At 59.1% G+C, this 128,018-nt stretch overlaps 9 protein-coding genes and 1 long non-coding RNA gene across 15 annotated transcripts in view; 1 reads left to right on the top strand and 9 right to left on the bottom strand.

Annotated features, from left to right (window-relative positions):
* Nucleotides 1-12,129, bottom strand: part of LOC100358221 (alpha-1-antitrypsin-related protein) — a 48,757-nt gene extending 36,628 nt beyond the window's left edge. The window contains exon 1 of the mRNA XM_089322547.1: nucleotides 12,005-12,129. The gene's annotated coding sequence lies outside the window, so the exon portion shown is untranslated. The remainder of the gene's footprint in view (nucleotides 1-12,004) is intronic.
* LOC100358486 (alpha-1-antitrypsin-related protein) lies at nucleotides 4,635-9,026 on the bottom strand. The gene is made up of 5 exons (XM_089322525.1): nucleotides 8,387-9,026; nucleotides 7,058-7,093; nucleotides 6,707-6,977; nucleotides 5,582-5,726; nucleotides 4,635-4,820 (listed from the first exon to the last, which is right to left on the bottom strand). The coding sequence occupies exons 1-5, from the start codon at nucleotides 9,024-9,026 to the stop codon at nucleotides 4,635-4,637; spliced, it is 1,278 nt and encodes a 425-aa protein (XP_089178651.1).
* Nucleotides 12,130-16,951: 4,822 nt separating the features above from the next.
* Nucleotides 16,952-21,952, bottom strand: LOC100008986 (alpha-1-antiproteinase E; the record flags this gene model as incomplete). The annotated part of the gene is given in 5 exon segments (NM_001082197.1): nucleotides 16,952-17,199; nucleotides 18,009-18,156; nucleotides 19,329-19,599; nucleotides 21,071-21,705; nucleotides 21,923-21,952. Coding segments are annotated over 4 exon segments (1,242 nt in total). The 5' UTR covers nucleotides 21,702-21,705; nucleotides 21,923-21,952.
* A 3,965-nt stretch (nucleotides 21,953-25,917) lies between these two features.
* Nucleotides 25,918-34,692, bottom strand: LOC100008973 (alpha-1-antiproteinase F precursor; the record flags this gene model as incomplete). The annotated part of the gene is given in 5 exon segments (NM_001082185.1): nucleotides 25,918-26,165; nucleotides 26,977-27,124; nucleotides 28,289-28,559; nucleotides 31,980-32,614; nucleotides 34,660-34,692. Coding segments are annotated over 4 exon segments (1,242 nt in total). The 5' UTR covers nucleotides 32,611-32,614; nucleotides 34,660-34,692.
* Nucleotides 34,693-38,738: 4,046 nt separating this feature from the next.
* On the bottom strand, nucleotides 38,739-44,307 carry LOC100328621 (alpha-1-antitrypsin). The gene is given in 5 exon segments (NM_001171081.3): nucleotides 38,739-38,986; nucleotides 39,764-39,911; nucleotides 41,088-41,358; nucleotides 42,833-43,467; nucleotides 44,249-44,307. Coding segments are annotated over 4 exon segments (1,242 nt in total). The 5' UTR covers nucleotides 43,464-43,467; nucleotides 44,249-44,307; the 3' UTR covers nucleotides 38,739-38,794.
* A 3,951-nt stretch (nucleotides 44,308-48,258) lies between these two features.
* On the bottom strand, nucleotides 48,259-55,742 carry LOC100008980 (alpha-1-antiproteinase S-1 precursor; the record flags this gene model as incomplete). The annotated part of the gene is given in 5 exon segments (NM_001082192.1): nucleotides 48,259-48,505; nucleotides 49,317-49,464; nucleotides 50,632-50,902; nucleotides 52,380-53,014; nucleotides 55,693-55,742. Coding segments are annotated over 4 exon segments (1,242 nt in total).
* A 6,861-nt stretch (nucleotides 55,743-62,603) lies between these two features.
* LOC149120158 (uncharacterized) lies at nucleotides 62,604-63,583 on the top strand. Its single transcript, XR_016226693.1, has 2 exons — nucleotides 62,604-62,791; nucleotides 63,218-63,583. It is a non-coding gene; the product is annotated as an uncharacterized LOC149120158 (long non-coding RNA).
* Nucleotides 63,584-67,712: 4,129 nt separating this feature from the next.
* Nucleotides 67,713-80,241, bottom strand: SERPINA11 (serpin family A member 11). Its single transcript, XM_002723118.6, has 5 exons — nucleotides 80,133-80,241; nucleotides 74,358-74,982; nucleotides 72,657-72,930; nucleotides 69,972-70,119; nucleotides 67,713-68,044 (listed from the first exon to the last, which is right to left on the bottom strand). The coding sequence occupies exons 2-5, from the start codon at nucleotides 74,977-74,979 to the stop codon at nucleotides 67,841-67,843; spliced, it is 1,248 nt and encodes a 415-aa protein (XP_002723164.1). The 5' UTR covers nucleotides 74,980-74,982; nucleotides 80,133-80,241; the 3' UTR covers nucleotides 67,713-67,840.
* Nucleotides 80,242-85,521: 5,280 nt separating this feature from the next.
* SERPINA9 (serpin family A member 9) lies at nucleotides 85,522-95,670 on the bottom strand. 3 transcript variants are annotated; one of them, XM_008251297.5, is made up of 6 exons: nucleotides 95,460-95,585; nucleotides 92,150-92,208; nucleotides 90,675-91,318; nucleotides 88,151-88,424; nucleotides 87,707-87,854; nucleotides 85,522-86,022 (listed from the first exon to the last, which is right to left on the bottom strand). In XM_008251297.5, exons 3-6 carry the CDS (start codon nucleotides 91,303-91,305, stop codon nucleotides 85,822-85,824), a joined length of 1,254 nt encoding a protein of 417 aa, XP_008249519.1. In that variant the 5' UTR covers nucleotides 91,306-91,318; nucleotides 92,150-92,208; nucleotides 95,460-95,585; the 3' UTR covers nucleotides 85,522-85,821. The 3 variants fall into 3 exon arrangements, with proteins under 3 accessions (XP_008249519.1, XP_002723165.1, XP_089178198.1); XM_089322072.1 differs by having other exon boundaries at nucleotides 85,551-86,022; nucleotides 88,151-88,394; XM_002723119.6 differs by lacking the exon at nucleotides 92,150-92,208 and having other exon boundaries at nucleotides 85,541-86,022; nucleotides 95,460-95,670.
* A 9,205-nt stretch (nucleotides 95,671-104,875) lies between these two features.
* SERPINA12 (serpin family A member 12) lies at nucleotides 104,876-117,663 on the bottom strand. Of its 4 annotated transcripts, XM_017339143.4 has the most exons (6): nucleotides 117,430-117,618; nucleotides 115,671-115,802; nucleotides 111,848-112,501; nucleotides 109,998-110,268; nucleotides 106,905-107,052; nucleotides 104,876-105,337 (listed from the first exon to the last, which is right to left on the bottom strand). In XM_017339143.4, the coding sequence occupies exons 3-6, from the start codon at nucleotides 112,479-112,481 to the stop codon at nucleotides 105,149-105,151; spliced, it is 1,242 nt and encodes a 413-aa protein (XP_017194632.1). In that variant the 5' UTR covers nucleotides 112,482-112,501; nucleotides 115,671-115,802; nucleotides 117,430-117,618; the 3' UTR covers nucleotides 104,876-105,148. The 4 variants fall into 4 exon arrangements, with proteins under 4 accessions (XP_017194632.1, XP_002723166.1, XP_008249523.1 ...); XM_002723120.6 differs by lacking the exon at nucleotides 115,671-115,802 and having other exon boundaries at nucleotides 111,848-112,498; nucleotides 117,430-117,663; XM_008251301.5 differs by lacking the exon at nucleotides 115,671-115,802 and having other exon boundaries at nucleotides 117,430-117,658.
* Between the last annotated feature and the right edge of the window lie 10,355 nt (nucleotides 117,664-128,018).

Raw genomic sequence — 128,018 nt, forward strand, 5'->3', positions numbered from 1 at the left:
GTTGTGCGGGCGATAGGGAGCCATTGCCGGTTTTTGAGCAAGAGCAGATCTGATAGCTAGAATTTGCAACAATTCCTCTTGGTAGCAACACAGAAATTGGTCCACTGGGGAAGGACCCAGCCCAGGACCTGGGTCAGGACAATGTTACTTTGACTCAGACAAGAGGTGTGAAAGGTGGGGCCCAGGAGGAAGGAGGAGGGAGGGAAGTGAGCCTGAGAAAGGGCGGGGCGGCAGGACACAGGTGCACCAGGGGGCCTCCCCCAGAGAAAGAGCCCTGGGAGCTCCAGGCTCCACTGGCCCCGTGGCCCCTTCTCCAGGCAGCCTGCCCAGACTGCCTGGTGCTCTGGGTCCCCTGACCCCTTCGGCACGGTGCCCCTGGGGTTTCTGGTCCTCTCCTGCTCGTGGCTTCTCACCTCCACCTGACCCTCTCCCTGTCCTGGCAGGAGCACATCGCCGGCCCCCATGCACCTCCCAGGCTCGTCACTGTCAGCCTGGACACCACTCTGCCGGCCTGAAGACCCAGCGACCTGGCCTCTGCCCAGAGGGCTGCGTCCCTGCTGCTGGGGCCCCCACCTCCGGCCGCACCCCCACCCCTGGGCAGGACCGGCCCTGGACTCCCAGCAGCCAAGGAGGTCCTGACTCTGCCGACCATGGCCTCAAAGCTCCACCACCCGCCTGTCTCCAGCATCCCCCCGCCACCACCCTGGAAATCCCTCGGCCTCGAACTGCCCGCCAGCTCCTAGGTACGGACCTTGGCCCTGGGAATAGACCCACTGAGTCCAGGAACGGCCTCACCCACAAGCCCTGCCATGGACATCCACGTGGACTCCATCCACATCCCACGGCACCCCCACCCCCAGAGCCCCAGCCCAGCCCTTCAAGGCTGCCTCCAGGCTCCCACCCGGGGCTCCAGCCCCGCCCAGTCCCCTCCCCACCCCGGGTGGAGTTCTCAGCATTCTTCTCCCTCCTGTGGCAGCTGGACTGCGGGGGTGAGTCACAGGGCCAGGGCTGGCTGAGCGCCTGCCTGGTAGCCCAGCACCGGCTCTGCCCACGTGGCTGGCACACGGGCCCTCCTGTGGTCGGAGGTGGGTGGGTGTGGGAGGTGGCGGGGACGCCTCTGTGGAAATGTTTGCTCCATGCCCCAGCCCTTGGGGGTTGCTGCCCGAAACACCCATCGCCCGGCAGTGTCGTCTGAAAGGATAATTACAGTGCGTGTGCTAAGAGGAACAACAACCGTGGGAATAACACAGCAGCACAACCAGCCGCCACCGATGGCTCTGCGCGCCAGGCCCAGGCCAGGGCTTTGCAAGGATTATCCGACTTGGCCTCTCTGTACTGGGGGGACTAGGATTGGCCCCCATTTAACAGCTGAACAAGTTGAGGTGCAGTGCTGCGGAATCCCTGGGCGCTCCAGGAGTCTGGCCCCTACGCAGCTGCTGTCCTCAGACCCGCGCCCCTCCCAGGGTCCGAGTGCCCCAGGAAGTCACCTGTGCTTTGACAGCAGGGAAACCATTTTTGGTGTTGAGAAGTAACAGAGGGGCCGAGCAGCGGAGCTCCCCCGGGGCAGCCATCGGGCGAACGGAGCCTGCGGGAAGCGGCTGGCGGCTGTCGGGGGTCCAGGTTGACGGATCTCAAGCTGAGCACCCAGTCACCTTTTAAAAACTTCATCCCAGAAGGAAGGAAAATGACAGCTCCTGGCCCAGCCCTCAGGGACCCCGCAAACTCCTGATGTCCTGGAGCCACCTGGCCTGGGCGCTGAGGGTTTCCCTGGCGTTGACAAGCACCAGGCGGATGGTGCTCCCAGGGGGTTTCCCAGAGCTCCTCCCCTTCCACAGCCCAGAAAACCGGGTCCTGGCAGGTGGAGTAGCCTGGGGGGGGGGTCGCAGAGCAGAGAGGAGCAGGGCGGGGTCTGCACTCGCTCTCTTACTCCAGTGGCATCCTCTGGCCCCCACCCTCCCGTCCTCTCTCTCTAATCCCCCTCCCGGGGCTTTCCTCCCTGCCTCAGATTCCAGGGGCTCCACAATGTCTTTCTGTGCCCATGTCACAGGTCTCTGCTATCAGCCATTCATGCTTTAGTGTGAGCTAGTCTCAACCCCACACTCTCTCTCTGCACAGCACTGGTTTCAGCAGACACGCGGTAGCAGCTCAGAGGTCACCTCGGCAAACAGCAGTGACCTGAGTGCCCCACACACATGACTCCACCAGCCCCTGTCTTTGTAGCCTGGAGGGGGAGGGGCCAGGAGTGAGCCAAGGGCAGCATGCCTCCTCCCGTGTGCACAGCGAGCCCAGAATGGCTGCCCCACACCTGCCTTCTGCACCACCCTCATGCTGTGTGCGTGGCCCGTGGCTGGTCTCAGACTCCACTGGGCAGCGCGTGGAACTTTCCAGAGAATGGAGGTACTGGCTTGTGTGTCTCCCTCCACTACTCCACCCGCACGGCCCAGCTGCCCAGCCCTGTGAAGGGGCCTTTCCCCTGGTCTCGGGCAATCAGCCACTCTGTCGCCCAGACTCTGGAAACTCAGGCATAACCGTCTGTCTCCCGTGCTGCTACCCACAGCACTCAGAATAGTTACAGGAGGACGTGCGTCTTCCTGCACTGGCTCCACTGCTCCGGGCCTGGGCCTGTCCCAGCATTCCACTGGGGCCGCCCCACGCCAGGTCTGCATCTCACAGCCTGGTGAGGCCCGGGCTGGACACCGGGCAATGACTCCACCGGGCAGAACCAGCAGCCTCTCCTGTCCTCCTTGCTATTACCATCATTATTAATCCCCATCATCGCTATTACTGTGATTATTTCTAATTACTCCTAATGCACCTCCTTTACGCTGGCCATTGTGTTTGTCTGGGCTGCTATGACTTGGAGAGGTGGACGAGGCAGGGCTAGTCCCACTTAACAGACGGGGACAGGGACGTGACCTGGTGAGGTAGCCCAGCCTACGCGTGATGGCTCTGGCTTGAAGACCTCTGCCCAGCCCAGTGTCACCGTGGATCCCTGAGGACCAGACCTGTGAGCCGGTGCCACCCTCCTGGAGGCCTTGACGTGATTCGATGAGCCTCCCCCCACCGCCCATGGGCGCAGGTCATGTTGAGCGCACCCCCCCCCTCAGGATCAGACCCCTCCTCGATGCCCTCCATGCCCTTCCCCTCCCTACTCCTGTCTGTCCCTAAGGCCAGGGACAGGGAGTGCGACAAGACTGCCATTGATGGCAGCGTCAGGTCCCAGGTGTGAGGTCCCTCCACCCCCCGTCTCCCCAGCACCAGGCAGGCTGCACCTCACTCCGCCCTCGGTGTGCAGGCAGTGGGATCCGAAGGCTGCAACTGGAGAGGAGACCGAGAGATGAGAGGCGGGCGTTAGGCACAGCTGTAGCCACCTGGGACACCCACACCCATGTCTGCCTGCCTGGGTTCGGGTCCCAGTTCTGCTCCAAGTCCAACTTCCTTCTGCTGCATACCTGGGAGGCAGCAGGCGATGCTTAAGCTCGAGGGTCCCGCTCCCGGCACTTGGGCAGTGAACCAGGGGGTGGCAGAGCTTTCTCTGTCTTTCACACACAAATTAGAGGAAGAAGCCAGCCTCGTGCCTCGCACACCTGTGCTATTTCCCCCTGGTTCTGGGCAGGGAGCCCCCAAGGCTGACTCTGCCACTCCTGGGGAGCCAGGGCACACGGGGTAGGCTGGGGAGGGGCAGGGCCGCCCCTGGACAAGCCCACTCCTGGGGAGCCAGGGCGCAGGTGCCCTGAGCTGGGGGCCTCTGCTCTGGGCGATGGAAGAGACCCGTGCCCCTGGGCCGAGCGCTGCCGCAGGGACAGCTCAAGCAGAGGCACGGGAGCTGGGCCGTCCTGGGAAGACCACGGGCAGGGCCACAGAGGGAGAGGCCACGGGGTCCAGAGGTGCCACTGTCGCCCTCACAGCCAGGAGTCCCTGTCACGGCTTCAGCCCCATCCTGGGGACCACGGCCACGTGACTGGGTAGCAGACAGGGACAGGGCGGAACTGGCCTTGGGGACCTGGTGGTCCTGGTGACTTTGAGGAGGGCGGGAGTCCAGGCCCCGAGGCCCTGACAGAGCCCGAGCACAGGTGCAGCACAGGGAGCAAGGGCTCCTGGGACACTCGTCCTCCTCAATCCCAGGAGACACACTGAGGTGGGAGGGGCCCACACAGGGGAGAGGTGACCCAGGGGACCAGCAGAGGACGCACGCGCAGTGCCAGGGTTGAGCGGGCAGCAGTCGGAGCGGAGTCTGGGGGTGGGCGGGGCCACCCTGGCAGGGGCGGAGCTACAGGGTGGGCTTGGCTGGGTGAGCAGGAGGATGTGGACATTCAGTGGGCCTAGGCCTTTGGTCTGAGACACACCGTCCCCCAAGGATTTCCCATGTGACTGGAAAGCCCGGGGCATTCCTGCAGGAGGAGGGGCTCAGAGCCTTGGGGTGCGGCTCCACCACACTCAGCCCTGCCTGCAGGGCTCTGTGCTGTGCAGGGACCTCAAGGACGTGGCCACTGGCAGCAGCAAGCCAGTGGAGTCTATACAGGCTCCGGGGCAGGGAGGGGTTTGCAGATGGACTCAGGAAGGGATGCTCAGACTTTTAATGTGTTGGGGGGGCCGGGGTCAGTCACCGGTTCAGGGCTGAAGTTGAGGGGCTGTTAGTGTGCAGTGGGGTCCACCACTTTTCCCACAAAGAGGGGAAAGTGCATGTTATTGTCCTTGAGGATGAATAGGAAGGGCCTGTTGAACTTGACAGTGAGGTTGTTGGCCTTGTTGTTCCCGGCATTGGCTTTGCGGACTTTTGTGAATCCCTCATTCATGATCAGCACCGCCTTGTGCAGGGCCTGGAGGCAGAGAAGCAGAGCCATGAGCTGAGCCTGTGCCGGCCCCACCCAGGCCTGGACAGCAACCAGGTGGACGGCGCACCCAGGAGCAGCTCACATGGGCTTTTTTGCTGCTGGCCGGGGCTGCCCTGTCCCTTCCCTCTGCCCTAGGGGCTCCCACACTTCTCTCTGTCTCGTCTGAAGCCATTCCACCCTCCCCTGCATTCCTGACCCGCACCCCCATCCCCCTGGCTGTACCCGAGCCTCAGCAGGGGACGATGGCCTTGCCCCTCTGTGTGTCTCCACTTTACTCCGTTTTCATTACAGCACAGGGGCTGTGGGGTGGCATCACAGTGCCCGTTATGTCCCCACCGTGTGCAGCCTCTCACTGAGCTCCACTTGGTCACTGGTCCTGCCGATGTCACTGAGCAGCCGTCACCCGTAGCTGAACTCCCTCATGTTCAGACGAGGTGACAGCAATGCCGCCCCACAGCACAGAGGGAAGGGGCCAGGGGCTTTGGAGTCACCGACTCTGACCTCTGTGTCAGGGCAGGGAAATCGAGGCCATGGGCAAGCTGAGCCAGGGGTCTGACCCAAGCTCAGGGCGGGGGGCTCCTAGCATGAAACCCCCTCCTGAAATCTGTCCCCCGACACTTCCCTTCCCAGGGCATCAAGTGGGCCCCGGGAGCAGCCAGGTCTGACCTGGTGTGCGTCTCAGGCCTGTCCCCAGTCTCCTGCTAGGGCCCTGCCCCCCAGGATACCAGTCAGTGGGGCGACCTCACCTTGGAGAGCTTCACAGGTGCCCTTGTGATCCGAGAGAAGTCAGCCTTGTCGCTGAAGACGTTGGTGATGCCCAGTTTGCCCAGGATGGGTCTCAGGTCGTGGGTCCCAGAGATGGAGAACCTGGGGAGGAACACGCTGGCGGACCTGCCGGGCGGGAAGACAGTGCAGACGTCTCATTCCTGCCCCCGTCCTCTGGGGCCCCGCGTGGGCACTGTGTTCTTTCCTCCTGCTTTCTCCCACTTAGCGTGGCCCCTCTCCCACACCCATGTGGACGCTGACTTGGTCATTGTCCTCGTAGCCCCCATTGCAGTAGGTGTCAGAGTGTCAGCACCCACAGGGCCCTGGAAAGCCACCTCCCCTGAGAAGCCCTCCAGGCAGATCCAGGGTGTCCTTGGAAGAGCATCTAACCTGCCCTGCAGTGTTGGTGCCCCCACAGCCGGGGACTCCCTGGTGCCTGGCTCCCAGGGGAACGTGGCTGGCGGTGGCAGGTGCTGAGTGACAGCTGTGTCGTGGGGGAGGAGAGTGGACCAGCAGGCTTAGGGCTCAGTTCTGGTTGTGGGGAACAGGTGTGGGCCCTGGGAGGGTCCGTGGAGGGCGGGCAGACTGGCACTGGGGCTCTGTGACCAGTTCTAGTTGCGGCCCTTCCCGGGCCCTGTTCTCATACCCGGCACATTTCCGATGCCCAACTGTGCACTTCTGATGGTGTGTGTCGTATCAAGTGCACATCGCTCCTGTCACTGGAGTGACGCGACAGCCGTGCCAGCTCTCTGGGCCCCTGCTCTGCTGGGCCTCTCCGTGAGGCCTCTTCCCCTGTGCACAGGGACATCTGTGCTCGGACCACACACTCAGCTGCCACCTTTGTCAGCAAACCTCCTAGCGTGTCCCAGCATCTCTTGGCTGGCCTGGGCCCACACCCAGGGCGGGAGGGGAGGTCGCCAGGAGCAGGCCCTTGGCCCCCTCCCGTGGTCTCTGTCCTTCTCTGACACAGGCTGCCTTTCTGATGTGGGCTCTGGCTGGCTGGGAGCGCGAGGTCACCCTCCCCAGTCTCTGGACGCCCCAGTAGGCTCAGTCCTGACACAGCTCAGAGGCCAGGCAGGCCGGGGTGCCCTGGGTGGGGAGATCACCTTGTTCCCGTGTGTCTCAGGATCTCCTCAAAGTGCTGGCGAGTCAGTCGCCTCTCCAGCTCTCCCATCTTCTTGGGGTCAGGCAGGAGGAAGAAAGCGGTGTCCCCTCCTACCCCATGCAGCACCAGCACCCAGCTGGACAGGGATTCATCTCGGTGCAGGTAGAATGTGCCCAGGTGGTTCACCATGGGCACCCGCATGGCTCTTTTCTCTTGCACATGGAAGCTCTCCTGCACGGGGTGCATCGCCTGCACTTCATCGATCCATTTCCCTGGGGAGGAGGGAGGTGGGGGGGACCCTGAGGGACCTGAGTCCGAGGGAGGAGCCCTGAGCCCTGTTTCTGAGACGTACCTCTTTGAGCCTCAGCTTCGCCATCTGCAAAATGGTCTAAAAACAGAGCGATGGGGCCTCAGGGTGGCTCCAGGGGGGACTCTCTGAAGCCAGGAGGGTCCTGGAATTCTGTGGTGCTCAGTGGGCAGAGAGAGATGCTGCCGGTGTGGGGGACAGTGACAGCTGGCAGAAGCATGGCTCTGAAGGCCGCACAGTGGGGTTGGGTTTCTGTCTGTTTCTGGCGTGGTGGCAGGGGGTTATAAAAACTGAAGAGGGGCCAGGGTTTGGCACAGGGGGCTAAGCCACCACTTGTGAAGCCAGCATTCCATACCACAGCCCAAGTTCAAGTCCTGGCTGCTCTGCTCCCAAGCCAACTCCGTCTGTCAATGTGCCTGGGAAGGCCGCAGAAGAGGCTTCAGTACTTAGGCCCTGCCTCCCACGTGGATCTGGACAGTGCTCCTAGCTCCTGGCTTCTGCCTGGCCCAGCCCTGGCCACTGAGGCCTTTTGGGGAGTGAACCAGCAGATGGGAGATCTCTCTCTCTCCTGTGTCTCTGTTATGTTGTCTTTCGAATAAATAAAATAAGTCTTCCAAAGAACCCTAATGAAGAACCAGAAGTCCTCATGTGTACTTGGGGACCCTTTCCCGGGGGCTCCCTGGCCCTGGCTGCTGGGCGGGCAGTCATCACCCAGGGCGAGCACTCTGCGTGCTGCTCCTAAGTCCTTGTCCTGGGAGCTGCAGGGGGAATGCAGATGCACAGGCAGCCTCCCCTGAGTGACACCAAGAGGACCCCAAGTGAAGACAGCCAGAGAGGCAGGTGTCCCGGGGACCCAAGGACCCTCCTTCCTCAGGGGAGGAGGAGGTGATGGCTGGGGGGGGGGGGCGAGCTCTGTGCTAGGTCTCAGTGGAGCTGGGAGCTCAGCTGTGCCAGCCCCGGCCTGGTGCCCTGCACTGCAGGACTGTGCAGGCAGGGAGTGGGGAGGGCTTGGCCCTGGCCTTGACCCTGAGCTCTCCTGGGGACAGTGGGAGCGGCCTCAGAGCACCCTGTGGGCCCCAACCTCTGCCGCGCTGAGCACTCGGAGGCAGGAGGGCGGCTGGGAGGCGAGGGGAGCTCTCACCCCAGTGAGGGCCCTGAGAGTCCTGCCCAGGAGACAGTGCTCTGACCGCCCTTCACTCATTCCCCAACCCGCACGCGCTCTATTGTTCAGGTGTGGACAACAGAAGCAGCCACGTCAAGACCATACCCTGCCATACTGCACCCTGCCTTGTCGGGACATTGCAGAAGTGGCAGTGGGAGACTACCTTTGGACGATTTCCCTGGAGCTGGCTTGGGTTCACGTTATGGCCTTACCGTGAAAGAAGATGTAATTCACCAGGACGAGCCTCGTGGCGCTATCCAAACCCTGGACCACGTCCCGTATTTTTCGCTTTGTTTCTTTCTCTACATAGCCGTTGATGTGTTTCCTGGCCGCTTTGGTGTCCTGGAAGTGAACAGTCGTGACTTTGGAGTGGTACCAGTGCTTGATCCCTTCCAGGAACGTAGCCACTGGCCTCAGGCCCTTGTCCATGAACAGGCTGCTCCCGGTGAGCAGCTGGGTCTTGTGGCCCGTCTGCAGGATCCTGTGGATCATCTGCTGGAAGCATCCATGGATCAGAGCCTCAGGGGCCTCCTTGGGGTTGAACTTCAGGGTCTCCTGGATCAGGCTGCGAGTGTCACCCCAGGCGCCCAGGGAGAGCATGGCCAGGGCAGCTGTGATGCTCAGCGGGGAGAATAAGATGTTGCTTGTGTTCGACCAATAGGAGGGCTCCGTGTACATGGCAAAGGCAAGGTCAGTAATGATGTTGGCCAGGTTGTGGCAGGTGAGATGGGCCTGGTGGTCTGCGTCGGACTCAGCGCTATCCTGCTGCAGGCTGCCTTTAGCCAGGGCCCGGGGCACCAGGCAGCACAGTGTGGCCAGCGCCAGGAGGCTCCATGAGACAGGCGGTGGCATCGTCCTGCAGGAGAGAGAAGGGGGTGCCAAGGCCTCAGTCAAGGCCCAGGGTTTCCACGGACACCATGGACGAGGGACCTTGTCCCAGCAAACAGTCCTCAGGTGCTAATTGCTTTTTATCACCCCTGTCATTGAATAAGGTCTGTCCCCTCTGAAACTCACGTGCGAGTTGACTCCCCACTGTGGGCAGCTCCAAGGGTAGAAATATAATCTGATGATGGTGTTTGGGGGTGGGTCGTTGGGAGGTAGATGGGACAGGGACGGCCATCAGCATGGAGCGCCAAGACTCAATCCTGGCCCTGGGCAGGTCCCCTCTGCCTGCTGTGCTGCAGCTCCTCTGTCGTACCCCGGGGACACCCACGAACACAGGGAGACACAGAACACAGGGAGACGCAGAACACAGGGAGACACACGGACACAGGGAGACACACGGACACAGGGAGAACACGGACACAGGGAGACACAGGAACACAGGGAGACACAGAACACAGGGGGATGCAGGAACACAGGGAGACACAGAACACAGGGAGACATACGAACACAGGGAGACACAGAACACAGGGAGACACACGGACACAGGGAGACACAGGAACACAGGGAGACGCATGGACACAGGGAGACGCAGGAACACAGGGAGATGCAGGAACACAGGGCAATGCACAAACACAGGACGCCCCGTGTCTCACGTGGGACTCTGCCACCAAAGTACCATCACCTCAGACCAGAACCACCAGCAAAAATCAACCATTTTTTTCTAATGTGTCAAGTATCATGGGGGGAATAGAAGAAAAGGGACTGAGATATCATCATTAAAGAATCAGACTTGACCACCTGGGTCTCTGCTCACCTCCTGCCCAGCACCGCCCTGGCTCTCAGGGACCTGGACTCCCTGCCGCCCGCACACTCCACCAGTGTGCACACCACTGTGCTGCCCTGACTGACAAGGAAGCAAAGCCCAGAGGGTGGGCGATGCCCGAGGGCAGCGGGCAGGTCCAGGCAGAGCCCGAACCTCCCACCCGAGCTGGGCCAGAGTCCACGCCCTGCACAGCTCCGCTCACTCCTGCATTGGCCTCGACGTGCCAGTGTCCCAGCGCCCAGGGTACAACAGAGGATGCTGCTACACAGCAGGCAGAGGGGACTTGCCCAGGGCTCGTCTGGGTCAGGTCAGGCCCAGGAAGGACGTCCAGGCCTCAGAAAAGTCACTGGGGGCCGCACCGATGGCCACTGTGGACCGCCGAGAGGGCCGGCATCTTCCAGCCATGGGCGGCCAGAACCCGGGGCAGCCCTGGCCCTGAGGCTCTCACGGACTCTGCCTCTCATCTCCAAGTGTGACTCAGCGTCTCCACTGCAGAAGCTCAGCATGACTCAGCAGTTTGCTCAGGGCACCCAGCAGGGCAGGCTGGGACCGGCTGCATCACCAGCTTTTGCATGGGTGCCCCGTGTTCCGCTTGTCGCCTGTGCACCTGCTGGTGCTGAGGCTGCACCTGCTGCTCAGCTGGTCCTGCCGCTCGCACTGTGGGGCCGGGTGCGGCTGTGCTGGGCGGGGCGGGGCTGTCCTGTGCAGGGTGGGCCGGGCAGCAGCCCTGCTCCCTGGGTGGCAGTGCACTGTCTCCCAGCATCACCGAGGGCCTCCTGGCCCAGCCATGCAGGGGCTCAGGACCCACCGGCTGACGGGGGAGTCCCCTGCTCCCTGACTGGCTCAGACTTCTCTCTGCTCACAGCAGCCTTGGGTCACGGGAGACCCAACTGCATTCACCTCCCTTGGCCAAAGGTCCCCAGGAGCCAGGCAGTTGGGGGCGTCCCTTCTTCCTGTGGCAGGGCCCTGTTTGGGGCCCCAAGATCCCCCCTGGCCTGCGGGGTCAGGCCTGAAGGAGGCCCCAGCCGATCCTCTCACCCTCACCGTGGGGCTCAGAGCCCCTGGGAGCTCAGTGCTGTGCCCACTGAACCCTTTCTGGGAGCCGCTGTCCCTGCAGCTTCCTGGGTGCGCCCCGTGGGGCCTGGGCTCCTGGCCCTGCACATGAGCTGAGATTCCTGCCAGCAGCTCGTGGCCCGTCCTGGCCACCACCTGTGTCCCAGCCACAGCCAGCACTGATGGGGCAGGGACCTGCTGGTGTCTCCAGGAAATGCAGGTGTGCGGGGAGGGGTTCATGGAGACCTGCAGGAATCCCAGCCCAACCCAGAGCAGCTGTGACCAAGACTAACACTGCGCCCTCCTCTGCCCTCCTCTCTGTGCTGGTTGCATCAGGAGGAATAAATGTGGAGTCAAACCTTACACTGCTCTGAGATGAGAGTGTTGTCAAGTCCAAGCCTTCAACGTGAACAGCCACAAACCCAGACAGGACAGGGGGAGAGGCGGCGGGAGAGTTAGCCGGGCCAACTGAGGAGTAACGGACACACCGTTCCCTTGCAGGCAGCTGCTCTAGCCAGGAGGTCGAGGGCAGGGCCCTGTGGCAGGAGGGTGGACAAAGCAGAAGCAAGAGGACCCGGGCAGTCCTGTGGGCTTCTGGGTAACTGGCCGCCGTGGGCCAGAGGTAAGAGGGCCCCCTTTCTCCTCCAGGGAGTCAGGGCGGGGCAGGGGGCAGGAATCCACAAGCCGAGGTCTAGGACTGTGGCTCAGCTGGGGGAGAAAGGAGGACTCCAAGGAGGAGCCCCTGAAGGGATGCATAGTGAGGGGCTGTGGTGGGGGTCCTCCTCCGGACCCTGCAGGTGGGAGGGAGCCAGGTGAGGCCCAGGGGACACAGGCTGAGTCTGAGCCCAGGCGGGGCGGGAGCAGGAGGGCAAGGAGCACTCAATCAGCTCCCCCTCCCCGGCACCTGCCTGTGTCGGACCCTGTGTGCCGGGAGCTGCCCAGTGACTCCCACCTGACTGCCCCGTACCATGACCAAGGCCTGGCTGCCAGCGCTCAGTCCTGGCTCTGCCCACAGGAGTACAGCGCTGCGTGCCTCAGTTTCCCCGTGTGGAGTGGGCCCAGCACTCACCCCCACGGCAGCTCAGGAGGCTCAGCAGAACCTGCGGGTGCACAGGCAGCTTGTGGGGCTGGACCAGCGGTGCTGGCGTCCCACCTCACGCACAGCCTTCGGGGACTTATAGCGCTGTCCAGGGGGCGTGGGGACACTCAGTTCCCATGTGACCAGAGATTCCTGTCCTGAAATGAGCCTGGCACAGCTCCAGCCCCTGGCCAGGTGTGTGCTGCCCGGGGCTGATCGCCTCCCAGGGCCTGGCTGTCCTGCTCTGAAGTGGCTTAGTCCTGCGGAACCCCCGGTGCCAGGCCACCAGCAAGGACGGGACACCTGGGAGCCCTTTGTCACCCCCTCTGCCAATGTACCAGAGTCTACCCCAGCAGTGAGCCACTGACCCCTTGCAGACTCCTCCTAATTCCGGACTCTGGGTCTCCCAGAACTGGGATTGGACAATTTTCTCTTTAAACCCTTGGCATGTGCAACGGCAGCCACAGGGCCCTCAGCGCTGCTCCCGCTCCGCCGTGTCTGTGCCCGTCCGGCCCGTGTAGAGAGTTAGTGTTAAGACAGACCGAGTCCCATCCCCCATGAGCTCCTGGCTCCCAGCCAGAGTGGAGGCACCGGGGAAGCCGGCGTCAGACAAGCCCCTGTGATGCAGGCTGGGATACTGTAGGCTGAGAGCTGAGGCTGCAGCTGGTGGAGGCGCGGCCCCCAGGCCAGGGTCAGGCAGCACTGGTCGAGATGCCCAGCGGTCAGCCTCCCAGCTCAGGCTCATTTTCTTTGTGCCCAAGACGGGCGTCTATGCCTCTGCCAATCTTCTGGCCGTGGGAGGAAAGAGATGGGGGAAGCTTGCCTAGTGATTCCTTTTGGAACCCACAGTCTTGATGCCTGTTTGAGGGTCTGCCAAGCATTAGCACTAGAAATGCCCCTTTGTCTATTAAACCGTGAAGATCCCGGAGTTACACCCTCTGCCCATCTAGCAGCCCAGGACACCGAGGCACACTGAGGGTGACTCGGTAAGGGGAAGGCAGAGGAGCATCCAGGCTGACGTGCTGCCCTTAGCATCCTGGTACGTTCATGTGGAAAGTGACTGGAGAAGGACAGGGCACTCCCACGAATACATCCCAGAACGCGCTGTGAGGACATCGCAGCCAATTCAACAAAAAAAGTGTTTTATGTAATGCACATTGCTAGTTTTGTTTGTTCCCTTTGTGCTCTGTTCAGGTAGCAGAGCGAAATTTCTAGAATTCCGTCATCTCTGATTGCTCATCACGGTGCGTACCTTGTGTTCCCAGATAACCCCAAACGGCAAGCACATTGGTTTGGACAGGTGACCTTGACTCCTGCGAGGGAATGGACATGCTGGTTGTGGCCAGCAAAGGCACAAGTCTCCTCACCCCACAGCCATTGTGCGAGGCACACGGGGGCTCTGCCCATCCTGGTGACACGGACACCGGGCTGGATGGGGCTTCCTGTCCTCACGTGTCTGCTACGCACCTTCTGTCTCCAGTTCCTTTAACCGTTCCCTCCATGCCGATGGCAGTGGTTAGTGCGAAGCCAGCAGCAGTGACGCGGGGACCATGACCACCCAGGGCCTGCTCTGGGCATCTCTGATCTTGGGAGACCACCCCTCCTTGTTGCCCAGGTGCCGGCCACGAGAAGGAAGGAAAAACGGAGAGGACGGCGGAAACCTCAGCTCTGTCCCTGCTGCAGGTGCCGTGGAGCTCGGGGTTGGTTTACTCCTGCAGGAAACTGGGCTCTGGGGAACCGTCGTGGTCAGCCGGCTTCAGACACAGGCAGCAGGTGAGGCCAAGGCTCCCGGGCTGCACCGACACCTGGACCCCGACATGAGCTCTGGGCTGGGCGTGGCTGGGACAGGGACTTTGGAGAAACTAAAAACCACAGCTTTAAGTCATCCTGGAAGTTTTACTCCGTCCTCCTGTCCCATCTTACGGAAGACGACCCTGTGCCCAGAGAAGTGCAGGACCCTGCCCAGGACACACAGCCACTGTCTCATGTCTGTTCACAGACACCACGGTGAGGGTCCAGTCTTCCTGGGGTGCCTGTGTCCTGGCCAGGGGCAGCCTGCCTGTGGCCATCTCCCCAGAAGTCACCATGCGCCCCTGAGAGTGGGCTCAGATCCCTGCAGAAGCTGATCCTGGCTCTGGGCCCGGCCGTGAGCTCTGCTGGCCACACAGTTTGAGAACACCCACCCCTAGGCAGGCCTCCCTCCCTCCCAGCTAACATCAGAGCAACTTCTCCCAAGGGAACCTGCCTCTCATTCTTCTCTCCCTCCCCTGGACGGAGCAGGTGTCTGTGTGGTTGCTGACGGCACAAACGCCAGGACCCAAGAGCTGCTGGGAGGGGGAATCGGTGTGCCACCTGTGCCTCCCGGTTCAGACTCGGTCCCACTTGGTGAAGGTGGCGCCCCCTGCAGGGCAGAGCCCATACTTCCAGAGTCCCACACGGTGTGGCAGGGTCTTTGCGCTGCCTGCATGGGTGAGTGAGGTCAGGACTCTGCAGACCTGGCTGAGCACAGAGCCTGGCCCGAGTGTCCCCCCCCCCGCCCCGCCCCTGTGCAGAGCAGGGCAGGGACTCCCAGGGCTGCTGCTCTGATTCTAGCGGGGCACCCCTTTGCTGGGACCTGGCACGTTTCTCCTGCAGAGTCTGGAGTTCTGTCTTGTGCTGTGCGTGGGCAGCTGAGGCCAGCAGAGACACACGGTTAGATGAGATGCTCATGGTGAGAACCTCCGCCCGTCCTGGCTGTCCGAGTCGCTGTGGGCCTCTTGCCCCGATGTCCACGATTGCCCAGGTAGGGAGTTTCCAGCTCTTCTCTCAGTCACGGGGTATCTCTGCCTTTACTTTTTTCTTTGTCTTCAGACAGCACCCAAATGTCAACACGTACGCACTCGTGGCTGTCTCAGAGGCTGCTTGCATTTTTTATGTTAAAATGTTTTCGGGGAGGGGACCCAGCATTATGGTGTAACAGGTTAAGCCACTGCCTGTGTCACCAGCATCACACATGGGCACTGAATTGAGTCCCAGCTGCTACGCTTCCGATCCAGCTCCCAGCTAATGGCCTAGGAAAGCAGTAGAAAGTGGCCCCAGTGCTCGGGCCTCTGCACCCACCTGGGAGACCCTGGTGAAGCTTCTGGCTTCAGCCTGCCCCAGCCCCAGCTGCTGTGCTCATTTGAGGAGTGAACCAGTTGATGAAAGATATCTCTCTCTCTCTCTCTTTCTCTCTCTTTGTAATTCTGCCTTTCAAATAAATACAATAAATCTCTAAAATATGTGTTTTTTGTTTGCCTGGGATATTTCAAAAGGCCTGACTTTAAAGTTTAAAGTCTTTCTTCTGCTTTATCTGGTCTATCATGAGGCTTTCGACTGCATTTTTTCTTCGATGTAATGAGTTCTTCCTTTGCAAGATCTGTTTGGTTCTTGATCCAGATTTCTGTCTGTGTGTGTGCTGAATTTCTTATGTGTGTCAGGATTTTGTTGTCTTAATTTTTGTGAACCACCCCTCTCTGCACTCTTGTATCTTGTTGAGCTTCCCACTAGTCAGTCTTTGAATTCTTTTTAAGATTTATTTATTTATTTGAAAGGCAGAGTTAGAGAGAAGCAGAGGGAGAGAAAGAGAGGTCTTCCACCTGCTGGTTCACACCCCAGATGGCTGCAATGGCCAGAGCTGACCTGATCCGCAGCCAGGAGCCAGGAGCCTCTTCTGTGTCTTTCACGCAGGTGCAGGGGCCTAAGCAACTTGGGCCATCTTCTGCTGCCTTCCCAGGCCATAGCAGTGGGCTGGATGGGAAGAAGTGCAGCAGCGTCTGGAACTGGCACCCACATGGGATCCAGCTATGCAGGCGGCGGCTCTGCCCACTGTGCCACAGGGTGGGTCCCATTGTTTGAATTCTTTACCTGGCATTTCATCCACTCTCTCTGTGAGGTCTGTTGCTCCAGGGGTAGTGCACTCTTAGCAGGTGTCATGTTACCCTGCCCCTTTGTACCTCTCCTGCCTCCATGCAGGTGTCATGTTACCCTGCCCCTTTGTACCTCTCCTGCCTCCATGCAGGTGTCATGTTTCCCTGCCCCTTTGTACCTCTCCTGCCTCCCTGTTGGTATTGGCTCATCTGGTCTCTCCTTGTCTTCAGCTGCTACTGCATTCCCAGCAGAAGGATTTTCCCTGAAGCTGTCAGTCTGGTGAGCTGGCTCGGCTTTGGTACAGCTCTGGGCAATGCTGCCATCTCCCCACGCTGCTTCTGCTGTGGAGAGTACGCAGACTGCACTCAGCACAGCCCCTTCTTGTTCTCTGTACTCATCTTGGGTGAGGGGACCTCAGGCAGGGGTGGGGCATGGAAGAGACCTGCACCCTCACATCCATACCTTCAGCCTCACCCCTACATGTGTCTACAGCACCCAGCGTGCGTGGCACAGTGGAGCACGGGCACGCTTCTTTGCACACATGAGCACTGCTGTGGGGGCATCCTCAGGCACTGCTGACCCCGGGGAGGCAGTGAACCCCCAGAGGGAATTGGCAGAGAAGGGGCAGCTGCCTACACTTGCGCTGGCCCCTCCTTCCCTAGGCCTCTCTGTGAGGCTCCTCCCATGTTCACCCCAGGGACCCTCTGTGCTGGGACGTCACCCACAGCTCCGGCCTCTGCCCAGGAAGCCCAGCTCTTTGCTCCTGGTCCCAGCACAGCCTGTGCTGGTGCTGATGTCACAGACAGGAGCGCTGGATGTCGGCAGGGGCGGCCGCCTCGCTGGGGAGAGCCCTCGCCAGGGCACAGCCCAAGCTTCACAACCACGTGCGTGGCCAGGAGTGGGCGGGCAGTGATGACACAGGGGTGAGTTGGGGAGTGCCTTCCTGGAAACACACCCTCTTGGGAGGTGACAAAGGGACCCCGAGACAGGGCTGTGACCTGGAGTCCACACAAAATCCCAGGGCACAGAGGGACACTCAGAGACCATAGGTGAGGGGCTGCCCCCTGGGAGGGCAGCTCAGAGCTTTAATGTGCTGGGGTGGGGTCTTAGTGTTGGGTGGGATCCACCACTTTCCCCACAAAGAGGGGACTCTTAATCTCATGACTGTAGATGACAAAGAGGAAGGGCCTGTCCAAAGTGATGCTATCGGGCACAGATTCGGGTATGAGCTCCACAAATGAGGCCCCGGCAGCTTCGGTCCCTCTCTCGTCGATGGTCAGCACCGCCTTGTGCAGGGCCTGGAGGCAGAGAAGCAGAGCTGTGAGCTGAGCCTGTGCCGTCCCCACCCAGGCCTGGACAGGGACCCAGGTGGACGGCGCACCCAGGAGCGGCTCACATGAGCTTTTCTGCTGCTGGCCGGGACTGCCCTGTCCCATCCCTCCACCCTGGGGGCTCAATCACTTCTGTCTCTCTTCTTGTCTGAGGCCGTCCCACTATCCCCTCCGATCCTGACCTACACCTCCAGCCCCGGCTGCACCCCAGCCTCAGCAGGGGACGATGGCCATGTACCCGCATTGTGCCTCCATCGCACTCCATTCTCTACAATTTTCAGGTCCTTGGGAACAAGGGCTGTGGGGTGGCATCACAGTGCCCGTTCCGTCCCCACCGTGTGCAGCCTCTCACTGAGCTCCACTTGGTCACTGGTCCCACGACATCACTGAGCAGCCATCACCCTTAGCTGAACTCCCTCATGTTCAGACGTGGTGACACAACGCCACCCCATGGCACAGAGGGAAGGGGCCAGGACATGCTTTGGAGTCACCGACTCTGACCTCTATGTTAGGGCAGGGAAATCGAGGTCCAGACGAGAAGGCCATGGGCACGCTGAGCCAGGGGTCTGACCCAAGCTCGGGGGGGCTCCTAGCATGGAGCCCCCTCCTGAAATCTGTCCCCCGACACTTCCCGCCCCAGTGCATCAAGTGGGCCCCGGGAGCAGCCAGGTCTGACCTGGTGTGTGTCTCGGGCCTGAGCCATCTCCCGCCTGGGCCCTGCCTCTCCCCATCCGGTCCCAGACATCAGTGGGCAGCCTGGTCCCTGGGGGCCTCACCTGGGACACCTTCAGAGGTTCCTGCTCCGTGATTCCCGAGAGGTCCGCGTTGTTGCTGAAGACCTGGGTGATGCCCAGTTTGCCCAGGAGGGGTTTCAGGTCGTAGGTTCCAGAAATGGAGAGTTTGGGAAAACGGACCGTGACAGACCTGTCGTGCGGGGAACACAATGAAAACATCTCATTCCTGCTCCCGTCCTCTGGGGCCCCGCGTGGGCACTGTGTTCTTTCCTCCTGGTTTCTCCCACTTAGCGCAGCCCCTCTCCCACACCCATGTGGACGCTGACTTGGTCATTGTCCTCGTAGCCCCCATAGCAGCAGGTGTCAGAGTGTCAGCACCCACAGGGCCCTGGAAAGCCACCTCCGCTGAGAAGCCCTCCAGGCAGATCCAGGGTGTCCCTGGAAGAGCATCTAACCTGCCCTGCAGTGTTGGTGCCCTCACAGCCGGGGACTCCCTGGTGCCTGGCTCCCAGGGAAACGTGGCTGGTGGTGGCAGGTGCTGAATGACAGCTGTCTCGTGGGGGAGGAGAGTAGACCCAACAGGTGTAGGGCTCAGTTCTGGTTGTGGGGAGCTGGTTCGGTCCTGGGATGATGGGCAGATGGGTACTGGGTCTCTAAGACCAGTTGTGGCCACGGCTGCTCCTAGACCCCTTTTCTCAACCTGGGTGCAGGGACCTCGGGCAGGGTGGGGCGGGGCAGAGGGCTGAAGGTGTCCATTCAGCTTTGATCCTCAGCCCTGCTTGTTTGGTCGCTTGTGTCTTGAGGGCACAGCGGGCAGCAACTCGGCAGGGCATGGGCACGGTTCCCAGGCACAAGTCTGCAAGGGTGTTGGCTGTTCCGGTATCCTGCAGAGCTGCTGGCACCAGGAGAGCACTCGAGTGACGTCACAGTGACACCAGCTCTCTGCAGATGGGTCCGGCCTCTCCCACTCTGGCCCTTTGCTCTGCTAGACCTCTTCCCGTGCCCACCAGGGACATCTGTGCTTGGACCCCACACTCAGCTGCCACCTTTGCCAGGAAGCCCTCCTTGGTTCTGCCATAGCCTGTGCTGGTGTTACCGTTATTACTTTGGGCACATATGTTGGGAAGTGGTCTTGTGCAAGCTGGGAGGGGGGATTTCAAGGTCATGGCCTTGACCTCCTCACCCAGTTCACTGTCCCTTTCACACAGCCTGGCTGCTGTTACCTGTACTGAGCACCTGCCTCAGCTGTGGCCCAAAGCCCATGGGGTCCTCCCTCCCCACCCCGACTGCTGGTTATGGCCCCACTCCCAGGGAGGCCCAGAGGTCCCGAGGGGTCCCAGGCTGGTGTGGGCGGGGAGTCACCTAAGGCTGCTTTTTGCCAGGAACTTGGCGATGAGCTCCGTGGTGAGCGTGTCCTCCAGGTGCTGCAGCTTCCCCTCGTCGGGCAGGAGGAAGAGGGCCGTGGCGTTGCCCTTGTAGTCCATGCGCAGCACCGTGCTGGCCAGCGTGCTACAGTGGAACATCACATACATGCCCAGGCGTGACATCATGGGCACCCGCACTGTGGTCGTGGCGTCCACGTGGAAGTCCTCTTCCTTGGTGTTCTCAGGCTCGAAGGGCTTCTCCCACTTCCCTGGGGAGGCGGGGAGGGCAGAGGCAGGTGAGTACCGGTTGGGGGATGGGCGGGCCTTGGATGCGTGTGACCTCGCTGAGCCTCCGCCTCATCTGAGAAAGGGGCTCAAATCAGCATCCACATGGATGGAAGGACTTGGACGAGGACAACTAAGAGAGAGTTAAAATATGGAGCTCTGCCCGCCAGAGGACAACAGGCACAGTGCCTCTGTTTTCTGTGCTATGTGTGTATTTAAGCCTGGCTGGGATGTGGTGTGAGCCCCAAATCCTGGAAAGCTACATTGTAACACTCTCCCTGAACTTGTCAATCAAAACACCCTCTTTCCCAGAATGCACCTCCTTCATCCAGGACCTAGAAGGAGACGCCATGAAAATATGGGTACTCAGCTCCATGAGGGATCCATGGAGGTGGAGACAATTCCCAGGTGGCTGCACCCTTGTGGAAACCTCCCCCCCACCACCTCGTAAAAGAGACCAACAACGGGGTGAGCTCTCTCTCTCACTCTATCTCCTCTCTCTCTCTCTCTTTCATCCTAGACCAATGCTGGTGGTGATACTCATGTGCTCTCCCTCCCTGTCCCAACATTTCTTTCTTAGGGTGCTCCCCTGACCCTTGTGTGGCTGGTACCAGGCTCCTGCATGGGTGTCTGTTTCTCTCTCACGGGAACCCCTGATGCTGCCTGTGTTCCTGGTGAAGCCTGTGCTAGGAGGCTAAGAGGCGTCTCCTGGTGAGGCCAGAGCCTGGAGGGGGATGAACAAGCTCCTGCCCACACCAGAAAGAGCGCTGTAAGTGAACAACTTGGGGAGGGCAGTTGTCACCCCGGGCAAGCACTCTGGGTGCTGCTCCTAAGTCCTTGTGCTGAGAACTAAAGTGACAATGAAGGTGCACAGGCAGCCTCCCCCTGAGTGACACCAAGGGAGCCCATGTGAAGACAGCCAAGAGGCAGGTGCTCCGGGGACCCTAGGACACTCCTTCCTCACTGGAGGGGAAGGTGATGGCTGGGGAGGCTGAGCTCTGTGCTAGGTCTCAGTGGAGCTGGGAGCTCAGATGGGCAGGCCTCAGCCTGGTGCCCTGCACTGCAGGACTCTATAGGGAGGGAGTCCTTGGGGAGGGCTTGACCCTGGCCTTGACCCTGAGCTCTCCCTGGGACAGTGGGAGCGGCCTGAGAGCACCCTGTGGGCCCCAACCTCTGACGTGCTGAGCACTCGGAGGCAGGAAGGCGGCTGGGAGCCGAGGGGAGCTCTCACCCCAGTGAGGGCCCTGAGAGTCCTGCAGGGAAGCCCATGGTGCTGAGCACTGAGGCCCTGTTCCCTGTGGTTGGTGGAGTGCAGTGCTGGTGTGCGGGAAACTGGGGGCCCGGGCTGGGACGCGCCGTCCAGCCTGCATCGGGTGTGGCCAGGGAAGCCTAAGGCCGGCCCGGCGTCTGCTCTGGGGTTTCCACGGCACCTGCTGAGCGGCTGTGCACCCTCACCTTTGAAGAAAACGTAGTTCACCAGAGCAAGCAGTGTGCGGGCGTCCAGCTCTTGCACCAAGTCCACGATCTTCCCTCGGGTCCCCTTCTCCACGTGGCTGTTGATCTTGGTCTTGGCCTGCTCGGGGTCCCTGAAGTCGACGAGGAAGGCTTCGGACTGGTACAGGTTCTTGGCGTCTTCTAGAAACTTGTGCTGCAGCTTCAGGTTCTCGTGGACGACCAGGGCGTTGCCGGCGGCCAGCTGCAGCTCGCTGTCGGGCCTGTTGACGGTGTGCAGGAGGTGCCGGAAGCCGTCGTGGATCTGGGCCTCGGCCGTCTCCGTGAGGTTGAACTTCAGGCCCTCCAGGACCTGGGTGTGGGTGTCCCCCTTGGCCCCCAGGGAGAGCATGGCAAAGGCCAGGGCGATGCTCACCGGGGAGAAGAAGATATTGGTGGTGTTGGACTCGTGGGCCACCTCGCGGTACAGGCTGAGGGCGAACTCGGCCAGGCTCGGGGCGATCCTGTGGCAGGCTGGGTGGTCCTGCTCATGGCTGGAAACGGCTGTCTCCTGGGCCTCGTCGGCCAGGAAGCCGGGCAGCAGGCAGCCCAGGCCGGCCAGCAGGAGGAGCGCCCGAGAGACAGAGGGCGGCATTGTCCTGTGGGAGAGAGGAGGGGCGCCAAGCCCTGAGTTGGGGTTTGTGATGCATGCTGGAGGCCACCCACTGACGCCAAGCACAGGTCATGGCCAGCAGACATGCACAGGGTCTCTGGCAGTGCAGACCAAAGGTGTACAACGCGTGGGTGTGTCTGCATCTCCTACAGTGGCCAGCCCTGCCGGCCCTCCAGGGCCCTCCCCAGGGATTGCATACTTACGAAGACTCAGTGTCCAGGGCCAGTGGAAGGAGCAAGGATGGGGAGATGGAGCCCTGTGCTTGTCCTTGTCCGTATTTAAGCAATGATCACAGCGGGGTTGGGGCGGCTGCAGGTGAATATTAACCAAGGTCACGCCAGTTATCGGAGGAGCAAACAGGAGCTAAGTCCACTGGCCGGGCACTGGGCTGCCCACCCACTGTATTGAGCTTGGCCTGGACAGCACATATCTCTCGGCTCCATATCCCCAAGGGGTCACTGGAGCAGGCACGTCGACCGTGGGGTGGGTGGCATGAGTCAGACGCTCTCTGGGACAGCATCACCCAGCTGGCTGTGTGCTCTCACCAGTAACCCTCCGTGGCCGCCCCATCAGGAGTGAGATGAGCCACGTATGAGCCAGCCGCCCCGCGCGCCCTCTGTGGAAGACCCAGCACAGCCGTGGTGGTGGAGTGAGTCTGAGCCCGTGTGACAGAGAGGGAGACTGAGGCTCAGTGGAGAGGCTGCTCTTCCAACGTTCCCAAGCCAGCCTTAGGTCCTGACCATTCATGTCCCCCAGAATGGGGACTGGGACAGGACTGAGAGACGTGGTCATGTCAGCCTGGCACTGTGGCCTGGGGACGGGCTGGGGCCAGAGAGTAAATCTGAAGAGGCGATCGGTGCTGCTTCCTCTCGGATCCTGGGGGCGTTTCCCCTGCACCTGTGCTGATCACAAGCCCCACCCCCCAAGCCTGGCTTCTGGGAACACAGGAAGCAATAGGGTGCCATGACCCGAGCAGCCTGTGTGGCCGTCCCTCCCCACTCTGGGATTATGCAGCCAATGGCTCTCTGGTGGTTCTGGCTTCTGGTTCCCAGAAGGCCGGTGCGACCCACGCACGGCTTGAATTTCCTCACGTTTGGGGAGCAGTGCTGTGGCTGGGGGAGGTGCAGAGTCGCGGCCAGCTGGCCCCCTTGATTCGAGTTCCTGTAACAACCTAAATGCATCGCAGTGCCCTCTGGGCTGCTCGGTGCCGGTGGCTGGGCTCCTGCTGCACCGACAGGTGCTCTCTGATGAGGACGAGTTTGGCTTTGCTCCCCCTGTCCTCCCGCAGTCCCATCTGGGAGTGGCCCTGGGAATTCTCTACACCCGAGTTCAGACCAGGGGACCCACTCACTGCTGTGTGACCTCTGACCAGTCACTTAACCTCTCTGGTACCGCACAGGTAGGTGTACACACCTTATTGGTGCATTGGTCCAATGTCTACCCAAGCCCATAGATCCCCCTGTGGTCACATGGAGAGTCTGGGAGGTGAATCAGGAGCCTTCCTGTGGGTATTCCCTCACTCAGCACCCCCCCCATACACCCGCCTTACAGGAAGTGGCTCAGCACCCTCTCCCCTACCGTTCCCTGCGCACAGCCCTTTCCCCTGCCTTCAAGGACCTGGTCTTTCCCCTGAGCTGCCAGCGGGATGCTTCCCCTGGAACTGCACCCCTAAGCTACTCCCCGTGCAGGGAGCGGCTAGCTGTGGAGGAGCAGATGTCTGCCCCCCAGAACTGTGTACCCCCATCTGCATGACGGCTCTCTCCCTGCTACACTGGGTGGACAGCAGGTGCCGCCTCTCCCCCTCTCCCCAAATGGTTCTCGCAGCCCCTCCACCTGGGCCTGGGTCGTGCTGAGGGGCAGCCATGCTTCCCTGTCCCCTGCTGCTCTCCTCCTCTGCAGCTCTGGTTCTCTGGGGGCTGCATCGCCCAGGCCGTGCGTGCCTGACCGCAGCTCTGGTCTCTGCCTGCCTGGTGGGAAGGAGGCCCCTGTGGTGCGGATGACAGGGCCAGGAGGGGCTGGAGCTGAGGCAGGAAGGGCCCTGCCCTCTGCCAGGTGGACACAGGGGGTTCTTGCTGGCCCAGGCAATCCTGTGTGTCGCCTGCTGTGCCTGCCGTGTCCTGGCTCTGAGTCCCAGGCTGAGGCGCCCTGAGCTCTGAGACCCAGCAGGAGGAAGAGTGGCAACAGTTCGAGGACCCTAGGAACAACAGTGTCACCTTCCTGGTGGAAATCCAGGGCCTGCTGCAGAGAGGGGAGGCAGGGCCACCTCCAGGTGCCCAGCAGGAGCCAGGGAGGCTGGGAGGTCGAGTGTCCCAGGCCTGGCTTACAGCAGGACGTGGTGCTGGGCAGCCGGGTTTGGGTCTCTGCCCTTGAGGGTGTCGGGCTCCACACTCAGCCCCTGTCTACCCTGGGCACCATCAGTGGATGTAGGGCTGGGAGGACCTGAGAAAGCAAGCCAGGAGAGACCCCCTGGAGTGGGACAGGGCACCTATTCACAGTTGGGTGGACCGGGTGCTCCCAGGCCAGGGTGCCCTATGGGGAAAGCCCCTCCACTGGATTCTCCTGCAACTGTCGACAGCAGTAGCTGGGAGCAAGTGCATGCTGGGAAGTGCCAGTGGGCTGCATGTGAGCAGAGGGCCACTGGGAGACCCTGCCCCTGCATGGGCCCTGCCTAGAGATGGGGCCCAGGGGTGGGCTGGGGTCTGCAGCCAGGAAGGGAGTTGGGGATCAGGCATGGGAGGGGCTCTAGCCAGGTGGGTAGGACGTGAGGCTGCTCATGTGGAGAAGGTGGGCCTCAGGGCAGCCAGATCCACTGGCAGAGTTCTCGCGAGGGTGTGGGGTCTCCTGCTTCCAATTCTCCTCCTTGTTCAGCTGCAGAAAAATGAGGCAAATCCGTGCAACGTGGCCATGCTGGGAGCAGAAGGCAGGAAAGACGCCTCGGGACGCTCTGAGATAAAGGCACTGAGGTTCATTACAGCCAACCTCGCTTCTACTTGAACCTCACTCTTGAGGTTCTGGACCACGACAGCCAACAGGGACGTAAGCTCCCGGGGACCTCTCGTGCCCTGTGTAACTGTAGCTATGGTGTCCTTGTGGAAGGCCACCTTGGCCCTTCCAGGCAGGCAGGAGATCAGCCCTGCTGACTTTTCCGGAAGCATCACTTGGTTTCTTTGACCCCAAGGCTGCCTCATTGCTGGGAGGTCAGTCAGTGGCCGTGTTCTGGCCAGGGAGAGAGCAGTGCTGCGAGGCTCCTCCGTGATGACCAGCAGGCCTGGTGTGCAAAGCTCACCGTGGCTGGGGGTCAGAGGTCCCAAAGGACCCTGGGACCACTTATGGGAGGTGCAGGCCCTGTTGTCTGGCTCAGGTTACAGGGACAGAACCTTTCCCTGCCCTCGATCGCGTCCCAGGGCTTTAATGCTCAGACCCCTGGGAACTAAAGGCAGCTGCCTTGGAATGTCTCAGAAGGTGTTTGAGGCAGGGGTTGCGTGGACTAAAGCAAAAGCATGGCTTCTTCCCATCACACCCTGCTCTGACTTTGTTCCCCGGTCGCTGTTAGAGGAGGAAGACGAGCGTAGCACACATTCTGCTTCTTGGATAAAAGTGTTCGCTGTGTTCTGGGACAGCATCTGAGCATTGGCAGGGCATCCAGGGAGGCCCCTGGGTTTCTGGGGCTGATGGGTCCAGCCTACCTGTGTGTGGGCGTTCCCTGCTGGCCCACCTGCTCTTCACTCTCATCCCTAAATTCTGGCCAGGCTCAGCAGTGCACCTGTGCAGGCCTGGCCAGCTGGGGAGTGGAGAATTCTGAACCTGAATGCAGGCCCCCAGCCCCTCGGGTCTGGCATGGTTCCAAGTGACCCACGAGGCTCAGCGCTGTGGGCACTGGCGGTCTCGGGTGAGTGACTTCAGGAGAGCCTGCCTTGTTTGGGGAGCAGTTGCTGTTAAGCACCAGGAGACAAAAGGGGAAATTCAGGGGATTCCCACACTTGGGTTAAAGCACTCAGTGCCACGTGACTCAGCCCCGAGCTTCACGCACAGGTGCATTGCCAGGAGTGGGCGGGCGGTGATGTCTCAGGGTGGGCTTGGCGTGCCATCCCTGAAATCACATACTCTTGGGGAGGCGTCAGAGGGACCCTGAGACAGGGCTGTGACCTGGAGTCCTCACACAAGCCCAGGGCCCAGAGGGACACTCAGAGACCACAGGTGAGGGGCTGCCCCCTGGGAGGGCAGCTCGGAGCTTTAATGTGCTGCGGTGGGGTCTCAGTGTTGGGTGGGATCCACCACTTTTCCCACGAAGAGAGGACTCTTGATCTCATGACTGTAGATGACAAAGAGGAAGGGCCTGTCCAAAGTGATGCTATCAGGCAGAGACATGGGTATGATCTCCATGTAAGTCGCCCCGGCAGCTTCAGTCCCTCTCTCGTCGATGGTCAGCACCGCCTTGTGCAGGGCCTGGAGGCAGAGAAGCAGAGCTGTGAGCTGAGCCTGTGCCGGCCCCACCCAGGTCTGGACAGGGACCCAGGTGGACAGTGCACCAAGGAGCGGCTCACATGGGCTTTTCTGCTGCTGGCCGGGACTGCCCTGTCCCATCCCTCTACCCTGGGTCGCCCACACTTCTCTCTCTCTCCTATCTGAGGATGTCCCACCGTCCCCTCCATTCCTGACCCGCACACCCAGCCACCTGACTGTACCCCAACCTCAGCAGGGGACGATGGCCTTCTCCCCATTGTGTGCCTCCACCGCACTCCATTCTCTACAATTTTCAGGTCCTTGGGCACAAGGGCTGTGGGGTGGCATCACAGTGCCCGTTCCGTCCCCACTGTGTGCAGCCTCTAACTGAGCTCCACTTGGTCACTGGTCCCGCCGATGTCACTGAGCAGCCGTCACCCGTAGCTGAACTCCCTTGTGTTCAGACGTGGTGACAGCAACGCCGCCCCATGGCACTGAGGGAAGGGGCCAGGACATGCTTTGGATCACCGACTCTGACCTCTGTGTCATGGCATGGAAATCGAGGTCCAGACGAGAAGACCATGGGCACGCTGAGCTAGGGGTCTGACCCAAGCTCAGGGGGGCTCCTAGCATGGAGCCCCCTCCTGAAATCTGTCCCCCGACACTTCCCGCCCCAGTGCATCAAGTGGGCCCCAGGAGCAGCCAGATCTGACCTGGTGTGTGTCTCGGACCTGTCCCCATCTCCCGCCTGGGACCTGCCTCTCCCGATCCGGTCCCAGACATCAGTGGGCAGCCTGGTCCCTGGGGGCCTCACCTGGGAGACCTTCAGAGGTTCCTGCTCCGTGATTCCCGAGAGGTCCGCGTTGTCGCTGAAGACCTGGGTGATGCCCAGTTTGCCCAGGAGGGGTTTCAGGTCGTAGGTTCCAGAGATGGAGAGTTTGGGAAAATGGACTGTGACAGACCTGTCATGCGGGGAACACAATGAAAACATCTCATTCCTGCTCCCGTCCTCTGGGGCCCCGTGTGGGCACTGTGTTCTTTCCTCCTGGTTTTTCCCACTTAGCCCGGCCCCTCCCCCACACCCACGTGGACGCTGACTCAGTCATTGTCTTCCTTGCGCCCATTGCAGCAGGTGTCAGAGTGTCAGCACCCACAGGGCCCTGGAAAGCCACCTCCCCTGAGAAGCCCGCCAGGCAGATCCAGGGTGTCCCTGGAAGAGCATCTAACCTGCCCTGCAGTGTTGGTGCCCCCACAGCCGGGGACTCCCAGGTGCCTGGCTCCCAGGGGAACGTGGCTGTTGGTGGCAGGTGTTGAGTGACAGCTGTCTCGTGGGTAGGAGAGTGGACCCAGCAGGCTTAGGGCTCAGCTCTGGTTGTGGGGAGCAGGTGCAGACCTCAAGGGCAGGCAGACTGGCAATGATTCTCTGTGACGAGTTACGGCCATGGCTGCTCCTGGGCCCCTGTTCTCATTCCTGGTGCAGGGACGTCGGGCAGGGTGGGGCGGGGCAGAGGGCTGAAGGCGTCCATTCAGCTTTGATCCTTAGCCCTGCTTGTTTGGTCGCTTGTGTCTTGAGGGCACAGTGGGCAGCAGGTGGGCCTGGCACGGGCACGGTTCCCAACACGGATCTGCATGGCTGTTGGGGCGTGCGGTGCCTTTCCCTGCTTGGTCAGGAGAGCACTCTAGTTACGTCACAGCAACGCCAGTCTCTATAGACAGGTCCTGGCGTCTCCCACTCTGGCCTTTGCTCTGCTGGGCCTCTCCCTGGCCCATCATTGACATCTGTGCTTGGACCCCACACTCAGCTGCCACCTTTGCCAGGAAGCCCTCCTTGGTCCTGTCATAGCCTGTGCTGGTGTTACTGTGACTATGTTGGGAACTGGATGTTGGGAAGTGGCTGTGTCCATGCTGGGGTGGGGGATCTTAAGGTCACAGCCTTGACCTCCTCACCCTGGTCACTGTCCCTTTAACACAGCCTGGCTGCTGCTACCTGTACTGAGCACCTGCCTCAGCTGCGGCCCAAAGCCCATGGGGTCCTCCCTCCCCACCCCGACTGCTGGTCATGGCCCCACTCCCAGTGTGACCTAGAGGTCCCGAGGGGTCCCAGGCTGGAGTGGGCGGGGAGTCACCTGAGGCTGCTTTTTGCCAGGAACTTGGTGATGAGCTCCGTGGTGAGCGTGTCCTCCAGGTGCTGCAGCTTCCCCTCGTCGGGCAGGAGGAAGAGGGCCGTGGCGTTGCCCTTGTAGTCCATGCGCAGCACCGTGCTGGCCAGCGTGCTACAGTGGAACAAGTCATAGCGGCCCAGGCGCGACATCATGGGCACCCTCACCGTGGTCGTGGCGTTCACGTGGAAGTCCTCTTCCTTGGTGTTCTCAGGCTCGAAGGGCTTCTCCCACTTCCCTGGGGAGGCGGGGAGGGCAGAGGCAGGTGAGCACCGGTTGGGGGATGGGCGGGCCTTGGATGAGTGTGACCTCGCTGAGCCTCCGCCTCATCGGAGAAAGGGGCTCAAATCAGCATCCACATGGATGGAAGGACTTAGGCGAGGACAACTAAGAGAGAGGAAAAATCCAGAGCTCTGGCTCCCAGTGGCCAACATGCGCAGTGCCTTTGGTGTCTGGGTTATGTGTGTATTTATTTATTTTTTTGGCCAGTGTGTAGGAAAATAGCTTTATTTGATCTTCCTAGATATAAAGAGAGAAATTTCTTCAAACGCAGTGTCTAGTTACAGCTGCCTTATTTCCCCTAAGAACACCCTAGGCCCATGAAGTCATAGTCAGCCCTGGCACTGCCTCTGGAAAATGCTTCAGGCAGCTGCAAGGCAGTTCCCAAAGTTGGCCTTGGGCCGGAAGTCCATGCTCCAAGGGCAAGAATGGAGGTCAAAAGACCTGATTTCCTGTCTGGCTTGCTCACGATAAAACGAAGAGCCATTGGAAGGGTGGGTGCCTGATTTGTTCCTCAATAAGCAGGGCGCTCAGAAGGATTGATTCCCACTCCCCTCCTATTCTTTGGCAAAGCTGGAGCAGGAGAGGGAGTGGCAGAGACCAGTTGGAGGACAAGGGCTGGAGAGTGAAAGTGTGGAGACGGCCATTGCCAAACTTGCAGGAGGATCATTGATAAGATGGGGGAGTAGACTGTGGACCAGGCCTGGCTCTGAGATAGTCGCAGTTCCTGGGTGGGAGGGGGAGGTACAGGGAGCAGCGACAGTGAAGAGTTGGGGCCACGGACATAGAGGGCAGGGGTTTCAGCTCAGGCCCTTGACCTCTGGTGGAAATTTTGGAGGCCACCAGGACCTGGGCCGGAGAGCAGGAAGTACACATGGAAGGTTTAGACAGAAGATAGGAAAAGCTTGACCATCTGGGGTCTCCTTCCATTTCCCCGCTCGCTCACAGAGTGATAAAGATCTTGAATGCTATCAGGGTCTAACGGAGGGGCCACTTTGGCTGACTGTTTTTTTTTTTTTTTAATTTTTATTTTTTTGACAGAGTGGACAATGAGAGAGAGAGACAGAGACAGAGACAGAGAGAAAGTTCTTCCTTTGCCGTTGGTTCACCCTCCAATGGCCGCCATGGCCAGTGCGCTGTGGCCAGCGCACCGCGCTGATCCGAAGGCAGCAGCCAGGTGCTTCTCCTGGTCTCCCATGGGGTGCAGGGCCCAAGCACTTGGGCCATCCTCCACTGCACTCCTGGGCCACAGCAGAGAGCTGGCCTAGAAGAGAGGCAACCGGGACAGAATCCAGCACCCCGACCAGGACTAGAACCCGGTGTGCTGGCACCGCTAGGCGGAGGATTAGCCTAGTGAGCCGCGGCGCTGGCCACTTTGGCTGACTGTTAAGGTCATACATGGGCCATGCTCGACTCCAGAGAAAGATAGGCATCCATGTCTGTGAGCTGGAGCCAATCTGAGAGGGACTTAGGAGGCCGCCAAGAGGAGAATCAGACGGAAGGTGAGAAGAGAAAGTTCCCATTGTGACCTGTAGAGTCAGATTGGTGGACAGCAAGCATCCTTGAATCCTGGCCATCTGACTAACGAGAGGATATGGGAGCAGAGGGCGGAGTCGTCACCCAAGCACCCACTGGAGTGAGGGCTTAGCCCATAAAAGGGAAACAGGAGGTCGAGTCGTCGCCCACACCCACTGTTGTCTGGACACAGCGTCCGTAGAGACTGAAAGCCTTTAGGAGTTGTGGTTAGCACCCCGTACTAGGAATTTCAGACAAGAGTAGACCCACAACTCGAAGTAGAGGATGCCGTGGGAATGTCCTGTTCCGCGTCCTACCTCAGGCCAGTGTGTGGATGCATTCGTGGAGCGTTTGGTGGTGTGGAAGGAGTTCCGGGGTGTGTTTTGTGACTGCCAGAAATCCAGGACCCAGAGCAGCTCAGAGATCCCCGAAGGGAGAGCAAAGTCACTGGGGGAGCCTGGATCCGAGTCTCGGCACCCGTGTGCGGCCGCCACAAAACACCAAACACCGGAGTAAGGAAAGGGTTTATTGGGGAAACCCGGCAGACTGGAGGGAAGGGGCGAGGAAGACAAAAAGGGAGAAGGAGAGTGTGTGAGAGAGAGAGCAAGCGAGCGAGCCTGGGATATGTGTGTATTTAAGCCTGGCTGGGAGGTGGTGTGAGACCAAATCCTTGAGAGCTACAATGTAACACTATCCCTCAACCTGTCCATCAAAACACCCCCTTTCCCAGAACACACCTGCTTCATCCAGGACCTAGAAGGGAGACACCATGACAATATGGATACTAAGCTCCATGGAGGTGGCAAACAATTCCCAGGTGGCTGCACGCTTGTGGAAATCCACCACCCCCCCTCATAAAAGAGACCAAAAACGAGAAGAGCTCTCTCTCTCTCTCTCTCTCTTTCTCTCTTTTTCCCTCTCACCTTAGACCAGTCTTGACTATGCTACTAGGTGCTCTCTCTCCTTGTCCCACCCATTCTCCCTTCTGGTGCTCCCCTGACCCACGCATGTCAAGGGTGCCACGCTCCTGCACGGATGTCTGTTTCTCTCTCACGGGAACCCTGATGCTGCCTGTGCACCCGGGTGAAGCCTGTGCTAGGAGGCTAGGAGGCGTCTCCCGGTGAGGTCAGAGACTGGACGAGGATGGACAAGCTCCTGCCCACACCAGTCTGAGCGCTGTAAGTGAACGTCTGGGGCGGGCAGTCGCCACCCAGGGTGAGCACTCTGGGTGCTGCTCCTAATTCCTTGTCCTGGGAACTACAGGGGCAATACAGGTGCACGGGCAGCCCCCCCCTCCCCCCCCCCCGCTGTATAACCAACGAGGACCCCAGAGAGGCAGATGCCCCAGAAACTCTAGGACACTCTTTCCTTGCTGGAGGGGAAGGTGATGGCTGGGGAGGCTGAGCCCTGTGCTAGGTCTCAGTGGAGCTGAGAGCTCAGCTGTGCCGGCCTCGGCCTGGTGCCCTGCACTGCAGGACTCTATAGGGAGGGAGTCCTTGGGGAGGGCTTGACCCTGGCCTTGACCCTGAGCTCTCCCTGGGACAGTGGGAGCGGCCTGAGAGCACCCTGTGGGCCCCAACCTCTGACGTGCTGAGCACTCGGAGGCAGGAAGGCGGCTGGGAGCCGAGGGGAGCTCTCACCCCAGTGAGGGCCCTGAGAGTCCTGCAGGGAAGCCCACGGTGCTGAGCACTGAGGCCCTGTTCCCTGTGGTTGGTGGAGTGCAGTGCTGGTGTGCGGGAAACTGGGGGCCCGGGCTGGGACGCGCCGTCCAGCCTGCATCGGGTGTGGCCAGGGAAGCCTAAGGCCGGCCCGGCGTCTGCTCTGGGGTTTCCACGGCACCTGCTGAGCGGCTGTGCACCCTCACCTTTGAAGAAAACGTAGTTCACCAGGGCAAGCAGTGTGCGGGCGTCCAGCTCTTGCACCAAGTCCACGATCTTCCCTCGGGTCCCCTTCTCCACGTGGCTGTTGATCTTGGTCTTGGCCTGCTCGGGGTCCCTGAAGTCGACGAGGAAGGCTTCGGACTGGTACAGGTTCTTGGCGTCTTCTAGAAACTTGTGCTGCAGCTTCAGGTTCTCGTGGACGACCAGGGCGTTGCCGGCGGCCAGCTGCAGCTCGCTGTCGGGCCTGTTGACGGTGTGCAGGAGGTGCCGGAAGCCGTCGTGGATCTGGGCCTCGGCCGTCTCCGTGAGGTTGAACTTCAGGCCCTCCAGGACCTGGGTGTGGGTGTCCCCCTTGGCCCCCAGGGAGAGCATGGCAAAGGCCAGGGCGATGCTCACCGGGGAGAAGAAGATATTGGTGGTGTTGGACTCGTGGGCCACCTCGCGGTACAGGCTGAGGGCGAACTCGGCCAGGCTCGGGGCGATCCTGTGGCAGGCTGGGTGGTCCTGCTCATGGCTGGAAACGGCTGTCTCCTGGGCCTCGTCGGCCAGGAAGCCGGGCAGCAGGCAGCCCAGGCCGGCCAGCAGGAGGAGCGCTCGAGAGACAGAGGGTGGCATTGTCCTGTGGGAGAGAGAAGGGCACCAAGCCCTGAGTCGGGGCCCGTGATGCCTGCCGGAGGCCAGCCACTGACGCCACGCATAGGTCATGGCCAGCAGGCATGCACAGGGTCTCTGGCAGTGCAGACTGAAGGTGTACAACGCGTGGGCGTGCCTGTGCTCCTACAGTGGCCAGCCCCTGGTGTCAGAGGGGAAGAAGGCGCTGGGATCCCTTCTGTATTTCCACTGCCTTAGGGTTTCCCTGACACCACCCACCTGGATGGTGGTGCAGTCTCCAGGCCAGATGGAAATTCCCCACCTCTGCAGGGCTCAGTTACCAGGGGCAGCTGAGCCTAACAGGGCGGATGCCAGCTTTTCCCAGAGGCCTTTGGCTGGAGGCTGCAGCTCCCTCCAGGCACACAACTTTCCACTGGGCATTGGCGAGCATCCCCTGGGCCTCGCTCTGTCCAGCTGTGCAGGGTTGGGTGGAGGCGTGACCTCAGGCCCTCCCTGCACTCACACAGGGCTCCTGGGGAGGTGCCCAGGACTCCCACTGAGGGGTGGGGTGAGCTGAGGCACCCTCCTACTCCAGGAACTGATGGGCTCCAAGGAGGAAGGGAAAGATTGGCATGGGGAGGGGTGGGCGGACCTGCAGCCTGGACAACCACATTCCCACCCCATTCTGGGTGCCCCAGGCTATCTGGGTTCTTCCTTTTACAGTGGAGGCTCTGAGGCCAAGAGAGGGCCCTCGCATGGACAAGACCCCACAGAGACTCAGGATCAAAGCTGTGACCAGGGGCCAGTGTTGAGTCCCAGGAGGTTAAGTTTGCTCCGTTTCCAATCCAGCTCCCTGCTAACGTGCCGGGAGAGCAGCAGAGGATGGCCCAAGTGGTTGGGCTCCTGCCGCCCAGAGGAAGTTTCAGCCTGTGCCCAGCCCCGGCCTTTGTGGCCTCTTGGGGAGTAACCAGCAGAGGGAAGATCTCTGTCTGTCTGTCTGTCTCTCTGTAACTCTGACTTTCACATAAGTGAGTCAACCTTTAGAATCCTGGCACCAGTCTGGTTTTCTCAGGAAGGATCAGACAGCTGGGTCCTGGGACCTCAGGCTCTGTGAAGGTCAGAGCGGGGCTGAGGTCAGTCTTGCACCTCCCAGGCTGTTGTGAGTCTGAAATGCAGCAGTACATGCCCTGGGGCGTGGGCACAGGGTACAGGTTCAGACCCGGCTCAGGAAGCCACGTCCATGCCAGGGGCCTGGGTTTGATCTGAGCTCAGCTCCTGTCTCCGGCTTCCTGGAGCAGCAGTGGTGACAGCTGAAGTTAATCAGTTCCCTGACACCCACGTGGGAGACCGCGGTCATGTCCCTGGCTCCCAGCCCCATCCCCACTATTGCAGGCAATCCTGGCGTGAGCCGGCACATGGCTGTTCTTCTCTCTCTCTGTCTCTCTCCCCTCCACCACCCGTTCCTCCTCTCCCTCCTCCTCTCATCTCTGTCTCTATTCCTCCTTCTCTCCCTGCCTCACCTCTGCCCACCAAGTAAATAATCTTAATAATACATGCACTGAGCTTAGATGTGGCCTGCTCAGAGTGAGTGCCCAGGACCCGCCACTCAAACCCTGGACGTGAGTGCCGCTTGTGGGGGCTGCAGGTCCTCTTCTGTGCTCTAGGCTCACTGTGATGTGGGGGGAGGGCTCATTCTGAGCCCCCTGGCTGTGTCCGGAGAGGAAGGAGGGCGTGAGCCAAGGCTGCTCCCTTCCTCTGTGTCTGTCTTCCTGTCGTCGTTTGCAGAAAGGGCAAGGATGCGCGGAAGCCCTAGGCAGACCCCGGGACTTGGAAAGGACACCACTGCTCCTCCTGCCCGTGTTGCTCCTCCTGGGGCCCCAGGGCCCTGGGCCTGCTGCCCTCCTCCACTTCACTTGCAGGGCTGGGACACACTGGGCAGGCTTGGGGAAAGGACCTTGGGGGCTGCTGTTACTATGGCAATAGGACAGCCAGTAGCTGGCAGCACAGCCCAGCCGCCCCTCCCCACCTGCTCTGCTGGCCCTCCAGGGCCCTCCCCAGGGAGCGCACACTTACCAGGACTCAGTGTCCAGTGTCGGTGGAAGGAGCAAGGATGGGGAGACGGAGCCCTGTGCTTGTCCTTGTCCGTATTTAAGCAATGATCACAGCGGGGTTGGGGCGGCTGCAGGTGAATATTAACCAAGGTTGCGCCAGTTATCGGAGGAGCAAACAGGAGCTAAGTCCACTGGCTGGGCACTGGGCTGCCCACCCACCGTGCCTGAGCTTGGCCTGGACAGCACATATCTCTCAGCTCCATATCCCCAAGGGGTCACTGGAGCAGGCACGTCGACCGTGGGGTGGGTGGCACGAGTCAGATGGTCTCTGGGACAGCATCACCCAGCTGGCTGTGTGCTCTCACCAGAAACCCTCCGTGGCCGCCCCATCAGGAGGGAGATGAGCCACGTATGAGCCAGCCGCCCGCGCGCCCTCTGTGGAAGACCCAGCACAGCCGTGGTGGTGGAGTGGAGTCTGAGCCCGTGTGACAGTGAGGGAGACTGAGGCTCAGTGGAGAGACTGCTCTTCCAACGTTCCCAAGCCAGCCTTAGGTCCTGACCATTCATGTCCCCCAGGATGGGGACTGGGGCATCTCTGACAGGCGTGGCCATGTCAGCCTGGCACTGTGGCCCGGGGACGGGCTGGGGCCAGAGAGTAAATCTGAAGAGGCGATCGGTGTCGCTTCCTCTCGGATCCTGGGGGCGTTTTCCCCTACACCTGTGCTGATCGCAAGCCCCACCCCCAAGCCTGGCTTGTGGGAACACAGGGAGTACCTAGGGTGGTATGACCCATACAGCCTGTGTGGCCGTCCCTCCCCACTGCAGGCTGCTCGGAGCAAATGACGCTCTCTGGCAGTGCTGGCTTCTGGTTCCCGGAAGGCTGGTGTGACCCACACAAGGCTTTAATTTCCTCACGGCCTTGGGGAGCAGTGCTGTGGCTGGGGGAGGTGCAGAGTTGCGGCCAGCTGGCTCCCTTGATTCGAGTTCCTGTAACAACTGAAATGGATCGCAGTGCCCTCTGGGCCGCTCAGTGCCCGGGTGCTGGGCTCCTGGCTGGCATCAACAGGTGCTCGCTGAGTGAGGACGAGTTTGGCTTTGCTCCTCTTCTTTCCCCAGTCCCATTTGGGGGGGGCCCTGGGAAATATATAGCACATGTGTTCAGACCAGGGGACCCACTTGCTGCTTCTGTGACATCCAGCCAGTCTCTTAACCTCTCTGTGCCTCCTAGTACCACGACGGAAGGTAGCACACAGCTTTTTGGATGCGCTGGTCTAAGTTCCACTCAGAGCCCACTGCCAGGTGTCACCAGGTCAGTGGATATCCCTGGGGTCACCTGGAGCGAGGTAGGCAGTGTTCAGGAGTTTTCCGGTGGGTATTCCCTCACTCGGCACCTGGCCCCCCCTCCCCGTCCACCTGTCTTACAGGAAGTGGCTCACAACCCTCTCCCGCACTGCTCCCCCGTGCCCAGCTCCATCCTCTGCCTTCAGGGTCCCTGTCTTTCCCCTGAGCTGGCCAGGGGGATGCTTCCCCTGGGAACTATGCCCCTCAGCTGCTCCCAGTGCAGGGAGCGGCTAGCTATGGTGGAGATGAGGCCTACCCCCCTGGGCCTATGTACCCCCATCTGCACAACGCTCTCTTACCTACAACGTTGGGTGGACAGCAGGTGCCCCCTCTCCCTTTCTCTCCAAATGGGACTCGCAGCCCCTCCACCTGGGCCTGGGTCGTGCTGAGGGGCAGCCATGCTTCCCTGTCCCCTGCTGCTCTCCTCCTCTGCAGCTCTGGTTCTCTGGGGGCTGCATCGCCCAGGCCGTGCGTGCCTGACCACAGCTCTGGTCTCTGCCTGCCTGGTGGGAAGGAGGCCCCTGTGGTGCGGATGACAGGGCCAGGAGGGGCTGGAGCTGAGGCAGGAAGGGCCCTGCCCTTTGCCAGGTGGACACAGGGGGTTCTTGCTGGCCCAGGCAGTCCTGTGTGTCGCCTGCTGTGCCTGCCGTGTCCTGGCTCTGAGTCCCAGGTTGAGGCGCCCTGAGCTCTGAGACCCAGCAGGAGGAAGAGTGGCAACAGTTCGAGGACCCTAGGAACAACAGTGTCACCTTCCTGGTGGAAATCCAGGGCCTGCTGCAGAGAGGGGAGGCAGGGCCACTTCCAGGTGCCCAGCAGGAGCCAGGGAGGCTGGGAGGTTGAGTGTCCCAGGCCTGGCTGAGAGCAGGACGTGGTGCTGGGCAGCCGGGTTTGGGTCCCTGCCCTTGAGGATTTCGGGCTCCACACTCAGCCCCTGTCTACCCTGGGCACCGTATCTGGGTGTAGGGCTGGAAGGACCCGAGAAAGCGAGGCAAGAGAGACCCCCTGGAGTGGGACAGGGCACCTATTCACAGTTGGGTGGACCGGGTGCTCCCAGGCCAGGGTGCCCTATGGGGAAAGCCCCTCCACTGGATTCTCCTGAAACTGTCGACAGCAGTAGCTGGGAGCAAGTGCATGCTGGGAAGTGCCAGTGGGCTGCATGTGAGCAGAGGGCCACTGGGAGACCCTGCCCCTGCATGGGCCCTGCCTAGAGATGGGGCCCAGGGGTGGGCTGGGGTCTGCAGCCAGGAAGGGAGTTGGGGATCAGGCATGGGAGGGGCTCTAGCCAGGTGGGTAGGACATGAGGCTGCTCAGGTGGAGAGGGTGGGCCTCAGGGCAGCCAGATCCACTGGCGGAGTTCCCGCGAGGGTGTGGGGTCTCCTGCTTCCAATTCTCCTCCTTGTTCAGCTGCAGAAAACTGAGGCAAATCCGTGCAACGTGGCCATGCTGGGAGCAGAAGGCAGGAAAGACGCCTCGGGACGCGCTGAGATGAAGGCTCTGAGGTTCATTACAGCCAACCTCGCTTCTACTTGAACCTCACTCTTGAGGTTCTGGACCACGACAGCCAACAGGGACGTGAGCTCTTGGGCACCCCTTGTGCCCTGTGTAACTGTAGCTGTGATGTCCTTGTTGAAGGTCACCTTGGCCGACCCGGGCAGGCAGGAGCACTGCTTGCGATGCTCACCCCTGCTGACTTTTCCGGAAGCATCACTTGGTAGCTTTGAGCCACGGCTGCCTCAGGGCTGGGGCGTCAGTTGCTTTGTTGTGGGGAGAAGAGAACATGGCTACAAGGCTCCTTCTGGAATGACCAGCAGGCCTGTGTGTGCAATGCCCGCTGTGGGTGGCTGGGGATGGGAGGTCCCGGAAGGACCCTTGGCCTGTTATGGGAGGTGCAGGCCCTGTTGTCTGGCTCAGGTTACCATGACAGAACCTTTCCCGGCCCTCAATCGCTTCCCAGGACTTTAATGCTCACACCCCTGGGAACTAAAGACAGCTGCCATGGAACATCTCAGAAGGTGTTTAGAGGTGGGTGTGGCTGTTAACTATAGAAAATGCATCCCTTCTCCCACCTCACACCCTGTTCTGACTTTGTTCCCTGGTCGCTGTTAAAGGAGAAAGAAGGAGCATAGGACACATTCTGCTTCTTCAATGTTTTACAGAGAATGATCGCTGTGTTCTGGGACAGCATCTGAGCATTGGCAGGAGATCCAACCAGGCCCCTGGGTTTCTGGGGCTGATGGGTCCAGGCCACCTGTGTGCGGGCGCCCCCTGCTGGCCCACCTGCTCTTCACTCTCATCCCTAAATTCTGGACAGGCTCAGCAGTGCACCTGTGCAGGCCTGGCCAGCTGGGGAGTGGAGGATTCTGAACCTGAATGCAGGCCCCCAGCCCCTCGGGTCTGGCATGGTTTCAGCTGACCCATGAAGCTCAGCGCTGTGGGCACTGGCGGTCTCGGGTGAGTGACTTCAGGAGAGCCTGCCTTGTTTGGGGAGCAGTTGCTGTTAAGTACCAGAGACAGAAGGGGAAATTCAGGGGATTCCCACACTTGGGTTAAAGCACTCAGTGCCACGTGACTCAGCCCCGAGCTTCACACACATGTGCATTGCCAGGAGTGGCCGGGTGGTGATGTCTCAGGGTGGGCTGGGGGGTGCCCTCCCTGGCACCACATACTCTTGGGTAGGCGTCAGAGGGACCCCAAGACAGGGCTGTGACCTGGAGTCCTCACACAAGCCCAGGGCCCAGAGGGACACTCAGAGACCACAGGTGAGGGGCTGCCCCCTGGGAGGGCAGCTCAGAGCTTTAATGTGCTGCGGTGGGGTCTTAGTGTTGGGTGGGATCCACCACTTTCCCCACGAAGAGGGGACTCTTGATCTCATGACTGTAGATGACAAAGAGGAAGGGCCTGTCGAAGGTGACCCTTTGGGGCATAGAATAGAGTACGTATTCCACAAATGTGGCCCCTGCAGCTTCGGTCCCTCTCTCGTCGATGGTCAGCACCGCCTTGTGCAGGGCCTGCAGGCAGAGAAGCAGAGCCGTGAACTGAGCCTGTGCCAGCCCCACCCAGGCCTGGACAGGGACCCAGGTGGACGGCGCACCCAGGAGCGGCTCACATGGGCTTTTCTGCTGCTGGCCGGGACTGCCCTGTCCCATCCCTCTACCCTGGGTCGCCCACACTTCTGTCTCTCTCCTATCTGAGGATGTCCCACCCTCCCCTCCATTCCTGACCCACATCCCAGCCACCTGACTGTACCCCAACCTCAGCAGGGGACGATGGCCTAGACCCTCTGTGTGCCTCCACTGTATTCTGTTCTCATTACGATTTTCAGGTCCTTGGGCACAAGGGCTGTGGGGTGGCATCATAGTGCCCGTTCCGTCCCCACCGTGTGCAGCCTCTCACTGAGCTCCACTAGGTCACTGGTCCCGCCGGTGTCACTGAGCAGCCGTCACCCTTAGCTGAACTCCCTTGTGTTCAGACGTGGTGACAGCAACGCCGCCCCATGGCACAGAGGGAAGGGGCCAGGACATGCTTTGGATCACCGACTCTGATCTCTGTGTCAGGACACGGAAATCGAGGTCCAGACGAGAAGGCCATGGGCACGCTGAGCCAAGGGTCTGACCCAAGCTCAGGGTCCCCCGACACTTCCCATCCCAGCGCATCAAGTAGGTCCCCAGGAGCAGCCAGGTCTGACCTGGTGCACATCTTGGGCTATCCCCAGTTCCTGCCTGGGCCTCACCTCTCCCCATCCGGTCCCAGACATCAGTGGGCAGGCTGGTCCCTGGGGGCCTCACCTTTGAGACCTTCAGAGCTTCCTGCTCCGTGATCCCCGAGAGGTCCGCATTGTCGCTGAAGACCTGGGTGATGCCCAGTTTGCCCAGGAGGGGTTTCAGGTCATAGGTTCCAGAGATGGAGAGTTTGGGAAAACGGACCGTGACAGACCTGTCGTGCGGGGAACACAATGAAAACATCTCATTCCTGCTCCTGTCCTCTGGGGCCCCGCGTGGGCACTGTGTTCTTTCCTCCTGGTTTCTCCCACTTAGTGCAGCCCCTCCCCCACTCCCACGTGGACACTGACTCGGTCATTGTCCTCCTTGTGCCCACTGCAGCATGTGTCAGAGTGTCAGCACCCACAGGGCCCTGGAAAGCCACCTCCCCTGAGAAGCCCTCCAGGCAGATCCAGGGTGTCCTTGGAAGAGCATCTAACCTGCCCTGCAGTGTTGGTGCCCCCACAGCCGGGGACTCCCTGGTGCCTGGCTCCCAGGGGAATGTGGCTGGCGGTGGCAGGTGCTGAGTGACAGCTGTCTCGTGGGGGAGGAGAGTGGACCCGGCAGGCTTAGGGCTCAGTTCTGGTTGTGGGAGCAGGTGCAGACCTCGAGGGCAGGCAGACTGGCAGTGATTCTCTGTGACCAGTTCCGGCTACGGCCGCTCCTGGGCCCCTGTTCTCATTCCTGGTGCAGGGACCTCGGGCGGGGTGGGGCAGTGCAGTGTTGACCCCACACTCATTGAAGGCGTCCATTCAGCGTTGACCCTCAGCCCAGTGTGTGTGGTTGTGTGTGTCTTGCAGGGCACAGTGGGCAGCGGCTAGGCAGGGCACATGCACGATTTCCAGGCACAAGTATGCGTGGATGTTGGGGCGTGCAGTGCCCTTCCCTGCTGGGCCAGGAAGCATTCGAGTGACGTCACCGCAACGCCAGCTCTCTGCAGACGGGTCCCGGCGTCTCCCACTCTGGCCTTTGCTCTGTTAGACCTCTTCCCCTGCCTACCAGGGACATCTGTACTTGACCCCACACTCAGTTGCCACCCTGCAGGAAGCCCTCCTTGGTCCTGCCATAGCCTGTGCTACTGTTACTGTGACTATGTTGGGAACTGGATGTTGGGAAGTGGCTGTGTCCACGCTGGGGTGGGGGATCTTAAGGTCACGGCCTTGACCTCCTTACCCAGTTCACTGTCCCTTTCACACAGCCTGGCTGCTGCTACCTGTACTGAGCACCTGCCTCAGCTGTGGCCCAAAGCCCATGGGTCCTCCCTCCCCACCCCGACTGCTGGTCATGGCCCCACTCCCAGTGTGACCTAGAGGTCCCGAGGGGTCCCAGGCTGGAGTGGGCGGGGAGTCACCTGAGGCTGCTTTTTGCCAGGAACTTGGCGATGAGCTCCGTGGTGAGCGTGTCCTCCAGGTGCTGCAGCTTCCCCTCGTCGGGCAGGAGGAAGAGGGCCGTGGCGTTGCCCTTGTAGTCCATGCGCAGCACCATGCTGGCCAGCGTGCTACAGTGGAGCATCACATACATGCCCAGGCGTGACATCATGGGCACCCGCACTGTGGTCGTGGCGTCCACGTGGAAGTCCTCTTCCTTGGTGTTCTCGGGCTCGAAGGGCTTCTCCCACTTCCCTGGGGAGGCGGGGAGGGCAGAGGCAGGTGAGAACCAGCTGGGGGCCGGGCGGGCCTTGGATGCGTGTGACCTCGCTGAGCCTCCGCCTCATCGGAGAAAGGGGCTCAAATCAGCATCCACACGGATGGAAGGACTTAGGCGAGGACAACTAAGAGAGAGGAAAAATCCAGATCTCTGCCTCCCATTGCTGGCACAGTGCCTTTGGTGTCTGGGCTATGTGTGCATTTAAGCCTGGCTGGGAGGTGGTGTGGAACTCAAATCCTTGAAGCTGTAATGTAACACTATCCCTCAACTTGTCAATTGAAACACCCTCTTTCCCAGAATGCTCCTGCTTCATGCAGGACCTAGAAGGGAGACGCCATGAAAATATGGACACTAAGCCCCATGAGGGATCCATGGAGGTGGAGAAAATTCCCAGGTGGCTGCACCCTTGTGGAAATCCCCCCCTACCTCGTATAAAAGGCCAACAACCGGGAGAGCTCTCTCTCTCTCTCTCTATCTCCTCTCTCTCTCTCTTTCCATCGCACCTTAGATCACTCTTGATGGTGCCACTCAGGTGCTCTCTCCCTCTGTCCCACCCCTTCTCCCTTCCGGTGCTCCCTTTACCCATGCATGTCAAGGGTACAAGGCTCCTGCATGGATGTCTGTTTCTCTGTCACTGGGAACCCCTGATGATGCCTGTGCGGCAAGGTGAAGTCTACACTAGGAGGCTAGGAGTCGTGACTCCTGATGAGGCCAGAGCCTGGTGGGGGATGAAGAAGCCCCTGCCCATAAAGTCTGAGCGCTGTAAGTGAACATCTTGGGGTGGGCAGTCATCACCCAGGGTGAGCACCCTGGGTGCTACTCCTAAGTCCTTGTCCTGGGAGCTGCAGGTGCAACGCAGTGCATGGGCAGACTCCCCGTGATTGACACCAAGTGGACCCCACCGTGAAGACAGCCAGAGAAGCAGATGCCCCAAGGACCCTAGGACCCTCCTTCCTCGCTGGAGGTGAAGGTGATGGCGGGGGAGGCTGAGCCCTGTGCTAGGTCTCAGTGGAGCTGGGAGCTCAGATGGGCAAGCCTCGGCCTGGTGCCCTGCACTGCAGGACTCTATAGGGAGGGAGTCCTTGGGGAGGGCTTGACCCTGGCCTTGACCCTGAGCTCTCCCTGGGACAGTGGGAGCGGCCTGAGAGCACCCTGCGGGCCCCAACCTCTGACGCGCTGAGCACTCGGAGGCAGGAAGGCGGCTGGGAGCCGAGGGGAGCTCTCACCCCAGTGAGGGCCCTGAGAGTCCTGCAGGGAAGCCCATGGTGCTGAGCACTGAGGCCCTGTTCCCTGTGGTTGGTGGAATGCAGTGCTGGTGTGCGGGAAACTGGGGGCCCGGGCTGCGACGCGCCGTCCAGCCTGCATCGGGTGTGGCCAGGGAAGCCTAAGGCCGGCCCGGCGTCTGTCTGGGGTTTCCACGGCACCTGCTGAGCGGCTGTGCACCCTCACCTTTGAAGAAAACGTAGTTCACCAGGGCAAGCAGTGTGCGGGCGTCCAGCTCTTGCACCAAGTCCACGATCTTCCCTCGGGTCCCCTTCTCCACGTGGCTGTTGATCTTGGTCTTGGCCTGCTCGGGGTCCCTGAAGTCGACGAGGAAGGCTTCGGACTGGTACAGGTTCTTGGCGTCTTCTAGAAACTTGTGCTGCAGCTTCAGGTTCTCGTGGACGACCAGGGCGTTGCCGGCGGCCAGCTGCAGCTCGCTGTCGGGCCTGTTGACGGTGTGCAGGAGGTGCCGGAAGCCGTCGTGGATCTGGGCCTCGGCCGTCTCCGTGAGGTTGAACTTCAGGCCCTCCAGGACCTGGGTGTGGGTGTCCCCCTTGGCCCCCAGGGAGAGCATGGCAAAGGCCAGGGCGATGCTCACCGGGGAGAAGAAGATATTGGTGGTGTTGGACTCGTGGGCCACCTCGCGGTACAGGCTGAGGGCGAACTCGGCCAGGCTCGGGGCGATCCTGTGGCAGGCTGGGTGGTCCTGCTCATGGCTGGAAACGGCTGTCTCCTGGGCCTCGTCGGCCAGGAAGCCGGGCAGCAGGCAGCCCAGGCCGGCCAGCAGGAGGAGCGCTCGAGAGACAGAGGGTGGCATTGTCCTGTGGGAGAGAGAAGGGCACCAAGCCCTGAGTCGGGGCCTGTGATGCCTGCCGGAGGCCACCCACTGACGCCACACACAGGTCATGGCCAGCAGACATGCACAGGGTCTCTGGCAGTGCAGACCGAAGGTGTACAACGCGTGGGCGTGTCTGCATCTCCTACAGTGGCCAGCCCCTGGTGTCAGAGGGGAAGAAGGCGCTGGGATCCCTTCTGTATTTCCACTGCCTTAGGGTTTCCCTGACACCACCCACCTGGATGGTGGTGCAGTCTCCAGGCCAGATGGAAATTCCCCACCTCTGCAGGGCTCAGTTACCAGGGGCAGCTGAGCCTAACAGGGCGGACGCCAGCTTTTCCCAGAGGCCTTTGGCTGGAGGCTGCGGCTCCCCTCCAGGCACACAACTTTCCACTGGGCATCAGCGAGCATCCCCTGGGCCTTGCTCTGCCCAGCTGTGCAGGGTTGTGCAGAGGCGACCCCAGGCCCTCCCTGCACTCACACAGGGCTCCTGGGGGGGTGCCCAGGACTCCCACTGAGGGCTGGGGTGGGCTGAGGCACCCTCCTGCCCGTGTTGCTCCTCCTGAGGCCCCAGGACCCTGGTCCTGCTGTCCTCTTCTACTCCTCTTACAGGGCTGGGAAGCACTGGGCAGGTTTGGGGAAAGAACCTCAGGGGCTGCTGTTGCTATGGCGACAGGACAGCCGGCGGCTGGGAGCACAGCCCAGTGGCCCCTCCCCGTCTGCCCTGCAGCCCCCCCCAGGGCCCTCCCCAGGGAGCGCACACTTACCAGGACTCAGTGTCCAGGGCTGGTGGAAGGAGCAAGGATGGGGAGACGGAGCCCTGTGCTTGTCCTTGTCCGTATTTATAATGATCACAGCGGGGATGGGGCGGCTGCAGGTGAATATTAACCAAGGTCATGCCAGTTATCGGAGGAGCAAACAGGAGCTAAGTCCACTGGCTGGCACTGGGCCGCCCACCCACTGTATTGAGCTTGGCCTGGACAGCACATATCTCTCGGCTCCATATCCCCAAGGGGGTCACTGGAGCAGGCACGTCGACCGTGGGGTGGGTGGCACGAGTCAGATGGTCTCTGGGACAGCATCACCCAGCTGGCTGTGTGCTCTCACCAGAAACCCTCCGTGGCCGCCCCATCAGGAGGGAGATGAGCCACGTATGAGCCAGCCGCCCGCGCGCCCTCTGTGGAAGACCCAGCACAGCCGTGGTGGTGGAGTGAGTCTGAGCCCGTGTGACAGAGAGGGAGACTGAGGCTCAGTGGAGAGGCTGCTCTTCCAACGTTCCCAAGCCAGCCTTAGGTCCTGACCATTCATGTCCCCCAGAATAGGGACTGGGGCGTGACTGACAGGCTTGGCCATGTCAGCCTGGCACTGTGGCCTGGGGACGGGCGGGGCCAGAGAGTAAATCTTGAGAGGCGATCGGTGTTGCTTCCTCTCGGATCCTGGGGGCGTTTCCCCTGCACCTGTGCTGATCGCAAGCCCCACCCCCCAAGCCTGGCTTCTGGGAACACAGGAAGCACCTAGGATTTTCTGCCCTGCCCTGGGGATCTTTATTTGAACCCTGCAGCCTGTGTGGCCATCCCTCTGCACTCTGGGATTACGGAGCCAATGGCTCTCTGGCGGTTCCAGCTTCTGGTTTCCGGAAGGCCGGTGTGACCCACGCAGGGCTTGAATTTCCTCGCGGCCTTGGGGAGCAGTGCTGTGGCAGGGGGAGGTGCAGAGTCGCGGCCAGCTGGCCCCCTTGATTCGAGTTCCTGTAACAGCCTAAATGCAACGCAGTGCTCTCTGGGCTGCTCGGTGCCGGTGGCTGGGCTCCTGCTGCACTGACAGGTGCTCTCTGATGAGGACGAGTTTGGCTTTGCTCCCCCTCTCCTCCCGCAGTCCCATCTGGGGGTGGCCCTGGGAATTCTCTACGCCCGAATTCAGACCAGAGGACTCACTCACTGCTGTGTGACTTCTGACCAGTCACTTAACCTCTCTGGTACCGCACAGGTAGGTGTACACTCCTTATTGGTGCATTGGTCCAATGTCTACCCAAGCCCATAGATCCCCCTGTGGTCACATGGAGAGTCTGGGAGGTGAATCAGGAGCCTTCCTGTGGGTATTCCCTCACTCAGCACCCCCCCATACACCCACCTTACAGGAAGTGGCTCAGCACCCTCTCCCCTACCGTTCCCTGCGCACAGCCCTTTCCCCTGCCTTCAAGGACCTGGTCTTTCCCCTGAGCTGCCAGCGGGATGCTTCCCCTGGAACTGCACCCCTAAGCTACTCCCCGTGCAGGGAGCGGCTAGCTGTGGAGGAGCAGATGTCTGCCCCCCAGAACTGTGTACCCCCATCTGCATGACGGCTCTCTCCCTGCTACACTGGGTGGACAGCAGGTGCCGCCTCTCCCCCTCTCCCCAAATGGTTCTCGCAGCCCCTCCACCTGGGCCTGGGTCGTGCTGAGGGGCAGCCATGCTTCCCTGTCCCCTGCTGCTCTCCTCCTCTGCAGCTCTGGTTCTCTGGGGGCTGCATCGCCCAGGCCGTGTGTGCCTGACCACAGCTCTGGTCTCTGCCTGCCTGGTGGGAAGGAGGCCCCTGTGGTGCGGATGACAGGGCCAGGAGGGGCTGGAGCTGAGGCAGGAAGGGCCCTGCCCTTTGCCAGGTGGACACAGGGGGTTCTTGCTGGCCCATGCAGTCCTGTGTGTCGCCTGCTATGCCTGCCGTGTCCTGGCTCTGAGTCCCAGGTTGAGGCACCCTGAGCTCTGAGCCCAGCAGGAGGAACAGTGGCAACAGTTCCAGGACCCTAGGAACAACAGTGTCACCTTCCTGGTGGAAATCCAGGGCCTGCTGCAGAGAGGGGAGGCAGGGCCACCTCCAGGTGCCCAGCAGGAGCCAGGGAGGCTGGGAGGTCGAGTGTCCCAGGCCTGGCTTACAGCAGGACGTGGTGCTCGGCAGCCAGGTTTGGGTCTCTGCCCTTGAGGGTGTCGGGCTCCACACTCAGCCCCTGTCTACCCTGGGCACCATCTCTGGGTGTAGGGCTGGGAGGACCCGAGAAAGCGAGGCAGGAGAGACCCCCTGGAGTGGGACAGGTCACCTATTCACAGTTGGGTGGACCGGGTGCTCCCAGGCCAGGGTGCCCTATGGGGAAAGCCCCTCCAACTCCTGCAACTGTCCTTGACAACAGCTGGGAGCAAGTGCATCCTGGGGCGTCCCAGTGGGCTGCATGTGAGCAGAGGGCCACTGGGAGACCCTGCCCCTGCACGGGCCCTGCCTAGAGATGGGGCCCAGGGGTGGGCTGGGGTCTGCAGCCAGGAAGGGAGTGGGGGTTAGGCATTTGAGGGGCTCTGGCCAGGTGGTCAGGATGCGAGGCTGCCTAGGTGGAGAGTGTGGGCCTCAGGGCAGCCAGATCCACTGGCGGAGTTCCCGCGAGGGTGTGGGGTCTCCTGCTTCCAATTCTCCTCCTTGTTCAGCTGCAGAAAACTGAGGCAAATCCACACAACGTGGCCATGCTGGGAGCAGAAGGCAGGAAAGACGCCTCGGGACGCTCTGAGATGAAGGCACTGAGGTTCATTACAGCCAACCTCGCTTCTACTTGAACCTCACTCTTGAGGTTCTGGACTACAACAGCCAACGGGAATGTGAGCTCAAGGGGACCCCTCGTGTCCTGTGTAACTGTAGCTATGGTGTCCTTGTGGAAGGTCACCTTGGCCTTCCCAGGCAGGCAGGAGATCAGCACTGCTGACTTTTCCGGAAGCATCACTTGGTTTCTTTGACCCCAAGGCTGCCTCATTGCTGGGAGGTCAGTCAGTGGCCGTGTTCTGGCCAGGGAGAGAGCAGGGCTGCGAGGCTCCTCCGTGATGACCAGCAGGACTGGTGTGCAAAGCTCGCCATGGCTGGGGGTCGGAGGTCCCGAAGGACCCTTGGCCTGTTATGGGAGGTGCAGGCCCTGTTGTCTGGCTCAGGTTACAGGGACAGAACGTTTCCCGGCCCTCGATCGTGTCCCAGGGCTTTAATGCTCAGACCCTTGGGAACTAAAGGCAGCTGCCTTGGAACGTCTCAGAAGGTGTTTGAGGCAGGGGTTGCGTGGACTAAAGCAAAAGCATGGGTTCTCCCCATCACACCCTGCTCTGACTTTGTTCCCCGGTCGCTGTTAGAGGAGGAAGACGAGCGTAGCACACATTCTGCTTCTTGGATAAAAGTGTTCGCTGTGTTCTGGGACAGCATCTGAGCATTGGCAGGGCATCCAGGGAGGCCCCTGGGTTTCTGGGGCTGATGGGTCCAGGCCACCTGTGTGCGGGCGCCCCCTGCTGGCCCACCTGCTCTTCACTCTCATCCCTAAATTCTGGCCAGGCTCAGCAGTGCACCTGTGCAGGCCTGGCCAGCTGGGGAGTGGAGAATTCTGAACCTGAATCCAGGCCCCCAGCCCCTCGGGTCTGGCATGGTTCCAGCCGACCCATGAAGCTCAGCGCTGTGGGCACTGGCGGTCTCGGGTGAGTGACTTCAGGAGAGCCTGCCTTGTTTGGGGAGCAGTTGCTGTTAAGCACCAGGAGACAGAAGGGGAAATTCAGGGGATTCCCACACTTGGGTTAAAGCACTCAGTGCCACGTGACTCAGCCCCGAGCTTCACGCACATGTGCATTGCCAGGAGTGGGCGGGCGGTGATGTCTCAGGGTGGGCTGTGGGGTGCCCTCCCTGGCACCACATACTCTTGGGTAGGCGTCAGAGGGACCCCGAGACAGGGCTGTGACCTGGAGTCCTCACACAAGCCCAGGGCACAGAGGGACACTCAGAGACCACAGGTGAGGGGCTGCCCCCGGGGAGAGCAGCTCAGAGCTTTAATGTGCTGGGGTGGGGTCTCAGTGTTGGGTGGGATCCACCACTTTCCCCACGAAGAGGGGACTCTTGAGCTCATGACTGTAAATGACAAAGAGGAAGGGCCTGTCAAAAATGACACTTTCTGGTAGAGACGATGGCATGATCCCCACAAATGTGGCCCCGGCAGCTTCGGTCCCTCTCTCGTCGATGGTCAGCACCGCCTTGTGCAGGGCCTGGAGGCAGAGAAGCAGAGCTGTGAGCTGAGCCTGGACAGGGACCCAGGTGGACAGCTCACCCAGGAGTGGTTCACGTGGGCTTTTCTGCTGCTGGCCGGGGATGCCCTTTCCCGTCCCTCCGCCCTTTGGGCTCCTACACTTTCTCTCTCTCTCTCTCTCTCACTTCTCTGTCTCTTGTCTGGGGCTGTCACATCCTCCCCTCATCCTGAACCAAACCTCTAACCCACTGGCTGTACCTCAGCCTCAGCAGGGTACCATGGCCAAGACCCTCTATGTGCCTCCACTGTACTCCGTTCTCATTACGATTTTCAGGTCCTTGTCACAAGGGCTGTGGGGTGGCATCCCAGTGCCCGTTCCGTCCCCACTGTGTGCAGCCTCTCACTGAGCTCCACTAGGTCACTGCTCCCACGATGTCACTGAGCAGCCGTCACCCGTAGCTGAACTCCCTCATGTTCAGACGTGGTGACACAATGCCACCCCATGGCACAGAGGGAAGGGGCCAGGTTGAGCTTTGGAGTCACCGACTCTGACCTCTGTGTCAGGGCCGGGAAATCAAGGTCCAGACGAGAAGGCCATGGGCACGCTGAGCCAGGGCTCTGACCCAAGCTCAGGGGGGGCTCCTAGCATGGAGCCCCCTCCTGAAATCTGTCCCCCGACACTTCCCGCCCCAGTGCATCACGTGGGCCCCGGGAGCAGCCAGGTCTGACATGGTGTGTGTCTCGGGCCTGTCCCCATCTCCAACTTGGGGCCTGCCTCTCCCCATCTGGTCCCAGACATCAGTGGGCAGCCTGGTCCCTGGGGGCCTCACCTGGGACACCTTCAGAGGTTCCTGTTCCGTGATCCCCGAGAGGTCCGCGTTGTCGCTGAAGACCTGGGTGATGCCCAGTTTGCCCAGGAGGGGTTTCAGGTCGTAGGTTCCAGAGATGGAGAGTTTGGGAAAACGGACCCTGACAGACCTGTCGTGCAGGGAACACAATGAAAACGTCTCATTCCTGCTCCCGTCCTCTGGGGCCCCGCTTGGGCATTGTGTTCTTTCCTCCTGGTTTCTCCCACTTAGCGCAGCCCCTCCCCCACTCCCACATGGATGCTGACTCAGTCATTGTCCTCCTCTCGCCCATTGCAGCAGGTGTCAGAGTGTCAGCACCCACAGGGCCCTGGAAAGCCACCTCCCCTGAGAAGCCCTCCAGGCAGATCCAGGGTGTCCTTGGAAGAGCATCTAACCTGCCCTGCAGTGTTGGTGCCCCCACAGCCGGGGACTCCCTGGTGCCTGGCTCCCAGGGGAACGTGGCTGGCGGTGGCAGGTGCTGAGTGACAGCTGTCTCATGGGTAGGAGAGTGGACCCAGCAGGCTTAGGGCTCAGTTCTGGTTGTGGGGAGAAGGTGCGGGCTTTTGTGGGCGGGCAGACTGGCACTGGGGCTCTATGACGAGTTCTGGCCGTGGCTGCTCCTGGGCCCCTGTTCTCATCCCTGGTGCAGGGACCTCGGCAGGGTGGGGCGGGGCAGAGGGCTGAAGGATTCCATTTGGCATTGACCCTTAGCCCTGCGTGTGTGGTCATGTGTATCTTGAGGGCACAGTGGGCAGTAGCTCGGCAGGGCACACGCATGATTCCCAGGCACAAGTCCGCGTGGGGGTTGGGTGTGCTGGGGCCCAGCAGAGTTGCAGGGCCAGGAGAGCACTCGAGTGACGTCACAGCGACACCAGTTCTCTGCAGATGGGTCCCGGTGTCTCCCACTCTGGCCTTTGCTCTGCTGGGCCTCTTCCCCTGCCCACCAGGGACATCTGTGCTTGGACTCCATACTCAGCTGCCACCCTGCAGGAAGCCCTCCGTGGTTCTGCCATAGCCTGTGCTGCCTTTACTGTCACCTCACTGGGCACGATGTTGGGAAGTGGCCGTGTCCATGCCCGGGGGTGGAGTCCCCAGAACTCGGCCTTGACCTTCTTACCCAGTTCACTGTCCCTTTCACACAGCCTGGCTGCTGCCACCTGTACTGAGCACCTGCCTCAGCTGTGGCCCAAAGCCCATGGGGTCCTCCCTCCCCAGCCCCGACTGCTGGTCATGGCCCCACTCCCAGTGTGACCTAGAGGTCCCGAGGGGTCCCAGGCTGGTGTGGGCGGGGAGTCACCTGAAGCTGCTTTTTGCCAGGAACTTGGCGATGAGCTCCGTGGTGAGCGTGTCCTCCAGGTGCTGCAGCTTCCCCTCGTCGGGCAGGAGGAAGAGGGCCGTGGCGTTGCCCTTGTAGTCCATGCGCAGCACCGTGCTGGCCAGCGTGCTACAGTGGAATTTCACATACATGCCCAGGCGTGACATCATGGGCACCCGCACCGTGGTCGTGGCGTCCACGTGGAAGTCCTCTTCCTTGGTGTTCTCGGGCTCGAAGGGCTTCTCCCACTTCCCTGGGGAGGCGGGGAGGGCAGAGGCAGGTGAGCACCAGCTGGGGGCCGGGCGGGCCTTGGATGCGTGTGACCTCGCTGAGCCTCCGCCTCATCGGAGAAAGGGGCTCAAATCAGCATCCACACGGATGGAAGGACTTGGACAAGGACAAGGACAACCAAGAGAGAGGAAAAATATGGAGCTCTGCCCCCCAGAGGACAACAGGCACAGTGCCTTTGTTTTCTGTGTTATGTGTGTATTTAAGCCTGGCTGGGATGTGGTGTGAGCCCCAAATCCTGGAAAGCTACAATGTAACACTATCCCTCAACTTGTCAGTCAAAACACCCTCTTTCCCAGAATGCACTTGCTTCATGCAGGACCTAGAAGGGAGACGCCATGAAAATATGGACACTAAGCCCCATGAGGGATCCATGGAGGTGGGGACAATTCCCAGGTGGCTGCACCCTTGTGGAAATCGCCCCCTACCTGGTAAAAAATGCCAACAACGGGGAGAGCTCTCTCTCTCTCTCTCTCTCTGTCTCTCTCTCTCTTTCCCTCTCACCTTAGACCACTCCTGAAGGTGCTACTCAAGTGGTCTCTTTCTGTCCTACCTCTTCTCCCATTCAGCTCTCCCAGTACCCACGCGTGTCAAGGGTGCCACGCTCCTGCACGGATGTCTGTTTCTCTCTCACGGGAACCCCTGATGCTGCCTGTGTGCCTGGTGAAGCCTGTGCTAGGAGGCTAGGAGGCGTCTCCTGGTGAGGCCAGAACCTGGAGGGGGATGGACAAGCTCCTGCCCACACCAGAAAGAGCGCTGTAAGTGAACGTCTGGGGCGGGCAGTCGCCACCCAGGGTGAGCACTCTGGGTGCTGCTCCTAAGTCCTTGTCCTGGGAACTACAGGGGCAAAACAGGTGCACAGGCAGCCTCCCCCTGTGTAACCAAAGAGGACCCCACCATGAAGACAGCCAAGGGGCAGGTACCCCAGGACCCCAGGACCCTCCTTCCTCACTGGAGGGGGAGGTGATGGCTGGGGAGGCTGAGCCCTGTGCTAGGTCTCAGTGGAGCTGGGAGCTCAGATGGGCAGGCCTCGGCCTGGTGCCCTGCACTGCAGGACTCTATAGGGAGGGAGTCCTTGGGGAGGGCTTGACCCTGGCCTTGACCCTGAGCTCTCCCTGGGACAGTGGGAGCGGCCTGAGAGCACCCTGCGGGCCCCAACCTCTGACGCGCTGAGCACTCCGAGGCAGGAAGGCGGCTGGGAGCCGAGGGGAGCTCTCACCCCAGTGAGGGCCCTGAGAGTCCTGCAGGGAAGCCCATGGTGCTGAGCACTGAGGCCCTGTTCCCTGTGGTTGGTGGAGTGCAGTGCTGGTGTGCGGGAAACTGGGGGCCCGGGCTGGGACGCGCCGTCCAGCCTGCATCGGGTGTGGCCAGGGAAGCCTAAGGCCGGCCCGGCGTCTGTCTGGGGTTTCCACGGCACCTGCTGAGCGGCTGTGCACCCTCACCTTTGAAGAAAACGTAGTTCACCAGGGCAAGCAGTGTGCGGGCGTCCAGCTCTTGCACCAAGTCCACGATCTTCCCTCGGGTCCCCTTCTCCACGTGGCTGTTGATCTTGGTCTTGGCCTGCTCGGGGTCCCTGAAGTCGACGAGGAAGGCTTCGGACTGGTACAGGTTCTTGGCGTCTTCTAGAAACTTGTGCTGCAGCTTCAGGTTCTCGTGGACGACCAGGGCGTTGCCGGCGGCCAGCTGCAGCTCGCTGTCGGGCCTGTTGACGGTGTGCAGGAGGTGCCGGAAGCCGTCGTGGATCTGGGCCTCGGCCGTCTCCGTGAGGTTGAACTTCAGGCCCTCCAGGACCTGGGTGTGGGTGTCCCCCTTGGCCCCCAGGGAGAGCATGGCAAAGGCCAGGGCGATGCTCACCGGGGAGAAGAAGATATTGGTGGTGTTGGACTCGTGGGCCACCTCGCGGTACAGGCTGAGGGCGAACTCGGCCAGGCTCGGGGCGATCCTGTGGCAGGCTGGGTGGTCCTGCTCATGGCTGGAAACGGCTGTCTCCTGGGCCTCGTCGGCCAGGAAGCCGGGCAGCAGGCAGCCCAGGCCGGCCAGCAGGAGGAGCGCTCGAGAGACAGAGGGTGGCATTGTCCTGTGGGAGAGAGAAGGGCACCAAGCCCTGAGTCGGGGCCCGTGATGCCTGCCGGAGGCCAGCCACTGACGCCACGCATAGGTCATGGCCAGCAGGCATGCACAAGGGCCCAGGCATTTCCCAGTGCTCCCCAAGTCACCACCAGGGGAAAGGTCATGAAGACAGGCTGCGTTGTCCTGGGCTGTCGTGGGCCCTGACTTCCTGCTGCCTGTTCTACTCCCATGTACGCTGGCACTGCTGTTCATCGCTGACTGATGAGAGAGCCAAAGCCCAGAGCAGGCGTGGCGGAGGCCAGGGGCGGCGAGGTAGCTGATTGCTCCCGGACAGGCTGGGACCCCGCCAGCGACTCTGGGAGCTCCACTTACAGCCACGGTGGCCTGGAGGTGCAAGTTCACTGCCCTAACTCTACCAAGGAGGGAACTGAGGCACAGGATGAGTCAGGGACTCCTGCACAGTTCTCAGGGGACTGGGCCAGCCTGCTCTGTCCACAGAAGCTGAGATGCACCTGCAGACCCTGAGTTGCTTGCAGGTGCTAACTGAAGGTGCAGCCTTGATAGGAGACAGAGTGGAGCCCTGGGAGTGGGGATCTGAAAGCCAGAGCGAACAGAGCTGGGCCAGAGATGCGATGTCCCCTGCCAGACCTGCATTGTCCCGGGCCTTTGTAAGTTTGTTCTTGCTAAAACAACAAGACAAACACAGCTAGCTTCTTTTCCTCCACCCTCTTCTTGCTCTCCCTGGCTTGAAATGATACAAACAGAGCAGACCGCAGTAGCACAACGCGTGGGTGTTTCTGCTTCTCCTACAGTGGCCAGCCCACATGGTCAGAGGGGAAGAAGGCACTGGGATCCCTTCTGTATTTCCACTGCCTTAGGATTCCATGACACCACCCGCCTGGATGGTGGTGCAGTCTCCAGGCCAGATGGAAATTCCCCACCTCTGCAGGGCTCAGTTACCAGGGGCAGCTGAGCCTAACAGGGCGGACGCCAGCTTTTCCCAGAGGCCTTTGCTGAAGGCTGCAGCTCCCCTCCAGGCACACAACTTTCCACTGGGCATCGGCGAGCATCCCCTGGGCCTCGCTCTGTCCAGCTGTGCAGGGTTGGGCGGAGGCGACCCCAGGCCCTCCCTGCACCCACACAGGGCTCCTGGGGGGTGCCCAGGACTCCCACTGAGGGGTGGGGTGGGCTGAGGCACCCTCCTACTCCAGGAACTGATGGGCTCCAAGGAGGAAGGGAAAGATTGGCATGGGGAGGGGTGGGCGGACCTGCAGCCTGGACAACCGCATTCTCTACCACATCCTGGGTGCCCCAGGCTATCTGGGTTCTTCCTTTTACAGTGGAGGCTCTGAGGCCAAGAGAGGGCCCTCGCATGGACAAGACCCCACAGAGCCTCAGGGACAAAGTTGGGACCAGGGGTCGGTGTTGTGGCCCAGGAGGTTAAGCTGCTGCCTGTGATGCCAGCAACCTTTCTGTTTGCTGGTTGGAGTCCCAGCTGCTCCGTTTCCAATCCAGCTCCCTGCTAACGTGCCAGGAGGACAGCAGAGGATGGCCCAAGTGGTTGGGCTCCTGCCGCCCAGAGGAAGTTTCAGCCTGTGCCCAGCCCCGGCCTTTGTGGCCTCCTGGGGAGTAACCAGCAGAGGGAAGATCTCTGTCCGTCTGTCTCTCTGTAACTCTGACTTTCACATAAGTGAGTCAACCTTTAGAATCCTGGCACCAGTCTGGTTTTCTCAGGAAGGATCGGACAGCTGGGTCCTGGGACCTCAGGCTCTGTGAAGGTCAGAGCGGGGCTGAGGTCAGTCTTGCACCTCCCAGGCTGTTGTGAGTCTGAAATGCAGCAGTACGTGTCCTGGGGCGAAGGGACAGGGTGCAGGTTCAGACCCGGCTCAGGAAGCCACGTCCATGCCAGGGGCCTGGGTTTGATCTGAGCTCAGCTCCTGTCTCCGGCTTCCTGGAGCAGCAGTGGTGACAGCTGAAGTTAATCAGTTCCCTGACACCCACGTGGGAGACTGCGGTCATGTCCCTGGCTCCCAGCCCCATCCCCACTATTGCAGGCAATCCTGGCGTGAGCCGGCACATGGGAGTTCTTCTCTCCCCCCACCCCCGCTCCTCCTCACCCTCCTCCTCTCATCTCTGTCTCTATTCCTCCTTCTCTCCCTGCCTCACCTCTGCCTACCAAGTAAATAATCTTAATAATACATGCACTGAGCTTAGACATGGCCTGGCCCCGAGTGAGTGCCCAGGACCTGGACGTGGGTTTTGCTCATAGGGGTTGGGTTCCTTCTCTATGCACAAGAGGCCACCGGGCATGGGGGCCCCCACTGTGTACACAGAGAGGAAGGAGTGTGACCCAAGGCTGCTCCATGCCTCTGTGACTATCTTACCATCCTCCTTTGCAGAAAGGGCAAGGATGCGCGGAAGCCCTAGGCAGACCCCGGGACTTGGAAAGGACACCACTGTTCCTCCTGCCCGTGTTGCTCCTCCTGGGGCCCCAGGGCCCTGGGCCTGCTGCCTTCCTCCACTTCGCTTACGGAGCTGGGACGACTGGGCAGGTTTGGGGAAAGGACCCTAGGGGCTGCTGTTACTGTGGTCACAGGACAGCCAGTGGATGTCAGCACAGCCCAGCCACCCCTCCCAGCCTGCCCCGCAGGCCCCCAGGGCCCTCCCCAGGGAGCGCACACTTACCAGGACTCAGTGCCCAGGGCTGGTGGCAGGAACAAAGATGGGGAGATGGAGTCCTGTCCTTGTCCTTGTCGGAATTTAAGAAAAGATCACAGCGGGGGATGGGGCAGCTGCAGGTGAATATTAACCAAGGTCACGCCAGTTATCGGAGGAGCAAACAGGAGTTAAGTCCACTGGCTGGGCACTGGGCTGCCCACCCACCATGCGTAAGCTTGGCCTGGACAGCACATATCTCTCAGGTCCATATCCCCAAGGGGTCACTGGAGCAGGCACGTCGACCGTGGGGTGGGTGGCATGAGTCAGACGCTCTCTGGGACAGCATCGCCCAGCTGGCTGTGTGCTCTCACCCGAAACCCTCCGTGGCCGCCCCATCAGGAGTGAGATGAGCCACGTATGAGCCAGCCGCCCCGCGCGCCCTCTGTGGAAGACCCAGCACAGCCGTGGTGGTGGAGTGAGTCTGAGCCCGTGTGACAGAGAGGGAGACTGAGGCTCAGTGGAGAGGCTGCTTTTCCAACGTTCCCAAGCCAGCCTTAGGTCCTGACCATTCATGTCCCCCAGAATGGGGACTGGGGCAGGACTGAGAGACGTGGCCATGTCAGCCTGGCACCGTGGCCTGGGGACGGGCAGGGCCAGAGAGTAAATCTGAAGAGGCGATCGGTGCTGCTTCCTCTCGGATCCTGGGGGCGTTTCCCCTGCACCTGTGCTGATCACAAGCCCCACCCCCCAAGCCTGGCTTGTGGGAACACAGGGAGCACCTAGGGTGCCATGACCCGAGCAGCCTGTGTCGCCGTCCCTCCGCACTCTGGGATTATGCAGCCCATCGCTCTCTGGCGGTTCCAGCTTCTGGTTCCCGGAAGGCCGGCGCGACCCACGCACGGCTTGAATTTCCTCGCGGCCTTGGGGAGCAGTGCTGTGGCTGGGGGAGGTGCAGAGTCGCAGCAACCTGGCCCCCTCGATTCGAGTTCCTGTAGCAACCTAAATGCATCGCAGTGCCCTCTGGGCTGCTCGGTGCCGGTGGCTGGGCTCCTGCTGCACCGACAGGTGCTCTCTGATGAGGACGAGTTTGGCTTTGCTCCCCCTCTCCTCCCGCAGTCCCATCTGGGGGTGGCCCTGGGAATTCTCTACACCTGAGTTCAGACCAGGGGACCCACTCGCAGTTGTGTGACCTCTGACCAGTCACTTAACCTCTCTGTGCCTCCTAGTACCACATTGGTAGGCAGCACACACGTTATTGGTGCAGTAGTCCAAGGTCCACTCAGAGCTCATGCAGGTTGTTGCCAGGTCAATGGATACCACTGGGGTTACCTGGAGCAAGCTGGGTGGTGATCAGGAGCCTTCCTGCGGGTAGTCCCTCAATCAGCAACCCCCCCCCCATACACCCACCGTACAGGAAGTGGCTCAGAACCCTCTCCCCACTGCTCTCCCATACCCAACTCCGTCCTCTGCCTTCAGGGTCCCTGTCTTTCCCCTGAGCTGGCCAGGGGGATGCTTCCCCTGGAACTGCACCCTGGCTGCTCCCAGGGCAAGGAGCAGCTAGCTGTGGTGGAGCAGAGCCCTGACCCCCAAACGCTGTACCCCCATCTGCACAACAGCTCTCTCACGTGCTACACTGAGTGGACGGCAGGTGCCCCCTCTCCCCCTCTCCCCAAATGGGACTCGCAGCCCCTCCACCTGGGCCTGGGTCGTGCTGAGGGGCAGCCATGCTTCCCTGTCCCCTGCTGCTCTCCTCCTCTGCAGCTCTGGTTCTCTGGGGTTGCATCACCCAGGCCGTGCGTGCCTGACCACAGCTCTGGTCTCTGCCTGCCCGGGGGGAAGGAGGCCCCTGTGGTGTGGATGACAGGACCAGGAGGGGCTGGAGCTGAGGCAGGAAGGGCCCTGCCCTTTGCCAGGTGGACCCAGGTGGTTCTTGCTGGCCCAGGCAGTCCTGTGTGTCGCCTGCTGTGCCTGCCGTGTCCTGGCTCTGAGTCCCAGGCTGAGGCGCCCTGAGCTCTGAGCCCCGGCAGGGGGAACAGTGGCTTAGGCTTCCAGGAGTCCTATGAACAACGATGTCACCTTCGTGGTAGAATTCCAGGGCCAGCTGCAGAGAGAGGAGGCAGGGCCACCTCCAGGTGCCCAGCAGGAGCCAGGGAGGCTGGGAGGTCGAGTGTCCCAGGCCTGGCTGACAGCAGGACGTGGCGCTCGGCAGCCAGGTTTGGGTCCCTGCCCTTGAGGGCTTCGGGCTCCACCCTCAGGGCACCATCTACCCTGGGCACCGTCACTGGATGTATGGCTGGGAGGACCCGAGAAAGCGAGGCAGGAGAGACCCCCTGGAGAGGGACAGGGCACGTATGCGCAGGTGGGTGGGCCGGGTGCCCTGTGAGGAAACAGTGCCTCACTACTGGATTCTCCTGCAACTGTCGACGGCAGTAGCTGGGAGCAAGTGCATGCTGGGAAGTGCCAGTGGGCTGCATGTGAGCAGAGGGCTACTGGGAGACCCTGCCCCTGCACGGGCCCTGCCTAGAGATGGGGCCCAGGGGTGGGCTGGGGTCTGCAGCCAGGAAGGGAGTTGGGGGTCAGGCATGGGAGGGGCTCTGAGGCTGCTCTGGTGGAGAGGGTGGGCCTCAGGGCAGCCAGATCCACTGGCGGAGTTCCTGCGAGGGTGTGGGGTCTCCTGCTTCCAATTCTCCTCCTTGTTCAGCTGCAGAAAAATGAGGCAAATCCACGCAACGTGGCCATGCTGGGAGCAGAAGGCAGGAAAGACGCCTCGGGACGCTCTGAGATGAAGGCTCTGAGGTTCATTACAGCCAACCTCGCTTCTACTTGAACCTCACTCTTGAGGTTCTGGACCACGACAGCCAACAGGGACGTAAGCTCCCGGGGACCTCTCGTGCCCTGTGTAACTGTAGCTGTGATGTCCTTGTGGAAGGTCACCTTGGCCTTCCGGGGCAGGCAGGAGCACTGCTTGTGATGCTCACCCCTGCTGAGTTTTCCGGAAGCATCACTTGGTAGCATTGACCCCACGGCTGCCTCAGGGCAGTGGCGTCAGTGGCCGTGTTCCAGTGAGGGAGAGCAGGGGTGATAAGGCTCCTTCCGGAATGACCAGCAGTCCTGGGGCCCATTACAGGGAGCGCAGGCCCTACGTGGGTGGCTCCAGTTGCAGCGACAGAGTTTCTGGAACTTGCTCAATCCAGCTGAGCTGGAAGGGTTGTCCTTGATCTGGCTTTGTCATGCTGACTCTGAAGGCTTCTGTTTGCTTGGTTTTGAGAAGTCCCCGGCTGTTGTCATTGTCCAAAGCAGATCCCCAAACTGCCCCCGACGTGGGTCACGTCACTGTCTCCACCTGGCTGAGACCTGTCGGGTGACCGCTGCCCTCCTGATGGGCATGAGCTCCTAGGATCCCCTGCGCCAGGACCCAGCTCCTGGGCATGGGTGAGGGAGCCGAGGCCCAGGAAGCTGCCATGCGCTTACCAGGAGCGCAACCCCCCTTCCTCCCTCTCACTGTCCACACCCTCATCACGCTAGGACAGCTGGCAGTTAGTGAGGGCACAGCACACAGCAGATGCTTCTAGACTCTGCACACGGTGAGCTCATCTTAGCAACAAGCCTAGACAACTGCACTTACTCCCATTTCACACGCGAGACAACTGAGGTGCAGAGATCAAGTACCCCAGCTAGGTCACCGCGGGCTGGGAGGGGCTGGAGGGGAGATTCTCTTTCTTTGAATAACGATTTGTTTATTTGAAAGGCAGAGTTACAGAGCGAGAGGGAGAGACAGAGAGAGACTCTTCCATGTGCTCGTTCATTCCCCACATGGCTGGGGCAAGGGCAGGCCAAAACCAGGATCCTGAAACTCCATCTGGGTCTCCCACATGGCTGGCAGGGACTCTGCACTTGGGCCATCTTGCGCTGCCTTCTCAGGCTCATTAGTGGTAACCAGATGGGAAGTAGAGCAGCAGGGACTCCAAGTGGCACTCACATGGGATGGTGGCGTCCCTGGCGATGGTGGCATCACAGGGCCACCTCTGCAGAGGGAGCTTCTGACCAGGCCGTGGGACTCCAGGGCCCGGCAGCACCACCCCGGGTCAGGGGCTGCGTTTCTCCCATCCCTCCGCCTTAGTACTGCACACGAAGCAGGTAACGCAAGGCCACTTGGTGACCGGAGTTGATCCAGGAGAGCAGACATGGAGGCTTCTGTGTGCAGGGTAGGACTGGGAAAGCATTTAGGACCCTGAAAATCCGCATGGCGCGTGTGTCCTCTTAGCTAAAAGCACACGCGAGTTCCTCTGTTCTCTGAGCCACAAGCAAGACTGGGGAGAGAGGGTAGCAGGGCCTCATAGCCAGAGCCCCCAGCACAGCCGCACCCCTTCTAGAAGGGGCCAGAGCCAGGCCGGAGCTGTAACTACAAGCTGCCGTGGAGGGGGAGGGGTTGGCATCCTGCCCCACTGCCCCCTGCTCCTCTTCTCCCTGTGGCCCCTCCTCCGGCTCAGTCTGGTCAGTTTTGAACCTGTGACCTTGGCCTCCCTGCCCTGGAGCTGAGCAGCGAGATCCTAGCCAAAACAGCCCATTTTCTGAGCAGCCGCCAGCCGCCAGGCACTCCGTTACCAGCTGTCATGAGCTCTGTGACCCCGGCAGCTCTGCAGAAAGGCTTCTCACAGCTCCTCTGCAAGTGGGGTCGGGGGAGCCCACCCCTCCCCCACCTCCCTGCACCCCCGCGTTTTTGCTGAGGTCTCTTCCCTGGTGATCTTTCTCCCCTGGGGCGCTATGCACATGGGGTTAAATCCCGCGCCCTAAATGCACACCCGGGCACCACCCCTCTGAGCAGGACAGAGGGCAAATCCACCCACCCAGGAAGGCCCCTGGGGTCCTCAGTTCTGGGCACCATCTTGGTGAGAGGTCTCGCCTCTTCTAGAACGGCGTGCGGATGGGACAACGCAGGACGCCACTCTGCATCTGCCTGCTTGAGCACAGCTCCACGGCCCCGAGCCTCCTCTGAGCAGCTGCCCGCGTCTGCAGCACCCCGACGCCGCTCGCGGAAGAACGCCCAGGTCCACGTCGAGCAGGGCCACAGTCGGCCCATCTGCCGGCAGCAGCTGGCTCAGTGCCTGCTCGGGTGTCACGGTGTCAGGGTAAAAGGTGTGAATCTATTTTGGCTGCAGGGCAGAGCACGACACTCTGTGAGGTGTTCCTCCCTCCCTCTCTCTCCCTCCCTCCCTCCCTCTCCCTCTCTCCCCCTCCCTCCCCCTCTCTCTCCCTCTCTCCCTCTCTCTCCCTCTCTCTCTCTCTCCCTCTCTCTCCCCCTCTCTCCCTCTCTCTCCCTCTCTCTTCCTCTCTCTTCCTCTCTCTTCCTCTCTCTCCCTCTCTCTCCCTCTCTCTCCCCCTCTCTCCCTCTCTCTCCCTCTCTCTTCCTCTCTCTTCCTCTCTCTTCCTCTCTCTCCCTCTCTCTCCCTCTCTCTCCCCCTCTCTCCCTCTATCTCCCTCTCTCCCCCTCTCTCTCTCCTCCTCTCTCTCTCCCTCTCTCTCTCCCCCTCTCTCTCCCCTTCTCTCCCTCTATCTCCCTCTTTCTTCCTCTCTCTTCCTCTCTCTCCCTCTCTCTTCCCCTCTCCCTCTCTCTCTCTCCCTCTCTCTCTCCCTCTCTCTATCCCTCTCTCTCTTCTTCTCTCTCTCTCTTCTTCTTCTCTCTCTCTCTGCTCTGCCCTCCCCTTGCCCTGTTGTCTGGCAGGGGTTCCAGGAACCACGGGAGAGACCAACACCCAGGCTACCGTAAGCCATGGTGAGCCCGGAGCCTTGGCCTCCTCTCTCACCCGGGGTGGGGTGGTGCACTCCCAGAGAGGCGGTGGTGCCGGCCTGCAGCTCCATGTGCTGCCTCCCCTCCCCCCGCATTCTGGGAACTGAGCGGGTGCTGTCTTCCCATCGCCAGCAGGCAAGTACAAGTTCAATGATGTTGTGCAATGGCCGGGATCAGGAAAACAATTGGGCCAGGAGTATGGAGAGGAATCGATGATTTCCACTGTGGTGGCACCGACTCAGTGCCTGGGGTGTGTGACCGCCATGTCGCACAGCATTGAGCAACTGGGCAAACACCGGCCGTGTCCACACCGCCACTGGCCACAAGGCCTGCAGAGCAAACAAGAAGCATGGCGCTTTCTGGGCCCTGCACTTGTGGCCTCCACGGGGAACACGGGTTCCGACACTGGAAGTCGTGCATCTGGGTGGGAGGAACGGAGGAAGCAGGTGGGGGAGCGGCCCCCCCCCAGGGGCTCGCCAGGACACTCAAGGCCACGCCCACCAGGGCTGAGGGCAAAGGCCCTGCACACTCAGACATGTTACCCAGCCCCAACCCCCACGGGGCTTTCAGGGTGGGGGGCTCTCCTCCCTTTTACACAGCACTCTGGGAAAGTGATGGCCCGGACACTTCCTGGAGCACTGGGGACTTTGGGGACAGTCAGAGCCACGCCTGGTTCGCAGTGGACAAGTAACTTCACCCCTAGCGGCTTCTCAGTTCTCACCCGTACGTGGAGACAGAGTTCCAAGATCTGAGGCTGGTTAAGGTGGAACAAATGAATGCATGGAGAGGATGGGCATACAGTAGACACTCAATAAATGCCGCTTCCTTTCTCTTTCTTTTGTGCCCTTCTCTGTTGGTATTTTGGTTTGAACACTAAGAAGGAAGAGAGTAAAGCAGCTCACGGTACAGCCTGTGGGATAACAGCCTATACATACACAAAGTGGAACCTGTGCATGGAAGGTTCTGGAAGGAGACAAACCAGTGCTCCCCCAGAATGCGGATTTAGCAGTGGGGCCGCTGAGAGCTGTTCTCAGAGTCTCTTGTGCTCCTTGTGTCTGCACAGGATCAGGTGGCCTTCCGAAGGACAGGCAGCTTGTGTGCGTTGTGACCGAACAGAAGGTGCACCGTCTAAGCACGCAGTTTCCTTCAGGGTCTTCTAAGAAAGTGACCCCCAGGGAGCCCTGTTACCCAGATCTTCAGGAGGCGCCTGATGGAGTGGAGAAGCTTCCACGGCGGAGCCGGGCAGCGCGGGCTAGGACCTGCTCAGCGGCTTCCTGGCTGGGGGACCATGGGGCACGCTGGCATCGGGATTGTGCAAGGGGCCTTCTTCAAGCTTGGGTAAAATGCACGGGACAGAAGCTATGCACGGACTTCAGAAACATAAAGTTACCCTTTACTTCCGTTTTCCATGAACGTGCTGCTGCCAGGGCTGGGCGGAGAGCTGGGTGCGATGCCTGGGCGCGGTCTCCCTCGTGCGCGTGCGCAGCACTTGTCCTCCGCGCGTTGGGTTAGTTCGGTCTCCCGGGCAGCGCCGCCGGCGTTGCTGTGCGGTGGTGAGCGCGCTGTGTGTTCTCACTCTGCAGATGGGCAGCCAAGCGCTTCTCCGGGGTTTACGTGATCATCGGAGGGTTGCCCCGGAGACCCCCCAACATTCCCTGTTCTCTGGGTTTCATCACCACACGAACGTGGGGTACACTAGGGCCAGGCCACACTTTATTTAGCCTTGGCCCTGGTACAGCTCCTGGTTCACATGTCCTCTTGCAGTTTGCACCAGAGACGTGTCCTGGAGGTCTCCCTGGAGGTGGGAATCCCCATGGACTGGTTTCAAGCATGGCTCTGTTAGCCTCGTTGATATAGGAAGATCCTGGAATCCAACGTCGGTGCATCTAAAGAACACCTTTCAGGTGCAACCACAGTACCACCAAGGCCCCTGTTTAGTCCTAGACTTCATATTTAGTCACTGTAGAGGGTGGTCCCAGGGCACCAGGCAAGTCCCAAAGCTAAGGGCAGTGTAGTCTCCCAGCCATCTGGGGAGTGAAACAGTGGATGGAAGACCTCTCTCTCTCTCCCTCTGCCTCTGCCCCTCGGTTACTGTGCCTTTCAAATAAAATAAATAAATCTTTAAAAAAAGGAAATAATGGTTGTACAATTACCAGCCCCAGAGTGCATGCATGAGTGCACATATGGGTATGTATGTGTGCATTTGCGTGCACATGCATGTATGTATCTATGCATGTGTGCTTTAATGCATGTGCACCTGTGTGTACACACGTGTGTACATATATGTACAGCACACATGCACACGTGGACTTGTGTGTCATGTGTATGTATGTGTGTTATGTGTACGAGCATGTGTGCACGTTTGTGTGGGTGTTATGTGTGTACTGTCTGTGTGCACACGTGTGTGCATGTGTGTGCAGGTTTATTTTTTATTTAAAAGTCAGGTTTACACAGAGAGAGGAGAGGCTGAGAGAGAGAGAGAGGTCTTCCATCCACTGTTTCACTCCCCAGTTGGCTGTAATGGCTGGAACTGGGCCAATCTGAAGCCCGAAGCCAGGAGCTTCTTCCAGGTCTCCCACATGGGTGAGGGGCCAAGGACTTGGGCCATCTTCTACTGCTTTCCCAGGACACAGCAGAGAGCTGAATTGGAAGAGGAGCAGCCGGGACTTGAACTGGTGCCCATATGGGATACTGACGCTGCAGATGGTGGCTTTACCCGTATGTCACAGTGCTGCCCCAGAATGGAAATCTTAAAGCCTCATTTTACTAATGAGCTGAACAGCAAATCCTGGGCGTGCTGAGTGTGTGTCAGGCCCCTTGCCAACACTGCGTGTACTTTCTCTTGTTCAATCCCACAATCCTTGACATGGTTGCCACTGTCCTCTCCCTGTCACGGTAAAAGAGAGAAGCTCTGAGCCATCCAGCAACTGCGCACTTCGGCTCCTGGAATGCACACCGTGCGATCTGCCTGCACCACGGGAACCGGGGACGCCCGGGAACAGTTCCTAGGAAGCAGCGAGACAAGCAGGTTTGGACAGCGGGGCTTGGGGCTGCCGGACTCCCTGGGACAGGCGCGGGGGCAGGCGCTCAGCACCTGCTGCTCCAGGCCTTGAGGGGGAGGGCGGGGAGGGCCGCAGATGAACCTGGCACTCGGTATCCCCTGGAGCCACGCTGCCCTCTCCTCTTCAACTCCCTAGGCCCTTGCTGCTCACGCTCTCTCTCACACACACACACACATGTGTACACACACACACTCAATACACACACTCACACATATTCACACAAACATGCACACTCACACATGTGCGTGCACACACACCCACAAACACACACACAATGCATGTATGCACACACAGGCACACACTCACACAAACATGCATACACACCCATGCATGCACACACACACATAAGCACACATGTGTGTATGCATGCATGCACACACATGCATGCACACACTCACACTCACATACACCTACATGCACACACGCTCACATATGCACACACACAGACACTGCCGGGTGCGTCACTGTCAGTCACCTCCTGCACAACCACTCAACCAGGAAGTTCTAGCTGTGCTCACCTGGTCTGTGGTCAGCGGCGGCTCAGCTGGGGCCTCTGGCCTCACTCAGTTTGGACAGCGGCCTGGCGTCTGCCACGGCAATGGCTACCACCGAGCTGTGTGGCTGTATCTCTCAGCCAGTGTGGACTCATTCACACCGCAGATGGCGGGATCCTGACACAGCTCAACCTGAGACCTCTCCTCTGAACCCTCCTTTCAAGAAGATGTGTTTATCTATTTAGCTGTAAGCCCGAGTACAGGGGGGGCGGGGAGAGGACTTCCATCAGCTGGTTCGCTCCCCAAATGGCCACAGAAGTTGGGGCTGGGTCAGGCCAGAGTCAGGAGCCAGGATCTCCATCCGGGTCGCCCCCATGGGCAGCAAGGACTCAAGCCCTTGGGCCATCTTCTGCAGCTTCCCAGGTGCTTCAGCAGGGAGCTGGCTCACAAGTAGGCTCTGGCCCGAACCCTGCTTTGATCCACGTGGCTCCTTGGGGTGCCCGGATGCCCTGGGCAGGCTGACCTCTGGCTTTGTGGGACTTCCTTTCTTTTTCTTTTTTTTTTTTTTTTGACAGGCAGAGTGGACGTGAGAGAGAGAGAGAGACAGAGAGAAAGGTCTTCCTTTTGCCGTTGGTTCACCCTCCAATGGCCACTGCAGCTGGCGCGCTGCGGCCAGTGCACCGCGCTGATCCGATGGCAGGAACCAGGTACTTCTCCTGGTCTCCCATGGGGTGCAGGGCCCAAGCACTTGGGCCATCCTCCACTGCACTACTGGGCCACAGCAGAGAGCTGGCCTGGAAGAGGGGCAACCGGGACAGAATCCGGCGCCCCGACCGGGACTAGAACCCGGTGTGCCGGCGCCGCAAGGCGGAGGATTAGCCTAGTGAGCCGTGGCGCCGGCCGGGACTTCCTTTCCACACCCACTTGCTGCCAGCTGCACAGACCCCTCCCAGGTCGCCAGGTTTAGCAGGGAAAAATATGACACTCTGTTAACTTGAACATGAGACACACAACAGATGTTTTTAGTGTAACACCAATATTGCGTGGGATGTACTTACACTGAACGATTATTTGTTGTCAATCTAAAATTCAAGTTTACCTGGGAGCCCTGTCTTTCCCCTGGCACCTGTAGGCCACGGACTGTTTCTAGCGTGCATCAGTGGCCCTTGTCACCAGCAGGGGCAGGGCCAGCCCCGCAGGCTGGGCAGTGGCCGTGGGGCCCACATCTTTTCCTCTCACTGCCTCTCTCTACCGAAAGGCTTGTGCTGAGTCCTGGGGCTGAGCCTTCCCGGGAGCGGGGCACCTGGGCACTTCCCTCAAACAGAGTTCACCCTACCACAGAGGCATCATCACTTAACCCTGTAGTGGCCGGAACCTTTCATAGACGTTCCCGATCGGAGGCTCATGAGCTGCTCGTAGGGGACCCTTCTGTCTGTGGGAGCAGAGCCCCCGGGCTCTTCTCGCGGGCTCTCGCTCCTCATCCGTGCTTCACACTGTTCCAGTGGCTCAGTCACTTCCTGCCACCCCCATGTAAGTACAGGGGGAGTCGGTGCTGCCAGAGCCATGGAGGCAGGCTGGATCCCCTCTTCCCTACCTCCAGGGAGCGTGCTTGCTTCTGTACAGGGGCTGTGGCAAACACAACCCTTTCACTGCTTGCTGGCACATCTCCGTCTCACACCTTGTCCATCCCCCACCTGCCACTGGCTTCCTATTGTAGATCACCTGAGCGGTAGGATCCAAGATTTGGGTTGGGGTCTCAGGGATATGTCAGATGACCAAGGTTTTGTGAATGACCTTGGCTCAAGGTCACGGCCACCTGCATACCAAACCTTGGCCTCCTGCTGTTCTTTGGTGCCTTGCTCATACCTCACCCCTGGGAACTGGGAGAGGCAGGGCTGTGAATCCACGTGGGACAGGTGTCTCCAGCTCCCTGCCCTCCTGCAATCTTTGGAGCAGACTGCTATTTAACACCTCCGTGAATAAAGACCAAGCAAAACCCCTTCTCTCTGCTGCGGGGAGAGCCAGAGCGTATCGGCCCAGGGCATCTCACACAATGGCCAGCTCAGAAGGCCTTGGCGTGCCCATGGCATGCACCTGGGCCAAGGTCCCTTCTGCCTCTCCCACTAGTTTCAGAGGGACTTCAGATGGAGGGGCCCACTTGGAGGAGCTGCTGACCCCCTGCAAAGACTGCCTGGCCCAGTGGGGTCTGCCTTCCAAATTCACAGGGCTGCCCATGCTTCTGCCCGTGCCAGTCACCCTCCGTCTCCCTCTGTTTGAGGTCGCCCTGGGCTCCAATGCTCTCTTCCTGCCAATCTCCCTCGTGCCGGCCCATCCTGGTACCCGCCCTCTTCGTGGGGCGTGGTCTGCAGCCCTGGCTCCAGGCCCCGCCTCATCTCTAGGAGCTCTAGCCCCTGACGTCTGGGCCATGTCACCTCAGGACAGCCTCCCTGGGCTGCCGCTCCAGAGCAGCCACTGCACCGGTGTTCTCTGTGCTATTTGCGGGGCCTCTTACCCAAGGGACGCTCAGCAAACGTCTGCTGTAGTGGTGGCCGTGGTGGGCGTCTCCCAGGAGGCCATAACACAAGGGCTGCTGTTGTCTCTCCCTCTGCCAGCCAGCTGATGTCAGACGTGAGATGATTACAGCGTGCGTGCCTGTCCGGCCCTGGACGCTGGCCCCTCCCTTGGAAACACCACTCCCCGGCGTGCACAGAGCCCAAGGCCAGCTTTATTAGACTCCCTGCACTGGTGCAGCCCCGCGCCGCAGGCTGGCGCTGGCCTTCCATTTGGCAGGGGGAGAGATAAGCGAGTCAGCCCCTGGCCTCCCACCCCGGTCACCCTGCAGCCGGGTTGACGATCTTGCCCAGGAGCAGCAAGCTCTGTGTGGTGGTCTCCCAGAGGAGCAGCAGGAAGGGCCTGTTGAAATGCGAAGCCGGTGTCCCTGCTGCACTGAGGGCTGGGGGCTGGGAGAGGACGCCCGAGGCAGCCCCTGCCTCGGTGCCCTTCTCATTCATGTCCACCACCGCCTTGTGCGACACCTGGAAGCAGAGAGAAGAGGGACAGAGCCAGCATCAGTTCAGGGGACTGCAAGGGGCAGCTGCTGCCTTCTGCAGCACCAGAGAGGTGGAGACAGCGCCCCCTGGTGGGCCCCTGCAGCCCCGCCTGCCTCCTCCAGCCCCTTCTCTCCAAATTTCCCTCCTCCAGGTCCCCAGGGCTCGCCCTGACTGTGCCCATCACTCCAACGGGAGGCAAAGGGCCTGAGCAGAGCTGCCTGGGTGTGCCCCGGGCTGCAGAGGCCAGCGGCAGGTTCTACAAGCACTGCTCAAGCCCGGCTCACGTGGCACAGGCCAGGCTACCCCCTTCTGCTAGGAGCTGCACCTAGCGCCCCTGCATGTCAGGTCCTTGTCTTGCTCAGACCAAGTCACGGGCCCAGGCGAGCTCAGTGGAGCCAGGATGTCCGATGGGCTCAGCCCCCATCGCCTCCAGGCGAGGGACTCCTCCCTGGCCCCATCTCCCTTAAAAAATTCATAGATGTATTTGAGAGACAGAGATGCATATAAAGAGAGGGGGACAGAGAAAGCTGCCACCCACTGGTTCACTGTCCAGATGCCCACAAAAGCCGGGGCCAAGCTAAACCCAGGTGCCCAGGGCTCCATCTGACTTCCCCTCGAGCTGGCACCTGCTGCCTTCCGGGGTGTGCGTGAGCAGGGAGCTGGAATTGGCGGCAGAGGCAGGATCTGCATCCGGCGCTCTGATATGGGCTGGGGCGTCCCAGGCCACACGAGGCGCAGCAGTGACGCCTGCCCTGCTCCCTGCTCCCCTTTCTAGAACCGACCTTCGTGCAGTGCCCGGGAAGAAAGGACGCAGAAGCGGGATGGACATTGACCCTGCTGGCTCTCACTTCTGAGAAGGTAAACCCAGCAGTGGAAGTCGTCGTGAAAGGAATCCCTTCAAAAGCTAAACTACTTCTTTCATCAAGCATCCCAACGTATGCACACACACAGACAAGCACACGTGACCACACCGGTGCAGACACGCACACACACGCATGCACATGTGGACACACACACTTACGCATCACACACACACACACACACACGATCATCTCCCTATCATCAAGCCCTTGACTGTCTTTCCCAAATAAATGACAAAACACCTCTCTTAGGAAGCCCCTAACCGTGGCTCAAATGGGAACGTCGAACACCACCCTGAACCCCAAAGGGCAAGCAAACCTCGGGGCGAGGCCTTTGCTGCCTCTCGCTTGGAGACTGCATCACTCTTCCCAAACAGTCACTCTCCCCTCCCTTCAAGCCTTGCCCATTCCCCCACAGGACCGCGGGGGTGGGGGGACGCAGCCCCTCCTTGGTGACAGGGTCTTGATTAGGGGACCAGGGTTGGCCAATGACACGTGAATAGCCATGGCGTAGGTCCCAGGTGGGGAGAATGCTAGCAGCCCTAGCACATGTTTCCTTGTTTCCCCTGCCGTGGGAAGGGTGTGTCCCAAGTGGGGCCTCTCCTTTATCCCCTGTGAGAAGCAGATCTGTGGCCTAGGGCACTGCCTCGCCTCTGTCCTGGAAGAGGAACCGTGGAGAAGCAGTGAGCTATGGGGACTGCGCGGCTTGCTCACGCTCCACTGCCCTTGACAGTACAACAGTGGCAGGTGCAGCTACACAGCTGCCCTGGAGGCAGCACCAGGGATCAGACAAAGCCCTCCCTCCCCTGGGGAAATGCTCGCTCCATGGGTGTTTCCCAAGTGGACAGAATCCCCTATTCCTGCCCTGTAGGATGTGGAGGTCCAAAAGAAGGGGAGATGGACAGGGAGCCGTGCACGAAAAGTAAGCCTAGAAAGAGATGGCATGAAGGAAGCAACATGGGAAAGAGAACGGGGCACTTGACTCTCACACTCCTGTGTGGGAAGAGAAGGACCTGGTGCCCCAGCCGCACCATCCGCGTTCACCTCCTTACCCTGGAGAAGGTCGTGTTGAGCTGCCCCGTGATGCCCGACAAGTCAGCTTCCAGACCGAAGACGTTGGTGAGACCGATTTTGGGAAGGATCTCTTCCAGGTTATATGTTCCAGAAATTGAAAACCGTGGCAAATGCAAATCCAACAGACTGGAGATGGGGTGAGACAGAGACACTTCATTAAGTCTGCTCTGGGGGAGGGTCGTCTCCTGGCCTGAGGGCTGATTGGTGGTCTTCCCATGCCACTACCTGCACAGCAGGGCACCCCACTCCCCGGGCCCAGAGCGCCCTTCTCTCCGCACTCAGGGGAGGTCTGGCACACCTCTGTGTCTTCAGCGTCTTCATTGCTTTTATGCGGGGCTTTTGGGTGTCACGCACTGGCTGGACTGATCGAATCCCATAATGAGCATCAGCCGTAAATACTGCTACTGTGTTCCCATTTCCCTGCTTGGTTCACTGGCTCCACCTCTGAGCTGCATCCCGAGCCCATCTACTGGCAACCCTAGGACAAGCCACCATCGCCTCCCGCCTGCCGGAGCAAAGTGGTACAGCAAAGTGGTACGGGGTGGCCACTGCAGAGCTGTAGAGCCAGAGTGTCTGATGGGCTCAGCCCCCATCACCTCCGGGTGACCCTCGGCTCACCGCAGTCCTTGGGTAAAGTCAGACGCTGCTTCTGACCCCGAGCAGGTCTGTCCTTTCTTCGCTGGACTATTCTTCTCCTCAACTACTGTGGGGCACCCACGCGCCTGATGAGTTCCTAACCAACTTGGACACGGCTGCCTCTGTTGAATTCAGATTTGCAATTTGAATTCAGCCTAGAGAACTGCTGTCATGGCCAGGGTTACTCCCAGGCAGCATGGGAGCCCAGAGACTAAGAGAGGTGGAAGAACGCCTTGACTTATCTGAAACTGCCCCTGGCAGTGTGGGCGGGCCCCAGGCCATTGACTGGCAGACAGGGTGTCAAATTGAGTCTAATAGAGCAGAGTGTGGTAGAGTGCTGAACACCCAGTAGGTGTCGACACACAGTAGGCACTTAACAAACGTGAATGACTAATGAACAGGGTGCAGGGGACACGCTCTTCCAGGCAGCGACTTCCTGGAGGAAGCCTGGGCGAGTCGGAAGCTTCCGAGTCCGAAATCCTGGAGGGACACTGCGGCACTCCGCATCAGGACGATTTAGAAGCGTCACTTGGGTTGGTTTTGCTTTTGGAATTCAATGTGAGAAGAAGTGAGGGAAAATCTACTAGTCCAGAAGATTCTGTGACACTCTTCTGTCATGGCGAGAAAGAGTAGGGTCACCTCCAAGGAGCCGGAGACTGTGGGGCTGGGAGCAGCTGGAGCCAGCAGCCAGCAAAGGCTATGCAGAGCCCAGGCCCAGGGATAAGCCCGTACATCCTGGCCTCTTCCCCGGACCCAGTCTCTTTCGCTTGGTGCTTTAATCTCTGCCCAAATCCAAAACCCCCTCTCTCCATCCCTGGGACCACGTGTGGGTAGGACCCTCGAGAAGACCCCTGTGGGCATGAGCTGAGACTGTGCCTTCAGGGGGAGGATGGAGAGGGCCTTCGAGGGGCATTCGTGACCCCCTCCTGCATCTGGGTGGGTCCTGTGAGCGCTCTGGCCGACACATTATGGCAGAAGTGACACTGGGCTGAACTCTAGGCCCAGGCCTTCCTTCAGAGAGCGAGAGTGAGAACTTCCTGTCTTTTGCAGCACTTCCTTTCAGAGCCCCAAGCAGCCAGGCAGTAGCGGGGACCCTGGACTGCTGTGCCCGAGCCAGCCTGTGGAGACGCTGCACGGGGAGACAGGAGTCAGCTCAGCCCTGGCCTCTTCCGCCCGGGCAGCCCAGCCCAGCCCAGCCCAGCCAGGGACCCAGCCACCATCTTACCCCTGGGCCCCAGCTGAGCCCGGTCAACCCACAGAGAACCAAGAGACACGGTTGGCTCACATCGTGCCATTTGGGGGTTGTGTGTAATGAACAAGTGACAACGAGAGCTCAGGAGCCGGCATTAAACCAGAGCACCCCATAAAGGAAGCTGTACCCCAAGAAGAGGCCATCTCCTGCAGGGGGGGTAGGTGAACCAGGAGCTGCTGAATTGCGGTGACAAAGCCACAAGCGGGAAGCAGGGGAGATGCAGAGCAGCCTGGGGCGCACACAGAACGTGCACTGCGAGTTTTTTATGGGGCTCTTCTTGATATTTGATTTTTTAATGTTTGAATTAAAAAAGGAGGTGCCTTTCCACTCTCCCGAGGGTGTCACAATCATCCAGCCATTGACCTTGAGCTAATCTTTGTGGCTGCAGTTTGTTACACAGCTTCTGGTACGTCACTGTGATTGGGATAAAAAAGGAAGTGGGAGGGAAGGGGGCTGGGGTCAGGCAGACACTCAGGAAGGGAAGGGGTGATGACGGCCAGCGGCCAGGGGCACTCGCGTCCCGGGCTGAGCTCTCTGTAGACAGTGACACAGCTCATCCTCCAGGCACCCCAGCGAGGAGGTAGGGACTGTGCCCTTACTTTTATGGTTGGAAAATCCGAGGCCCAGAGTCGGGGGACAAAGCGGAAGATCACAGCAGGAGCAGAGGGCCGGGCGGCAGCCACAGCTGGACACTGCCCTCTGGGGACTAGAGCTGAGCCGGCCTGCTCAAGCTCCAGGGCGAGGTCCGCCTGAGCCCTCCGGCCCATGCACTCACCTGGGCAGGAAGAGCCGGCTCCACCTGCTCAGGGTCTCGGGCCGCAGAGCCGCCTCCACCTGCTCCATTTTCCCGGGGTCTGGGAGGACCAGCAGCAGCAGGGCGTTCCCGCTGTACTCAATCTGCAGGACGGTGCAAGCCAGCTCGGGGTCGTAGAGGAACCGGTGCATCTCCTTCTGGTGCATCATGGGGACGCGGACCGAGGTCCTCTCGTCCACAAAAAAGCTCTCCTTCTTCCGGGTCTGGTAGCGGTCGAAGGGATGCTTCCACTTGGCTTAGGACACAAAACCCGGAAAACTCTGAGAACTTGTTCCGGGAGAGCACGTCTGGACACACAGCCAGAAAGCCACACACCTGGGCGACTGACTTCCTCTTGGGAATGCAAGCATGAGGGAAGACGGAGCACAGATGCTCCCTGTCACTAAGCTCCTTCCAGTGGGAGGCGCTGTCTCTTACATCATCACAAAGAGAATAAGGAACAAGGCAACCATCTCCATGTTAGGAATGAGGAAACGGAGTCTTGGCGACTTAGTTAAGCAGCTCCATTTCACAGCCAGGGCGCCTGCAAGCAGCAGGTGCATCGTCTCTGCCCGGCCGCTCCCAGACCACAGCCTGCTGCACAGCAGTGCAAGAGCGTCTTCCTCACTAGCCCACCCCAAGTCCTCAGAGAACAAACTGGAGAAAGAACTCGGGCAACAAAGCGCAACATGAAACGCAGATGCTCAGGAATACATAACCTGCTGATTATGGCCACGTCTGCTTGTGTAGCGTCTTCTCTGTGTCTCTTCATCTGCCCCACTACAGCCCCCTGAGGGCGCTGGTGACAGGAGGAGGGGGCCAGTCACCCTGTCCCTCATGCCCACATCCCGCTGATGACCAAGATGCTACCCTGAAGCCAGAGCTGCAATCGCGGCCCCCCCTCATGCTCACCTTGGGCCACTTACAGAACCTCCTAACTGTCCCTCTTCTCCTCTCTCACTCCCACGCCTCTCTAAAGAATTTTCCAGACCACAGCCAGACTGATCTTTCTGAACAGATGTGAGTGCTTCATGCCACTGCTTAAAACTCCACAGTTCTAGGGCTGGCACTGAGGCACAGTGGGCTAAGCCTCCGCCTGCAGCGCCAACATCCCCTATGGGCACTGGTTCACATCCTGGCAGCTCCTATCCTGATCCTGCTCTCTGCCTGTGGCCTGGGAAAGCACAGGAAGTGGAAGACAGCCCAAGTCCTTGGGTCCCTGCATCCACGTGGCAGACCCAAAAGAAGCTCCTGGCTCCTGGCTTTGGATCAGCCAGCTCTGGCCGTTGCAGCCATTTAAAGTGAACCAGTGGATGGAAGACCTCTCTGTCTCTCCATCTCTCTGTAACTCTACCTCTCAAATAAATAAATACATTTTTAAAAAATCTTAACAAAACAACCCTGCAGTTCTGAGTGTCCCTGGATAGAGCCTTCGGTCCTCCGTCCAGCCCCTGCTTCCTCCACACTGCAGCCCCGGCACTCCCCTGGCTCCCCTGGGCTCCCTGCACCGTGACGGGCAAGGCACTGGCGAGACTGAATCCGAGTCAGTTCTCCGAATCTGCAGCGGCCTCTCTTCCCCTTGCACCTGTCCACTCGCTGCTTCCTCCCCACCCGCGTCTGCCCGCTGAGCGAGAGCACTTCCTTGCCCGGGAGGGGCAGGGCTCTGCGTGCGCGAGGCCTCACCTTTGAAGAAGATGTGGTTGAGGAGCACGGCGAGCGTGTCGTGGTGGAAGTCCTGCAGGCAGTCCTGCACTCGCCCGTACGTCTGCGTCCTCACGTAGTCGTTGATCTGCCTCCCCGTGCTGGTGGAGTCCGTGAAGTTGGCAGAAAAGGCGAACGCTCCGTACAGCTCCCTGGCGCTGTCCAGGAAGTGCTGCCGGGGCTTCAGCTGCTGGTCCAGGAACAAGGAGTTGCCCAGTTTTAGCTCAAGTTTGGGGCTGGGCAGCTGCAGGGTACGGATGAGGCTCTGGAAGCCCTGGTGGACATCGGCCTCAGGGGTCTCAGTGAGATTAAAGCCCAGGCCCTCCAGGACCTGGGCCGGGGCGTCGGGGCGGGCCCCGAGAGACAGCATGGCCAGGGTGCTGGCCATGCTCACCGGCGAGAAGAGGAGGTTCCCGGCCGTGTCTGCTGCGAGTCGCTTGTACAAACGCAAAGCGAAGCTGGTGATGGTGGGCGTGACTTTGAGGTAGGCAGGGGCGGGTTCTGAGAGCTGGCTGCTCAGGGCCGGGGCCACCGCCGGACTCTTATCTCCGTGGGCAGAGGCCGCAATCCCTGCACCCAGCAGCCACAGCCAGGCGGGCCCCATCCTCTGGGAACAAGATGGTGAACGCGTCACTCTTTTCCACAAACGACTTCATGGCTCCCCACTGATTATGCAATAAGCGCCACCCCTCAAACCGTACAGGGTGCTGTGGGGTGCACTGGGGGGCCAGGGGGTGGGGGAGGGCCTAGTACCCCGTCACTTCTTCCCAAGGCTTCAGCAAGCGCAGCACCCCTTCAGCTGCCCCACACGCCAGTGGGCACCCCTCCTCCTCCCTTGCTTTCTCTTTCCTTTCTTGGTTCCTTCCAGGAGTTATTTCAATCATTCACAACTCTCAAGGATCTGTCTGGTCCGAGAAGTGCCCTAGGGACTAAGTATCCAGAGGGGAGAAGGTAGCAGGGGCCGGCACTGCTCTGCGGTGCGTGAGCTGCCCATGGGAAGCCTGCATTCACATCCGAGTGTCTGATTGGAGTCCTGGCTGCTCCACTTTCAATCCGGCTTCCTGCTAATGAGCGCCCAGGGAGGCAGCGAGTGACGGCTCAAGTGCTTGGGTCCCTGCCTCCCAGATGGAGCTCCAGTCTCCCAGCTTTAGCCTGGCCACATCCAAGCTGTTGCAGGCATTTGGGGAGTGAACCAGCAGATAGAAGACCTGTCTGTCTGTCTGTCTGTCTGTCTCCCTCTCTGTCACTTTGCCTTTCATATAAAATATAAATACAGCCTAAAGAAGGAAGAGTGATTCCTGACTTCATAGAGACGAGAGCCAGCTTGGCTGGCACAGCGACCACATACGTGTGATTACACACAGACGAACGCCTTGAAGCAAGAGTCCTGGCCACTGTGACAGTGAGGGATGCTGGCCTCTTGCACCAAGGCTCGGTCATGAACTGTGACCTTGCCCATTATAAGGGAAGGATTGGAATCACTGAAGCTGAAGGGGGAGGGTGCCCGCTGCTTCTTGAGTCTTTCATTAGTGGACGTGATGACTGGGCACCCGGACCACGTGGAGAACGGACAGTGATGCAGTGATATGGGGGAAGCCCTGGAGAGGGTGGGTGACTCCGTCTCCATCGAGCCTTTGTCATCCAGAGCCGCAGACATTGCCACGTGCAGTGGCTGAAACCACTGAGGCACGGATGGAGGGACCATGTCTGTCCCTGGCTGAACTGTGCCTGGCCGAAGCCCATCAGCTGGCATCCCAAGCCCCAGGGCCTCCCACCGTGGTCTTGTTTGGAAACAGGGTCACCGCAGGTGTAATTAATCAGGAGGGACCAGGGGAGGTCCCCACAGCATGTGATGCGTGTCCTCGTCCAAAGGGGAAATTGGGGCACAGAGATGCCCACGGGGAGAGCGAAGATGCAGGCAGAGGGCCGGTGAGGCTGCGGCAGGCCAAGGAGCAGGTGGGCAGCAGGCCCCAGGCCTGGGAGCCAGGTCGGGAACGGACGCTCCCTCACACAACTCAGAAGGGACCAACCCTGCTGGCACCTTGGTCTTGGACTTTGAGCTCCAGAAACAGCTGTTGTGGAAGCCACTCAGTGTGTGGCACTTTGCTAAGGCAGCCCTTGCAAGCAAATGCGTATTCCTCCTGCGTTAAGGTGTAGAATGGGCCAGAGTAGCCTGGAGGGTGGCACGAGAGGAGCCCTGGGAACGGGACCCAGCCTGGGGGACCTGCAGGTGGACAGCACTCCTCTCTGCTCAGCCTGCCTGTGGCTAGCACCCTCCTTCCCTGCTCAGGGCCCTCTCCCATGGTGTCACACACATCTGCTTTGTCCCCTAGATCCTGGACGTCTTCAGTCAGGGCAGCATTGTCCTCCTGCTCCCCTGGCCATTGACCCTCCCGGTGTCCCCTGCCCGGTGGCTGACCACTGCTGGCCATGGGATCCTTGTTGCTAGCTTGTTCTGTAACATCTGTGGCTCGGAGCAGCTGGAGAACTGTTTGCCCAGCCAGTGGCTCCCAGGTCCCACGCTGTGGCAGCACAGGGGGAGAGGGTCGGTTTTGGCAGCTGGCCTACAGCCTGGGACATCCAAGTCCCCTGCCTGCAGCAAAGGCCAGGACCGGGAGGGATGCACGCGGCCTCGTTATCTGTTCTGTTGAAACGCGCTTGCTTGCTGGCCAAAGTACTTCGGGCACCCTTCAGGCCACGTCCTCCCTCCCCAGCATGGCTGGTGTGGGTCACTTAGATGCATCCTTTGGTGGAGAATCTGGAAGACGCAGGATGATTGAACAACTGGTCTAACCCTGCACAGGGACATGACTGTGATGGAACCCTTGCAGGGGTGTTCCAAGGATTCGCCACCCTTGCCTTCCTGCCGCACCCCCGAGGACGGCCAGAATCCAGCCCCAGTGACCAGCAAATCATGAGCCAGGGGCCTGGCTTTGAGCCAAGGCCGAGCGGTCATTCAGTGTTTGCGGCTGACCAAAGGTGTCTCCTTTTGCAAAAATGCAGATGACCGTGCTTGCTCTGGGTGCTGGAGCCCTTGACGGATTAAGTGGCAGGCAGTGTGGCGAGCCCTGGGCACGGCGGCAGGCTGGGACAGTTCCTCCCAGTTCTGCTGTGGTGGGGGAGTGATGATGCCTGGCCCCATTCTGAATTCCTTTCCTGAAAGATGCCAGCGGGGGGAGGGGGGCACTGGGAGCGCTCTCCATGGTGGGAAGCAGTCCTGTGAACTAAGGGCTCATTAAGTTGATGGGGATCTTAGATACTTCACATCACCGGGTCTCAAATGCGGGGGAAGGGGCAGGGGCAGCCGGGGCTGCTGCTGGTGCTTTCGTAGGTGAGACTTGGGTGCGGGAAGGTTCTGGAAGGCCCAGAGCATTCCCACGCAGTGCAGAATGCTTCTGCCCACAGGCCAGGAGAGTCCTTTTAGAGAAAGGCTGACTTTCAGTTATTGAATCTTTAGAAGGACCCTAAGACACAGGGGTTAGTGTGTGTCGTGTTGGGAGACAGAGGCTCGGGGTCGGGACCAGAGGCAGGAGTGGGACTCGAATTGCAGACCCCAGCCCAGCGCGACCTCCCCACCCAGGGTCCTGACAAGTCCTCTGCAGCTGCGTGCTGCTTGGCCCTGGGCTGCCCCTCCGTCTCGTCCTGCTTGCTGGTCTACCTCCTGGAATACTCGGGGTTCTTCTCTCCATGTTCATAAGGCCAAGTTTCTCATACACGGTTATGGAAACCTCAAGTTCCTAGTTTAAGATCTGGAGGAGGCAGTGCATGGCTATTTTTTGTTGTTTTTCAGGGGATTCACTTTGCACATCCCTACTGCCAAAGTGAGAGCGAGCGAGTGAGCGAGCGAGAGAGAGAGATCGGAAAGGCAGGTTCAGAGATTGAGAAAGACAGAGAGAGAGAGACAGAGTTGAGAAAGAGACACTGAGAGACACTGAGATGGAGAAAGACTGGGAGAGAAAGACTGAAAGAGAAGAAGGAGTACACGGGTTCTGTGTCCTGACTGGGTTTTGGGTGAAGCACAGTACCCAGAGTACTCACAGTACCCGCATTACTCAGGACACTCACAGGCATCAGTACCCACAGTACTCAGAGTACTCACAGGCACAGCACTCACAGTACCCATAGTACTGACAATACTCACAGGTACACAGTACCCAGAGCACTCACAGGCACAGCACTCAAAGTACCCATGGTACTGACAATACTCACAGGTACACAGTACTCAGAGTACTCACAGGCACAGCACTCACAGTACCCATGGTACTAACAGTATTCACAGGCACAGAGTACCCACAGTACCCAGAATACTCACAGTACCCACAGACACATTACTCACAGTACTCGCATTACTCAGGACACTCACAAACCCATGGTACTGACAATACTCAGGACACTCACAGACACAGCACTCACAGGCACAGGACTCGCGATCTTCACAGTACTCACAGACAGCCCTCGAAGTATTCACAGTGCTCACGGTACTTACAATACTCACAGGCACACAGAACACACAGTACTTGGGACACTCACAGGCACAGCACTCACAGAAATAGTACTCACAATACTCACAGCATTCACAGACACAGCCCTTGGAGTACTCACAGTACTGACAATACTCAGGCACACAGAACACACAGTACTCGGGACACTCACAGGCACAGCACTCATGATCTTCACAGCACTCATGGACACGACCCTTGCAGCACTCACAGTATTCATGGTACTGACAATACTCACAGGCACACAGTACACACAGTACACAGGACACTCATAGGCACAGTACTCATGCTCTTCAGAGCACTCACAGACACAGCCCTCAGAGTACTCACAGTGCTCACAGTACTGGCAATACTCACAGGCACACAGTACGCAGAGTACTCACAGCACCCACAGACACAGCACTCACAGTACTCATGATACTGACAATGCTCACAGGCACAGAGTAACCTCAGTACCCAGAGTACTCACAGCACCCACAGACACATTACTCACAGTACCCACATTACTCAGGACACTCACAGGCACTGTTCCTGTACTTGTAGTGTGTGCAAGCACTTACAGTACTCATAGCCACAGTACCCACATTACTCAGGACACTCACAAACCCATGGTACTGACAATACTCAGGACACTCACAGACACAGCACTCACAATCTTCACAGCACTCACAGATACAGCCCTCAAAGTACTCACAGTGCTCACAGTACTGGCAATGCTCACAGGCACACAGTACACACAGTACTCAGGACACCCACAGGCACAGGACTCACAGGCACAGCACTCACAGGTACAGCCCTGAGTACTCACAGTACCCATGGTACTGACAGTACTCACAGGCACACAGTACCCAGAGTACTCACAGTACCCACAGGCACAGGACTCACAGTACCCGCATTACTCAGGACACTCACAGGCACACAGTACCCACAGTACTCAGAGTACTCACAGGCACAGCACTCACAGTACCCATGGTACTGACAGTACTCACAGGCACAGAGTACCCAAGTACCCAGAATACTCACAGCACCCACAGACACATTACTCACAGTACCCACATTACTCAGGACACTCACAAACCCACGGTACTGACAATACTCAGGACAGCCACAGATACAGCACTCACAGTATTCATGGTACTGACAATACTCACAGGCACACAGTACACACAGTACTCAGGACACTCACAGGCACAGTACTCATAGGCACAGTACTCATGATCTTCACAGCACTCACAGACACAGCCCTCAGAATACTCACAGTGCTCACGGAGAAGCCCCTGAGTGGGCCAGGACCTGCAGCACTGCGTGGCCTCCAGCCGGCAGGACAGCGGGGTCAGAAGAGCACCGAGCTGGTCAATATTTGCCAGGGTGGTTCCAGAACTGCTGTGAGGGCAGTGCGGCAGACAGGAAGGGACCTGCACCCAGCCCTGCAGTGGCCACCGTCTGTCCCGCACACAGAAGGACAGTGGTGACGTGGGTGCTGCCCGGGGCCAAGGCTGGTCTGCTGCTGCATTGGGGACCCTGGGTGGCTCTCACCATGAGAACACTAGAGAGACTGGAGGGTCCCACTACAGAGGAGGAGTGCATCTCAGGACGTGGGTGGTGGGCACTCTCAGAGGACACCTGAGCCCACCCCGCCCAGCCCTCAGCGCCACACCAACCCCTCTGCACCCCACTGCCATGGGGAGAGATGCAATCACTGTGCATAAAAACAGCAGACGGAGGAAGTCGTCCAACAGAGCAGCCACCCCACTACCCCATGCTGAAACCTTGGCCCTCCCAGGCAGCCGGAGCATGTGGCCAGGGCGAGCTCCCCCACATCTCTCCACAGTGCAGGCCAGGGCAGGCTCCACCACATCTCCACACAGTGCCTGGCCAGGGTGGGCTCTCCCACGTGTCCCCAGACTGTGTGGTGAGGGTGGGCTCCCACACGTTTCTGTAGACTGAATGGCCAGGGAGGGTTCCCCCACATCTCCCCCACAGTGTGTGGCCAGGGCGGGCTTTCCCACATCTCCCCAGACTGCATGGCCAAGGCAGGCTCCACCACGTCTCCACACAGTGTGTGGCCAGGGCAGGCTCCCCTACATCTCCCCACAGCCCGTGGCCAGGGCAGGCTCTCCCATGTCTCCCCAGACTGCGTGGCCAGGGTGGGCTCCCCCACGTCTCCACACAGTGCGTGGCCAGGGTGGGCTCTCCCACGTCTCCCCAGACTGCATGGCCAGGCTGAGCTCTCTCACATCTCGCCACAGTGTGGCCAGGGCAGGCTCTCCCATGTGTCCTCAGACCGTGTGGCCAGGGTGAGCTCTCCTACATCGCTCCACATTGCGTGGGCAGGGCAGGCTCCCCCATGTCTCCCCAGACTGCATGGCCAGGGCAGGCTCCCCCATGTCTCCCCAGACTGCGTGGCCAGGGCAGGCTCAATGACATCTACACACAGCGTGTGGCCAGGGCAGGCTCCCCCACGTCTCCCCAGACTAAGTGGCCAGGGCGGGCTCCCCACGTCTCCCCAGACTGCATGGCCAGGGTGGGCTCCCCACGTCTCCCTACAGTGTGTGGCCAGGGCGGGCTCCCCACGTCTCCATACAGTGCGTGGCCAGGGCGGGCTCCCCCACGTCTCCCCAGACTAAGTGGCCACTGCCCCACGTCTCCCTACAGTGTGCGGCCAGGGCAGGCTCCCCCACGTCTCCCCAGACTAAGTGGCCAGGGCGGGCTCCCCACGTCTCCCTACAGTGTGTAGCCAGGGCAGGCTCCCCCACGTCTCCCTACAGTGCATGGCCAGGTCAGGCTCCCCATGTCTCCCTACAGTGCGTGGCCAGGGCAGGCTCCCCCACGTCTCCCCACAGTGCATGGCCAGGGCGGGCTCCCCACGTCTCCCTACAGTGCGTGGCCAGGGCGGGCTCCCCCACGTCTCCCTACAGTGTGCGGCCAGGGCGGGCTCCCCACGTCTCCCTACAGTGTGCAGCCAGGGTGCAGCCTGAGCTAAGGAAATGCTTACTTATGAGACATCTCTTGATGATGAAATCGAGGTGATTTTCATGATTCTTTTGTTTTTCATATTTTTTGCAAACAGCATGTATTTACAATAATCTAAAAAAATAATTATTAAATCATACAAGGAGAGCTCAACCACAAAATAAAAGCTTGGGGTGGGCCCTTGGCCAAGTGGTTAACAAATGTGTGAGCCGCATCACAGACCTGGGTTTCAACCCCAACCCCAGCTTCCTGCTGACGTGGACCTGGGAGACGGCAGTGATGGCTCAAGTGACTGAGTCCTTGCCACCCACGTGGAGACCTGGAGGGAGTGCCCAGCTCCCAGCTCCCAGCTCTGACTTTGGTGCAGCCTGGGCCATCACAGATTTGAGAAGTGAACAAGCAGGTGGAAGTGTCCTCTGTCTCTCTCTTCTCTCTCCCTGCCCCCTCCCTCCCGTTTTCAATAGATAACTTTGTTTAAAATTTTAAAAACAAAGCAAGAGCCTTAGCCCTCTCTGACACAGTGGCCCCCATCTTTTACCCGAAATCCCTCAGAGACTGAGCCGCTCGTCCGCTGCGGAGGAGGCAGGGCGCTGGGGGTGTGCAACCCGGCACAGCTTCCCCGGGACAAGCCTCTGGGTCTGGCAGTGTCCAGTCCTCATCTGGTCCTGCGTCTTCACGGCTTTGGGCTCTTCGAGCTGCTTCTAGAGGGACGAAAGCCTTCTCCAAGGGGTTGCCCTGTGACTTCACGAGAAACCTCGAGCCAGGCCACCCAGGAAACTACCTCATCTTCACAATTGCATCACTGATCAAGAGTCTTCCCTTGCTGACCTGTTTCCAGGCCCTTCCCACCAGAACCTGCCAGCATTTTCTACACACCAGCTCCCTCCTACCTAATCCATCAGAACTTCCCCAGGACTCGGATCACCGGTCATCTTTGAGCACCGCTCCTGACTTCCCCCGTGATCTCTGTGCAATACAGCTTCTCACCACGCCAAGACCAGGACTTCAGCACTTGGCCTTCCAATGTGCACCGGAAGATGGACTCATCCTGGCCTGGGCCTGGGGACAGGCAGGGGACACCCCTGGCACCAGGTGTCCCAGAGGCTCTGCCAACAACATCTGCCACACTCTTGAAAACTCCCCAGCATAGCCACGAAGGGGGTGGCCATTGCTTTTTATTTTTCTGAGATTTATTTATTTGAAAGGCAGAGTTACAGAGAGAAAAAGACATCTTCCATTTGGTGGTTCGCTCTCCAAATGACTACAGTGACTGGGGTTGGGCCAGGCCAGAGCCAAAGCCCAGGACCTTGAACTCCATCTGGGTTTCCCACGTGGGCGGAAGGGGCCCAAGCACTTGGGTATCTTCCACTGCTTTCTCAAGCACATTAGCAGCAGCCAGGACTCGAACCAGCACCCATATGGGATGCCACCCCAGCACCCATACGGGATGCCACCCCAGCACCCATATGGGATGCCACCCCAGCACCCATATGGGATGCCACCCCAGCACCCCATCATTGCTTCACTGACATTCTAGGGGCAGTTCCTTAGCAACCGAGGCGCCAGGTCAGCCCCAGAAGCTGAAGAGGTAATAAAACACCCTCCCTTCTGCCTTGAGGGAGACTTTGCAGCCACATGGTAACAACCATGCTTGATACATTGTAACCTGGGATGTTGCAGCTTGAGATCATGGCCAAATTAACGCCCAAGTTGTTTACTGCCCCCCCCCCAGCATCTCTGTCATTTTACAAATCCTCCAGCCACTTCCTTCCCGAAGGGGCACACCCCACCCAGCTCCCTCCACCACTGGAGTGCCAGGGCTCTGGCCCAGGCTCCTGCCTCCTGACCAACTGGAGTGCTCCCACACGTGGCGCTGTGGGGCGTGGCCTGTCTTCTTTCGGGATCATCAAGTAATAAATCCTTCTTTCCAAGGCACTTTTCCCTGTGCTCGTCATCTTATTCCTGATTAAAACACACTTCAAAACAAATGCAAGGTACATTTCAAAAACAAAAGCACGGGTGAGCATTTGGCCTAGCAGCTCAGGTGCCTGTGTCCCACGCCAGGTGCCTGGATTTGAGTCCTGGCTCTGGCTCCCAATTCCAGCTTCCTGCTACTGCAGACCCTGGGAGGCAGCGAGTGGTGGCTCAAGGACTTTGGTCACTGCCACCCACATGGGAGACCTGGATTGCATTCCCAGCTCCTGGCTGTGGCTTGATTCAGACCTAACTGTTGCAAGCATTTGGGGACTGAATGAGCCAGTCAGAGTTCTCTAGTTGCCCATCAAGGAAATAAATAATACAAAATAAAAACAAATGCAGAAGATAGACAACTTGAACAACAGAGAGGGGAAGAACATTCAGCCAGCCACAGAGTGTGTCCTGTGACCACTCCTGCACCTGCTGGCTGGCGGCAGTCCCGGCAGGCGGCACTCTGTGCCACCTGGGAGCAAGCTGAGAGGAGGTGTTGACAGCTCCCGCCCACCCCAGCCACGGGGGCCCCTGATGGTTACTAGGATGGGCTAACCAGGAATTACAAAGCATCTTAGCCAGTTCTGCATGCCTGCCCTGCCCCGGTGCCTGCCTACTAGAGTACCCCGTGAGCAGAGTCCTGTCTGGCCCAGTATGCTCCATGGAGGCAGGATGGTCACCAGTGACATTTATGGGGCAGGGGGGCTGAAGGCAGGGCACTGTGGGGACAACAAGGCTGGGCCCAGGGAACAGGCAGTTGGAGCCCCTGATACCCAGGCTTAGGCTCTGGTCCTAATCCCACCTGCAGCCCGGGTTGGTGGTCCGCACCCTCTGAGCCTCTGCCCCTTGATTTGGAAAATGAAGTGAGGGGTGGAGGGGGCTCCCTTCCAGGCTAGCTCCCTGCTGCTGCACTCTTCCACGTGAAACGGCGTGGCAAAGAGCAGGTGGAGGCTCGGTCCATCCCATGTGCAACCCCCTGGAAAGGGTCTTTGGGTCTGCCAGGAGCACAGACTGGCTGGAGGCTCAGGAGACGTCCCCTGGCTGGGAGAGGTGAAGGGGGAAGGAGGCGCACAGCAGAGCCAACGGGAAGGAGAGGAGACGGCTCAGAGGGCGTGGCTGCCCCACAGTCCCTGGCACCACGTGTGGCTCTCAGGACAGAGAGGAAGGGAGCAAGAGCATTGTCCCTGCAAACCCGCAGGAGGGCTGCGTGTGTGTGAGGCGGGAAACCAGCCCTGGGCTCCCCCGCAGCCACACACAGCCCTGGGCTCCCCCGCAGCCACACACAGCCCTGGGCTCCCCCGCAGCCGCACACAGCCCTGGGCATGTTCTCTGCCACGGTGACCAGCACCTTCCATCATCTGACCACCCCATTTGTGGCACAGGACACTCCAGCCGCACGTACTCTGCACTGTCCCCCCCCCCCCGTGCCTGCCCACTCCAACTCACACCCCCTTGCCCTCCCAATACTCTCTCCCAATCATCCCGCTCATTGCTTTATGGGCTGGGTCCTATGATCGCTGGATGGTCAGTCGTCTCGTCTGGGCCCTGCAGGCCGGGGACCAGGTTCACCTGACTCACTCCTTGCAGACGTTTCGTGTTTGGTAAGTTTTTGTGGGACAGATCCTTGCAGCAGCCACTGAGATGTCCTGGGATGGCGTCCAGGCACCCTTCCAGACATGGATGCTGCAGGGGGTGGGAGTCCTGTGGCCAGCTGAACACACACATCAGGTTTATTGAATTTATTACTGTCAGTCTGCAATCCAGGAGCTATGAGTGTATTTACTGTGCCACGAAGCCGGGATCCTGACTGGAGCTCCCAGGCTTCACCTCAGGGCCAGGGTTTCTGCTGACAGCTCCCTGCTGAGCCTCGGAAGTGGGGTCCCCACCAGTGGATCCAGCTGCCCTGGGGTGAGGTGGGCCCGCGGAACAGAAGGCAGCAGCAGGCAGCATCGCTGGCTACTTCCGGTGCAGCCGCGACGAGCCAGCGTCAGCAGGGCACTGCCCACCTAGGGCTGAGTGGGGTTCTCCACTTTCCCCAGGAAGAGAATCGCGTCCGTGGCCTTGCTTATGATGGCCATCAGGAAGGGTCTGTCCAGGAGAAAGACATAGGAGGGGCCATCCTTGGAGCGGACCGTGAGCTTGGTGCTGGTGGCCGCCACAGCCTCGGTGCCCTCCTCGCTGACATCAAGGACAGCCTTGTGGGTGGCCTGCCGAGGGAAAGCAGACATCAGAGGGTCCCATAGAGCGCCCTTCACTTACCTTGTCTACGAATAGTGACACCTGCCTTGAGAGGCTTCAAGTTCACGTACGCCAAATGCCTGGCACTGGGTTTGCTCGGTAGCTTGCAGCAAGTACAGGCTCCTGGCCCATTGGTCTTTAGGCATGGAGGGGAATAATTACAAATGCAGACCAGACAGAGCTGAATGGGGGTCTCAGTTCTGCCACATACTGTTACAAAAATGCTCTGTGTGCCATGTGCTTCTGCTTCCGAATCCATCCAAGGTGGTGGCATTTGCGCGCATCCTGCCTGGTTATCACGAGAATTAAAGGAGATCCTGGTACACAAATGCTCGCGCCCTGGCTTGCTGTAGTAACGGCTGCATGGCTGCGTGGCAGACACGGAGTAGTATCACTGAAGGCTGGACCCCTGCTTTGTCTTCTGGGGGTAGATCTCAGCCTGGGGTTCATGCCCTCTGAAGCTCCAGGGAGGCTGAGACAGGCCCATGGGCACAGGCCTTCATTTTGCAGGGGCTCATGGGCAGTCTCCTCGGGGAGATGTCCACTGTGCTTATCATATCCCAGTGGGCTCTCTGCATCCCTTCCCTGGAAACCAGTGACAAAGCCCCCTCCAGGGTCCCAAGACCACTCTTGACCATTATGATCTATGATCAAAATAAAATATTCGGTCGGGGTCCAGACCTTACCCACGTGTGCACAGAGGCCAGTCAGGTAACCCCTGGAGGGTCCCTGTACAAGCATGGTGCCCTCGGAACAGCACAAGGACACCCACTGGCTGGCAAGGGTGTGTGTGGCTCAGCCGGGGCCATCACTGTCGTGCAGGAGGTGGGCTCACCGTGGTTGTAAGGTTTATTTCTAAAGGATCAGAAATCTAGACTTTTCGACCTAACATTCATATACTATTTTAGAGGTTCTCTCTCTCTCTCCCCTTCCTTCCTCTCTCCCTGCCCCCACCCTCAACAACATATCAGAGGGTACAAACAGCAACATGATTACAGGGTGCAAATGGCCTATGGCAGCTGCATGAGGATCTAAACTGTAGGGAGGAAGGCAGTCAAATGCCAAGGAGAGAGGCCAGTGTGTGGCGTAAAGCTGCCGCCCGAGATGCTGGCGTCCCATACGGGCACCGTTCATGTCCTGACTGCTCCACTCCAATCCTGCTCCCTGCCAACGTGCTGGGAAAGTAGCAGGGCACGGCTCAAGTATTTGGGTCCCTGCCACCCGTGTGGGAGACCCGGATAAAGCTCCTGGCTTTGGCCTGGCACAGCCTGGGCCATTGTGGCCATCTGGGGAGTGAACCAGGGGATGGAAAAACGCCTCTCTGTGTGTCTTTCCCTCTCTTTCTGTATCTGCCTTTCAAATAAACCTTTTACAAAATGCCAAGAGCATCTGCTTGTCTGCAGCAGGGATTGGACCAGGAGCAGCTCCTGTTCTCGGAGCACTGTTTGGAGCGAGATACAAGGTTCTGCACATCAGAGGGATGTGGGCCATGGAGTCGCAGGCCAGGCAGCCACAGGGCTCGGCCCTTCCTCTGCCCTGGAGAAACTGCTTGACTCTGTTTCCTGATCTGTGAACTGAGGCTGCGCCAGCAGCTGATTTCCCCAGGCTAGTCCAGCTCAGGCTCTCTTGCGAGTGTTCTTCCAATCAACTCACTTTGGAGACCTGCAGGGAGTGTCTTTTTGTAATTCCAGAAAAGTCGGCATTTTTGTTGAAGGCATTGTGGATACCCAGCTTCGGGAGGATGGTCTCCAGGTCATAGGAGGCAGAGATGGAAAATCTGGGGACGAACACGTGAACCCACCTGCAGAGAAGGGAGGGGGAAAGGTGAGGTCGCAGCTCACGGTGTTTCCGTCTACTTCCAGGTGGCAGTCCCGGGAGACTTTGCTCTTCCTCCAGGCATTGTGGGCAGCTCTTCAAGGGCCAGCCGATCCCAGCCACGCCACCCTGCGGCTCTGGAAGAGAGCAAGCCCAGCACCGGGGATCTGCTGGACGCTGGCCAGCACGCAGCCTGTGCCCGGTCTGCAGGGGTGATCACTCAACAGCTTGCACCACACTTGGCTGAATGCCATCACCCAGCAAATTAACACGGACGCTCACCTGCTCGGGAGCGAGCGGCTCCACTTCTTCAGCCTCCTGGCTGACAAGGCCGCTTCCAGCTGTCGCATCCTGCCCTTCGCAGGGAGGATGAAGAAGGCCACGGCGTCCCCCTTGTAGCGCATCTGCAGCACGGAGCAGTTCAGCTCCGGATCCACCCCAAATCCAAACATCTCCACCTGCTGCATCATGGGCACGCGCACAGGGGTCTGGCCGCCCACCAAGAACGGGCAACTTGTGTTCGTGTCTGCAGGGTTAAAAGGCTGTGTCCACTTGGCTAACCAAAGAGAGAAGAGAGTGAGGTGCAGTGAGTGAGGCGAACACAGCACCCACACTGCAGCCAGGCCCTCCTGAAACTCGCTTTCCCATAACAACCAATGCCAACGGCGACTTGTCAGAGCTCCGGAAGTGAACCCGATGGCTGTAGCCAACGGCTGCCTCTGCACTGGTCCTAATCCCACACCCCGCTGCCCCACTGTGCTCATCAAAGTCCACGTTTCCGAGGAAACCACGGCGACCGAAGCCACCAGAGGGAAACGTGGGGCTGGGGCCCGTGAGAGCTGCATTTGCAGAGACTCCTCGTGGTGCGACCTGGCTTGTGAGCCCTGGGAATACGTCACCTGCAAAGCTGCCCAGATAGGATCTCATTTGGAGCTCAGCCAGTGCACAAATCCTGTCCCCAGGGAGCATTTGTGGAAAGCAATTACACACAGACGCCCGAGGCAGGGAATAACCTTTAGGGTCAACAACACACTGGCCAGAGTCTTTAGGAGGACGGACTGGGACAGCATCAGCAAAGACGACAGAGTGGGCACCTCAGCTTGGTCCCCCTTCCCAAGCATAACCAGGAAAAGGGTGAATGTTTTCCAGAAATCTGGACATGCAAGCCAACAGCTGGCTCTCGATGGGAGCAGTGTGCCTGTGCTGTTCTGTTTGGCTGGTGCCCCTGCCGTCCTCCATGCTCCCAGTCGGCCTCGGCAAGCAGCAACCTGCCCCCGGTGCCGAGGGGGAGCAGCAGCGCTGGGCCACGGCCAGGTCTCAGCACTGAAGACTGTGCTGTCGCCCCGTCCGTGGGTCTGCACAATCCCAACTCCACTTCTGCCTGAAGTCCATCCAGCACCAAACACCTTCTTCCTGGCCCTGCAGGAGTATTTGTCAAAAACCACCACAGGCAAGTGTTTAAACTTCATGACCGCCTGGCTGATAGATGAAAACATAGTGCTGGCCATGGAGTAACCCAGGTTTTTAAAGGGAAACCTGAAGAACAAGACGTTCCCTGGGGCTTTGGGAAGTTCTAGCCTCCTTCAAGTTGAAATGAATCAACACTAAACAGGAGCTTAACCCACAGAAAGAAAGAAACCAGCAAAGGAAATTGAGTAGTTAAAAACAAACAGTGTAGGGGCTGGCACTGTGGCATAGTGGGTAAAGTCACTGTCTGCAGTGCAGGCATCCCATATGGGCGCCAGTTCGATTCCTGGCTGCTCCACTTCCGATCCAGCTCTCTGCTACGGCCTGGGAAAGCAGTAGATGGCCCAAGTCCTTGGGCCCCTGCACCCACGTGGGAGACTGGGAAGAAGCTCCTGGCTCCTGGTTTCCAATCAGCCCATCTCTGGCCATTGCGGCCATTTGGGGAGTGAACCAGTAGATGGAAGACCTCTCTCTCTCTCTCTCTCTCTCTCTCTCCCTCCCTCCCTCTGCCTCTCTGTAACTCTGCCTTCCAAATAAATAAATAGAAATATTTTTAAAAAGTGTAAAGAATTTTTTGTTTGTTATTTTCCTCTGATCTAAAAGACAAATCTATGTCAAAGGCACACACAATGTATGTAGATGTTATTTGTGACAACAGCCGGAAGGGGATGGAGGGAGAATGTAGCTACTTAGCAGCGAAAGTTTTGTGGGAGACTGACGTGAAGTTGCTTTTAATCGGAACCAGATTATTATAAGTTAAGATGTTAATTATAATCCCCCTGGTAACCACTAAGGAAATAACTCAGGTATATTGCGAAAAGAAAGTAATTAAAGTGTTAAGCTAGTGAATACTTCTTTAACACAAAAGATGGCAGTATGGAGAAATGAAAGAACCAAAGGACATAGATATATAGAAATAAGGTCTATTTCTAAGAAGAATCAGCAAAGCGGAAGACATAGGCCTACCTAATACTTAGAGTGAACGTATGGAATGTTACAGAGTGGGTTGTGAGGAACTCCTGGTCCAATCACGTGCTCTCAGAGAGCAATCAGTGAGCCCAGGAAGAGGGTTTACACCACAAGGCACTAGGGGATGCCAATCAACACCATCATGGCACGCCCCTCCACGCACTATGGCCATGGCTAACTAGACAGGCCACTTAATCTGTCTACCCAAAAGCAAAGTTGCATGGGGCCCCAGGGAGTGCTAAACTCAGCACGAGCTACTCGAAGCCATGTGGCCAGCTGGCTACAAAGCTAATCAGAGCCTAAGCCCTCCCATGAGCCCTCCCTGTATATTTGCACAAAACAAAATCCCAGTCACCTCCTGGATCCCTACCTTTGAAGAAAATGTGGTTCACCAGGACCATGGTGGTCAGAGGGTCCAGGTCGTGAACCACGTCCACAACCTTCCCCCGGGTCTCCCTCTTCACATAGCTGTTGATCCTCTGCTGAGCCACCACAGAGTCAGAGAAGTCCATGGGAAACACGGTCGTCTCATACAACCTCCTGAGGTCGGCCAAGAAGGGCGCCTGGAGCTGCAGGTCCTGGCTGATGAACAGGGTGCTCCCCATCCGCAAGCCCAGGTCGCTGCTGGAGACTTGCAGAGAGAGGAGGAGGTCCTGGAAGCCCCTGTGGATGCTTGCTTCCGAAATGACCGTGATGTTGAAGCCCAGGCTCTCAAGGACCTGGGTCTTGGTGGCTGAGCGGGCGCCCAGAGACAGCATGGCTAGGGAAGTGGAGATACTCACGGGTGAGAAGATGACATTTTGGCCTGGGCTCTCTGCAAGCAGCCTCCTGTACAGGCGGAAGGCGAAGTTGGCGTTGTTGGAAGACACCTGGGAAGCGGGGGTGCTCTTCGTGGAGGAGGGGCGGGGGCATCCCCCCCTGGGGCTGTTGGATGGGGGCACACAGCAGATGGCAGCACAGAGGCCAACAACGAAGAGAACCCCATAAAAGGAAGATGCCATCTTGGAACTTGATCTGCCGGAGAGAGAACCGTTGGGTGGGTGGAGGAAAGCTGAGAGCTCAGCCCCTGAACCAGGGACCCCCAGCCCTGCCCCGACCCCCACAGCATTAGCAAAATGACAGGCAGGTAAGTGAGCAGAGCCAGCTCTCTTGGAGCCTCCCTCCATCCTAAGTAGCTGTAGCTGTTGTCTGTTCTTAAATGAGACCCCAGACCCCAGAGGGGCCCCAGTCACAAGGCTGGTTCCAAGTCAGGTCTCAGATCCCAAACCCCACCCTCTGCTGCTCCTGCTTCGGGGGCTTCGTCTTGGAGCAACAAGAATGTGACACCCGATGGCAAGCTCTCAACCCCAGCAGGCAGAAATTCAAGCATGCTTTATCCTCTTTTGTGTAGGTCTGATCACTGCTTTTCACCCTGGCCACCATCCCCGGCCACAGGTGGCTTTGTGTCTCCCAAGAAGGGGAAAGCAGCACAGACAGGTGTCCTGGTGCCAAGACCCTCCAGGGACCCTGATGCCGACGAGCTGCCGCAGCCCTGGCCATGGCTGCCCGCTCCCCGTTCCAGCCTGCCAGCCACATTTGGCACAGTGGAATTCCAGGTTGTTCCGTGGAATTCCACCTGCAGCTGCCGCCATACCTGTTTTACGTTTGGCTTTTAGGTTTCTCACTACATGGTGAACCACCACCTTCCTCACTGTGCAAATAGCGTATCTCATGTGTGTGACAAGTAGCTGCACATTGGCCAATCACAAGCAGCCAACCGCTCAAACAGATATGAGCTGTAACCAATCAGCTGCAATCTGTCTCTGTAGGGCACTTGCATTTTCTGTAGGGTGTTACAGATATTACCTGCCTCTGTGGGAGGGTGCAGTATTCCAAACTGGTCTGGTCCGGATTGCTGCCCAATTCTAGAACCAAAAATAAAGCCCATGAAGATGGGCAAAGCTAGATCTGTGGTAACTGTTCTTCTGAGCAGGGTGCAGAGCGCGAGGGCAGTCAGAAGTCCCAGTGGGACTGGGGCTGGGCTTGTAGCCAACTGCGACAGTCGTGACGGGCAGGTGGCCTCTGCGACGTCCGTGCTGTGCAGTCACCTTTGTCAAACGGGCTACTGATGGGGCAGGGCAGGCTCACAACCGCTTTCCCGACAATCTCTTCATGGGAACTAAATTTATGGAAGCTGAGTTACAGTTTATCACACCAGATAGGATTAAGGTTAGAAGAACCGTGTGAAGAATCTTCTGGGAGAATGAACAGTCCTTTTGCAGAGCTGGTGACGTCTCTCTGTCTCCATTTATCAGATTGTACGATTTTGCTTCATAGTTTGGTCTCTAAGGTGCGCTCACATACAAAGGGACTTCAGAAAGTTTGTGGGAAATGAAATTAAAATATGCAAGCTTACCTTGGTGCAAAAAGCTTGGAAACCCATATATATATATATATATATATATATATATATATATATATATATATAACTTTTTTTCTGTATAATATACATTTTCCATGAACTTTCTGAAGATGCTTTATCTACTGCCCACACACTGGACTCCATCAGTATCTTCTAGCCTGACCTCCGACTCCACCCACCCGTGCCTCTGAGATGGCCATGTCACCCACATGGTCATCCAAGTGGACCTATGCTCTGGCAGCCTCCTCCCTACCCTCCTTCCTCCTCTCACCCCAAAGCATCCTTCTCCCCCCTACAGGCCTTCACCCCACAGGTCCTTCCTCCCACCCATGCATCCTCCCCCCAATGGGTCCTTCCTCCCCCCACAGTTCCTCTCCTCACAGTTCCTTCCCCCCCCCAACAGGTCCTTCCACCCCCCCCTACAGGTCCTCCCCCCCCACAGGTCCTTCCTCCCCCGCCACCACACACACACATCCTCTCGCCCTGAGATGTCTCAAGCCCCTCCCTCTCTCCGTCCTCAGCCCGACTTCATTCTGGACTCTTCTCAGCCCTCCCCTGGCCAAGCCTGAGGCTTCAGGAGCCACCTCCCTCCCTCTGGTCGTGTTTCCTCAACTCCAATTTCCTCCAGGACCTCCTCCAGTCCTACTTCCCAGAGACCACCTCCCCGGGGCCCGAGGAGAAACCCTCCATAGGTCACGTGGCCTCTGGGCGCTGACCCCTCCCCTCTCTGGCCCCACTGCCCACTGCTGTATCCCGCTGTGACGTCATCACTCTCCTCTCTGTCCCCTTGCTCCTGAGCTTGGCTCTGCTTTAATTCCTGGGTGGACCATTGCCGGTTACACACACATGTCCACCCGTGCCGGCAGAACTCACGCGTTTGGTCACTGGGTTGGGCAGAGCACCGACTGTGCAGGCACTGCCTGAGGAGCTGCAGCCACAGTGGGGATTGGAGGGGCAGGCCCTCGCCCTGAAACTGTTCCCAGGGAAGGTGGACACTTAGCAAGTTCCCCTGGTGTGGGGAGTGTGTGTGGTGGGTGAGGGAGGGTTAGAGCGCACCTGCTGTCCCATGACAGCACAGCCTTCCGAGCAGGCGCACGTGAACTGAGCCCCTAGCAAGGTCAGCAAGGCGAGGCAGAGAGCAGCTTAGGCTGAGAACCGGCCCGTGGGGCAGGAGGAGGCAGGAGCCAGGCAGCCCTGCGGGCTGGGAAGGTCCTGTGAGAGGCAAGCTGTGCACTAGAGAGTCGGGCAGGAGATGGCTGGGGCTCGGTGAGGGTCATGCAGGGGGTGTGTGTGCTGTGTTGGCCCTGGCCTGTCCCCCTCCCCCAGGGCAGGGGATTGATGCAGGGGACTGACTCACTTGGGAGGGCTGCTCTCACGGACTCTCCCAGGTGCTGCCTGGGTCCCCCTGTCTCACTCCCAAGCAGCTTCTACAACCCAGCTCCCCCGCTCTCGCCCTCCCCCCAGTCCAACTCCTGCCCTCCAGGGCTGCCCCTGGCTCCCAGCCCTGCAGAGGCCCCCAGCCCCTCTCTCGGTGGGGGACTGACGTGTGCATGCATCCTGCCCGTGTGCTCAGCCCGTCCAGCTGACAAGGACGCGCTGACCTCCCAGGGCCGGCCCTCAGGGCCCCTCCCTCCCAGCTGCCTGGCCTTCGGTCCACTGGCCTGCCCGAGTCTCCCAGCTCCACACACGCAGGTGCCCTGAGCTGCCCAGGGCGAAGCTGTGCATCGCTCACTCCCTCCCATCCCTGCCCTGCTCCACAGAGCTGCGCTGTCCAGCCTTCTCCAGGGGCCCCGACCCACACCGCTTCACCCTCAAGCTCCCCACGGCCGCCCCGCCTTCCCCAGTCCCCACACCCTCCCGTCTTCATTAGCCTCCTACCCAACCTGGTGTCAGAGGCTTCCCCTGGCCCCAGTGCCCTGCGTATTTGTGACAGCTCCAAACAGTAGAAGCCACCTATTGCTCTTCCTTTCCAGGCGTGCCCGGGCAGGTGGCTCAGCAAGGCAGGGCGGCCACTGGGAATCCCCAGTCAGCACCTTTAGGTGCCTGACGACACGTGACCCACCCGCTCTCCATCGACTGTGAGGAACATGACAGCCTTCCCAGGGTCTTTAACATGAATGCCTCCCTCTGCCACACAGGTGTGTATGTGTGTACATGTACACACACACACACACACACACACAGCCTCCAGCAGACAACCTACCTCCCAGCAAAGAGACCCTCAGCTCCTTCTCCTGGACGCCTTGCCCTCTCCCACCCCTCCTCTCCCCCTGCTCCTCCCTGCAAGGCCATGGTGCCCCCCATGCTTTGTGGAGCACCCCCCTCCCACCACCTCTGTACCTTCCACCTCCCTCTTCTGCGGCCTTGGCTGTGGGCTTCTCATCACAGCCTGGCCCAGCCTCGCACAGTCGGCCACCAAGAACAGCACAGCCAGAGGAAGCTTCCTCCACCCCACCGTTGCCTGGCTCATCTGTCTCCGTCCTCCTTCCACTGTGGCCCAGTCCTCAAGAGCTGCACGTTCCTGGCCTCTCTGGCCTCACCCCCCACTCCTCCCTCCCTGGTCTGCTCCTGCCAGGCATCTGCGTCCATAGAAACGTGACCCAGGTGTTACCCAAGCCAACACAGCTGCCCGGGTTCTCGGGGAACTGACTGGCAGCAGCATGTGGCATGGAAGCCCGCACCTGGCTTCTGGTGTGGCTCTGCGCCTCCCCACTCCCCTGGGTTTCTCCCTCCTGTCTGCCTCTCCTTGCTCACCTCTGGGGGCTCCTCTCCTCCTGCCCAGTCCTTGTGTGTCGCCCGTCTCTGCACCCAGCCGATGCTCTCTCCTCACTTTAATCTCTCCTCTCCTGATCTCATCACACCCACGGCTCCATTACCAAGAGATTGTTATTTTTAATCTCCAGCCTGGTCCTCTCCCTGCACTCCCTATCTCTAACTGCCTACTTGCGTCTCCTCCCAACAGCACAAAGAACTCTTAGACACAATATGACCCAAATGAACCCACACTGTCCGAAGCGCCACCCCCCAGCAATAGTCACAACAGATGAGGCTTCCAACTCTTGCATCGCTAGCAGCACCATTCCCTGGTTGTCCCAGCGCAGCAGTCACGCATTCACCTCCGTCTTCAGTCCCCGGGTCAACCCATCCCCAGTCCTGTCAAGTTCACTATCTAACAGCAGCCACCCACTCTTCTCTGCTCCGACCACCAGCAGGTTCCCGTGTGCTCACTGTCTCTTGCCTGGACTACAGCACAAACCTCCTACCAGGTCCTGCAAGTCACTGTCACTGTGCCCATGGCGGCTAGTGGGGTTGTTCAGAACTCATACCTGACCATGGCACTTACCTGTTGAAGGTGTTCCGATAGCTTCCTGTTTCCCACAGTAAACCCTGGGGTCTTCCACTCAGTGTGCGAGAGTGACCTGGGCTCTGCCGGCCCCTCCGGCTGCATCACGGATCACAAAGCCCCTTGCTGTTGGCTTCTGAGTTCCACTCATTTCTAGGAGCCGCACGTGTGACTTGTTATACACTGTTCCTAGAGGATTCTTCCCACTGCCTTCACCCAACTTTCTCCCCCGTTTATTCCTATGTGTTGCTTAGTCCTTAGGTTATATCATTTCCTTATGGAGACCCTCTTCGACCAGCCAGATATGGACAACTCTTATTAATTATTTTCATAGCTCCATCAACCTCTTAGAGAAATGCTTACCATTGTCACAATTTCACATTCATTTGTGAGCCTGAACAATGAATCAGGGAGTGTGTCTGCCTTGTTCTCCCTGCACACCCTTTTGTGGTCAACTCTTGGGACTCAGCTGGGCACTTGCTGAAGAAATGACTCAGCAGAGTGAGTAGTCTACCTCTGAGGGTGATACTGATGGGAAATGAGCAAGAGGGATGCTTTTAGGGTGATGAAAAATTCTGTATCTTAAGTATGGTGACAGTTACACAAGTACACATATGCACACATGTATGTAAACTGGGAGCTGACTTATACTTTTTGCCTGAAATAAAGTAATTGATAATGGACTTGTAAACATTAATAAGCTAGAAATTCAAACCAAATATATGAAATGATTGACACACTGGAAAACATGAGACAGCTCAAACACTGGACAAGAGGCAAAGAAGAGAAACAAATGGGTTAAGCTTATGATTGGCATTTTCTGGACAGAAGAGAAAGACATCAGAGTTGGAGAAAGCTGGGGAAGCTACAAGTGTGCATCAGAGTGGAGGAGAGGGGATCTTCAGAAAAGTGTAAATGGGTCTCCATGGGGCCAAAGCTAGGAGCCAAGCTCTGCATAAGCAAAGCAAAATTAAGGATGGCTGCTAGTCAACAAAACACACGCAGCACAAAGCATGCCCCAGGACAGGCAACTCATCCACAAAAACAACCACAAAGACGTCAGCAGGACAATTCCCAGAGCTCACGAAACATGGGGAGATGTATAGATTATGATTGCCCAGAAGGGAGCAATAGGGACCAGTCAGCAAACACCCAGGAGGGCCAAAGCTTGGCACTAGGGCCAAACTAACTTTAAGGCATGCCTTGATAGGATCAAACAGATTTGCAAGTAACTTACTCACCTGTCAAAGCAAAGATCAACAAACTGTAAAGGAAGACAGGAAAATCCAGGCAACCAAATTATAACACCTGATGTCCAGCATACAAGTAAAAATCACTAGACATTGTAACAACAGGAAAATGTGACTCATGACCACGAGACCCATACATAACTGAGATTGATCAGATAAAGTCTCTAAAACATCTACTTAATATACGCTTAAGCAAGGAAAATTTTAATATAATGCAAGAAAAATCTAAGCTATAAAAATTAAGCAGGGGCTGGCACTGTGGCACAGTGGGTTAATGCCCTGGCCTGAAATGCCAGCATCCCATATGGGTGCCGGTTCGAGACCCGGCTGTTCCACTTCCCATCCAGCTCTCTGCTATGGCCTGGGAAAGCAGTGGAAGATGGCCCATTCCTTGGGCCCCTGCACCCGTGTGGGAGACCCGGAAGAAGCTCCTGGCTTCAGAATGGTGCAGCTCTGGCCATGGCGGCCATCTGGGGAGTGAACCAGTGGATGGAAGACCTCTCTCTCTCTCTGCCTCTCCTCTCTGTGTAACTCTGACCTTCAAATAAATAAATGAATCTTTAAAAAAATTAACCAAATTGAATTTTAGAGATGAAATATTAAATACCCGACCAGGTTTAAAAGCAAATTTAGTACTGGATAAGGAAAGACCAGTGACCTTAAAAACATAATAAAGAGACTGGTGCTGTGGCATAGAAGGTTAAGCCTCCAGGGCTGGCATTGTGGTACAGTGGGTTAAAGCCCCAACTTGCAGTGCTGGCATCCCATATGGATGCTGGTTCGAGTCCCAGCTGCTCCACTTCTGATTCAGCTTGCTGCTAATGTGCCTGAGAAAGTGGCGGAAGATGGCCTTGGGCCCCTGCACCCACGTGGGAGACCCAGAAGAAGTTCCTGGCTCCTAGCTTCGAATCTGTGCAGCTCCGGCCATTGCGGCCATTTGGGGAGTGAACCAGCAGATGCAAGACCTCTCTCTCTCTCTCTCTCTCTCTCTCTTTCTCTGTAACTTTCAAATAAATAAAATAAATCTTTATTAAAATGGAAAGTTAAGCCTCTGCCTGCACTGCCAACATCTCATATGGGTGATGGTTCAAGTTCCAGCTGCTCCACTTCCAATCCAGCTCTCTGCTTACGGCCTGGAACAGCAGCAAAAGATGGCCCAAGTCCTTGGACCCCTGTATCCATGTGGGAAACTCAGATGAAGCTCTTGTCTCCTGGCTTTGGCCTCATCCAGCTGGCCGATGCAACCATTTGGGTAGCAAACCAGCGGATGGAAGACATTCTCTCTCTCTCTCTCTCTCTCTCTCTCAAATAAGTAAATAAATCTTTAAACAAACATAAGAACCATGCAAGCTGAAGGCAGCAAGCTGGAAAAAACAGCACAGCCCCAGGGACCTGCTGGACAATGTCAAGTGGTCCACCATCTGTGCCGCACGAGTATTAGCCCAGAAAAGGAGAGCGGGGAACAGAACAGGCTTGGAAAAAATCAAAGGCACAGAGATTTATGACTTTCTGTGAACTGTACCTACATAAAAGCCCACTGAGTACTGTAGGATTGAGTGAGCTCAGACCGCCCTTGCCCCGCTGCTCTGGGCACTCACTCATGATTCTTCTTGGGCACCCTCCCCAGAGTCCTTGCTGTGCTGTTGGCCCCGCATGACTGGGTCTCCCCCAGCCCCTCCCTGTACAGACACCTGGAGCAAACCGCAACCATTCGCCTTCTCACTGTGTGGACGCCCTGGACTTCCTCCAGGGCAGAGACGGGGATCCCATGGATCCCATGCAGAGAGAGGAAGGAGAATGGAAGGAGACTGTGAAGTGGGGGGTGGGGAGGAGGGCTGTGGGGGGCACCCTGGGGACCCCGGGGCCAGGCCCTGTTGACTCAGCCACACCCGAACTTCGGTGAACGTTTCGCCGGTTATGAAACACACGGAGGCATCCTGCAGGAGTTTGGGTTTTCCCAAGCTTGGTTAACTGGGTTCTTATTAAAATTCAAACCTCCAGGCCCCTCTGCCGCTACCGGATCAGAATTTTTAGCAGAAGCTAAACCCTGGGAGGATGGAAAGCCGAGCACTTCCTCCCTCTCTCCTCGCCCCAGAGACAAGCCCTTGGGGTCACCTCCAGCTCTGAACTCCTCGTTCCTGGAAACCCCAACTTCTCTCTCTCCCCGATTCTCGAGCCCGACCCTCCCAGAGCAACAACAGAACGGGACGTGGCGCCCCCTGGTGGCAGGCAGAACCCTGGGCTGGCATTTGGCCCAGCAGTCTAGATGCTGGTTAGGGCACCCGTATCAGAGGGAGTCCTGGCTCAGCTTCCTGTTCTGATTCCAGCTTCCTGCCAGTGCACATCCTGGGAACCTTTGGGCGATGGCTCAAGCACTTGGGTCCCTGCCACCCACACGAGACCCAGGCTGAGTATTGGCTCCTGGCTGCAGCCCCCCTCCCCCCCCCACACACACCGCCACCCAGCCCCAGCTGCTGCAGGCATCTGAGAAGTGAATCAGTAGATGGAACCATTCCTCCCCCCACTCAAAAGAAAAATAAATTAATGGAGCCTTGTCCCGAGTTGTCCTCCTCACGGAGCCTCTCCTGCTACTCCTAGACCTTTCTGGACTCTTCTGGCTGCGGGCTCTCTTGCCTTCTGCACACAGCCTATGCTTCTGCCCCATTGCTGACTTCATGGAGTGTGAGAGGCCAGAGCCACGCCATGACAGGCTTCTCACAAGACAAAGAACTGGCTGGGTCCAGGACGCTTCCGCTGTGCTGAAGCCTGACACCGGACAGTCCTTGGTCCTTGGCCCAAGGTCGTGGACAATGCTGCTGTGATGGAAGCTGACGAAGGCCGCACGGGAGCTCCAGAGGCTGTCTTCTCCGGGTTTCTGGACGTCCAGCATTGAAATGTAAAGGCTTATTTAAAAAGCAGCAGCAGAAGAAAAGACCTGCCGAGCTCGGAGATCAGGAAAACATTACTGTGACCTTGGCCCAAGACCTAGGATCAAGGGCAGTGACTTCCCGGAGTCCAGGGCCTCTCAGCCTCAGGCAGCTTCCCGCCAGGGTGGGGTCTCGTCCTGTCTTTCTGGTCTCTCATTTGCCACCTTGTAGTCGTGCTAACTTTCCTTTCAGCAAAGTCTGGGGCAGGCAACCGACTTGTCGAAACTCAATCACAAAATTGATTTTTGTGTGTGCGCTTTACTTTCTATTTGTGGCCAATTTTAATAGTTTTCCATATATAACTGAAATGCTGGGTTTTTTTAAGCATGAGCTGTTTTAACGGTAGCGCTTCATTAAAAACGCACCACGACTCACGATGGTTTCCACTTAGTTTTGCAACTTTAGGAAGGTGTGAAGGTGATCTGCTCACTGCAGAAACTCGACTTCAGACTTGGAGCTGTGACCCTCTGCATGGCTAGGGAGACGGGCACGAGAGCCTGGTGCCGCAGAACTCGGCCGGTCCCCGGGCTGAAGGCGGGGCGCCCACACGCTGCAGCGGGCTGTGCTGCGGGGCGAGGCTGAGGCTGGGCCAGGCGGCTTTGGTGCACTCTGCTCTGTGGCATCGTCAGCTGACGGTGGGCTTGCTGGTGGAGGAGCAGCCGTTCCAAAGCGATGAGGATCCAGCCGCAGTCACCAGCTTGGCTGGAATCCCCGGAATGGAGCATTAATGGGGATCGGCTGCCCACAGAGAAGGAGGCCTTGGCTTTGAGCTGCTGCTGTGAACCTGGGCTGCCCTGGCCGGGCAGGGCCTGAACAGGCCGTAGGAGACATGGAGGCAGCGGGTCACACAACCCTGCACCCCGCGTGCCCGGCGCCCATCTGTCCTCTTCACCTTGGCTTTGACAGCTATTTAGCAAGTGGCGGCTACATCAAAGGCACATGGGCTGCCTGGCTGGCAGCAGCTGCTTGATACATGTTTCTTTGTTGAACAGACGAATGCGTGGGGAGTGACCACGTGGATAAAACTTCACAGCCAGCTTTGTCGTATCCATGAAGATCCAGGGTAGAAGGAGCTTTGGGATCACCCAGGGCAGCTCCATCGTTGGTGCCGTGGGGAACAGCGCCCGGGAGGAGAAGGCATTTGCCCAGCCACACGGCCATGTCTGGGAGAAGCAAGGACGAGGGCTGGGGTTCCTGCCTGCAACCCCCCTTGCTAACACATCTGTGCGAGGGCACGGCAGCGGCTGCAGGGCGGGCCACGTTTTGGGCTGAGTTGGGGCAGACAGGAAACCGGACTCCTGGCACTCCCTGCGTGCTGGAAGAAGCCAGAAAGCAGCGCCCCCAACCCCACCCTGAGAAGCGAGACAGAGGTTGTCTGCATCGTGTGTGCAGGGTCCGGCTTCCTGGGTGAGCCTCATCCCCTTCCTAGTCACCAAGTCCACATGAGCGTGGGCATCCCAGGGCCACGTGCAACACGGACTGTGGAGAGAGAACCACAAGATCTGCTCCTAGTGACGAGTGTCGCCTCCAACCCCGATCCTCACCGACACCCGGCACCCCAGACCCCCACCCTGCTCCGCTCAGTGCTCTCACTTCTTTCATGCACCTGCTGTTTGCTGCCCTCCTCTCTTTCCTACCTGAACCCCCACGAGGGAGGATCTCTGTCCGCTTTGTTCACTGATGAGTCTCAGGCCCCTGGGCCAGTCCCTGGCGCAGAGTGGACACCCAGCATACATTTGCTGTTGAACGGATGGAGAGGCAACTGGGTGGATGGACAAACACCAGCCAAAACTGTGCTGGGATTTGCACTGGGTCCTAGCTCCGTGGTCCTAGCTGTGGGATTTAGGGCAAGCTACCCAGCTCAGTTTCCTGATCAGGAGGTGGAGAGGTGGCACCCACCTGGAGCATTCAAGGTCAGGGGTTGGTGAGGGCACTCCCAGAGCACCAACTTTGATAGGCATCCAGCCAAGCGTGGGCTATATCAAAGGCAAAATCCATTCATTCATCCCCTTGTTTGTTTGTGAGGTCATTCGGTCCACAAACATGTGGCCTGGTAAGCTTTCAGAAGTGGGAGTTAACCTTGTGGAAGGAAGCAGTGGGAGTTGGGGTGGGAGGGTAGGGGGAACAAGGAGAGTGCCTGGGCAGGGTGGGGCAGCAAGGAGGCAGGGCGGCCCCACCTGCAGAGGCAGGCACAGCAGAGCCCTGCCGGCACAGCCATGCCCCCACTGCAAGCCACACCCCCGCAGGCAGAGCCACACCCCCATGGCACAGCCACAGCCCCGCAGGCCAAGGCAGGCATGTGTCTTTCTTCCCAGAGAGGGAAACTTTGGACCAGGGTGTCTGGACAAGGGTGAGGCAGTAGCAGCAGTCTTTGTTTTGGGCAAACACACGTTGAGCCTGCGATCCGTGACATGCATGGTCTGGGTGCAGGGGCACAAGGACGCCCCGTCTGCTATCAGATGGACACACCTAAAACTCACAGGTAGGCTTGAGTTGTTTTCCAGTGCGACAGGACACCTGTGACCCATCACGTCTCCAGTTCAAGGTCCTGTCGCCCCTGGGGCCCAGGAGGCTCCACCCCCCTCTCCAGCCTCACGACCCACCCCCTCCCGCCTTACATGGTTGCTCTGACAAAGTCAGTCTCACTTTACTTTCTAATCCGTGCCACCTCCCACCTCAGGGCCTTTGCACGTTCTATGCCTGCTGCCTGGTGAGCCTCCCTCTACTCCCATCCCAACTTTTTCTCCTTATGTGTGTTTCCTTTTTCCTTTTCAAACTGGAATTTATTTTTGTAGCAAAGAATGTAAACGTGGCTATAAGGTAGGAAGTCATATTGAAAAATACTGAAGATGTGCAGCACTCATTTTAAAAACAGAGTTAACCAGAAGGAAGGTGAAAAAGCACAGGAACGCGGGCCTAACTTCAGTCCCAGACCGACTGGGATGGATGTGCCCCGAACACCCTGGAGAGCTCCCAGCCGGGCACTTGGCATTAACAGCCACAGTGGAAAAACAGGCGGGTTCCTGGCCTTTGGAACTGGCCACAGTGTCACATCCTTGGGGCCCTACACTGGATCAGATCCTCCAGTCGAACTGTGCCAAAGCAGGGCGTGGCGGCTCCCTCGTGTGAGCCGTGGTCATCTTTCAGTGAGCACCACTGCTCCCCCGCCCAGGAGCCCAGGAAGGGCACAGGCCACAGCTGTTTGCACCGACAACCAGCGCAGGGAGTACAGCTCCCCGATTCACTGCTGAACGCAGGGTGAAGGCCCTTCGGACCCACCAGACACCCCCACGCATGGACGCGCTCTTGGCCGGCCGCCTGGATGATGCTGAGGTCTCCATGGACCATCTGGAGAGCAGCTCGTTAGAAGACAGCTGGCCCTGTCGGATGCAAGCCAGGCAGGGCAGGTGGAAGCCGCCAACAGCCGGGCGTGGGGTCCCTGTGATCTCCGGAACCCCCAGAGCTCCCCGGCCCCAGCTCGTACATGTCCTGGCTCCTTTCAGCAGGTGCAGCGGCTGAGTCACGTGCCCAGCTCACTCGGCCGCTGCTTGGCTGCTGTGGCTATACCGTGTCCCCAGGGCGAGTCGCACACTTGAGACCACCACTCACGGCGCCTGTGTCCTCTGGTGTCTGCCCCACACCTTCCCTCCGCCAGGGCCGGGGACAGTGATGGCCCTTGGCTGGGATCCCCTGCCTTCTGCCCGCATCTGTGGCCCTGGTGAGGGCCCCACTCTTGTCCCCTGCACCCACTCTCTCAAAGCAGAGCTTTCTCGGGGTTCCATATCCCAGTCCCGCACTTAGTCCAGGACTCTGGCACCCACACTCAGCCCTACCTCCTCCCCACCAGGCTGCAGGCTGCAGTGCAGGGCCCTGGGGAGCCCAGCGGGGAGGGAGCACGGGGCCCTCACTGGACAGGACTTGCTGACGGGAACCTGGAGACGAGCCCAGGCCAGGGGTCCCCCCTTCCAGCCCCTTAGCAGGGGCACTGGGCACGGCTGCCAGTGGCTCCCACGAGGCCATAAGGAAGCTGCTCCACCTGCCTGGGCCTCAGTTCCCACATCTGACACCGGCTGTCCCCACTGGCTGTCCCCACTGGCTGCCTGCAGGGTGGCTGTGACCAGAACCAGAGGGCCCAGGGGCCAGAAAGGCTACACAGCAACTCCACGCCAGCCGCGCCGGCTCAGGCTTCTGCAGGCCAAGCCAGCTGGGATGCCCTCCTCTCCCAGCACCGGAAGAAGTCACTGCAGGACCCAAAGGAACCCTCCAGGGGGCCCACCCCACCCTGGTCCCTGAAGCAACCCCAGGAGCGCCCAGGGCCCCCTGGTGGTCACAGGCAGACCCTGCAGGCCCACTTGTTCGGGGGCTGGAGCAGGGGCCTCCTTTGCTCTTGAGAGGTTCAAACCTCCTTTGTCAGCAGGTTCAAAGCCAAGCACCTGCCTTTGGCAGCAAGACAGGGGCCCCGGGGCCTCCTTCCTGTACCTGAAACAGCTGGAAGTGAGCCCCAGCTGCTACTCCAGGAGAGGCCGCGTGGCTCCCCCCAGGACCTCTCGTCCTGGGATTTGAACCTGGGTCTCTCTCCAACCCCAGGAACCCTTGCTGTGGCTCACAGCACCCCCACCCACCCAGGCTACCCCCTGTCAGCCAGCAGACTTGGGGGGCAGGAGTGCTTGTTTATTAAATCACAAAAGCCCTCAGCCTGCCCAGGGAAGAGAACTCCATCGGGGAGGGGTGGGTGGCGACAGATCCTGACCTTGGAATGACATTGGAAGGAGAGCAAGCGAGAAGCCCAGAGAGGACGATGACGTCCTTGGGTGGTTTCTGAATCGAATCTGAATGTGCCTGAGCCTCGCTCCCCAGCAGATGTGCACCCCACTCGGGCCCAAGCTGCAGCTGGGTCCACAGGCTGCAGAAACCCCTCCTTGATCACTTGCTGGGGTCGGCAACCCTTGCCAAGAAGATCATGGAAGGTGTGACCTTCTCGTAAATCATCATCAGGAAGGGATGGTTCATCCTGACGCTTAGCGGCGTCTCCATGGGCAGCGTCTCTGCTCCGGAGCCCGCGGCCCCCTCCGTGCCCTTCTCGTCCATCTGCAGCTCAGCCTTGTGCACCGCCTGCAGGAACAAGCGCGTGTCAGTGCCCGCCAAGCCGCTCGGAGGCCACGGCCCAGGCAGGGAGACAGCACGGGAGTGACCTGGCTGCTGCCAGCCACCCTGGGCTCTTGGCTCTTCCACTGTCATTGCTGAGGGTGCAGGGGCACACCAGCTCTGGGGGACATGGAGCAGGCTTGGCTCAACTTCCTGTGAATTTCGGGGAAGCTCCAACGGGGGTCCTGGCTGGGCTCTGTTGAGCTTTGCCAGATGGGAGGGAGGCAGCTGCAGCCCGGGCCCACGTCCGTCACCGCCAACAGGTGCTTAAGAGGCAGCGGGGTCCCAGGTTGCCTGTTCAAGACAACTCAGGCCCCAGAGCCACCCCAGAGGCAACACCTGTGACCAGGTGACCGGAATCCTTCCATGAAATCCAGCGATGGGAACGCAGTTCAGGGAGCTCTACCAGGGAGACTGTCAGCAGCGGCCCACAGTGGCGGCCAGCACACCCGTTACAGGGAAGCAAGGAGCCGCTGAGCTCCGCCGGCCTGCGGGGAGGGGAGCTGGCACGCACGGTGGGCAGCAAGTCTGTGCAGGAAAACTCAGCGCCCAAAGGAGCTGCTAACTGCGTTCTTCCTCTTGCAAAGGGGAAGACAAACGCTGAAGCTGCCCCGGATACGGCGCGGCTGGCTGGGCTGAGCTGGGCTGGGCTGGGCAGCCTCGCTTCATTGCACGTCCAGGTCCAGGCGGGCTTGAACCTGCCCTTCCCCCGGACCGTACCCGGGGAGCACACCGGGTCCACACCTCCAGCCCTCAGCCGTGCCGCTCCCCACACTTGAGGACGCCGCCCACACCCAGGTCTGCTTGCGAGCTGTCTCCCCTTCCCATGCCCTCGTGTGTCCAGGGCACGGCTGCTAGACAGGGCGCCCAAAGTTGGACGCAAGATAAGCAATGAGTATATTTTTGTGAAAACCTGCCCCATGCAATACTTGGGATGTACTTAGTATACTACAGAAAAAGTAGTCGCCCTAGGGGCGACAGGACCTTGAACTGGAGAAGTGATGGGTCACAGGTGTCCTGTCGCACTGGAAAACAACTCAAGCCTACCTGTGAGTTTCAGGTGTGTTATCTGAACTTGACATCGCCTGGATGTCTCTGTGTCTGGAGCCCTCCCTTCCATGGTCCTTTCTCGTCTTCCCAGTCAGACAGGTGCTCTGCCTGGCCCTAGGGCCTTTGCTTGCTCATCTCCTCATCATGTTTACAACTTACTAAGAAGCCCGTGGCCTTTGAGAGAGGCTCTGAGTCAGGCCCAGAGCGGCCCTCGGTCCAATCCATGAGCTGGGCCCTGACCAATGCTTGTCGCATTGAATCAGCTTCCGAAATAGCAGCAGGAGTTCTCCCCAGCGATCAAGACTGAGAGCAGGAGGACTGGGGTGGCTTTGTGGTTTGCTGGGGAGCACGGGGCTGGTCCGGGCCAGGGGTGGATTCGAGGCTGGCAGCTGGTGGGGAGAATCCTTGCTCGGACCGTGGCTGTGACCATGGGTCTGGCCCGGCCGTGGGGAGGCTCCCGGTGTTCGGGGTGGGGAGGGCTCACCTGGCCGACTTTCAGGCTGCGATGCGGGACGATCCTGGTGAGGTCCCCGTGCTCTTCAAAGATCTTGGTGATGCCCAGGTGTGACAGTGTCTTCTTCAGGTCGTAGGTGCCTTGGATGTGGAGCTTGGGCACGGACACGTCCACCACCCTGGCAGGTTGGAGGGGACGCGTGTGAGCAGGGGGCGCCTGCCATTTTCCGGGCCAGGCTCCAGGATCAATGATAAGCTTTGCCCTCCCAGCCCCAGAGGCCTCAGGTCTTCTCTCTCCAGCCACAGAACGGGGAGAGGCCCCTGAGCCCTGGAACCCCGGGATGCAAACACCTGTGCCCTCTGCACTCTGTCCCTGCCCCCAGCACACCTGCCTGAGTCCTCATCCACAGGAGGGGCTCCCACATGTCTGCCACCCCAGGACCCCTCGGCCGTAGTTGCCGGAGATTCCCCGGTGGCAGGCGTGGCCAAGAGCCCACCCTGCCCCAGCAGCCCTGATGCTGGAGACAGCAGGGCCCGAGGCCTGGAGCCGGGCAGAGCCACGCTCAGCTCCATCCCGGGGCTGGATGGCCTTAGCTCTCTAGGCCACTGGGTGAAAATAAGAGTGACCACCAAGCACCCACGGCACTAAAAGAGAACCAGAGTGAATGCATGGGAGGCGCTTAGCAGATGGGCAGTGAGCAGCCAGTGCCCTCCTGGCCCTGGGACTTGCAGCTTCCTGTCCTCTGGGCCCAGAGCCTGGGCCAGGCATCCCTGAGGCACCTGCTGGCCCTGGATTCTTGTCTGCCTGGACCTGGACACCATTTCTTCATTTAAAAGTATTTTTGTTTACTTGGAAAGCAAGGAGACACATAGAGAGAGACAGACAGGCAGAGAGAGCTCCCATCTGCTTGTTCTGTAACAAGCCAGGGCTGGGCCAGGCCAAAGCCAGGAGTTTGGAACTTAAGCCGTATCTCCCACGTGGGTGGCAGGGACACAAGTACTTGAGCCCTCAGCTGCTGCGTCCCAGGGTGTGCATTAGTAAGGAGCTGGACTTGAAAGTGGAGCCAGGACTCGAACCCAGTCCCTCCAACGGCAGGTGTCTTAACCACCATGCCCAGTGTCCGCTTTGGCTTCCCTTTCTTCTCACCCATCCAAGGACCTCCTTCCCGCCCCACTCACTCTCTGTCTCCCATGCTGTTTGTAATTGGCAAGTGTTTGACCATTCTTAAGAACAGACCACGTGCTGGAATTAGCTCTGTCTTCCAATCAAATCGAAAAATCTCTCTCTCGGCCCAAGTCACCCCTCAGGTTTCAGCCCGTTTCATTTCTTCCTGTTCTAGCAGAATTCTCTAGAGCTTTCTCCATTGTCTCTCATTTTCGCCACAACCCACTCCAGTCAGACCTCTGACCTCAACGTTCTAGCAAAGCACCTCTCTCCAGGGTGGCCACTAATGTCCAGGTCGCTACAGCCAATGGCCAGCAGCTTGGGGCAGTCGACCCCTTTACTTGGTGCACACCAACCCAAGTCCAGCCTTGAGGTCGCCCCTGGCCAGCCCCACCTCCTCGTCCATCTCTGGTGACCAAGCTGCCCATGGCTCAGCGCCTGGTCTCTTTCCCATGTTTGTTCCCTCGCTGCCCTCCTTCCCAGGAATCTCCTTCAGCCTTAAAGTACCATCGGAGGTCCAACTCCAAAATCTGCCTGTTCATTTATTCATTCATTCAGCGAGCATTTGCCAACAGCCTACTGACCACCAGGTGTTGTTCTAGACACTTGCCATGAATTCATGAACATAATAACCGGAGAAGGGAGAGGGGCACATCGGGGTGTGGGCTCCAGCAAACCAGCTGGAGGTTCTGTAGCCACTGTAACCACAGCACTAAAGGAGATGAAATCTTGGGCCAAGATGCGCCAACTGGGACTTCCGGGTAAAGCAGAGAGAAGGGCCCGGTGCCCTTGTCACTTTCTGACTTCTCTTCATCTGCCACACTCCTCATCCGCCCAGGGGCCACATGTCACAGCTGAGCTTAGAACCCAGTCCCCTCCTCCTGTCCCGGGCGGCAGACTCCGCCAGCCCTGGGAACAGGGAGGACAGAGGGTTCGTGCAGGGCTCAAGAGACAGCAGCCACCATGGGACATCCCGCCAGGTAGCCCCTGCCCCTCTCCCCGCCTCCACCCGGGACTCCATCAGAAGCATTCACGGGCAGAAGCTTCGGTTTCTGAGCTTGCAGCCAACCCTGGGTCTCAGAGACGTCAGGGTGTGGCCATGTGAACGCGGCATCAGCTCAGGCCTAGTGCCATTGCCAGCTCTCCTGGACTCCCCTGGGCGCCTCACAGCACAGGGCACAGAGAGGGTGAGGAGGGGTGAGAAGCCACAGAGCAGGCAGGAGGAATCCAGACACTGCCCCCGCCCAAGTGGAAACTGCTCTCTCCAGCTCACCCCAGCCCTCCCGGCCGCCGTAGCCCCTGCACCGCGCCAGGCCCTTGCAAGGCTCTGGGGTCATCTGTGCTGACCAAGTCCCCAGGGCTTACCTCCAACACCAGCCCTTAATGTTCAAAGAAAATCTATGAGCAGGCAAGTGCCTGTGAGGGATTCTGTAGGCTCGCCTGAAATCGGCTCTTACTTTATGTCTTCAGGGAAAAGCCCCTATGGCTTTGTCTTTCGCTCACAGCAGTGTCGCTTCCTTGGGACACGCCTCACTCGTTGGTTGTGGCAGCACCATGGAAAACACCACTCCAGTCACAATGAACAGCTCCCGGCTCCCTTCAACACCCCAAGCGTTTGTCCTTGCAATCTCCTTTGCCCAAGATCCCATCCTCCTCCCCCTTCTATATAGCCTGGAAGTCCTAGTTCAAACCCCACCTCCTCTGCGAAGCCCTCCCTGACACCACCTTCCCCCGAGACTCCATCCACTGTGCTCTCACTGTTTCCATGCAACCCCTCAGGAAGCAAGAGGTCACGGGCCGCCTACAGCTCGCCACCCAGTCTACGGCCCACAGCGCAAATTCCCCACGGGGCCCAGCAGAGGGCTTGGCCACGAGGGAAGCGCTCGGTGACTGTGGGAGGGGGCGGCAAAGAGAGGGGGAGGCAGAGGCAGACGCTGCCTGTGCGGGGCGCCCTCTTACCTCCGCGACATCAGCTTCTTCCACTTGGCGAAGATGTCCACGTGCAAGCCGTCCTCCAGGAGCTTCAGCTTGCCTTCGTCGGGAAGGATGAAGGTGGCTGTGATGTTCCCCTCGTAGGGCATCTCCAGGACGGTGCTGGCCAGCTGCTCGTCCCGGCCCACGTCGTACAAGCCCCCGCGCAGCATCATGGGCACCTGCACCGACCTGTTCCTGCTCACCATGAAATCTTCCTGTTTCGTCGCTTTGGGATCAAACTCATGTAGCCACCTGGCTTAGGAGTGAAGAAGGGCAGGGTGACGCGAGCGTCCAGGGGGAAAGAGGTGACCCCATCCCACTGGCCACCCAGATGCAGGGCAAGGGGTGTCAGGCAGGGACTCCGGGAGCCCCTGTTCTCATGCCATGACCTAAAGACTCCAGGTGGCGGGGACTCAGACCCATCCGTCGGTCCCTGGAGAAGCCAAGGCCAGGGCTGCTGGGCTGGGGGGAGCAGCCGAGAGCCCTAAACCCAGGTGCCTCTGGGGCCGGGAAAGCCCACAGATCATATCCTAACAGCAGAGGATGCATCGCAGCGACTGGGGGTTACCGGGACCTTGCATGAGTGGAGGTGCCTGACGTTAACGGAACAGGCCGCCCGGGGGCTTGCTGAAAAGCACCCAGACGTCCCCTTTCTGACCACAAGGATACTTTGAGCCCACTGGGTACGAGCTCAGACCTGCGTCTTCGCAAACCTGCTACCCCTAAACCGCCAACACAGAACCCTGAGTGCTTAGTCCCCAGTTTAAACCCGACTTCTCTGTTCTGAAAGAAGGACCTTGGAGAAACATTTTAATGTCCCTGGCCTCAGCACCCTTATTCGCAGGATGGGCTGCTCTGAGTCGGGACGAGGCGGCGTGGCTCGGAGCCGTGCATAGAACGTGCTGAGTGGACGCCAGTCGCCCTCAGTTCCGTGGTTTCCACTGTGGCTCCTGCTGTGGTCCAGGGAACACAGAGACTTGGGGGGATTGCAAATTACCCTCTGTGCTCTCTGCAGGGACTTAAGGCCTCAGGTTCTCATGATCACTTCTTTCCTCCATAGCACCCATGCCTGCGGATTCCGGGAGACCTGAACTCCCGTATTCAGGGCTGTGGGGCTGATGGTTCAGCAGTGAGCTACTCCTACTTACAAAGCCAGCCCATGAGAGTGAGGAATGGGCCCCTAAATCGAGGGGCTTTGTCCTGATTCTCACCTGTTTTGGCCAACTTTTGTGTACATGGGTGGTGTGTGAGTGCATCTGCAGTTGTGGGAGACGAAGTTTGAATATGGGTGTGTTATCCCCTCTTTTCCAGTCCCTGTCCCTCAGATCTGGGGGATCGACAAAATCTGATAAAGAAACCAAAGCCCCCCCCCGCCCCGCCCCAGAGTCCTCAACAAACTGCGCATTCTGTGGCCTGGTGGAGTGTGCACCTGAGGCCCAGGTGAAGAGGGGGCCCGTTCTTCTCTCATTGGCTGGCTTTGTAAGTAGGAGTAGCTCAATGAGCCTCTCTCTCCGCATTTCACTTTCCTCATTTCAGACACAGACAAGCACGCCACGGCTCCGTCCACGACCCCCGTCGTGCTAGGATCATCGGCGAGAAAGAAAGCGGGGAGAAGGATGGAGATGTGGCCAAGCTCCCAGCCTGTTCCCGGTGAGTCCCAGTAACTGCCTGCTGCATCCTGTGTCGCAGCACTGGTCTCACAGACGGACGCGTGGCGCTCCGAGAGGTTGCTACAGACGAACCTGAGGTCCCGGAGCGAGCACACGGCCAGCCTGGGATCTGCAAACCCGTTCTGTCGGTCGTCCTGCCTCCCATGCCACCATGCCGAGCCTTACCTCGAAAGAAAATGTAATTGGTGAGAAGCATCACCGTGCCAGGGTCTATGTTCCGGATGAGGTGGCTGATTCTCCCCTGCGTCTTCTCACTCACGTACTCATTGATCTTCTTCTGCGCCAGCTCCAGGTTCTGGAAGTCGGTGGGGACAGTTTCCGCGTCGTACAGGTTCTTGGTCTCCCTCAGGAACTTCTGCTGGGGCTGCAGCCTCCGGTCGATGAACAGAGAATTCCCGACTCGCAGCTTGATGTCGCGCTTCTCCTGGTTCAGCCTGCCCAGGAGGTAGTGGAAGCCCTCGTGCAGGTCTCTCTCGGGCACCTCCCTGAAGTTGAAGCCCTCCTTGATCTCCGCCAGCGTGGAGTCCTGGGCCCCCAGACACAGCATGGAGAAGGCCGTGGAGACGCTCAAGGGGGAGAAGAAGATGTTCCGGCCGGGGTTGCTGGAGGCCAGCTTTTTGAGCAGCTTGAAGCCGAAATCCATGTTGCGCCGGGCGAGCTCCTGGGCTATCCTCTTGCTCCGCCACCCCTGGGCCTGGCTCACAGATCCATAGCTCTGTCCATGGAGGCTGGGCTTCAGAAAGCCCTTCACGGAGAGGACGCCAGCCAGAAACAGGCCCAGGCCCAGGGTCAGGTTCATTGTCCTTGGAGATGATCCTGCTGAGTGGCAGACCTGAGGTTAGCGGAAAAGAAGCATCCAGGAGCACCGTTGCCCCTGCCCACTCGCTGTGGCCCCTGCCTGCTGCGTGGGAAGAAGCCGCGTCCCCACCGACAAGCGCAGGGCACGGCGGTTTCCAGGTGCCGGGGCATCCGTGACAGCAGGGACTGGGCAGGAGTGTCCTCGCTTTACCAAGGACAGGCCTGGACACAGAGGACAGCCCTTGTCCCGCACCCTCCCCTGTCTTAGGGTGATGGTGTCTCGATCCCCCCCCCTGAAGCTGCTCCCCTCCCTCCGCTGGGCCTCAGTGCCCCAGGCCAAGGAGCAAGAGTTCCCCAAACTAACTCAGGTCAATCAGCATCTTTCCCAGGCAAGGCAGAGCCTCTAACTGTGGGTGACTAGGTTAGTGATGCAGGCCTGAGGCTGATCGTGGCCCCCACTTCCACTCAAGGAAGGAGAGGAGGGGGGTGGAGAGAGAGAGAGAGAGAGACAGAGATGAACAGGGACTTCTGACGACATCTTTGGAGTCCCTGGGTCAACTTTTGCCTAATGCCTGCCGTCTTGGCTTGGATGGAACGCCCTCCAAGCTTCACGTGCTGGAGGCCTGCCTCGGGCCGCCGTGTGGCGGTGGAAGTTGGCTGTTTGTGGACAGCATCTCGCAGCAGAGACCCAGGAAGCTCTCGTGGGAGCCTGGGTTAGTTCTGGTGCGAGGGAGTTGTCCTAGAGGAAGCCTGAGCCCCGGCCGCCGTCTGCCTTCCCGTCTGCCTGCGAACACCCTCTTCCTCTCGCAGACTGCTGCCGCCGGCACTCCATCCCCAATGAGGCTGCACAGAGCCAAGCAGAGGCCAGGGTTTTGCCCTTGAACCTCCGGGACTGCGAGCTAAATACTCCGCTTTCCTTTCTAAAGTTATGCTGTTTTGCTATAGCAACGAGAAATGGACTAACCCACCACTCCATCTCCCAAGTCTTAAGAGCTAACAAATTTCCCTTTTGGTGTTGGCTGCTTTGAGTTCGTTCTTTCTTTCTTTCTTTCTTTCTTTCTTTTTTTTTTTTTAATTTCCTTGTGGCCAAAAGATTCTGATGGATTTGCCAAAATCAAGCCCTTTTCTAAGATCGTCAGTCTCTAAGTGGCACATGCCCGCTGGCCGAGAATCCTTCCCCAGAGCCCTGCCAGGGAGGGAGCAGGATGATGTCAAAAGCCAAGTCTGACTCCAGGGTGCTGCTCCCACCACGCTCTCGGCTGGGACACCTCCCATCAGCACCGTGAGCCCTGGGCAGACCAAGTACTCTCTTCCCTGGAGCCCCGCCCTTAGCGCCACAGAGAGTGGACAGGTGTGTGGTCTGCTAAAGAGCCAGAATGCTGTCTCTCACTGGGCTTGACGATGCCAGGGACTTTTAGACCAATTTATAGGCAGAATCGGGCAGGTTTCTCTGTCTGATTGCATCGCTCATTGTGTTTTTTCTCCCTGTAACTGGCACCTTTCCACGTCTGGAGTCCACGGAACACAGTGAGCCCTTCAACAGTGAAGGCTGCTCCCACTGCTTTAGATGAGGTTGCCCAGGGCCATGGCCTGAGTCTGGATTCGGGTGTGTGGAGGGTGTGGCCTTAGAAGCAGCCCATGGCCAGTGCCACAGCTCACTAGGCTAATCCTCCACCTGCAGTGCCGGCACACGGGGTTCTAGTCCCGGTCGGGGTGCCGGATTCTGTCCCGGTTGCCCCTCTTCCAGGCCAGCTCTCTGCTGTGGCCCAGGAGTGCAGTGGAGGATGGCCCAAGTGCTTGGGCCCTGCACCCCAGGGAAGACCAGGAGAAGCACCTGGCTCCTGGCTCTGGATCGGCGCAGTGCGCCGGCCGCAGCAGCCATTGGAGGGTGAACCAACTGTAAAGGAAGACCACGGAGCAGGCCCCTCCTGGCGGACTGAATGAACAGGTGAATCACCTTGCGCTGGCCTGGACCTCGCAGTGCCCGCCCCCCCCGTCCCCAAATTCTGTGCCTCCACCCTTGGAAGCAAGGCACAGTAGATGCAGCTTTGTCACGGCTGACACAGGACTTCAAGGAGTTCATGGGACTGTGGCCACCGCCCCGTGTGCTCCAAGCACCCACTCTCCTTTCCCCTCCTTTCTGCCCACAGTGGTCAGCCCCGCCCTCTGGCAGCCCATGTGCCCTAGGAACAGGGAGGGCCCCATGCGCAGCTCAGGGAGGTGCTGACTTACGGACAGCGATCTCAGCTCCCTGTTGGTGACTGAGTCCAGAGACAGAACCAACCCAATCGGGGCAAGCCCTAGGACTCAAGTGACCTGATGGGGTGAATTTCAGGGCTGCCGGTTGGAATGCTGGGAGTCCTGGGCGAGGAAGTGTGGCAGCCACGGACTAAGGTGCCACCAGGGAAGTCACTAAGACGAAGCCATAGCAGGAGGTGGGGCAAACAGGGCTTTGTAGAGACACAGGAGCCAGGGCTGCCGCGAAAGCTGAACCCAGAGCCCGCCCTACTTCTAGACTTTTCCATGGTCAGCACCCCGAAGCCAAAAGCATTTTCACAGATGCCAGAATCCCCCCGCCAAGGCCAGGACTACAAGTGACCAGGAGTCTGGTGCTGTCACCTCCCCTTCATGGCCACACGTCACTCCGGAAAGGACTTGCCCCAGCTGAACCAAGGTGTTCTCTAAGCAGCCCGCACGCTGCTTGGAGATAAAAATTAAAAACCACTGGTGATGCAAAAGGAAGTCTGGGTGAGAATAGGTTATACGAGAGAGATTCACGCAGGATGCTTCAAATACACACACAAAACCAGACAATGGACAGCCCGCACTCTCCGGGCTCCATGGGCTGGAGGTTTACAAACATTGCCTGGATTAAAAGCGGTGGAGGAGTTGAGATGCGTCACTCAAGGAGCTGATAGCGCGCTCTCAGCGGTGGGTTTGCCAGCCAGCCGGGGTGCACGGCTGTTAGGTAAGCTGACGTAGGCTGTGCCCAGCAGGCAGCAGGGCGGGGCAGAGCCAGAGAGGGAAGGGAACTGCCGGAAGCATTTTCTGAACTGTACCGCTGCTAGCTGTTCACCGCAGTCACCCCTCCCCCACCCCATCCCCGTGCCAACACCGGCCCCATCCTGGGCCTCTCTACCTGTCGGCACAGGCCCTAAATTGACCCAAATTTGTCAGATGGGTTAGATACCTGAGCAGGCTACTTTTTTTTATTCCATCAATTAAAATAGCTGAGTGACTGGTTATTTCCCAATCAGTTGCCAGCTTGCTCTCCGGCGTTGGGCAATTCTGTGCTGGTTTCTGTAGGTCGCAATGTGTGTATCTGGTAGTCACGCAGAATAAAAGCAATTCATTAAATGAAAATAAAATCAAGAAGAAAGAGAGCAAGACAGAAACTGAGCCCTGTGGGGAACCCATGGGCTGACAAGGCTACGACCCCGGCACTTCCGTTTGGCCCTGACAGCACTGGTCCCTACTCGTTTGAGAAAACAGTTTCCTCCTCTTCCTTCCTCCTGAAGACAGACCTCAGCCAGGGAGAAGCCCTCTGGACAAGGAGCACCGGTGACCTCAAGTCACTGTGGAGCTGGTCCCAGGGGGGCGGGGTCCCCTGGCGGCCTCTCTCCCTGCCGCCCCGCAGGCTCTGTTCTGAAACCCTGAGTCACTGGAACCCCTTCCCAGAGTGCCCAGGAGAGGAGACAGCAGATCCAATGACCAGGCCATCCTGAATCCACGGGGTTGCCCGCAGGACCACGGAGATGCCCAGACAGCAGGTGCGCAGGTCCCTTCCGTGAAGTGGGGAAGTGCCTGCGTGGAGCCGGCACACCTTATGTAGACTCCCCCTCCTCCCGGTGACTTACAGAACCTGACAGCATCTCCGTGCTGTGGACGGAGTGATTACACTGCGCTGTTTAGGGAATAACCTGTACGTGTTCAGTTACAGATACAATTATTTTCCCCCAGATAAAGTCGTGCTCCCTTTGGTCAAAGCCACAGACTGAGAACCCCCAGGTACAAGTATTCTCAGTGACAATACTCACTATTCTAGAAAGTGCTTCCCACCTGCAGCCAGCAGTTGGGGGAAGCATAACGCAAAGCGGTGGAACACACAGGGTGCCACGGAGCTGGGCGTGATGTCCGGCGCCTTCCACTGTGCACCTCAGAGGCCCGGTGCATGGCCGTCCTGACGGTTCCCTCTCCACCCCCACCGCTGTGACACAGCTGACCCACCAGGGAAGGTGCTGTGACCCCTCCTCAGACCCAGGGGACCAAAACATTAGATGCCCCACGGACGCTCTGGTTCACCCTGTGGGTCTCTCCCTTCTGGCTTTTAAGGACTCCTTGGAGTCCTTGCTGGGCGCCAGGCTGGGCACTTGCACCCTGGGCTGGGAACGGCCACGACTCTGGAGCAGAGCCCGGAGCTCGCACTCCTGGGAGGCCACGCTCACCGCTGCCCCTGGATGTGTCCAGCCCTCAAGAATCCCCAGCTCCTCGCCTGGCCCGATGCCATTCTCTCCAATGGCTTCCACTTGCGCCACTAAGGGGGACGCCAAGACCCAGAGGGGCTCAAGCAGGAGGCAAGGGCACGAGTGCTTCAGTGACAGCCCAGAGTGGGGCCCCAATGGCGACTGTGCAACACGCAGGGACCAGGGGATCCGGCCTCACCTCTCCGTGCTGCCGCGAGTGGGTGGGCACAGCCCTGGTCATGGGAAGGGGAAGATACACAAACAGCCCGCGGGCCAGGCTGACTCCGGCCAGAGCTGAGTCGGTGGTGGGGCGGGGGCTGTCTTATCTCCTGAGACCACCCCATCCCCACCCCACCCCCAGTTTCTCCTCTAGGAAAAAAACAGAAATTAGTCCTGGAAGGGAATGCGAGTCTCCCCAAAGATGCCCAGAGAACCCCAGGGGCCCCCCAGAATCAGAAACTCCTCCAGAATCTTTGCTACACCCACCTCGGCACCGGGTCCTGCCTCGAGCAGAAGCTGGTACTCACAGCGCATGCGGGAGAAGTTGCCAGCCGGCCCACTGGGTCTGCCCGTCTCGCTTTATGCGCTAGGCCGCCATGGTGTCGTGGAGGCGCGGAGCAAAGGCCAACAGGAGCAGCCGGCCTGCGGGGGCCAGCGGCCGAGGTTCCAAGGAGCTGGCTGCGCTGCCTCCCTGGGGGAGATATGTGCTGGCCGCGCCCACTGGGCGGGGGCTTCCCTAATGAAGTCCACTCAGATCTGTTGCAACTGCTGTTTCCCAACTGCTGCCTGGGTCTGAGGGGCTGGAACCCTCTGCTAGGGACCAGCCCGGAGCCCGACCTTGCCCAAGCACCGCGCCGCCGCCTCTGGGGAGGGGTGGGGCTGCGCACTGCAGTTCCTGGGGGTCCTTCCTTTTTACCCCACCTCCTCCTTTTCTGCTTCACATGCGCCCCAAATGTCAGCTCTACCCCTTAGCTCCAGTGAGTCCTGGGGAAGAGGGGCAGAGGACGGACTGCAGTTTCTGGTTGGCCTCAGAGGAGCCGGCCGCGCGCTTCGGCGTTTGTGAGCACTTAGCAAAGTCACTGTCTCCCGCAGAGTTGTCCTGCTGCAGGGTAGGCGGCTTGCTCTTCATTTTTGTTTTTTTTTCCTCCTTATGTTTCTGTATTTTTTTTCCAGACTGTCTTTCAGGAGCAGGTGTTTAGAATTCATCTTCAATTTAATTTTTAAAGATTGAATTGATTTAGAATTAATTTTTAAAAATTGAGCGTCACATGCGACTGTCATCTTCGGTCTCAGCACACAGAAGGAGGCTGGTGATGTCTGAGATCTCCCGACGCCTTGGACAGCCTGGCGTGGAGGAGCGCCAAGCCCCTGGGCCTGCCTTGTTCCTACTCAGTCCCATGAACGCCAGTGGGCAGAAAGTCGCTGGAATATTCCTTGCCCGGAAAGTGGTGCTTCCTAATGGCTACTGTGCAACCACAGCACCACGCGGGCCCCGGGACACACACGCGTGGGCTTTTCCTTCCGTGGGGCTGCTGCTCTCGTGCTCTGCACAGCAGGTGACCCAGGGGCTTCTGGGAAAGGCACCCCTGGCTCACTCCCCAAAGCTGCTTCAGCCACCAACTGGTAGAGTCACGGCCCAGACCATGGAGGCCATGGAGACATAAGGCTTTGAAGTTGCTGCAATCAGAGAGCTGCTGACCGGCGTCCACCCGCAGCCCGGGGAGCAAGGCCTGTCTGCACGCTGTGTGGCAGCAGACACGAGCCAAGAGGCCTGGCCGCCCAGCTCTGTTCACCAAGGGGCTGCAGGCAGGAAGGACGGACGGGCAGGGGTCTGATGGGGGCCGAGGCTGCAGAGGTGGAGCGTGAGAGCCAGCAAGGCGGACCTGACCCAGAATCTGCGTCCTGGGTTTGAACGGAAAAATCCGGCCCACTAATGACAGGGTGAGGCCCGTGAGTCTGAGGCCCACACCTGCCTGCTGCCCTAGACGCGTTTTGCTCCAGGACAGACTGCCATGGGGGAGACAGGCAGGGAGAGGCCGCGGTGAAAGATGAAGGCAGGAGCCTGTACATGCATCCAAGAGGCTGCAGCCTGGGGCCAGTGCTGTGGCACAGCAGGCCAAGCCACTGCCTGCAACGCCGCATCCCATACGCGTGCCTGTTTGTGCAGCCCTCTTGGCTGCTACAACACTGAACTTAGGAAATCGTGGGCGTGGACTTCATGGCCCAGTGAGTTAAGCCGCTGTATACGATGCTTACATCCCATTTGGGAGTGCTTCTTTGAGCCCTTGCTCTTCTGCTTTTGATCCCTGCTACTGCATCTGGGGAAGCCTCAGAGGATGGCCCAAGTGCCTGGGCTCCTGCACCCATATGGGAGATCTGGATGGAGCTCCTGGCTCCTGTATTTGGCCTGGCCCAGCCCTGGCTGTTGCAGACATGAGGGGAGTGAACCAGTGGATGGAAGATCTCTCTCTCTGTCTCTCTGCCTTTCAACTAAAAAAAATTGGATGTATTTATTTTTCTTTTTTTTAAATTTTTTGACAGGCAGAGTGGACAGTGAGAGAGAGAGAGAGACAGAGAGAAAGGTCTTCCTTTTGCCATTGGTTCACCTTCCAATGGCCGCTGCCGCCGGCGCGCTGCGGCTGGCGCACCGCGCTGATCCGATGGCAGGAGCCAGGTACTTATCCTGGTCTCCCATGGGGTGCAGGGCCCAAGGACTTGAGCCATCCTCCACTGCACTCCCTGGCCACAGCAGAGAGCTGGACTGGAAGAGGGGCAACTAGGACAGAATCCGGCGCCCCGACCGGGACTAGAACCCAGAGTGCCAGCGCCGCAAGGTGGAAGATTAGCCTAGTGAGCCGCGGCGCCGGCCTGGATGTATTTATTTTTAAAAAGATTTGCTTATTTATTTTAAAGTCAGAGTTACACAGGGAGAGGAGAGGCAGAGAGAGAGAGAGAGGTGTCTTCCATCCGCTGGTTCACTCCCCATGGGCTGCAATGGCCAGAGCTGCACGGAACTGAAGGTAGGAGCCAGGAGCCTCTTCTGGGTCTCCCATGCAGGACTTGGGGGCCATCTTCTGCTGCTTTCCCAAGACACAGCATGGAGCTGGATCGGAAGTGGAGCAGCCGGGACTCGAACAGGCACCTATATGGGATGCTAACACTTCAGGCAGCGGCCTCATCTGCCATGCCACAGCACCGGCCCCTGGATAAGTCTTAAACAGATACTTTACAAAAAAAGGTATTCAGATGACAGCATCTAAAAAGGTGCTCAGCATCATCAGTCATCAGTAATATGCAAAGCAAACCTCCATCAGTCCCCACTGCGCCCCCACCTGGACGGCTACAGTGAACGAGATGACAGCAGCAGGTGCGGGGCAGGTGCAACTCTTACACTGGGCGGGGCAGGGGGTGGGGGGAGGGAGGGGCAACCTGGCACAAAGCTCTGGAAACTTGCTTGGCAGGAGCCGTGAAAGAGATTTTTGCTTACCCCATGACCCACCAGTCAGGCCTCAGGGTCTGTCCCCTGCAGAGGCGAGTGTGTGGATCCACAAGGACATGTGGGGAAGTGTTCCAGGTGGCTTTAGACACCAGCCCAGAGCAGAACCAAACCAAATGTCCACGGACAGTACCATGGAGAGAGCGAGCGAGCGAGCGAGTGATTCCAGTGCCGTCCCAGGTTTAATCTCCATGTTTCCTGGTGACTTCTCCCTTGTGTTGTTTGCAAAATTCACAACTGATGCTCACCACAGGCAGCCACAAGGACCAGTGATCCTGAGTGTGAGAGGCTGCAGAGCCCAGCTCACATCAGAACGCATCCGACCTTGTCTCGGAGCAGCGAGGCGGAGGCTGACTTAACCACCCAGCCCGGCTGCGGCATCCGTCTCACAGTACCCAGGGTTGAGTCGTAGCTACTCCACCTCCAGTGCAGCTTCCTGCTAATGCAAAAGGCAGCAGATGGTGGTTCAAATATATGAGTCCCTGCCACCCACATGGAAGACCTGGACGGAGTTCCTGGCTCCTGGCTCCTGGCTCCTGGCTCCTGGCTCTTGGCGTTGACTTTGCCCAGCCCTGGTCATTGCAGGAAATTTGGGGGGTGAGGGGTGAACCAGCAAATGGAAGATCTCTCACTGTCTCTCTGCTTTTCAAATAAAATGAAAATTAATTAATTAAAACTAAAAAACTGAGTTAGTGAAAAACTGTAACTATTCACTGAGTCCAAGCTTCAATTGGGGAACCTATTAGGTAATTATAAATCAACAGATTATTTAAATAAACAATTAAGGAGAAAATTAACACTTTAGAGTAATCTTGAGGGGCTGGCACTAGGTTGATTCTCTGCCTGTGGCACCGGAATCCCATTTGGGCACCGGGTTCTGGCACCGGGTTCTAGTTCCAGCTGCCCCTCTTCTAGTCCAGCTCTCTGCTGTGGCCCAGGAGTGCAGTGGAGGATGGCCCAAGTGCTTGGGCCCTGCACCCCATGGGAGACCAGGAGAAGCACCTGGCTCCTGCCTTCAGATCAGCGTAGCTCCGTCCATTGTGGCCATTTGGGGAGTGAACCAATGGAGGGAAGACCTTTTTCTCAGTCTCTCTCACTGTCTGTAACTCTACCTGTCAAATAAATAAATAAAAAAAATAAAGTAATCTGGAGCAAGATCCTGGGTTACCCTGAAGAGATTTTAGTATAAAATGCTGAAAGCTTCCCATGTAAAGAACCTAAGAAAATAAGTAAGGTTAGGTTGGGAATGACATAGAAGCCCCGGGAACGACACAGAAGCCAGACCCCATGAAAGGAAGCACAGATGTGCCGGTCCCATGGGGTATCACACCTCGACAGCATGCACAGACAGGACAATGACCACATGGACCATGAGTGCAGGACAGAGAGGGGGCGACCTCACACGTCAGGACGTGCACCTGTGCATCGAAACCTGCAAGTGTGTGTGTGTGTGTGTGTGTGCGCGCGTGCACGTGCGGTGGGGGCTTTGACTTCCTGCCTCTCATTCTCTTTGTCTTATTTTCTTCTGCATCCGTATTCCTGCAGACCAGGGCACTTTGACATGCTATTATATATCCTAGAGCTAATATATATTCTTTTTCACAGAAACTTTACAAGTTGGGTAAGACTAGATCCATTTTTAAAAGATTTTTTAAAATAAGATTTATTCATGGGGCCAGCACCGTGGCATAGCAGGTAAAGTCACCACCTACAGTGCCGGCATCCCAGATGGGCACAATCCCAGCTGCTCCACTTCTGATCCAGCTCTCTGCTATGGCCTGGAAAAGCAGCAGAAGATGGGCCCCTACACCCACGTGAGAGACCTGGAAGAAGCTCCAGGCTCCTGGCTTCAAATCTGCCCAGCTCCAGCCATTGCAGCCAACTGGGAGAGTGAATCAGCGGATGGAAAATCTCTCTCTCTCTCTCTCTCTCTCTCTCTCGGCCTCTGTAACTCCACCTCTCAAAAAGCAAATCTTTAAAAAATAAGATTTATTCATTTATTTATTTATTTGAAAAGCAAAGTGACAGGGAGAGAGAGTGGGGGACAGATAGATATAGAGAGATCTTCCATTCACTGGTTCCCTCCCGAGATGGCCCCAGTGGCCAGGGCTGGGCCAGTCTGAAGCCTGGAACTCCATCCTGGTTTCCCATGTAGGCGGCAGGGACCCATGCACTTGGGCATCCTCTACTGCTTTCCCAGGTGCATTAGCAGGCAGCTGGATCAGACACAGGGCAGCTGGGACTCCAACCAGTGCTCCAGTAGGAGAGGCCAGCGTCAGTGGCAGCTTAACCCACTGAGCCACCGTGCCAGCATGTAGGCCCATTCTACATACACAAAGACTGAGGTTCCTATGGCCAGAAAACCAGCAAGGCCCCAGCCTCCGGTTCAGAATTGCTATTGTAGCCAACAGCTCTGAGACCACGAACGAGAGCTGTGGCCACAGCACCTTGGCAGCCAGCACGGCCCGGGCATTGCTGCCAGCCTGCGCCATGGCCCAGGAATTGCTGCCAGCCTGCGCCACGGCCCAGGGCATTGCTCCCCGCCTGTGCCACGGCCCAAGAATTGCTGCCAGCCTGCACCTTGGCCCAGGGCATTGCTGCCAGCCTGTGCCACGGCCCAGGGCATTGCTGCCAGCCTGCAGGGGAAGGGAGCAGGACGACCGCCCGCCTGAGTGGCCACTCGGGCCCTTGGCACTCCGCTCGCACACACACCCCCAGCCTGGCCTGGGCTCCCCGGCCCGCCTCCCCTTGGGTCACTCTTCCTGGCTTTCCCAGGATCCAGCTGCTCCCTGCTTCCCAGCGCTCTGTCCTCGTCCTGCAGCTTCCGGTTTCCCAGCAGGCTCGCCTGGACCCCACAGCCTTGATGGACCCCACAGCCTTGATGCCCATGCCCTGTCCGGCCTGCCTCTGCCACCTCCGCCTGCCGCCGGGTCAGCCTGGCCAGACATCCTTGAAGGCCCCACGCCTGAGAACGACCCGTTTGGGTGTTCCCTTCCTCAGCCCTGCTCCTCCTCCCCCAACACAAAGGGGCTGCGCTGGGTACACGGTAGGCGCTCTGTGGATCCCTCGACATGGGCTGCCTGGCTGGGACCCCCGTGTTGGGCAGCTGGTGGGCCCCGGAGGCAGCGGGGAGTGGAGCCTGCTTAGAAACCTGGATGACATCCGCCCAGGCCTGCTCTAGGACCTGACCTCCTGGTGACTGAGTGGGATCCTCCACCCCAGATTCCTTCCTGGGGGCAGGGAGGGGTGGGCGTGTGGAGCACCAGCCACACGGCTCAGACGCTGTCATGGGTGGCTCTGCCTCCCCACCCCAGCCCCGAGCTCAGGGAGGTCCCTGAGTCTGGGCTCCCGTGCTGGGCGCCACATGGAGGGCTCGGCATTCACCCGGTGTCTGGGGCAGCCACCCTTCGCCTTGCCGCTCATCTCAGCCCCTGGCCCATGGGTGATGGGTGCGCGGGGTCACCGACGTGTCTGAGGGAACCTCTCTTGGAAGCCACACTGCCACCAGTTCTTCAACTGCACCCGGAATACCGGGGACCCCAAGTCTGCCCTGCACGCCATCCCAGCCGGGGCCGGATTCTAGTGTAACGGCAGAACAACAAGACAAGAGAGCAGACATGTCAGAAAAGCATTCGTGGGAGGAAGAGTTTCCGTTGCGATTTTAGGATGTTCTGCCTTTGTGATAAGCCCACCCGTTTTACTTTGGCAACACTTGTTCTCATGCGCACACGTGTTCACATGTGTGCATGTGTACAAACACACGTGTGCATGTGTACACACATGTATTTGAGAGGCTTCAAAGAGCCGATGGAAAATGAACATGATCTTTTCATTTTGTTTTCCCATGAACTTTCTGAAGCCCCCCATACACTCTCACGCACATGTGTGTGCACACCTGCACACACGCACTCACACACACACACACGCACATTTCTTCCCACGAGTCTATGAGGGAGAGACTTGGTCCACTGCACAGCTTGGGAGACAGTTGTGGGGTAGTAGTCTGTTGGCTGTTAAGTGGTATACATCCTCATAAGAATTTCTGGCTACAAATGAAGAAAAAAATTAAATGTGGGTGGAGACAGTTCGGGAGAAACCGGGGACGACGAGGGTGCCTCCATCACCCTCCGAGGAGCACTGCTGGCCCATGACGGCTCCTGGGTGGCTTGCAGCATGGGCCCCGTGGGTCCCGCAGCCGAGCAGGGGGCTGGGGCAGGCACCAGCGCAGCTCTCTGTTCTCTGAGCCAGGAAGGGGCCCCACTCCCCTCTCCCGTATGCCTACTCCTGAGCATCCCCAGTGCAGTACCAGAGCTGGAAGGTGGGTGGAGCCCTACCTGACAGCCTGCGAGCCAGCGTGGGACAGAGACGGAGCCCAGGCCCACTGGCCTGAGCCCACAGAGAACGCAAAGGGCCGACTCCGAGGCTGAGGCTACACGGAGGCCTCAGCAAAGCCTCGGGCAGCCCCAGGGGAGAGGGGCCTCCCACGCAAGCTCAGAGGGCTTCTTGGCGGAGGTGATTCCGTCTGTCCAAGTGAGGGCTGAGGCTTTCTCATTGGATTCCAGCAGTGCCAGCAGGTTCACAGCAGGGGGGACAGGAGGCTGTGGAGGTCACAGGCAATCAGCCTCGGGTGCTCCCTGCCCAGAACCAGGGGGAAATAGCACAGGTGTGCAAGGCACAAGGCTGGCTTCTTCCTCTAATTTATGTGTGAAACACAGAGACAGAGAAAGCTCTGCCACCCTCTGGTTCACTGCCCAAGTGCCAGGAGCGGGACCCTCGAGCTTAAGCATCACCCGCCGCCTCCCAGGTGCGCAGCAGAAGGAAGCTGGACTTGGAGCAGAACTGGGACCCGAACCCAGGCAGGCAGACATGGGTGTGGGTGTCCCAGGCGGCTACAGCTGTGCCTAACACCCGCCTCTCATCTCTCGGTCTCCTCTCCAGTTGCAGCCTTCGGATCCCACTGCCTGCACACCGAGGGCGGAGTGAGGTGCAGCCTGCCCGGCGCTGGGGAGACGGGGGGTGGAGGGACCTCACACCTGGGACCTGACGCTGCCATCAATGGCAGTCTTGTCGCACTCCCTGTCCCTGGCCTTGGGGACAGACAGGAGATGGGAGGGGAAGGGCATGGAGGGCATCGAGGAGGGGTCTGATCCTGAGGGGGGGGGTGCGCTCAACATGACCTGCACCCATGGGCGGTGGGGGGAGGCTCATCGAATCATGTCAAGGCCTCCAGGAGGGTGGCACCGGCTCACCGGTCTGGTCCTCAGGGATCCAGGGTGACACTGGGCTGGGCAGAGGTCTTCAAGCCAGAGCCATCACGCATAGGCTGGGCTACCTCACCAGGTCACGTCCCTGTCCCCGTCTGTTCAGAGGGACTAGCCCTGCCTCGTCCACCTCTCCAAGTCATAGCAGCCCAGACAAACACAATGGCCAGCGTAAAGGAGGTGCATTAGGAACAATTAGAAATAATCACAGTAATAGCGATGATGGGGATTAATAATGATGGTAATAGCAAGGAGGACAGGAGAGGCTGCTGGTTCTGCCCAGTGGAGTCATTGCCCAGTGTCCAGCCCGGGCCTCACCAGGTGTGAGATGCAGACCCAGTGTGGGGCAGCCCCAGTGGAATGCTGGGACAGGCCCAGGCCTGGAGCAGTGGAGCCAGTGCAGGAAGACGCGCGTCCTCCTATAACTATTCTGAGTGCTGTGGGCAGCACGGGAGACAGACGGTTATGCCTGAGTTTCCAGAGTCTGGGCGACAGAGTGGCTGATTGCCCGAGACCAGGGGAAAGGCCCCTTCACAGGGCTGGGCAGCTGGGCCGTGCGGGTGGAGTAGTGGAGGGAGACACACAAGCCAGTACCTCCATTCTCTGGAAAGTTCCACGCGCTGCCCAGTGTTGTCTGAGACCAGCCACGGGCCACACACACAGCACGAGGGTGGTGCAGAAGGCAGGTGTGGGGCAGCCATTCTGGGCTCGCTGTGCACACGGGAGGAGGCACACTGCCCTTGGCTCACTCCTGGCCCCTCCCCCTCCAGGCTACAAAGACAGGGGCTGGTGGAGTCATGTGTTTGGGGCACTCAGGTCACTGCTGTTTGCCGAGGTGACCTCTGAGCTGCTACTGCGTGTCTGCTGAAACCAGTGCTGTGCAGAGACAGAGTGTGGGGTTGAGACTAGCTCACACTAAAGCGTGAATGGCTGATAGCGGAGACCTGTGACATGGGCACAGAAAGACATTGTGGAGCCCCTGGAATCTGAGGCAGGGAGGAAAGCCCCGGGAGGGGGATTAGAGAGAGAGGATGGGAGGGTGGGGGCCAGAGGATGCCACTGGAGTAGGATAGTGAGTACAGACCCCGCCCTGCTCCTCTCTGCTCTGCGACCCCCCCCCCAGGCTACTCCACCTGCCAGGACCCGGTTTTCTGGGCTGTGGAAGGGGAGGAGCTCTGGGAAACCCCCTGGGAGCACCATCCGCCTGGTGCTTGTCAACGCCGGGGAAACCCTCAGCGCCCAGTCCAGGTGGCTCCAGGACATCAGGAGTTTGCGGGGTCCCTGAGGGCTGGGCCAGGAGCTGTCATTTTCCTTCCTTCTGGGATGAAGTTTTTAAAAGGTGACTGGGCGCTCAGCTTGAGATCCGTCAACCTGGACCCCCGACAGCCGCCAGCCGCTTCCCGCAGGCTCCGTACGCCCGAGTGGCTGCCCGGGGGAGCTCCGCTGCTCGGCCCCTCTGTTACTTCTCAACACCAAAAATGGTTTCCCTGCTGTCAAAGCGCAGGTGACTTCCTGGGGCACTCGGACCCTGGGAGGGGCGCGGGTCTGAGGACAGCAGCTGCGTAGGGGCCAGACTCCTGGAGCACCCAGGGATTCCGCAGCACCGTGCCTCAACTTGCTCAGCTGTAAAATGGAGGCCAATCCTAGTCCCCCCAGTACAGAGAGGCCAAGTCGGATAATCCTTGCAAAGCCCTGGCCTTGGCCTGGCGCGCAGAGGCATCGGTGGCGGCTGGTTGTGCTGCTGTGTTATTCCCACGGTTGTTGTTCCTCTTAGCACACGCACTGTAATTATCCTTTCAGACGACACTGCCGGGCGATGGGTGTTTCAGGCAGCAACCCCCAAGGGCTGGGGCATGGAGCAAACATTTCCACAGAGGCATCCCCGCCACCTCCCACACCCACCCACCTCCGACCACAGGAGGGCCCGTGTGCCAGCCACGTGGGCAGAGCCGGTGCTGGGCTACCAGGCAGGCGCTCAGCCAGCCCTGGCCCTGTGACTCACCCCCGCAGTCCAGCTGCCACTGGAGGGAGAAGAATGCTGAGAACTCCACCCGGGGTGGGGAGGGGACTGGGCGGGGCTGGAGCCCTGGGTGGGAGCCTGGAGGCAGCCTTGAAGGGCTGGGCTGGGGCTCTGGGGGTGGGGGTACCGTGGGATGTGGATGGAGTCCACGTGGATGTCCATGGCAGGGCTTGTGGGTGAGGCCGTTCCTGGACTCAGTGGGTCTATTCCCAGGGCCAAGGTCCGTACCTAGGAGCTGGCGGGCAGTTCGAGGCCGAGGGATTTCCAGGGTGGTGGCGGGTGGATGCTGGAGACAGGC

This window comes from Oryctolagus cuniculus, chromosome 20, assembly GCF_051225735.1.
Source record: "Oryctolagus cuniculus isolate XC-2025 breed Fujian yellow rabbit chromosome 20, ASM5122573v1, whole genome shotgun sequence".
NCBI lineage: Eukaryota > Metazoa > Chordata > Mammalia > Lagomorpha > Leporidae > Oryctolagus > Oryctolagus cuniculus.

Bases quoted from the DNA above. Each gene is read 5' to 3' on its own strand.
- LOC100358486 (XM_089322525.1), bottom strand. From the start codon at position 9,026: ATGCCACCGCCTGTCTCATGGAGCCTCCTGGCGCTGGCCACACTGTGC. The intron at 7,094-8,386 runs GTAAGGCCATAA...CTCTGTTTTTAG, and splicing joins GAATTACATCTTCTTTCACG to ACCATTTTGCAGATGGCGAA. The intron at 4,821-5,581 runs GTGAGGTCGCCC...CTCTGCCTCCAG, and splicing joins CACCTGTGAAGCTCTCCAAG to GCCCTGCACAAGGCGGTGCT.
- SERPINA11 (XM_002723118.6), bottom strand. From the start codon at position 74,979: ATGGGGCCCGCCTGGCTGTGGCTGCTGGGTGCAGGGATTGCGGCCTCT. The intron at 72,931-74,357 runs GTGAGGCCTCGC...TTGTGTCCTAAG, and splicing joins CAACCACATCTTCTTCAAAG to CCAAGTGGAAGCATCCCTTC. The intron at 68,045-69,971 runs GTAAGGAGGTGA...CTCTGCTTCCAG, and splicing joins TCAACACGACCTTCTCCAGG to GTGTCGCACAAGGCGGTGGT.
- SERPINA9 (XM_008251297.5), bottom strand. From the start codon at position 91,305: ATGGCATCTTCCTTTTATGGGGTTCTCTTCGTTGTTGGCCTCTGTGCT. The intron at 88,425-90,674 runs GTAGGGATCCAG...CTCTTTGGTTAG, and splicing joins GAACCACATTTTCTTCAAAG to CCAAGTGGACACAGCCTTTT. The intron at 87,855-88,150 runs GTGAGCGTCCGT...CCTTCTCTGCAG, and splicing joins AGCCGCTCGCTCCCGAGCAG to GTGGGTTCACGTGTTCGTCC.
- SERPINA12 (XM_008251300.5), bottom strand. The intron at 107,053-109,997 runs GTAAGAGGGCGC...CCAACCTGCCAG, and splicing joins AAGAAGCTGATGTCGCGGAG to GGTGGTGGACGTGTCCGTGC. The intron at 105,338-106,904 runs GTGAGCCCTCCC...TTGTTCCTGCAG, and splicing joins GCAGCCTGAAAGTCGGCCAG to GCGGTGCACAAGGCTGAGCT.